This window comes from Lithobates pipiens, unplaced genomic scaffold, assembly GCF_037356315.1.
Source record: "Lithobates pipiens isolate NorthernLeopardFrog02 unplaced genomic scaffold, aLitPip1_a1.2 Scaffold_3, whole genome shotgun sequence".
In the NCBI taxonomy this organism is placed as follows: Eukaryota; Metazoa; Chordata; class Amphibia; order Anura; family Ranidae; genus Lithobates; species Lithobates pipiens.
In genome coordinates, this window is record NW_027507790.1 from 100,817,318 (window position 1) to 100,961,496 (window position 144,179).

The 144,179-nt window shown below is 44.4% G+C and overlaps 3 protein-coding genes across 12 annotated transcripts in view; 2 read left to right on the forward strand and 1 right to left on the reverse strand.

Annotated features, from left to right (window-relative positions):
- Positions 1-2,438: 2,438 nt before the first annotated feature.
- P2RX6 (purinergic receptor P2X 6) lies at positions 2,439-90,285 on the reverse strand. Of its 6 annotated transcripts, XM_077462090.1 has the most exons (13): positions 90,137-90,285; positions 81,242-81,335; positions 77,679-77,832; positions 67,857-67,928; positions 58,107-58,182; positions 57,052-57,145; positions 36,749-36,829; positions 21,861-22,002; positions 21,148-21,254; positions 20,141-20,234; positions 19,996-20,061; positions 17,231-17,308; positions 2,439-2,692 (listed from the first exon to the last, which is right to left on the reverse strand). In XM_077462090.1, the coding sequence occupies exons 1-13, from the start codon at positions 90,219-90,221 to the stop codon at positions 2,618-2,620; spliced, it is 1,218 nt and encodes a 405-aa protein (XP_077318216.1). In that variant the 5' UTR covers positions 90,222-90,285; the 3' UTR covers positions 2,439-2,617. The 6 variants fall into 6 exon arrangements, with proteins under 6 accessions (XP_077318216.1, XP_077318219.1, XP_077318218.1 ...); XM_077462093.1 differs by lacking the exon at positions 36,749-36,829; XM_077462092.1 differs by lacking the exon at positions 17,231-17,308.
- A 111-nt stretch (positions 90,286-90,396) lies between these two features.
- Positions 90,397-108,920, forward strand: SLC35E4 (solute carrier family 35 member E4). 4 transcript variants are annotated; one of them, XM_077462099.1, is made up of 4 exons: positions 90,397-90,482; positions 92,096-92,168; positions 92,574-93,342; positions 106,687-108,920. In XM_077462099.1, the coding sequence occupies exons 3-4, from the start codon at positions 92,709-92,711 to the stop codon at positions 107,124-107,126; spliced, it is 1,074 nt and encodes a 357-aa protein (XP_077318225.1). In that variant the 5' UTR covers positions 90,397-90,482; positions 92,096-92,168; positions 92,574-92,708; the 3' UTR covers positions 107,127-108,920. The 4 variants fall into 4 exon arrangements, with proteins under 4 accessions (XP_077318225.1, XP_077318224.1, XP_077318223.1 ...); XM_077462098.1 differs by lacking the exon at positions 90,397-90,482 and adding an exon at positions 91,676-91,824; XM_077462097.1 differs by lacking the exon at positions 90,397-90,482 and adding an exon at positions 91,687-91,842.
- A 28,250-nt stretch (positions 108,921-137,170) lies between these two features.
- The window catches only part of LOC143940586 (synergin gamma-like), a 73,880-nt gene continuing 66,871 nt past the window's right edge, over positions 137,171-144,179 (forward strand). Inside the window, exons 1-3 of one of the 2 annotated variants that reach the window (XM_077462102.1) lie at positions 137,173-137,442; positions 142,754-142,804; positions 143,865-143,961. In XM_077462102.1, coding sequence (XP_077318228.1) covers positions 137,305-137,442; positions 142,754-142,804; positions 143,865-143,961 — 286 coding nt within the window. In that variant the 5' untranslated portion in view covers positions 137,173-137,304. Of the gene's footprint in view, positions 137,443-142,753; positions 142,805-143,864; positions 143,962-144,179 lie in introns of both variants that reach the window. The other variant, XM_077462103.1, reaches the window with a different exon arrangement.

Below are 144,179 nucleotides of genomic sequence, written 5' to 3' on the forward strand. Positions count from 1 at the left end.
GTGAAAACACTTCTGACAGTGACTGGCCCCCTAGCCCCCCCTGACCCCTGACCCCCTTCAATCCCTTGGTGGAGACACGCTATACTTCTCTGCCAGGGGTTCTCGGCGTTTGATTGGATAGATTGCCATTGGCTCCCACTGCTGTCTATCAAATCCAATGACTGGGGGGGCGGGGCTGAGGCCTACATTCTGTATCTATGGACTCGGGAGCGTGCCCACAAAGTAAACCCCCCCCGGGATAGGGCTTCTCCTGGGGGGGGTTATAAGATGAGGGGAGAAGCTGATGGTGCCGCCAAGGGACCCCAGAAGAGGATGATCGGGTCCACAACTAACTGCACAGTGGAGGAGACATGACATGTTTGTAAAGCTTTATATATATATATATATATATATATATATATATATATATATATATATATATATATATATATATATATATATATATATAATTTTTTTTTTTAAACAATCACTTTAACTATTCCCTACTCTATACAAAATGTAAAGCTTTAAAGTTTTACAAGTTGAATCTATATTTTGCTTTTCCTGGTTCCTTCCTTCCTTCCTCCTTTTTGTGCAATGCAGGCAGACCATGGTTAGTGGTAGGGACAAGCGGGTGCTGTACATAGCTTTCTGAAAACATCACAGCACAATGCCTTGGTGCTACTCGGTGTAAGCAGTGGGTTGGCTCTTGTAAGAAGCTGTGCAAATATGAAAATGCCATGATGGGTGGAAATCAGTCTGGAGAAGTGGGCCTTCCTAGGCAAGCTGTATTTGCATGTAGACAATTCTATTTATGTAGGCAGGAGCAGTCCACTTCCTCCACTGCAGGTGGCACTCACATGCAGTGGCCTTGCACCTGGAGACTCAAGAAGAGCATAGTTCCTCTGTTTTTCTGGGTCACTGCGGAACTGCTATCCTGTTGGATTCTGCCTCTCCACATGATTTTGGCAGCCATCTTGGGTCAAGCAGAGAATATCTAAGGCCCTGGCTCCCAGGTTTAATGTGTTTTATGCAAGTGGGTAGTATAGGGAAAGGTACCCCATCTATTAGGGACAGCACAAGCAGTAGGGAAAGATTCCTGACGACAAGGCGGGAGAGGGTGGGGCTGCTGCTCCTCTGGACAGCCTTCCCCTTGAGCACAAAATGGCCAGGCCACATTCTACCCCTTAAAGCGGGAGTCCACCGGGACTCCGCGTTTTTTTTTTTTAAAAGCCAGCAGCTACAAATACTGCAGCTGCTGACTTTTAAAATAGTGACACTTACCTGTCCAGCGCGCCCGCAATGTCGGCACCCGAAGCCGATCGCTAGGTCGTCTGTCGGGTCCTGCCGCCGCCATCTTGGGTATGGGAATCAGGAAATGGAGCCTTTCGGCTTCATTTCCCGGTTCCCTACTGCGCATGCGCGAATTGCGCTGCGCAATAAGGACGCTCCCCGCTGCCTCTGGGAGCTGTGTGTTTCCCAGCAGGCAGCGGGGCACTTGCGGAAAGGGGCGTAAGTTACGCCCCTTTCCGCAGAGAGCTGTCCCGGAAGTGGGTGCAGTTACCTGGATTATCCAGGTAACTGCACCCCCCTCCCCCCTGAAAGGTGCCGATTGTGGCACCGGAGGGGGGGAGGGTTCCGATGAGCGGAAGGTCCACTTTAGGGTGGACCTCCGCTTTAAAAGACTGTCAGTCCAGCTGAAACTTGCTCCCTTCGCGTGGCTGAAAACCGTGAGTGTTGGGTAGTCTTCCCACTGGGTTTGTTGTGAACTGTTCCTGCATTAGGTCAATACAAGTTTTCTTTGCACTTGACTGTGAATTATTGCTGCTACACCCCCACCTACATGTAGTGGCCACATGTGATGTTGAGCCCCCTTGGTTGAAAGAACTAAAATCTAAAGAATGAAAGAGATGGGTGAGGGAAGTCGTCTGGGAAGATAAAATGCTAGATAACGCTGGATGTCCTCCAACCAAGAAATGAGACAGGATCTAACTCACTTACTGCAGCTTCTTGTGCATACTGTGAGAAGCTTGCCGTATGCAGTGAAATCAGTACACCAGAGGAGCCTGTACAACTGTGCAAAATTGAAGGCAAGGCTGGACTTCAACTTTAACTAAAGGCAAACTAGTGGGTTCGGTTGGGGCTAAGGAATTCTCTTAATTTGCAGGGCTTTCTTTTTACTTCCTGTTTTTGGCTATGGGGAAGGAAGTGAAAGTAAATTTCCACAATGGGATACAGATGGGGGAAAAAAAAATCTGGCAGGGGTTATAGTATAACCCTTTCCTATTACTCTATCCAAAGTGAAAAAAACGTTTTGCCTATAGTTCTACTTTAAGTATTGAGCCATATTTAAACGCTATAGTAAGTATATGCACTAATCATTTGTTGATACTATAATTTTTTGGGGAAGCATTACATTTTCATCATTAACAAAAAAAAAAAAAACTTCAGATACTATATGAAAACAAGTGTGCTTTTATTATTTCTTATTAATGTAAATCCTAAGTGCATTATTCTGTAATGTCGGAGAAGAAAATTTTAGAATGTTGGGGAAAACCATTTTAACTTTGCATAGAGTAGATTTTTGGCTTGGATTTTTCAGCTGATTGTGAAGGCCTTAGAAAATATTTATTTTGAGTCAATCGTTGTTAGTAGATGTTTCATCATTGTTGATAGTAGGTTGTTCAGCTTGTTGGCCTTTTGGTGGTTTGGCCTGCATGGAAAAAAAAATGTTTTACCATTAATAAGTTATTTCTCATAAAAATTATTTGGCATGATAGTGGATCGCTTTGAGAAGTGAACACTGTCACTAGTGAAACTTACCGGCCAGCAACACCCATGCAGATCGGGGAAGTATGACATGCCATTAACCACTAGCCAACCAGCTCACGCAGATATACTGCGGCAGGTCGGCTCTCCTGCGCGAATCGATGTACCTGTACGTCAGTCCGAGCAGGGTGGCTAATGGCCATGCATGCCCGCTGCGGAAGCGTGCCCACGGGTTCCGCAGACTTGCTGTCCACCTGCGGCCCACAATAGCACTGAGGAGAGGCAGAACGGGGCAGTTTTTTTTTTTTTTTTTTTTTTTAACCAAAACTATGTTGAAAAACATATATTGGCCTAAATTCGTTTTTTTTTTTTTTATATATATATATATTTTTTTTTTTTGGGGATATGTATTATAGCAAAAAGTAAAGAAAATTGTTGTTTTTTTTGCTATATTGTCGCGCTTTGTTTATAGTGCAAAAAATAAAAACCGCAGATTTGATCAAATGCCACCAAAAGAAAGCTCTATTTGTGGGATAAAAAGGACATCAATTTTGTTTTTGGTAAAGCGTCGCATGACTGTGCAATTGTCAGCTAAAATAATGCAGTGCCGTATCTCAAAAAATGGCCTGTCATTAAGGGGCCAAATCTTCCAGAGCTGAAGTGGTAAAGTAATAAGGGGAGTTCAGGATTGAATGCAAAGTCCATCTATGTTCACCTTACTCTAAAAGCTAGTTATAAATTAGGGCAATTCCCTATTGTGGTTGGCTTGCTGGAATTGATCTTCCATTGTGCTCTGTTAGGCCTTTGGTGTGTCCCTGCGCTAAAATTTAAAATTTAACAGGTTACGAGCAGGCAGGCTATTTATTGCAGAATAAACATATTTAGCTGACTGTGTGATGCTGCATTTTTATTTTGGGGGCAGCAAACAAACCACAAACACTGTCACACTGGGTGGGCTCAGGGCGCAGTGCTCTGTGCCCCGGGCCCACCCTTTTTTGAAGCCAATTAGAGCCTCGGGCTCTAATCGTGCTTAAAAAAAAAAAAAAAACATGGAAATCAATATGTCCGGCGCCCTGCATGGATTAGGGGGGTGGTGTCCCTGCGCCCCTAATGGAGTGGTTGTCACTGCTCCCCACTGCTGGCAACTGTGTGCTACATGCTCTGTGTGGGCTACCCCCACCATACCCCCCTCTGAGGTCTGTGTTACAGAGCAGGCTGTGTGTGTTTGAGAATCAGCAGTATGGTGTCAGAGTGGCCATGTGTTAATCTCTCATTTACGCTTACCCCCACTTTCCCCTGGCAGTGGATTTGAGTCAATTGGTGAGCTGCAGCCAACTGGAGCATCAGAGTGAGGAATTGCTGTGCAGCATTGGATCATGGCATATGTAGTCTTTAAAGGGCGCTGTACATTGGGGGCTAACGGAGCCATAAACTACAAGGATCTGGATTCCCTGCATACAGAACTGGTGCGTTTTTACAGGCATTCTGAGAGAGATCGGGGTCTTTTGTGGCTGGGGATGCAGAGAATCCAGACCTGCTGCAGTGCCTGTCTGAGCCTGCGAGAGATTGAGCACCCATAGAGCCTGAGGACTAAGCCACAGCATGTCACTGGATTTTGAGACCTGCAGCTGTGTGAGAGCCCACACAATAGCAGAGAGACTAAGCCACAGGGAACTAATGTGCTTATCTAAACTTTTACACAGGCAATAAAGACTACTCCTGGTTAAGCAGCCCCCTAGCCCTTTACTGCAAACTCTTTAAAGGGACAGCTACATGTCCACTAGATACAGAAGGGCCCCAATGTAAGCCAGACAACACTGACACTTAGGCAGGGGTCAAGTCCTGGGGAAAAAAGTGTGGGAACTCCCACCCAAGATCCACTCCCCCACCAAAAAAAAAAAAAAAAAAAGGTACGCTCATATGCATATATATTTCACAGAAAATACAGTACAACATTTATTGTAAAGTGCCAGTTTACAAAAACAAAATAAGTTAACTTGTCAAACAGAATAATCAACACAATGGGTGATGATCTTTCCCTCGCAGGGAATTTCTAACACAAATACACCCTGTTCCAAATTCAAATACAGCAAATTCGAAAATATCCCACAAACTGGAATAACATTGCCCTTGCCGTGCAAGATTATCGGCAACGGATCAAAAAACTCACGGATCGGATCATTCCTTGGATCAGAGTCACAGATTGGATAATTTTTCGGATCAGCAAATAATAACTGAATTTGCAAAAACCTGTGAAAATGTCACCACCATATAGTCCCCCACTGCAATATACATCTCCCCCACTGTAATATACATCTCGGCCACTGTAATATCCACGTCATCTCCCCCAATAATATTTTGGCTGAGCATGGATGGGTATGGCTGGGTATTTGCAGAATATGTATTGGCAGGGTAAGTATTGGCAGGGTATTGCAGAATATTGGCAGGATAAGTATTGGCAGGGTATTGCAGAGTAATGGCAGGGTATGGCAGATTATTGCTGGGTATTGCAGATTATTGGCAGGGCATTGCTGGGTATTGCAGGGTAAGTATTGCAGAGTCTTGTCAGGGTAAGTATTGGCAGGGTATGTATTGCAGAGTATTGGCAGGGTATTGCAGAGTATTGGCAGGGTATGTATTGCAGAGTATTGGTGGGGTATTGCAGAGTATTGGCAGGGTATTGCAGAGTATTGTCAGAGTAAGTATTGCAGACTATTGGCAGGGTATGTATTGCAGATTATTGGCAGGGTATTGCAGAGTATTGGCAGGGTATGGCAGATTATTGCTGGGTATTGCACATTATTGGCAGGGCATTGCTGGGTATTGCAGGGTAAGTATTGCAGAGTCTTGTCAGAGTAAGTATTGGCAGGGTAAGTATTGCAGAGTAAGTATCGGCAGGGTATGTATTGCAGAGTATTGGCAGGGTATTGCAGAGTATTGGCAGGGTAAGTATTGCAGAGTAAGTATCGGCAGGGAATTGGCAGGGTATTGGCAGGGTATGTATTGCAGAGTATTGGCAGGGTATTGCAGAGTATTGGCAGGGTATTGCAGAGTATTGGCAGGGTATTGCAGAGTATTGGCAGGGTATTGCAGAGTATTGGCAGGGTATTGCAGAGTATTGATAGGGCATTGCAGAGTATTGATAGGGCAATAGGGTATTGCAGAGTATTGATAGGGTATTGCAGAGTATTGGCAGGGTATGGCAGGGTATGTATTGCAGGGTATGTATTGCAGAGTATTGGCAGGGTATTGCAGAGTATTGGCAGGGTATTGCAGAGTATTGATAGGGTATTGCAGAGTATTGATAGGGTATTGCAGAGTATTGGCAGGGTATTGGCAGGGTATTGGCAGGGTATTGGCAGAGTATTGGCAGGGTATTGGCAGAGTATTGGCAGGGTATGGCAGGGTATGTATTGCAGAGTATTGGCAGGGTATTGCAGAGTATTGATAGGGTATTGCAGAGTATTGGCAGGGTATGTATTGCAGAGTATTGGCAGGGTAAGTATTGCAGAGTAAGTATCGGCAGGGAATTGGCAGGGTATTGGCAGGGTATTGCAGGGTATGTATTGCAGAGTATTGGCAGGGTATTGCAGAGTCTTGTCAGGGTAAGTATTGGCAGGGTAAGTATTGCAGAGTAAGTATCGGCAGGGTATGTATTGCAGAGTATTGGCAGGGTATTGCAGAGTATTGGCAGGGTATGTATTGCAGAGTATTGGTGGGGTATTGCAGAGTATTGGCAGGGTATTGCAGAGTATTGTCAGAGTAAGTATTGCAGACTATTGGCAGGGTATGTATTGCAGAGTATTGGCAGGGTATTGCAGAGTATTGGCAGGGTATGGCAGATTATTGCTGGGTATTGCACATTATTGGCAGGGCATTGCAGGGTAAGTATTGCAGAGTCTTGTCAGAGTAAGTATTGGCAGGGTAAGTATTGCAGAGTAAGTATCGGCAGGGTATGTATTGCAGAGTATTGGCAGGGTATTGCAGAGTATTGGCAGGGTAAGTATTGCAGAGTAAGTATCGGCAGGGAATTGGCAGGGTATTGGCAGGGTATTGCAGGGTATGTATTGCAGAGTATTGGCAGGGTATTGCAGAGTATTGGCAGGGTATTGCAGAGTATTGGCAGGGTATTGCAGAGTATTGGCAGGGTATTGCAGAGTATTGGCAGGGTATTGCAGAGTATTGGCAGGGTATTGCAGAGTATTGGCAGGGTATTGCAGAGTATTGGCAGGGTATTGCAGAGTATTGGCAGGGTATTGCAGGGTATTGCAGGGTATTGCAGAGTATTGGCAGGGTATTGCAGGGTATTGCAGGGTATTGCAGAGTATTGGCAGGGTATGGCAGGGTATTGATAGGGTATTGCAGAGTATTGGCAGGGTATGTATTGCAGAGTATTGGCAGGGTAAGTATTGCAGAGTAAGTATCGGCAGGGAATTGGCAGGGTATTGGCAGGGTATTGCAGGGTATGTATTGCAGAGTATTGGCAGGGTATTGCAGGGTATTGCAGAGTATTGGCAGGGTATGGCAGGGTATGTATTGCAGAGTATTGGCAGGGTATTGCAGAGTATTGATAGGGTATTGCAGAGTATTGGCAGGGTATGTATTGCAGAGTATTGGCAGGGTAAGTATTGCAGAGTAAGTATCGGCAGGGAATTGGCAGGGTATTGCAGGGTATGTATTGCAGAGTATTGGCAGGGTATTGCAGAGTCTTGTCAGGGTAAGTATTGGCAGGGTAAGTATTGCAGAGTAAGTATCGGCAGGGTATGTATTGCAGAGTATTGGCGGGGTATTGCAGAGTATTGGCAGGGTATGTATTGCAGAGTATTGGTGGGGTATTGCAGAGTATTGGCAGGGTATGTATTGCAGAGTATTGGTGGGGTATTGCAGAGTATTGGCAGGGTATGTATTGCAGAGTATTGGTGGGGTATTGCAGAGTATTGGCAGGGTATTGCAGAGTATTGTCAGAGTAAGTATTGCAGACTATTGGCAGGGTATGTATTGCAGATTATTGGCAGGGTATTGCAGAGTATTGGCAGATTATTGCTGGGTATTGCACATTATTGGCAGGGCATTGCTGGGTATTGCAGGGTAAGTATTGCAGAGTCTTGTCAGAGTAAGTATTGGCAGGGTAAGTATTGCAGAGTAAGTATCGGCAGGGTATGTATTGCAGAGTATTGGCAGGGTATTGCAGAGTATTGGCAGGGTAAGTATTGCAGAGTAAGTATCGGCAGGGAATTGGCAGGGTATTGGCAGGGTATTGCAGGGTATGTATTGCAGAGTATTGGCAGGGTATTGCAGAGTATTGGCAGGGTATTGCAGAGTATTGGCAGGGTATTGCAGAGTATTGGCAGGGTATTGCAGAGTATTGATAGGGCATTGCAGAGTATTGGCAGGGCATTGCAGAGTATTGATAGGGCATTGCAGAGTATTGATAGGGCATTGCAGAGTATTGATAGGGCATTGCAGAGTATTGATAGGGCATTGCAGAGTATTGATAGGGCATTGCAGAGTATTGATAGGGCATTGCAGAGTATTGATAGGGCATTGCAGAGTATTGATAGGGCATTGCAGAGTATTGGCAGGGTATTGCAGAGTATTGGCAGGGTATTGCAGAGTATTGATAGGGTATTGCAGAGTATTGGCAGGGTATGTATTGCAGAGTATTGGCAGAGTATTGGCAGGGTATTGGCAGGGTATTGGCAGAGTATTGGCAGGGTATTGGCAGAGTATTGGCAGGGTATTGGCAGGGTATTGCAGAGTATTGGCAGGGTATTGCAGAGTATTGGCAGGGTATTGCAGAGTATTGGCAGGGTATTGCAGAGTATTGGCAGGGTATTGCAGAGTATTGGCAGGGTATGTATTGCAGAGTATTGGCAGGGTATTGCAGAGTATTGGCAGGGTATTGCAGAATGCAACTTACACACTAGTGACTGACCTCCTGGTATTCTCTTCCCTTCTGTTCTCGGGGGAGCCGGAGAAGTAAACTGGAAACGTGCAGCAGCTGTGGCCCCAGGATGCACTGGGTAGAGGGGAGCGGGGGGGACAGTCTGGAACTCCGAAACCAAGCAGGCGCGCAGCGTGTGTCACACTGACTCGTGCCAGTGCGTGCCCACGTGCACGGCCGAAGTCATGTGACCGGTTGCTAGATGCGGAGCGGCTCCTGCCTAGCAACCAGTCACTCGGCGGCTGAGGAGCGGCGCGGACTACGCGCTGCATAGCCTCAGCCCTCAGACAGCTAATGGGAACGGCGTTCCCGCTGTGGAAATAGTACGGGAACGCCGTTCCCATGCGTTCCCGCAGCACTTGAGCCCTGCACTTAGGCGCTAGGTACTTTGCAGCCACCTCCAGGGATACCCCTGCCTCAGGAAAACATACACCCCACCCACTATTGGGACTGCACACAAGACCATTTTTTTCCTGGGTCAGTTCATGCCGATACTTTACCATGATTTGGAGCTGATATAGTCTAATTTAACATTGCTACAAGTCTATTGATTGCTAGTTTATGGGTCAGTGATTGTTTATCTAGTACCAATATCTTTAAATCTGTTTGAATGCCTGTTCACTGATTTACACTGCATTTCCCTACCACATCTAATAAATCTACCATCAAGTTTCTTGTGGCCTATTTTCTGTGCATTATTATCATGGGAAACAATTAGCAAATAAACAAAAAATGTATAAAGTGTATACAATTTCGACACAAGTCATATTGTAATTGAATGTGAGGCTGGATTCACCTATGCATTTTTAGTGCTTTTTGCATTTTGCAGATTTGCACTACGGAACGTGTTCTATCGGAAACCATGTTAAATGGACTGTAGTGCAAATCCGCAAAATGCAAAAAGCACTAAAACTGCATAGGTGTGAATCCAGCCTTATTAAAAATTACCTTTCCTTTTCAATCTGCATTTCTGTAATTTCTCTTTCGTTCATTGACGGACACAGCACCTTAATCTTAACCTTAGGGTTATAACGCCACCTTTAGGAGAGGACTAGGCAGAACACATAAACACAGCACCGCCCAGGGGCAGTCTTACTGGCTATAACCCTTCACTCTGCTCCCTGCAGCTCCAGTTTTTTTCTCCCTGGTCTAGGAGAAGGACCTGGCTCCCTGTGGGGACCAATGGTCCTTGGAATTTTTTCTTTTTTGCTGTTTTTGGTTCCTGTGATCTACAATCAACAGCCGGGCTGGGTGACAGGCTCGATAATATAGATCCTGGTAGTCTCCCCAGCCTGGCTATCGAGCGCGTGCAGACCTTAGCTACAAGCTGGGTCGGCCGCAACAGGCCCCATTCTGGTCCAGGGACGGCGGTGAGCTATATGCTCCAGGATACACACATGACCGGGCTACTGCTGTCCGAGTCACAGTGTGCCATGGCCGACAGCCACCCTGTACTGCTCAGATGATGGGTCTGTCTGTGGAGTGCTTCCAGCAGTCCCTGCAGGAGGGGTATATATGGTTCCACCTGTTTAGACAGGATGGAGCAGCTGAGCATTCCCTGGGAGGTCGATTAGGGGGTCTCTCTCTTTCTTTCTCTCCCTTTCTTTTCTCCCTGCCACTTTCCCTCCTCCCCATTCTAAGGGGCCGCTGTGTGACTGGGCATAGGGAGTGTGGAGCATATACCTGGCCGGGGGTCCTCTGGGTGGTCTCTAGGTCCTGGCAGGGGGCTGCAGTTGGTGGTCCACAAATTTTTTCCCTGTCTTTGAGTGTCTGTGCCGCCATGTGGGGGCAATGGCCGTCGCGGGAAACGCGGCCATTTTCTTGGAGTCCAGCGGCCATTTTCCTGCTGTTTTCAGGCGCTTTTTGCTGAGGTAGCTGGCGGCCATTTTCTGGTAGCCTCAGGTCTGTTGTGCTCTAGTGCTGGGCACCTGGTTTAGACTGGTACAGCAAGAAAATGGACACAGGACACCTCGTGGCAGGCAGAGGGGAGAGCGGATGGCGGTAGCACAGCGCAGCACCTGGGTCAGGGTGGTGAGTCCTGTGGGGGGGCCCCTCAGTCTGTGGCAGTTAGGTGGGTGGACATTTGTTGTTGCTTGCCTTATGTCCCTAAGGGTGACAGGCGACTGTGGGTCAACATGGCGTCAGAGGCTGGCGCTTCTTCTCCAGACACCCCTGTTATAGCAACCGGTTCCCCTGCACCTGCGGTGCCTATGCATGCTCTATCGGTGGTCCTGGAATAATTTGTTGCCAGGGTAGAAGCGGCGTTCAGGCGCAAGGGGTGTAAAAGATGCTCCCCATCTTCCGGGGAGAGCTGTGATTCAGACTCTGGTCCCGCTGTGGCAGGCGGCCCCTGTTCTGATGTTTCAGAGGATGCGGGCCAGGACCATACAGACAGTAAGGAGGAAGACTCTGCATCCGTGTGCAGGAAAAAGCGATAGTAGGAGCACTTATCACAGCGGTGCGGGATACCTTAAAGATAGAGGATATGGCAGGGGGCATCTACAGAGGTGTCGGTCCCTTTTGGGTCCCACAAGCCGGCCCGCACTGCTAAGATGTTTCCTTATTTAACTTATTTTGATAAGAGTTTACTTACAAGGAGTGGGGAAGTCCGCAGCGGGCCTTTTCAGTCCCAAGATGAATTGCAGTGCGTTACCCCTTTGAGGAGAGTTTCCTGAAAAAATGGACATTGCCCATTGTTGACCCCCGGTATCCAGGTTAAATAAGGTGACCATGATTCCGGTGGAAGGGTCCCCTTCTTTCAAGGACCCTGCTAACAGAAGGGCAGAGGCAGATGCCTGGTCCATGTTTACGGTGGTGGGGTCAGCATTGCAGCCGGTGTTAGCCACAGTCCTGGTGTCAAACGCTTACTGAATGGGCTGAGTTGTTGCACCGTGAGTTGGGGAAGGAACAGGTTTCCCCAGTCTGCGTGGAACTGGCAGACCAGTTGGTGCATGGCCTTAAGTATGTCTGTGATGTGGCCCTGGATACGGTCCCTTTGCGTTCTAGAGCCTCGGTATCAGCAGTGGTGCCGCATCGCTTGATTTGGCTTAAATGCTGGTCTGCGGACCAGGCATCTAAGAAAGTGCTGGCAGATTTGCCCTTCTAAGGCGAGAGGCTGTTTGGCTGGATGACATTATTAAGAGGGTTACTGAAAGAGTACTTTGCTCCCACAGTCCTGAAAGGATAAGGAGCTACGCCGTAGGCAAGGCCCTTTTTTTCATTCCCAGTCCAACGAGTTGCCCGCCGAGGTACAAAAGTGTCCATGGTTTTGCAAGCCAACCAAACCTGCAAGCAAATCAGCTGCCGCATGAAGGTTTGCCCCCGCTTGACTCTCAAGTGGGGGGTTCGCCTTTGGGAGCTTGCAGTATGGTGGACCTCTCTCCTTTACGACCAGTGGGTATGCAAACTAGTTTTGTCAGGCTACAAGTTTTTCTTGTCCCCCAGACAGATTTTTTTTCCCTCCAACCTTCATCTTCTTCCGGCTCGTCGGGGGGGCCCTATTTGGGGCTGTACAGGACTTACTTCTGAAGGGGGTGATGGTGCCTGTACTCAAATCGGAAAGGTTTCAGGGATTGTACTCCAATCTGTTTGTAGTCCTGAAGAAGGAAGGGGTCCGCCCAGTCCTGGATCTCAAGGCCCTCAATTGCTTCGTGAAGGTTCAGGATGGAATCGGTTCGTTCCATGGTAGCTGCACTGCATCAAGGGTATTTCTTGGCATCTTTGGACATCAAGGACGCATACTTGCATGCCCCCATATGCGTCAGACACCAGAGGTTTGTGCGATTTGTGGTCAGGGACGAGCACTACCAATTTGTGGCTCTTCCCTTTTGGCCTAGTGACAGCGCCAAGGGTCTTCACCAAGGTGCTGGTCCCAATTCTGGCATTGCTAAAACAACGAGGGATCAGTCTTTTGTTACCTGGATGACCTCTTCCTGAGAGCAGCTTCTGCCTCAGAATTAAGGGAGGATGTGGTGATCCCCATACAGGCTCTCCGGGAGTTTGGTTGGGTGTTGAACTTCCAGAAGTCAGTGTTGGTGCCGACTCAACGCCTGGAGTACTTGGGGTTGATTCTGGACTCCTTAGAGGCGAGAGTATTTATCCCTTCGAACAAGCTGCAGACTCTTCAATCTGCAGTGCAGTTATTGATTTCCCGCAGGGGGTCGTTGCTGCGTTTTTGCATTTTTTTTGCTTGCAAGTTCTGGGTCTCATGGTAGCCACTTTCGAGGCGGTACCGTATGCTCAATTCCACACTCGAGAGATCCTGTCCAAATGGGACAAATCTCTGACATTTTCCAATTCAGGTGAGCCAGCTAGTCAGGGATTCGCTTCTCTGGTGGCTGAGGTCTCCAGCCCTTCGGTCTGGGAAGCCCATCGTTCCTTCCTCTTCATTGGACGGTGATCACGACGGACACCAGCCTGACTGGCTGGGGGGGATTTTAGGGCATCCAGTCAGACCAGGGTCACTGGACACAGGAAGAATCCCGCCTGCTGATCAATGTGCTGTAGCTTCGGACGATCAGGCTGTGCCTCTCCACATGGTCGCAGAGGCTGCAGGGGTGTCCGGTCAGGATCCAGTCGGACAACTCCACGGCGGTGGCTTATGTCAATCATCAAGGAGGGACAAGGAGCTCAGCTACAGTGCTGGAGGTCTCTCACATCCTACAGTGGGCAGAGGGGCATGTGCTCTGTCAGCGGTATACATTCCGGGTGTAGAAATTGGTAGGCGGACTACCTCAGTCATCAGTTGCTGGACCAAGGCGAATGGTCCATGCATCCAGAAGTATTTCAGCTCATTTGCCTAAGGTGGGGCATGCCAGATGTGGATCTCTTAGCCTCTCGGCTCAATCGAAAGGTACAGAGATTTGTGGCCAGGTCAAAAGATCCCTGGGCGGACGCACCAGACGTGTTAGTGGCCCCATGGGGGCATTATCGGCTGATTTTATGCCTTTCCCCCCACGCAGACTCCTCCCTCATCCGCTACGCAAAGTGGAGGCCGAGGGGATTCGGATTGCCCCAGATTGGCCTCGATGTCCTTGGTACGCCAACATAGTACAAATGGTGGCGGATGTTCCTTGGCTTGCCGATACAGGAGGACCTGCTGTCGCAAGGTCTTCATCCTGCTTTACCGTCGCTGGTTTTAACGGCATGGCTGTTGAAAGCCAGGTGCTGAGGGACCGAGGACTGTCAGCTTCGGTGATTTCCACTATGCTGAGGGTGCGGAAATCTTCTTCCCGGAAGATTTATCATCGCATGTGGAAGGCTTACATCTCCATGTGTGAGGAGATGGGGTGGTGGCCGGGTACATATTCAGTTTCCAGGATCCTGCTGTTTTTGCAGCGAGGAGTGGATCAGAAACTTGCATTGAGCACCATTAGGCTGGATTCACACCTATGCATTTTTTGTGCTTTTTTGCATTTTGCATATTTTCACTACAGAACATGTTCCATGGGGAACCATGTTAAATGGACTGCAGTGCAAATCTGCAAAATGCGCTAAAACTGCATAAGTGTGAATCCACCCTTAAGGGGCCGATATCCGCTTTGGCTGTCTTTTTTTTCAGCGACCACTGGCGACTCACTCATTGGTGCATACATTTGTTCAGGGGGTTCGGCATGGGGCTCCTCCGGTATGTCCGCTACTGCCCCCATGGTATTTGAATCTGGTGCTCTCGGTGCTTCAGAAATCGCCGTTTGAAAACATTAGGGAGATCCCCTTATTGACACTCTCTCAGAAAGTAGTCTTTCTAGTGGCTAATACATCTGCAAGGCGTGTGTCTGAGTTGGCAGCCTTGTCATGCAAGTTTCTCTACTTGGTACTTCACAAGGATAAGGCGGTGCTGCGTCCGCAGCCTTCTTTTCTTCCCAAGGTTGTTTCAGCCTTTCATCTAAATGAGGACATGTGGTCCCGTCTTTATGTCCTCAGCCATCGCATCCCAAGGAGGTTGCTTTACATTCTTTGGATGTGGTCCGGGCTGCGGGTGTATCTGTCTGCTATGGCTCCTTTCCGGAGGTCGGACTCTTTTTGTATTGGTGGCTGGTCCGTCAGCCACCATTCCTCTGTGGGCCAGACAGATTGTGGTTCAGGCTTATGCCATAAGGGGGCGGGCGCCTCCCTTTCCTGTCATGGCGCATTCTACCAGGGCAATTGGTGCCTCCTGGGCTTTCCGACATCAAGCGTCTGTTTCCCAGGTGTGTAAGGCGGCGACCTGGTCATCCGTTCACAATTTCACCAAATTTTACAAGGTTGATGTGGGTGCATCTTCAGACGCGTGCTTCGGGCGCAAGGTTTTACAGGTGGCCATTTGAGGTTGCGACTCCTCTGAGGAGGAGTTGTTTTTGTTATGGGTAGAGTTTATTTTCTTTCTGTTCCCACCCCTCATTTTTGACACTGCTTGGGGACGTTCCTAAGGTCAAGATTAAGGTGCTGTGTCCGTCAATGAACGAAAGAGAAAATAGGATTTTTGTACTCACCGTAAAATCCTTTTCTATGATGTTCATTGACAGACACAGCACCCACCCCTCCGATTTATGTTTGTACTGCTTTTTGACAAACTGAGCTGCTGGGAGTGAGGGGTTATAGCCAGTAGGACCGCCCCTGGGCGGTGCTGTGTTGTTTTTATGTGTTCTGCCTAGTCCTCTCCTAAAGGTGACAATGTAACCCTAAGGTCAAGATTAAGGTGCTGTGTCCGTCAATGAACATCAGAGAAAAGAATTTTGATTGTCCTATCTTATTTTTATCCTATTTTTCTGTAAAATCGAATGCAATACAGCTGCCTGGAGGCATTCTCTACACAGATTGTGTACATAACGCCCCCCCCCCCCCCCAATATCTAATTTCCTGCTTGGGGTTGGCTTACTGATCTTTACAGAAGTCTGCACTAAGATATAAATCAGATTTTGAGCATCCCCTGCAACAAAAATTCAATTTTTGGTGATACTACTAAAGGAAAACATCTAAAGGCATGCAGGCCTTGCCAATTTCCTCTTAAGAGCCCTGCAAGTGCAGCAGATATTGGATATTGTAATTTTGTTGGTGTTTTTTTTTTTATTTTATTTTTTTTTGCTAGCTACAGTAGCTGGTAAGTGTGCTGGAAAATACATTTTGTTGTGTTTGCTCTGTGCAAAATTCTTCCATGTCAACCTTTCTCTTACACCTAGTTATAAATTGGGGAGGTTTTAATTTTTATTTAGTTTGCTGAAATTGGCGCAGGGGCACACTGGACACCTTCAGATGCCATTGTGCTCCACTAGGCTTCTGAGGTGTCTGCCTTTTTTGGGGAATGGGCTCCCACCAGGCATACCTACCCTTACATTGTATTATGACAGTGGGAAGACTTGCCCGCCATCTGAATACACTGTTCAACGCTGCTGGCGGCACTGATTGAGAGAAGATTTTCCAATAGGATGAATATACACAAGTTGATCCAGCCTGCCCATACATAGATTGAAATTTGTCTGATCCCTACTGAACCGACTTAATTTTGATCCATGTATGGCTGGCTTTAGGACTGTGCTATACAAAGGGACCTTGACAAAGTAGTGCAGCTTTCACATATATGTGCAAATGTTATGCAACTACACGCTCTGTTTTTAATGCAAATTGTTGTATACTTTTATCATTTAATTTTTTTTAGCTGGTAAGTGTGCTGGGATATACAGTATATTTTGTTTGCTCTGTACAAATCAATTACAGGTGAAACTTATTCTAAAAGCTAGCTATAAATTGGGGATGTTGCCATTTTTTTATTTATTTTTTTAAAGACTGTATGTTTCACTGTGGCTATTGGCCAGGCACGATGCTAATCAGAAGTCTGTATGGAGCGTGGAATGAACAAATTCTATTGAGAGAGGTGCTGGTGGTGGAAGAGTTGGTGGGCTGGTGATTATTGATGAGGGGGAGGACAGTGGCCAGAAAGACAGCTTGCACTGGCATATACTGTAGTAATGTCACTGTTTCTGGAGTAGGCTTTTTTTTTTTTTTCTGTCCTCTTTAATTTTAGTACTATAGGATATAATAACAGGGGCAATATAATACACTAGGTCTAATTTACAGAGCTAAGATACCAGGAGAAAGATCCTTCTTTTAAAAATGTTTTTTTTACCTCTGAGTCCAGTGAGATTTGAAAATTATAACCATGTGACTAAAAATAAAGAGCCTTTTTTTGTGTAAAGCTTCATGAAATTAACCTAAAGCTGTCAAAGATGGATCAGCCGGTTCAGCAGGGACTGGCCAAGTCTTGATATATTTATGGCCTTTCCCATTCAAGAGGAGTCCACCTAGTGATCAACTCCGCTGGAAACGGACTGTTGGAAAATTGGTGTTCGATCAGCATAAGCAGCCAATCGGCTGCACCACCTATCAGTATCAGAATACAATAGTGCAATGGAGAGGAGTCCTTCATCGACTTTGTGTAGATGGAGGAATCCTTAATTGATTTGTTCAGCTGGCTGGCTGGTCAAAACCAAAAAACAAAACAATCCGCGTATGGCCAGCTTTAGCCTTGATTCTACTATATATATTTTGCGGTTTTATTCATACCTCTTCATATTTACAATCCCAATAGAAACTGGCTTTACTGTCCAGGTATAGGAGAATCAGGTCACACAAAAGTGTTGCCTACAACAGAGAGCACACAAGATTCTGTCATTGGACATTTCAATTACTGGAAAGAAGTGTAAGTGATAGAGAATAAAAAACATATATCCAGGAACTAAACATTGCAGGTAAGTGAGCTTGTAAAAAGACTAGCTGGTTAGTGGTAGAAAGTTGGCACATCAGGAAGCAAACATTATAAAGGTGACAAATCTATTTGGAAGCACTTTCAAGTCACTAGACTTTATAAAGACTGGTTATAGTATTAGAAATGAAAATTTGGTGAAGGGATCTCACAATAGAGGTTTCATAGCAGAAATAATAAGCCAGCATGTGATTCCGCTTCTAGAAATCGTGGAAAATTAACATATTGGACTTGGGTGTTGACCTTTAGAAAAATGTAGGAGGTGTGGCTGAAAAGAATTACACTTGTGTGTATAGCATAGCTCCCAAATGTCCCTGATTTTGAGGGACTGTCCCTGATTTGAATCAAAGTCCCTCTGTCCTCCTCATTTGTCCCTCATTTTGGTCTGATCTATATTGTATATAAAATGCAATATTTAGCTTTCAAAAAGTGTTTCCCAGTGCTAAACCTTTCATCCAATTTCTTGACTTCAAAAGCCAATATAAAGGAATAGTAGTGGCAAAATAAAGCCTTGTGGGTTTAACTAATCATTTTTTTTTGTGTCTCAGCCAATCAGGAGGAAGAATCCTGGATGGTTGAGACACTCATGGACATTGCTGCACAGAGAGGGACCTCAGGTAAGTGTGAGGGGGCCCGCTGCACACAGAAGGCTTTTTAACTTGGTGCATATAAAGCATAAGGATAAAAAACGTTCTGCCCTTACAACTCCTTTATTTATGCAATGGTTTCCTTTTATCGACATGTGGGTAGGTGCAGCGGCAGAAAACACTCAGTCCAGGTGCAGAAAGCAGAACTGTATTGAAAATGAAAATCGGCAATACACAACAAGCCCTTCAGGAAGGCAACCTGACCAGGAGCACTCACAGGATTTAATAGCTATGTGTAGTAATAGAATGTCTCAGGTGTGCATGTCTCAGGTGTCTTGAGTGGCGGAATGTGGCCTGGCCGATCCATACTCAAATGGGGAGGCTTCCAATTAGGGTGGCATATCCCTACTCATCTGGAACCTCTCCCTGATGCTAAGCACTGTCCCTGACAGACGGGTGACCTGTTCCTACTCTAACACATGAAATGCGTGCCAAACCTGGGAGCCAGGGTCTTATATAGACTCTGCCTGACCCAAGAGGGCCGCCAAAGTCACATTGGGTGCCAGCATAGAGGAACAGCAGCAGTGGAATAGCGCCGCATGCAGTGGAGAAAGTCAACTGCACCTGCCTACAGTTTTATCACCCGTTTCTCCTGTGATTGTATTGGTGCAGTAATGCTTATAAATCACCATGTTTGTTTTCTGCTGTTGCAGATTTTGAATCAAGCACATATATAGAGAACATGTCTCTTGTTTCTAAGGCCGCGTACACACGGGCGGATTGTCTGCCCAACTAAGTTCGTCAGACAATCCGACAGACAGTCCGTCCAACATTTGAATGAACGGACTTGACCACACACGATGAACAGACAGTCCGCTGAAAGCTTGCGCGATGACGTGTACAGCACGTACGACGGGACTAGAAAAACTACGTCCAATACACTGCAATGCAACCTTCGGCCGTGTAAATCCTTTCTGAGCATGCGCCATACTTAGTCCGTCCAACTTGCCTACACACGAGCGGACTGTCCGCTGAAACCAAGTTTGGACAGACAAAACCAAGTTTGGACGGACAAAATTACGGAAATTCCGAAAGACTTAGTCCGTCAGACTGTCCGTTGAAAAAGTCCGCTGAAGCCCACACACGAGCGGATTGTCCGCTGAAACACGGTTCAGCGGACTAAGTTGGGCAGACAATCCGCCCGTGTGTACGCGGCCTTACAATCCTAATCTGCGGTCATGCTGCTCACTTCTCTGTATAGCGAAAACAGACAGAATGCAAATAATATAAGGTTTACACTAGAGATATGCACAATGGAAACATTTTTTTGCTTTGTTTAAGATTCACTCGTTAAGTAAATCATTTTATTTTGTCATAATAGTTACGTCAAATGATTACATTTTTGGAAAGATTCATAATTTCGGGAGAGTGTATATTCGTTATTCGGAATATTATTGTATTTTCGGAAGTTCTGTTTTAATTTATTATATTATTAAGTTTAATTAATTTCCCCATTCCCAACTGATTTTGTTTGTTGGGCCATGCACATACAAATTAAATGAATAGTCTCTCAACCCAAATACAAAAAGGATCTTAGAATATTCATGCTACTGTCACTAGAATAAAAACAAATGGATCTGAATCAATTCGGGTCATTTGTTATGTCATTCCATTATATCAGATGCTTCAAACATTAACAAAAAGTAAGAAGCTATTGCAGCATATCATCCAAATAAAACAAATTAATTTGTTGTTTTTGTTATAATTTATTTTGTATTAGTTGAAATTTGTTACAGATTTCATCCAAATTTTGTTTCATAACAAAATGAATCGCCCATATCTAGTTTACACTGGGCTGTGCCTGTGCTTGACAGGTCTCCGAAGTAACGGTATATTAACAAAGTCACTTAATGATAACATTTATTGCATTTATCCTTCAAGTACAACTCAAAATCATCAAAGAAACATGTATTACTTACACTACCCAAGAAGGCACACCCAGTTCCAAGGCTTACAGCTGTTGGGACAATACTAAATCTTCTTGCCTGGACATAGAGGGTTGAAGGTCACCCAACAGCAAATACTAAATCAATGCAGTGAGATATGTGCTCATTGAAAACCAACCTCTCCTGTCACTGATATCTCGAATCGGATTCCATAGAGTTTAAGGAGGTCTCTGTTTTCACATCTTTCTTTATCCCAATAATAAGTAGCTGTTCTGCAAATAAAGCATAAATGGGAGTTGTCTGTGATCCATGAAGAGTTATTTGTAAAGTGATATTATTATTATTGTCCTTACCATCGAAGTCCAGATCCCCATTTATTTTTTCTATACTTCGTTTTGGAAAGAGTGGCTAAGAGTTAGCTCTTTTGTCAATTTTTTCCTGCTTTCTATATCTCTATTTGCAAGATTTTACCTTCTTTTTATCCCAGTAGCACCAGGAATATAAAACTGAATGGAGGTCACTGTGATAGTAAGACAAGCATGCTAATAAAAAATAAATCTTACAGTCACTGTCCCCTTTGGAGAATGGAGTTCTCATCATTTCTTATCCCTTTAACAGCCTGCAACAGGGAGAGGACTTAACATGAACTGTCCAAAGTGAACCAAAGATAGCAATAAGCAAACACCTAACAAAGCGTATAACCCTCCTCCTCTTCATCCAAAAATAGTTTGGATAAACCATGAGCTTTATAGTAGACCTTCGGTTTAATTATTTTTAGTTTTGGATAGAGTGGGGAAGGGTGATGACCTTTGTTAGGTTTGTAAGCCAAGTGGGAATATTTCCTGCAGATTCCTGATCCAGGGACACATCAATATTTCCCAATAGGGGAGTCACAGATTGCAACAATTTCAGACAGGGGGTCTAAACTGCACTACTATTAAATGTGCTTTTATTGGTGTCTGTATCACTGCTGGGGAGATTGTCTTTATTGCTCAGACTACACAGTAGAAATTAAGATGACTGTGACCAAGTGAGAGATATCTTCCATTGGGAAGAAATTAAAAATGGAACACTTCCCAATTCAATCCAAAACTAAAAAAAGTTCTGGGCAGGATTTCTAATGTAAATATATTTTTTGTGTCTCATACAGTAAATATAAAATGATCAGCAACATATGAATCTAACCTGAAGTTGTTGTTTTTATCTTGCAATCCAAAGGAGTATTGTGGTATGCAGACTTTTGCTTGATCCAAATTGCATTTCCACTCAATATCAATTCTAACAACTCCACCCTGAAATAAAATAAAGTAAATCATCCTGTTAACTCCCCAAAAATTTACCTACATAATACAAATTGCTAGTGTATATTTTCTACTGTGCAGGCTTAAAAGAAAGCTCTAGACAAAAATCTTACATTACTAAATAATAATTGGTGTTAATTGGAGCAGTGGGGTTGATTTACCAAAAGTGTGGATTGGAAAATTTAGTGCAGCTATGCATGGTAGCCAATCAGCTTCTAACTTCAGCTTGTTCAATTAAGCTTTGGAAAAAAAAAACTGGAAGCTGATTACAACAGATTTTGCACCCTCCAGTTTTAGTAAATCAACCCCAGTGTAACAAACCTGGGTCTCTGCATTGTGTAAGAGAGCAGAGGTCCAGCTCTCCAGTGTGCTACCAACACAGGAGAACTTTTTTCCTTGCTGCAGCACATAATACCCAATACCTAAAAATAAATAAATTAACAAGTATATTTATTACTGTATTTGCACATAATAATTGCAATAAATCTAAAACATTAATCACTGGAAGACCCTAGAACAGTGACCACCTTCTTGAATATTCCCAGTGATGGCACTTATTTGCATCTTAATTATAGGTAAGTTTAAAATAAAATATACCAGAAGAGACAGTTCTTCAAAGCTATTTTTAGTTCTTGTTATAATATTCTTGATTGTGAAAACTGGACAGTATGGGCTGGAGACTGGATCATATCTACAGCTCTTAAAATAAGTATCATCCGATGTCTTCAGTGTGTTTGCCCTTTTGTAAAAAAAAAAAAAGACAGAATGACTTGGACATTTAAATCTGAATGGTCTTATTACTGAAAAATTCAAGGCAAGGTATTTTGTGTACATATTACAGCCTTTCTCAACCTTCTTACCCCAGAGGGAGCCCTAACATAATATTCAGTTTTTATGGAACCCTTACCAAAGCCAGTTAATTGGAGCTCAATGGGGAAAATGTCCTTTACGTTGATTGTCAGTATGAAAAATTGAACTCTTACTGGTGGTCAGAATGACACCTTTACATTTAAAAATATAATTGTGTCATGCTGCTTGTTTTGACATACAGCAATGGGAGATTAATTAGCTACAACCCAAGGAACTCCTAGCAACCTGGTGGAACCCTGGTTGAGAATGGCTGTAATAGACAGTTGTGACAAACTATATTTAAAATAAAAAAAACAACTTGCTGAAAGTTTTATTATTATACAGGATTTATATAGCGTCAACAGTTTGAGCAGCGCTTTACAATATGAGGGCAGACAGTACAAATCAATACAGGAGGGATCAGAGGGCCCTGCTCGTTAGAGCTTACAATCTAGAAGGGAGGGTCAAGTTGAATCAAAAGGTAATAACTGTGGGGGATGAGCTGATGGAGAAAATGAAAATACAGTTGTTAGGTGTGGGTAGGGTAGGCTTCTCTGAAGAGAAGGGTTTTCAGGGATCCTCTAAAAGCTAATAAAGTAGGAGATAGGGGGACAGATTGGGGTAGGGCATTCCATAGGATTGGAGAGGCTTTGGAAAAGTCCTGGAGGTGTGCATGGGAGGAGGTGATGAGGGAGCTAGAGAGCAGGAGGTCTTGAGAGGAACGAAGAAAACAAGTAGGTTGGTATTTAGAGACTAAGCTAATGATGTAGCTGGGGGCAGAGTTGTGGATGGCTTTGTACATAGTTGTTAGTATTTTGAATTTAATTCTTTGGCTGAGCGGAAGCCAGTGGAGGGATTGACAGAGAGGAGTAGCAGACACAGAGCGATTGGTAAGGTGGATGAGTCTGGCAGCAGCATTCATGGTGGATTGAAAAGGTGATAGACTATGTAGAGGTAAGCCAATGAGAAGGGAGTTGCAGTAGTCGAGGCGGGAGATGACCAGCGAGTGAATTAAGAGCTTTGTTGTGACATTGGTTAGAAAGGGGCGTATTTTGGAGATGTTGCGGAGGTTGAGGTGGCAGGATTTGGACAGTGATTGGATGTGTTGCTTGAAGGAGAGTTCAGAGTCCAGGACTACACCTAGAACCTTGGTGTGTGGGGATGGGCTTATGGTTGTGCCATCGATTTTGACAGTGAGATCAGGGGAAGGGGCATATGGGGGAGCAAAAATTATAAGTTCGGTTTTGGATAGATTGAGTTTGAGGAAGTGGTGTGACATCCAGACTGATATATCTGATAGTAAATTAGTGATATGTGAGGAGACAGAGGGAGTGAGCTGAAGGGTAGAGAAATAGATTTGGGTGTCGTCAGCATAGAGGTGGTATTGGAAGCCATGGGAGGCTATCAGCTGACCCAGGGAGGAGGTGTAGATTGAAAATAGGAGTGGTCCAAGAACAGAACCTTGGGGGACCCCAACAGAGAAAGGAAGAGGAGAGGAGGAAGTAGAGTTGTAAGAAACGCTAAAGGTGCAGTTGGATAAGTAGGAAGAGAACCATCGATGAGTACAGTCACGCAGACCAATGGTGTGGAGTTTTTTGAGGAGGAGGGGATGGTCAACCGTATCAAAGGCAGCAGAGAGGTCCAGAAGGAGGAGTACAGAATAATGTTGATTGGTTTTGGCTGTTAGTAGATCGTTTGTTAGTTTTAGGAGAGCGGTTTCTGTGGAGTGTTGAGGACGAAATCCAGACTGAAGGGGATCAAGAAGGCTATTATCAGCGAGGTGGATGCTTAGTCGGTTGTAGACCAGATGTTCGAGGAGTTTGGATAAGAAGGGGAGCAAGGAGATGGGGCGTAGGTTGTTAGGATTGGATGGGTCCAGTGAGGGGTTTTTAAGTATGGGTCTAACAAGTAAATGTTTTAGAGATTTGGGGAAGATGCCAGAAGAGAGGGAGAGATTGAAGATGTGGGTTAGAGAGTGTAGCATAAAGCCAAAGGGTGAATGTAGCATTTGTGAGGGAACAGGATCCAGAGGGCAGGTGGTAAGGTGGACATTACCAAGTAGTTTAGCAACTTCGTCTATAGTGGTGGGGTTGAAAGAGGGAAGTAATGATTGTGCCTGTGGGCATGACGTGTAAAGCGTGGAGGGTATCGGAACAGTAGAGATCTCTGCGCAAATTGTATCAATCTTCTGTTTGAAGTGATTGGCAATCTCCTGGGCAGTGAGTGAGTTGGCGGGTGGAGGACATAGTAGAGAGTTGAATGTAGAGAAGAGTTGATGGGGACGGGATGATAGGTTGCTGATGAGAGTGATAAAATTGTTCTGCTTGGCAGAGAGGAGGCTGGAATTGTATTTTTGGAGGGCAGATTTATATTGGTTGAAATCTCTCTGAGACTTGGTCTTGCGCCACAGGCGCTCATGAGCACGACTATGTTTTTTCAGACTGCTAGTAACATCTGTTTGCCAAGGTTGAAGGGGTTGGGGCTTGATTCTGTGTGTAGTGAGGGGGGCCAGTGAGTCCAGTGAGGCTAGAAGTGAAGCGTTGTAGACAGAAGTGGCTAGGTTGGTGCAGGATAGGGGTGAGATTTTGTCGTAGAGGTTGTCAATAGCAGAGTAGAGAAGGGTTGAGATGACGTAGGTTTCTGCGGGTAACTTTAAGGCGGTTGGAGGGAGAGGAGGTGAAGGAGAGGGAGAGAGTGAAACTAATAAGGTGGTGATCAGAGAGAGGGAATGGATAGTTAGAGAGGTTGCATGGAGTGCAAAGGTGAGAGAAAACGAGGTCAAGGATATTGCCTTCGGAGTGAGTAGGAGCATGTATCCACTGCTTCAGGTCAAAGGAGGAGGTTAGGCTGAAAAGTTTGGAAGGGGCAGGAGTGTTAGTATTAATAGGTATGTTGAAGTCCCAAAGAATGATTGTAGGGCTTTCAGAAGAAAGAAAGTAGGGTAACCAGGCAGAGAAGTCATCAAGAAATGTTGATACTGGTCCAGGGGGCCTGCAGATCACGGCTATCCTTAGAGAAATTGGAGTGAAAAGACAAATGCAGTGTGCTTTGAAAAAGGAAAGTGACAGAGAGGGGAGGTGGCTGAAGTACCTGAAAGGTGCTATGTGTGGCTAGAAGGATTCCGACACCACCTCTCTTATGTCCACTGGATCTGGGGGAGTGAGTCCAAAGAAGAACACCATGGGATAGGGCAGCACAAGACGCAGTGTTGGATTTGTGGAGCCCGGTTTCGGTAATGGCGAGAAGGTTAAATGAGTTGGCGATAAAGATGTCACGGAGAGAGGTGAGTTTGTTGCAGACAGAGCGGGAGTTCCAAAGGGCACAAGAGAAAGGGAGTCTAAGAAAGTCAAGGATTTATTCTATAAGAAATGACAGTGGGAAATGTGGAAAATTAAGTAGGAAATGCAATATTTCATCCCAGTCAACAGTTTGAAACAAGTTCATAGCTGTATGGCTTCAAAAATTAATTTAAGAATTTTTATTAAAAATACAATTTTAATAAACATTCACAAACTACTTAGGAATACACTAACTCTATAAGCCCTGTGTTTTCAAAATTGATATGCTTATGCATTTATGTCTGTAATGTAAAGTGAATAATAAAGAAGAACTGTTTCAGTAAGGTGTTAAAAGATCATAACTGCAATACATAGATATATATATGTATGATATGTGCTATTTAGAGGAAATTACCCATGTACCAGTTTTTTATGAGTGCAGAAGGGCATTGCTGTGTTAAAGTAAGGGTTGTTCAACTGCATTTGGAAACTGTCCAGAATTTACCACACCTGACTCTTGCTTGTAGTTAAAGTGACATTAAAAAGGTGGGTTTCCCTGTTCCCTTCCATGCGGTCCCAGCCCCCGTGTCAGGTCGGCTGGGCGCCGGGTAATGTCAGCGGGGTTATTTATAGCCTTCTCTTCCTAGGGTTCTGTGTTCCACATGCGTTCCAGCAAGGCTGGCGTGGGTGGATGATGTCATTGCTCACTCCCGGATTGGTCAATCAGTCACGACTATGATTGGCTCTCCAATCCGCTGCTTCTGATTGGCCGAAATGACGGGAGGGCAGTGAATTTAAACCTGTAGTGGGGAGTCTCAGTTGTGGCTGTCAGAACATGAGATTGGATGACCAGACTGGTAAACTGAGCGCTGGAGCAGCTTAGTATTGTCGTTCACCTTCTCTGCCTGTGTAATGTAATTTATAGTGCCTTGCTATTTTTTCCTGCAGCCTGCTGACAGTCCCCAGAAGTTCCCTCTTTACCTTTGTACAAGTCTTGCCTAGCCAAGTGGGGGATGATCTAAAATTAATTAATATATAAAAAATATATATTATTAATTAAAACTTTTTTTATTTATTATTATTATTATTATTATATTTTTCTCTCTTTTCCCGTAGCCCAGGATGAGCTCGCCTGTTCCTATTCAACAGGCGCTGAAAACTTCAGAAAGGTAAGGGACCCCTAGAGGGTTTGAAGTTACCTCTAGCGCCGGTTATCTATCTCAGGCTTTACTAATGGTTCCTCCTTATTGCAGGGGGAGAGGTCCTTCATTCAGGAGCCGCAAAAGAGCTATTTCATCCTCTAATGATCATCGTTCTTCTCCTCGGGCCTCCCACTCCAAGGCAAAATGAAAGCACAACCATATCCAGCGCAGCCCTTCAGCAACTCTGCAGGCCCATCCTCTAGGCATCATCGATCGTCCAGCGATCATGGACCAGCTGTTTCAGTGGATATGATTGCCAATACCTGTTGGGCTTGCAGTGTGGTTTCGTTACCGGTCAAAGGTCTTTGGAAGCTATGCTTCAAGGAGGCTTCCCAAGGCCGGATGGTCAATTGAGGACAGGAGGTTATACATTAAGAGAGCAGTGGAAGAAGGGGTAATGGCCCTGTTCCCAGGCCCTTCTGCTGTAGGAGGAACTAATCGCATGAGGAGAAGGAAAGAAGACTCTCCGGAACCTTGAGCTATAAGTTCTGACTCAGAAGTTTGGTCAAGATATCGTAGATACATATTGTTTCACTTTTCTCTGGTACCTTTATTCATATGTGCGGTCAAACATGCCATCGATTGGGAGGAAGAATCTTCAGCCACGCAGGAGCAGAGAAAATATTACCCAAATTTAAAGAGGGAGTTCCCAAAATTTCCTTTTATAGTGTAAATTAAAGAGTTAATGGAGGAGGAGTAGTCCAGGCCGGATAAAGCCGTGGGATACCCCTCCTAAAGTGGATGCGTCTTAACAGCGTCTTGCAAGGCATATCACCCTACCGCTGGAAGAAACAGTGTATTTTAAAGATGCGATGGAGTGGAAGGCTGACTCAGAACTGAAGAAGACCTTCATCAATGCGGGGGGCAGCCTGCAGGCCGGCGGTAGCCCTGACCTCAATTGCCAAGGCCGTTAGGGTCTGGGCTTCAAATGTCGAGTCTGTGTTAGGTTCCCTGACACAGGTAGAACTGTTCTCAGCAAATCTTCTAGGCTTGAAATTGTCAGCTGAATTCATAGCCGAGGCAACAGTGGACTTGGTCAGATTCACCTCCCGCATCATGGACCACTCAGTCACGGCTAGGTGGGCTCTTTGGCTCAAACATTGGTCCCCTCAAAAATTCTGCTTCAAAACAGGGTTTATGTTTCATCCCTTTCTCAGAGAACACTCTATGGTAAGATGCTAGAAGAGGCAATTCGCTGGGTGACTGGAGGAAAGTCTGGCCTTTTTCCCCAGCATCGGAAGCGCCGTCTACGGTTATTTCGGATGAATAGAATAGAAGTCCCTGGATCAGTTCAAGGAGGCCAGGTCCTATCGGCAAGGTAGAAAGTTTTATCGCTTTTCATGGCGCTCTCGCAGCACCTTTGCTGATAACTCCAAGTCAAAGGCCCCCCAAGCTCCAAAACCCACAGCAAAGTCCTTTTGAAGGGAGGCCCCCCCCAGGGACCGCCAGTGGGGGCAAGACAGCAGTATCTGGGCAGAGAGGATAACAGATTCCTGGGTCCTGGAAGTAGTTCAGGATGGCCTTCGTTGTCAGTTCCAAAGTTCTCCTCCAAGAAGTCTCTTTGCTTCAACAGAAATTCCCACTTCAGCAGAAAAGCGGGTGTCACTGGAGGCATACATCAGAGTTACGAGCTATTCACGCTATTGTACCAATGCCAGAGGAAGAGCAAGGTTGGGGAGTATATTTCCTTCTCTTTCTAATCCAGAAAGTATCAGGAAAATGGTGCCCTGTCTTAGATTTAAGAAACATGAACTCCTCTCTGAAGCCACAGCCATTCCGGATAGAGTCTTTCAAGACAATTTCAGCAGCAATTCGTCTGGGCAACCGGAAGGTCTCGGTGGAATTTCAAAAAACGTGTATTTCAAAATCCCAGTGGCCGAGGTTCATCATCACTTTCTAAGGTTTTTCTACACGGGCAACCACTTTCAATTCAGATGCCTTCCCTTTGGGCTTAGTTCGTCAAGGACTTTTACAAAAGTTCTAGTAAAGGTAATTGCCTATCTTCAACAAAGAGGAATAAGAATATTCCATTACTTGGACGATGTCCTGATCTTTGCTTGTTCCGAAGATCTTTTGCTATGGCACCGGGTTCAAGTTCTTACCACCTTAACGCAGTTCGGATGGATGATAAATTTGGCAAAAAGCTAGCTCACTCCGTGCCAAACCTTAGTTTATTTGGTCATGTCTTTCGACACACTCCAATACAAAGTGTTTCTTCCACAAGACAAGATAATCCACATTTCAGCAGAAGCCTTGAAGATGGCAGTAGACTTGTTTTGGTTTGTTGTCATTCATAAAATACATCATTTCGTTCTGTTATATTTGTTATGTTACGTTAATTCATTTTCGGCTAATTCTGTAGAGTGTCGATATTCGATATACTGAATCTCGAATCATGTTGAATTCATTCGTTATATCCACTATAATATTTTTTATATTAGTTGAAATTCAATATTTATGTATGTATATATATTTGTGATAATGATTCGTAGTTTGGAAAGTAATTTGTTTTTTGAATCTATTAACATACACACAATGACTATCTCTTAGTCAGTTCTCAGGAATGCACTTTGTTAGTAATCCAACCTCCAGCACAAAATTAATCAGCTGATTGGACTGTAAGATTTACTTTGAGTTGACCTTTTGTTTCATTAGATCTTTAATAAATTACTGAATCATGTCGAATTAATTCGTTATTCGCTATAATTTCTTTCGTATTAGTTAAAATTCGTTATTTTTTTATTCGGACATTCGGCTGAATTTCGATTCATTATGAAACAAATGATCACGGTACACAGAGGGATGAGTTTTTTAGGGAGCCTGATGGCCTGTATCCTGGCAGTTCCATGGGCACAATGGCACATAAGGAAATTCCAATTCAGTCTTCTCAGCCAATGGAGTCATGGTTCGCTACATCAGAACATACACATTTCAGCCTTTATTCGCAACGATCTGCAGTGGTGGAGCAGAGAAGACATCCTAGCCTGGGGCAAGCCCATCAACACTGGGGGCTGGGTCACGACCACTTCGGATGGGAGTCTCCAGGGTTGGGGTGTGCCTTGCCAGGGAGGGCATGCTCAGGGCAGATGGCCTCCTTCATCAAACCTGCTGGAACTCGCAGCGGCCAGGGAATTTCTAAAGGTTTTTCTTCCCATCGTTCAAGGCAAGAGGGTCAAACTGCTAATGGACAACAAAACAGCTGTTTCTTATGTCATGAAACGGGGAGGAACAAGAAGTCTATGCCTGCTCCAGATAGCATCAGAGATCTTCAGGTTTGCCGAGGATCACCTGCTAGAGCTCACAGCGGCGTATCTCCCAGGGGTGCAGGACACCTTGGCGGACCATCTGAGTCACAACTTCACCAAAAACACAGAGTGGAGATTGAACCTGAAATATCTCATGGAGATCTTCGATCGGTGGGGGATACTCAAGGTGGACCTTATGGCAACTCCGCACAATTGTCAGGTTCCACGGTTCTTCTCCAGGTTCTTCTGTGAACAGGCCCTGGCACAGTATGCTCTCTTCTAGGAATGGAAGTTCAGTTGGGTATACATATTCCCTCCGACAGCTCTAATCCTCTGGTCATTACTGAAGATCATGGAAGAGAAAGTCTTGGCGATAGCAATTTCTCCATGCTGGCCGAGGAGGCCATGGTTCTCCCTCCTGTCACCTGGTGGCCTGCCCACCAGTCAATCTTCCTCAGAATCAGGACCCTACTCCTTCAGCACGGCCAGTTTCATCCCAATCCAGCCCGCCTAGCCTTGACTGCATGGCTTTTGAAAGGGACAGGCTGCCCGAGTCAGTGGTGTCAACACTACTTACAGCAAGAAAACTTTCTACTAAAGCCACCTATCACTGAGTTTGGAGGAGATTTGAGTTCTTTTCCTCCCAACGGGTTTTCGTTCCAGACCCCCTCGGTGGCAAATGTGCTGTCTTTTCTTCAGTTTGGTCTGGATGCAGGCCTCAGCTACAATACCATTAAGGTGCAAGTCTCGGAGCTGACAGCATTAACTGAGGTTCCTTGGGCTAAAGATCAGCTTGTTATCAGGTTCCTCAAAGCAGCCATCAAGATTGGGCCCCCCGATTCATTCCATGTTTTCAAGGTGGGACCTGCCGCTGGAAACTCTGGAAAAGTCTGTTCGAAAGTCTGTTCGTTTTGAACATGATGACGTAAACGGGACTAAACAATGATGTTCAGTAGCCAATAGCTTCCCTTGGGTCGTATTTGGTCTGGCGGACCAGCACACAGTCCGGACAACAGTTTTCCAGATTTTAGTCCGTCGGATAGATTTGAAACATGTTCTATTTCTAGGTCCATCGGATTTATTTTTCGAAAAACGATCAGACTAGCCCACACACGATCGGATTGTCCGACGGACTAATCCCTTTGGGCCTAGTCTGCCAGAAAGTCTGGTCGTGTGTACGCAGTATAACACTTTCATTAAGCATTACAAGCTAGATGTAGCATCTTCCCAATTAGGTCTCATGGGAACTGCTGTCACAGGTGCTACAGATACTCTACAACTTTCTATAGTACTCACTCTGAGCTTCTCCATCTTTTGCTTGCTGAAACTTTGTCCAAGTGGGAAATTTGACTAAGTGGTGAGTTAAAAAAAAATGAGATTATAACAGGAGGTGTCTAACCTGTAAGTGACATCTGAAATTTCCTGTTAGTATATTAATATTGTAACTGGGATAATGAGTGCTAGCAAAGGTAAAGTTTTTTTGTGCAGCGCACAGTGTGCTGCCTGTATACAACACTGGAGCAACAGCTCCAGGATGAATACTGCTTCAACAGATGCGAGCAGGTTGCCATTCTAGAAGCTCACATTAGAGATCTGGAGGAGCAAGTTGCAACACTGGGCAGAACTGACAACCTTGTGGAGGGTCGAGTGTAAGTCAGGATTATCAGGTAAGAAGATGGGTTATTGTAGTCAGAGGGAGTGGTAGGGGCTCACAGAAAAAGAAGGTCAGCCATAGGTTTGAGCACACAAACAGATTTGCCAAATTGGGTGAAGATGTGGAGGTGGCAAATTGAGAGTTGGCGGGCCCTAGATGTCACTGCTACCCCTAACAGCCGGGAAAACAGCCCATAGTAGGGGTAGTGAGGGTAGTGCAGGAAGGCCTAGACAGTTGGTGGTAATAGGAGATTTTATATTCAGAAGGACTGATAAAATAATTTGTCACCAGGATCGCCATAACCAAATGGTTTGCTGTCTCCCTGGTGCCAGGGTTCGGAATGTGGTGGACCAGTTGATAAATTATTGGGAGGGATTGGAAATGGCCCAGCTGTCTTGGTCCATTTTGGAACCAATGAAAAAATACACAGAAGGTGGAGGCTCCTTAAGAATCTATTTAAAGAACTAGACTGCAAGTTGAAGGGAGGTGATATTCTCAGAAATTTTGCCTGTGCCATACGCAACACAGGAAAGTCAGATGGAGATTAGAGAACTGAATGCATGGCTAAAGACCTGGTGTAAGAGGGAAGGATTTGGGTTTCTAGAGCACTGGGCTGACTTTTCACCTAAATAGAAGGGGGTCAGTTGTGCTAGGGGAGAGGTTTATGTAAAGGCTGGAGGAGTAATTAAACTTGGATTGAGGAGGAAGAGAGAATTAGATTTTAATGTGACAGACAGGTCAGACATGGGTGTGCATCCTACAAATGTAATCATTGGAGCTTGTTATAGGCCCCCAGTGTTAATGAGGAGGTGGAGACTCGGCTCCTTGCACAGATAGAAAGGGCTGCAAGGGGTGGTACAGTGATAATAATAGGGGATTTTAACTACCCAGGAAATTCACTGGAGTAATGGCACTACAGGAACAGTTAAAGGGCAAAAATGTATAAACCTATTACAAGACAAATTTATGGTACAGTTCATAGAGGCCCCGTTAGCTGTAAACAACAAACACATACTGGAAAGAAAAAAAAAACACTTAACTCTAAGCCATTGTACACACGGTCGGACATTCCGTCAGAAAATGTCCGATCGGACCGTGTTGTCAGATAATCCGACTGTGTGTTCATGATCCGATCAGACTTTGTCCGATTGTGTGTAGAGAATTCCAATCGGACAAAGTGCCACGCATGCTCAGATCAAATTCCTAGACCAAAGCTATTGGCTACTAGCCTGAACGTAGTCCCGTCCTAACGAAATAACGTCATCACGTTATGTACAATCGGATTTTCCGACAACTTTGTCTGACCGTGTGTATGCAACACAAATTTTCCAAAGATGAGGGCTGTTCTCCAAGAATTAGACTTGGAGGGAATACTGTATTGGCATCGATGAACATAAATGGGAATTCTTCAAAAAGACTGTACGTGAACTCACTGCAAAGTATATTCCCATGGGCAATACGCTTAAACGACTAAATATAATACCTACGTGGCTCATGGTCAAAGTTAAAAAAGCTACAAATAATAAGAAAAGAGCTTTTAAAAAATCTAAAAATCAAGGAACACTACCATCATTTATATAAGGAATATAACAAAATATGTAAAAAGGAAATCAAGCCCGCAAAAATTTGAAACGACCGACATATTGCAAACGATAGCAGAACAAACTCCAAAAATCCTTCAAATATATCAATATTAACAGTAAAAAAGTCAGATCTGAGCATGTAGGCCCTTTACAAAATAATATAGAGCGGGTGACTGGGGACAAAGAGAAGGCAAAGTATATTTAATACCTTCTTCAGCTCTGTGTATGCAAAGGAGCATAGCAGAGCTCATGTCCGTAATGGAGACAGTATTGACACACCCCCCAAATGATCCACCGAGACAGGGACTGAAGTGGTTAAAGGCCACATAGATGAGTTCTTGCTGTAAAAAATATTTTAGGCAACAGACAGCATGGATTCATGAAAGACGTAGTCAGACAAACCTGATTTATTTTTATGAGGAGGTAAGTAAAATCTTGGACAGAAGGATGGCTATGGATGTAGTAGCGTTTGACAGAGTTCCCCACACATTGCTAATGTGTAAAGTCTACAGGCTTGGAAAAATCAGTTTGTAAATGGATAGAAAACTGGCTAAAGGTCTGTATTCAGAGAGTAGTGGTTAATGATTCATACTCTGCATGGTCTAAGGTTGTTAGTGGTGTACCCCAAGGTTCAGTGTTGGGACCCTTATTTTTTAATATACTTATAAATTATATAGGGTCTGGTATCATTTCAATCTTTGCAGGTGACACCAAGCTATGCAGTGGAATAAGGTCCTTACAGCAATGGTGGCTGGTGCTAAAATGTTTTGGAGGGGGACGCAAACAAACTGAAAAATTCAGAAAATCCCCCCATCAATTGCAGCCTCACTGTGCCATAAAAAACAGCCACTGTGCCCATCAATTGCCACCACTGAGCCCATCAATTGCCGCCACTGTGCCCATCAAACGCAGCCACTGTGCCCATCAAATGCTGCCACTATGCCATCAAACGCAGCCACTGTGCCCATCAAACGCCACCACTGAAGGGCACAGGGGTGGCAGTTGATGGGCACAGTGGCAGCGTTTGATGGGCTCAGTGGCAGTGTTTGATGGGCTCAGTGGCTGCATTTGATGGGCACAGGGGTGGCAGTTGATGGGCACAAAAGCAGCCACTGAGCCCATCAAACGCTGCCACTGAGCCCATCAAATGCTGACACCGTACGCGTCAAATTCTGCCACTGTGCCATCAAATGCTGCCACTGTGCCATCAAATGCTGCCACTGTGCCCATTGAATGCTGCCACTGTGCCATAAAAATGTGGCCACTGTGCTCATCGAATGCTGCCATTGTGCCCATCGAATGCTCTCACTCCTTACAGCAGTGGTGGTGGTGCTCAAAAGTTTTGGAGGGGGATGCAAACAAAAACAATTCAGAAAAATCCCCCATCAATTGCAGCCTCACTGTGCCATAAAAAACAGCCACTGTGTCCATCAATTGCTGCCACTGTGCACGTCAAATGCTGCCACTGTGCCATCAAATGCTGCCACTGTGCCCATTGAATGCTGCCACTGTGCCATCAATTGTCGCCACTGTGCCCATCAAACGCAGCCACTGTGCCCATCAAACTCCGCAACTGTTCCATCAAATGCTGCCACTGTGCCTATCAAATGCTGCCACTGTGCCTATCAAATGCTGCTACTGTGCCATCAAATGCAGCCACTGTGCCCATCAAACGCCGCAACTGTGCCCATCAAACGCTGCCACTGAGCCCGTCAAACGCTGCCACTGAGCCCGTCAAACGCTGCCACTGTGCCCGTCAAACGCTGCCACTGTGCCATCAAATGCTGCCACTGTGCCCATTGAATGCTGCCACTGTGCTCATTGAATGCTGCTATTGTGCCCATCGAATGCTCCCACTGTGCCCATCAAATGCTGCCACTGTGCCCATTGAATGCTGCTACTGTGCCCCCCCACCTGCTCGCCGTCTGCCTGGTACTTACCCTGTCTCAGTGGGGCAGCGGGTAACAGCGGGGTGCTCCTCCATGTCCTTGATGTCTTCTCCTGTCCTCTACTATGATTGGACGCCTGATAGGCATCCAATCACAGCGCCTGTCATTTCAGCCAATGAGGTGATGGGTAACAGACCTGACCACCTGATTGGCGGAGAGGCGGTTCAGTGTTAGGAAAGTGATTATTCATTCGCTTTTCTAACACACCTGGGTGAACTGCAAGCGTTTAGATGTCTATTAGAGTGTACGGCTCTAATCTGGTGCTTGAAAAACTACCCCCGCCGCTGTAATTCAGGCCCCCGGCGCCCGCAAAGGGGCCAGGCGCCTGAATCGGGGGTGGCAGCGGCAGCCATGGATGGATTCAAGAGTTGGAGTGAGTCTATCCATTGGTCATATGGGGGTAGCTTATGGACGCACCGCCACTGCCTTACAGGATGTCTCCAACTGACAAGCCAACCTCAATGCACAGTTTAATTGAGCAACTACAGTATGTGGCAAATGAGGAGTAATGTTGATAAATGTAAAGTTATGCACTTGGGGACTAAGAATATACATGCATCATATATACTACGGGAGAGTACAACTGGGAGAATTAATGGTAGAGAAGGATCTGGGTGTTCTGGTAGATCATAAGCTTAATAATTGCATACAATGCCAAGCTGCGGTTTCCAAAATGAGCAAAATCCATTCTTGTATTAATCGAGGCACAGACTACAGAGAGAGAGAGATATCATTTTGCACTTGTACAAATCATTAGTAAAACCTCATCTGGAATATACAGTTCAGTTTTGGGTACCAATTCACAAAAAGGATATTGAGGAAAGATTAGAGGAACTGAATTTATTCTCTCTTGAGAAGAGGAGATTAAGGGGGGATATGATCACCATGTATAAATACATAAGTGGTATAGTGAACTTGTTGAGTTATTCATGTTAGGGCTATCCCAGCAGACAAGGAGGCACTCTTTAGGCCTGGAGAAAAAGAGATTTCATCTCCAAATTCTGAAAGGTTTCTTAACAGTAAGAGCTGTGAAAAGGTGGAAAAGACTCCCTCAAGAGTTGGTTCTGTCCAGTTCAGTAGATTGCTTACAAAAAGGCCCATATTCTTTCCTAAATACATAATATAAATGGATACCAACATTTATAGGTAAAGGTGATCCAGGGAATATCTGATTGTCTCTCGAGGGATCAGTAAGGAGTTTTTTTCCCCTGCTGGAGCAAATTGGATCATGCTTTGCTGTTTTTTTTTGCCTTCTTCTGGATCAACAGTGGGTATAGGATTATGTATATGTTATTTTTTCCCTTTTATTGGTTGAAGTAGATAGATTTGTGTCTTTTTTCAACCAGACTAACTATGTAACCATATATTATCTTTTTTTTTCAATAAATTTTACTTTGTAAGTTGTCCCCTGGCCATGTTGATACACTTCCCATTTTATGTTTTCTGCCCTGTACTACAACTCTACATTAACACACAGGCAGCCTGAGAAGGACACACACAGCAAAAGCAATGTCTCCGCTCCCTGACTGCAGTATGTTATAAAACCACCTGATGAGCAGGGCTGTACGAAACTTGTTTAGAGCTTACTTTGGATTGGATAGGGTACTGTTAACAAGTATGGTGGATATCATAGTTTATGGCAATGTGAAAAGATTACAAATGTGACAAGGTTGGCCTTTTCAAGACTATACCTATATACCTAAAATATTTTCTCTAATCACTTACCCTGAAAACTGAAATTTTCTAAAATAAACTGAATTTTTAATGAACAGAGTAAAGTTTTCTGCTTCATTTAAAGGTATTTTCCTAGATAAAAGAAAGAAATATTAAAGTTCAGATAAACATCTTTTTTAATTCTTTATTTATAAATAAGGGATATACATACCAAGTTATACAGCGTGTACCAGGTAGCTCGCAATCAACAGCTGGGAAATTGACATGTATCATATCAGGTACCACATGAAAAGTAACAGACATACTTACATTTTGAGTAAACAGGGGTCCACATCCTGTAGGATGTCATAACAATCGCATGATCTTTCAATTGGCAGCATGCACCTCCCCTAAGCTTTTTGTTTTAGGTGGATTAACTAATAAAACTGTCCCGACTACCGTTGGGTTGTACCAAAAATAGCAAGGGGGTTTAAAAGAGAAAAAGTGGGGGGTTTGGAGGGGGAAGGGGGGAGAGAAAGGGAAAGGGGAGAATGATGGAGGAAAAGGGAAAATTAACATCTTTTTAATTTGCAACATGTGGAAAATAGACAGTACAATATATGCTTTCCCCTTCTTTTTCTACCTAAAGCAATAAAAAATCATCATCGTTAGCATTAAACTGCTTGCTGACTGTATATAGTAAATACACTGTGAAAGTACCTGTACGTGATCCTGCACTTCCGGGTCCTGGGGCGCACCCGTGCGTCACCGGAGACCCGCTCCTGCTGTGATTAGGCACAGGGAGAGCTAATCAGCAGGTCCGATGGATGCAATGTCCACCGGGACCCACCGATCATTTAGGAGACAGGCAGAACGGCAGTCTGCCTATGTAAACAAGGCAGACTGCCGTTCTGTGAGAAGGGAAGGCTGTGATCCTGTGTTCCTACAAAGCAGGAACATGGATCTCTGCCTTACCATAGTAAAGGCACTTCCCCCACAGTTAGCAAGCACTGCCTAGACACACATTTAACCCTTTGATTGCCCCTGATGTTCACCCCTTCCCAGCCAGTGTCATTAGTACAGTAACAGTGCACATTTTTAGCACTGATAACTGTATTAGTCACTGGTACCCAAAATGTCTCACTTAGTTTCCGATTTGTCTGTAGACACTATAGCTTTTGTGCAAAGCAATCAATATATGCTTACTGGAAATTTTTTTTACCAAAAATATGTAGCAGAATACATATTGGCCTAAATTGATGAAGAAATTTGATTTTTTTCCCATTTTTTTTATTGGATATATTTCATAGCAGAAAGTAAGAAATATTGTTGTTTTTTTTTCAAAATTGTCGGATTTTTTTGTTTGTAGCATAAAAAATAAAAACCACAGAGGTGATCAAATACCACCAAAAGAAAGCTTTACTTGTGGGAAAATAATACATAAATGCTATTTGGGTACAGCGTTGCGCGATTGTCAGTTAAAATAACGAAGTGCTGTATCCCAAACAATGTCCTGGTTATGAAGGGGAGTAACCTGGAGGGCAAGTTGTTAAACTGAGAGTAGTTCAGGAACTCAGTCAAGTAATTGCCAGACCATTGTTCCTAATTTTTACTGACAGTCTACTGACTGGAATGGTACCAGCTGATTGGAGAAAAGCCAATGTAGCACCAATATTTAAAAAGAGCCCAAAATACATCCCTGGGAATTACAGACCAGTTAGCCTAACAACAATAGTATGCAAGCTCTTGGAGGGCATGACAAGGGTCTATATACAAGATTTTAGTATCGAGAATGGTATAATTAGCAGTAATCAGCATGGATTCATGAAGAATCGTTCTTGCCAAACCAATCTTTAACCTTCTATGAGGAGGTGAGTTGCCATCTAGATAAAGGAAGACCCATAGATGTAGTGTATCTGGATTTTGCAAAAGCATTTGGCACAGTTCCCCATAAACGTTTACTGTACAAAATAAGGTCCGTTGGCATGGACCATAGGGTGAGTACATGGATTGAAAACTGGCTGCAAGGGCAAGTTCAGAGGGTGGTGATAAATGGGGAGTACTCAGAATGGTCAGAGGTGGGAAGTGGGGTCCCCCAGGGTTCTGTGCTGGGACCCATCCTATTTATTTTGTTCATAAACGACCTGGAGGATGGGGTAAACAGTTCAATCTCTGTATTTGTGGATGTTACAAAGCTAATAGGCAATCTTCTCCGCAGGATGTGGAAACCTTGCAAAAAGATCTGAACAAATTAATGGGGTGGGCAATTACATGGCACATTAGGTTTAATGTAGAAAAATGTAAAATAATGCATTTGGGTGGCAAAAATATGAATGCAATCTATACACTGGGGGGAGAACCTCTGGGGAAATCTAGGATGGAAAAGGACCTGGAGGTCCTAGTAGATGATAGACTCAGCAATGGCATGCAATGCCAAGCTGCTGCTAACAAAGCAAACAGAATATTGGCATGCATTGAAAAGGAAATCAACTCCAGAGATAAAATGATAATTCTCCCACTCTATAAGACTCTGGTCCAGCTGCACCTAAAGTATGCTGTCCAGTTCTGGGCACCAGTTCTCAGGAAGGATGTACTGGAAATGGAACGAGTACAAAGAAGGGCAACTAAGCTAATAAAGGGTCTGGAGGATATTAGTTATGAGGAAATGTTGCGAGCACTGAACTTATTCTCTCTGGAGAAGAGACGCTTGAGAGGGGATATGATTTCAATTTATAAATACCGTACTGGTGATACCACAATAGGGGAACATTTTTTTTGCAGAAGGGAGTTTAACAAGACAGGTGGCCACTCATTAAAATTAGAAGAAAAGAGGTTCAACCTTAAACTATGTAGAGGGTTCTTTACTGTAAGAGTGGCAAGGATGTGGAATTCCCTTCCACAGGCGGTGATCTCAGCGGGGAGCATCGATAGTTTCAAAAAACTATTAGATAAGCACCTGAATGACCGCAACATATAAGGATATACAATGTAATACTGACATATAATCACACATATAGGTTGGACTTGATGTCTTTTTCAATCTCACCTACTATGTAAAAACTATGCAATACTATGTAACTGTTTCTAGAAAAATGGCGACAGTTTTTTTATTAGGAAAAATGTTCAACTTACAGCTGATTTCCATGTTTTATGTCGCTTTAAATAGTTTGTTTAGACCAAGCTGGATCGGCAGAGAGGAGTGGCAGAGAGGAGTGGCAGACACTGAACGGATCGGCAGAGAAGAGCAGCAGACACTGAGCGGTTGGTAAGGTGGATGAGTATGTCAGCGGCATTCATGATAGACTGAAGAGGGAATAGCTTGCAGAGAGGTATGCCAATGAGGAAGGGCTACAATAGTCAAGGTGAGAGATAACGAGGGAGTGAATAAGTTGCTTAGTGGTCTCAAAAGTTAGAAAGGGGTGTATTTTGGAGATGTTTTGGAGGTGAACTCTGTATGATTCGGATAGTGATTGAAATTGGGGCTGAAAAGACAGGTCAGAGTCTAAGATTACACCTAGTACCTTGGCATGAAGGGAGGGACTGATGGTTGTGTTATTGATCTTGATGGAGAAGTCTGGAGGAGGGGCATGGGCTGGAGGAAAAAATACAAGCCCAGTTTTAGAAAGATTGAGTTTGAGGAAGTGGTGTGAGCTTCATGTTGATATGTCAGTTAGTAAGTTAGTAATGAGAGAGGAGACTGAAGGAATGAGGTGAGGAGCAGAGAGATAGATTTGTGTGTCGTCAGCATAGAAGTGGTACTGGAAGCCATGGTTTATTAACAGACCAAGAAAGGAGGTATAAATGGAGAAGAGAAGGGGTCCAAGGACAGAACTTCGGGGTACCCCTACAGAAAGAGGAAGTGGCGAAGAGGAAACTGAGTTATAGGTCACACTGAAGGAGCGCTGTGATAGGTAAGAGGAGGCCAAGAGAGAGGAGTTTTTTGAGGAAGAGGGACTGGTCAACAGCAGTGGCGGCTGGTGCTGAAAATTTTTGGGGGGGCGAAAACAAACTGAAAAATTCTGAAAAAAAGAATCAATTGCAGCCACTGTGCCCCATAAAATGAAGCCACTGTGCCATCAAATGCAGCTACTGTGCCCATCAAATGTGCCCCATCAAATGCAGCCCGTGTGCCCCATCAAATGCAGCCCGTGTGCCCATCATATGCAGCCCGTGTGCCCATCATATGCAGCCCGTGTGCCCATCATATGCAGCCTGTGTCCATCATATGCAGCCTCTGTGCCCATCATATGTAGCCTGTCTGCCCATCATATGTAGCCTGTGTGCCCATATGCAGCCTGTGCCCATCATATGCAGCCTGTGTGCCCATCACATGCAGCCTGCGTGCCCATCATATGTAGCCCGCGCGCCCATCATATGCAGGCTCCGTGACCGATCATATGTAGCCTCTGTGACCCATCATATGTAGCCTGTGTGCCCATCATATGCAGCCTGTGTGCCCATCATATGTAGCCTCTGTGAGCCCCCCACTCGCAGTCTGACTGGCACACACTTACCCCCTCCTGGTGGCGGATGATGGCGGTGATCTATGGGACATGTAGCAGGTGACGGCGGCATGCTCCTGTGTCCTCCATGGCTCTCTGTCCTCCTGGTCTTTCGTTCCATTAGGCATCGAATCAAGATGCCTGTGCCTTCAGCCAATCAGGTAACAGGTATTAGATCGGCGCCTCCTGATTGGCTGAGAGGCGGCTCAGTGTTAGCAAAGCAAATATTAATTTGCATTGCTAACCCACCTGGGTGAACTGCGAGCGAATGTTTTGCCTATGGCTCTAATCAGGTGCATCAAAAACAACCCCCCCCCGCCGCTATAATTTAGGCGCCCGGCGACTGAAAAGGGGCCGGTTGCCTGAATAAGGGTTGTCTACAGCGGCCATGGATAGATTCATGTAATGCATGAATCTATCCATTCTACACTTAGGGGGGTGGCTGAAGAGAGGGGGCGGCGCCTGTGCACCCTTATGGACGCACCACCACTAGTCAACAGTATTAAAGGCTGCAGAGAGGTCGAGTAGTATGATTGTAGAGTAGGGGCCATTGGCTTTAGTAATTAGTAGGTCATTAGTGAGTTTCAGTAGGGCAGTTTCAATGGAGTGTAGCAAGCGAAAGCCAGACTGTAAGGGGTCAAGAAGGTTGTTGTCAGTGAGGTAGGAGCTAAGATAGTTTTAGACTAAAGCCTCGCACACGTGGTACGATTGTTGACAGGGGATTGTCTGTTGTCCGACTGTTCTAAAATCTTACCGTTTGTACGTTCCTTTTGACAATTGTTGTCCAATTTTCGGCCAACAAATGTTGGATGACAAGCTAGTAAATTTTCGTCAGACAACGGCTTTACGTCAGATTTTCGTATGCTCCATCACACAAAAGTCGAAAGTACAAACACGCATGCTCGGAATCAGTGCTCACCAAACACAAAATTAGCAGAAGGGGCCCAAAGGGTGGCGCTCAAGAGCTGAAATTCCTCGTAGTACGTCACTACGTTTGTGTTTGTGGCACGACAATTGTGTACCGTTAGTATAAGACGAGATCCTGGCACGCACCCTTTTGACAAAAATTGGTTGGCCAACAATAGTACCATGTGTACGAGGTTTAAGCATTCTAAAAGGTTTGGAGCAAGGAGATGGGTCTTAAGTTGTTCAGGCTGGTGGGATCCAGTGAGGGTTTTTTAAGTATGGGGGTGATCAAGGCATGTTTTAGAGGGGAGGGAGAAAAGTAGAGGAGAGACTATGAGGACTGGAGGACAGAGTAATAATGAGGGTGACAAAGTAGGTTTGTTTGGCAGCATGGAGGGAGGAATTGTATTATAAGAAGGCAGATTTATATTGGTTGAATGCATGCTGAGAGTTGGTTTTACGCCGCACTTGCTCCACTGCTTGGCTATGTCGCTTAAGGTTTGTGGTGTTCTCGGTCTGCCAAGGTTGTAATAGTCGGGCTGACATTTTGTGTAGTGAGAGGAGCAAGAGATTCCAGTGAGGATGAAAGTGAACTGTTGTAGATACAGATGGCCAGGTCGGGGCAAGACAGGGGTGACATTTTGTCATGGAGGTGGTTAGTTGCAGAGTAGAAAAGAGAAAGAATAAAGTGGCAAAGGTTTCTGCGGGCAATTATTTTCTGCTTCGCAATTATTTTCTGCAACAGGTGGTTGGAGGCAAGCACATTGTTAAAGTGATAAGGTTTTGGTCAAAGAGAGGAAAGGTTGTGTTTGGTGAGGTTGTAAGGGGTTCAAAGATGGGAGAAAACAAGGTCGAGGGTATTACCATCAGAGTGAATGGGGGACTGTGTTCATTGTGTAAGGTCAAAGGCTGAGGTTAAGTTGAAAATTTGGGATTCAGCTGGGCTCTTAACACAGGCAGTAGGCAGAGAAGTCATCAAGGAAGCGTGACACTGGCCCAGGAGGCAGATTTTGTAGACTTTGTAGCAGACTGCAATCTTTCGAAAAATGGGAGAAAACAGACAAATACAATGTGTCTCAAAAGAAGAGAAAGATAGAGAAGGAGTGGTAGAAAGGACTTGAAAGGTGCTGAGTGGGGATAGAAGAAAATCAACTCCACCTCCTTTCCATCCACTGGGTCTGGGTGAGTGAGTCCAGTGGAGGCCTCCATGGGAAAGGGCTGCATGCGAGGCAGAATCTGACTCTTGAAGCCATGTTTTCATGGTTGCAAGAAGGTTAAGGGACTGGGAGACAAAAATGTAATGGACAGAAGTGAGCTTGTTGCAGACAAAGCAGGCATTCCAGAGGGAACATAAGAAAGGGAGGGTGGGTTTTTGAAGCAGGGAGATTGAGATAAGATTGAGAAGAATGCGGCTGATGCTGGAGGAGGGAGGGTGGCGGGTGTTGGGGTGAGATACTGGTGGACCAGGATCATTGGAGATATCCCCAGACGTTAGCAGAAGAAGGCGGGTGAGGAAAGTAACATGGGAGTGGGATGTGTATGATTGCATGTGCTTCCTTGTCCTTGTGTGTGTGTGGGTCCGCAGGTGTTACTTTAAATCAGCTTCAAAGTGTTACCCAACTTTTGTTGAGAAACATGCAATTCGCTCTGGATGATCAATGTATATTTCAAGGATTTTAACAAACTTTGTAGCAGATTCCTACTTTTTTCTGTTCTTAAGAATAAGCTGTTTGTTTCTTCCAGAACGGGAGGGTCTGTGTTCATTATAACCACCTGGTGCACTTTAATTGTTCTAATGAGGAAAGTTGCATTGTTGGCATTCCTTTAGAAGTAATTAACCTTTAGGAAGTAACTCACCAGAAGTGAAATTCCAATTACATAGGAAGTCAAAAATGTTAACTGTATCTTAGGGCAGCCATCTGAGAAAATTAATGAGCAAAATCAGACAAGCAGGAAATGACAATGGTGTACAGAATGCCTCCAGTTTGCCATATTGCATTGAATTTTTTGACAGTTTTAGAAAATGACAGTGAATTCCAACTGAAATAGGTAATTTTAATAGCAATACATTATAAAATTACTAGTGCAGCAATTTTGTATTCTTTATTATTTTTAAGTGGAATTCCCCTTTAAACTTTAAGCTAAATGTGCACACCATCTTTCAAATACTTCGGAAGAAGTGAAATGGAAGTGCACGACAGAAAACCACCCCGTTCCCAAAATGTCAGAAAGACTTTAAAACTGCCTCTTCAAAGGGGCTTAGTAGCAGAGGTGGGTGTGGAAATGTATGTAATCATCTTATACATTATTAGCCCATTCAATATGTAATCGAGCTCAACTGACACAAAAAAGGAAAACCAAACCATTGCTGCTCCATGTAAGGCACTACTTCAGCCAACAAATTCAAACAATAAAAAATATAATGAATAACAAATTGGACACTCGAATTCCAAAGGGTCTCAACCATGAATGGGATCACCCATCATTATGAATGAAACAACCTGGGATGATGATGCATAAAACATGGCTTGGGAACAGGCAGAGCTGAAGCCTTTCTGACATTCTGTGAACCGGCCAACTTTCGGGTGTGCGCTTCCATTTCTCTTCATTCCCGAGTGTGTGATTAAGTAGGACGTTCCCTTGGGAAGTTGGCATCTAGCAGGGTTGAAATCACTAGGTGACTTTGCTGAATCTTGGAGCAGCGTTTTAGTCCTATTAGGTCACATTAAAATATTACTGTAGATTGATCAACAGAGATATGAAAAATAGTGTGAATACTGATATACTGTAAAAAATATGATCACGGTGACTTACCACTGTCACTGGATACTGATCTTTAGCTTGGACCAAGAGCTGTCTTTGTCAGCTCAGATTTTTGTGCTTGGAGCACGCATTGAGCGTGCTCTCAGCACATAAACATTTGCCAGCAACACAATATGTGTTAGGTGTTGTAAAGGGGTTAAAGGTAACCTGTACCGTAGTCTGCCATTGCTGACTTTACTATTTATCTGGCTGTGTCATGCTGATCCAATACATGTCTGAAAACAAGTATGCAGATTATAAATTCGGACTTTATAATGTACGTATTTACTAAGTGCACATATACATAAATTACCTTAATCCTGATAAATCCTAAATATATTATAGGAGGATGCCTAGCAAAACTTGAAGCATTACACAGGTTACACTGCATTGTGCAAATACAACCAAAGAACAGTTAGCCCCTGTACACACGGTCGGAGATTTCCACAACCAAATCCGTCGGATTTTGCCCGTCGGATCTTGTCCGAAACTGTTGCATACACACGGTCGGACAAAGTTGGAGAAAAATCCGATCTTTCAGAACGTGATGACGTAATTTCGTTACGATGGGACTACATTCAGGCTAGTAGCCAATAGCTTTGATGTAGGAATTTGATCTGAGCATGCGTGGCACTTGGTCCGATCAAAATTCTCTACACATGATCGGAGTATGTCCGATCGGCCCAGTTGGTCGGGAAATATTTCCAACATGTTGGAAAATTGGGTCCGACGGATATTCCGACAGAATCAGTCCGATGCATACCACACACAGTCGGATTATCCGACGACACGGTCCGATAGGACACATTCCGATGGATTCTCCGACCGTGTGTACAAGGGCGTAGAATTCTAGTGGTTGTTTTCAATAAACCTTTGTGAATTGATCAATATTAGCTTATGGCTTGTAGGGCCATTTCAGATGACATATCTGTGGAAATATAAACCATGATATCAATATAATGTATATTTTGAGGTATCCCCCACAACATAGAGCCAGACATGTAGAGAGACAGGTATATCAAGACTAGTTCTGAATTTGGATAATCTATAATGGCATAATGCAATAGGCAACAGGAACTATATAGCAGTGAGATCCCTTTGCTCATTCATGATCATGGAAAGAGATCCCAGTTTATATGCAATACAATTCTCTTTGATTATCTAATCTCTAAAATTATAGCCTTTAAGCTTTTAAGGAATGTGTGGGTTGAATAAGCATAAGCAGCTTTTACTTTACAGAGTGCCCTTGCCTTTAGTCACACTTTGTGTAAAGGAGGCCATTGTTTAAAATGTAACTTCATGCAAACCGAAACTGCTTCTTAATTTATGTATCCAGACTCAGGCAAGCACATTCCAATCAGATCTTTTTCTAATTTTATTGTGTGTGCGTGTGTGTGTGTGTGTGTGTGTGTGTGTGTGTGTGTGTGTGTGTGTATATATATATATATATATATATATATATATATATATATATTAAAATGTACATGTGAGAAGTATTAAGAGATGAGTAAGCATGCATGTTACATAGAGTTTAAAGTACACTTGTCATTATGTCATTATGTAGGCTGTCATTGCTAGCCTCAGTTTTAATCCCAACTCTGGGCATCAAAAAACAAACCCCCTTGCAGTGGGGCCTTCCTGCACTGCAAGGATAAAATGCGTGTAAACTTTAGGAATTGAGGAATAAGCTGTAATGCCTACCTAAAACCTTGATATGGCAGCCTTCTTCCACCCTGTGTGACCAGTCCCTCCGTAGCTTCTTCTCTAAGGTCATGGCCGTTTTTAAGGCAGGGCAAAAGGGGCAGCTGCCCTGGGCTATTGTTGTGGGGCCCAAAGCAGCTGCCTCATACTTGCCAACTATCCTGGTTTAAATTCCCTCGTTCCTTGAGGTTTTAGTCCAGTGCTGTGTCCATATATCTCAGTGTGAAGTGCTGCTACTAATGCTGCCCAGCTCTGCCCTATTGTTGTGTACAGATGACTCACCTGCAGACCCTGTGTTTACCTGGAAATTACCGGCATTCATATGTAAATAGCGGCGGCATTCATATGTATATCATGCCCCCCTGAGGTCATATCCAGAGTAATCTCTAGCAACCAATCAACAAGCAGAAATCATGTGCTCTACCCCCTAGACTTAAAATAATTTTTGTAATTCTTAAAATTCAGCTTTCAGAATGTTAGTTTGCTGGCTGAGATGCTAATCTAATGGCTTGGAGTCAGAGATTAAACAAATCCTCTTAAAATGGTTGTACCTGTTTATGTGCAGCCCTATCTCCTCTACAGCTGCCTACAACATGCACAACTGAGGCCATCAATAACCTTCTGTGTGCTGGTATGCTGGTAGGGGGGTGGGGCCATCTTCTGAGATTCTGTGATTTCGGATAACCTGTCAAAAGTGACTTTGTTGTGGATTGAGGTAAGTGCACATTATAGAAGGATGTGCTTTGTTCATTTTTCATTTTAAAAATTTACAATCACTTTAAAACAATAGTGTCTGAGGTTATCAGGAGGAATAAAGATTAAGTTAACCAGTTCCTGATCGGCTGCCGCAGTTATACTGTGGCAGAATGGCTCTCCTGGGTGAGCCATTGTAGCTGTACATCGGCCCGTTAGACTCAGCGCAGTAGGAGGCGCTGTAAGTATGAACACCGATCTCTCTCCTCCCCTAGTCAGTCCCATCCCCCCTACAGTTGACCACACCTAGGGCACACAGTTAACCCCTTGATCGCCCCCCCTACCCCTGCCAGTGTAATTTATACAGTAATCACTGCATTTTTATAGCACTGATTGCTTTATAATTGTCAATGGTCCCAAAAAATGTGTCAAAAGTGTCCAATTGGTCCGCCGCAATTGCGCAGGCTCGATAAACATCGCAGCTCACCGCCATTACTAGTAAAAAAAATAAATAAAAATGCCATAAATCCATCCCTTATTTTGCACATGCTATAACTTTTGTGCAAACCAATCAATATAAGCTTAATGCGATTTTTTTTAAAAGTGGGATATTTATTATAGCAAAAAGTAAAAGATATATATTTTTTTTAAGTTGTCGCTCTTGTTTTGTTTATAGCGCAAAAAATAAAGCCACGGAGGTGATCAAATACCACCAAAAGAAAGCTCTATTTGTGGGAAAAAACAGACGTCAATTTTGTTTGGGTACAACATCGGACAACCACGCAATTGTCAGTTAAATCGCAATTGCCATATCGCAAAAAATGGCCTGGTCATTGAGCAGCCAAATCTTCTGGGGCTGAAGTGGTTAAAGACTGCTGAATGCTATGACTGTTTACCTGCTACCCTAGTAAAATACCTGCTTGCAGTCCTCCTCATCCCTGCTCTTCCAACTCAAAACACAATTGTTTGCAAAGCCTAGTGTAACCATTTGTTACGGTTATTCGAAGCTGACCAGCATAAAGGCATTCAGCCGCATGTACACCAGCAGACCGATTGAACCACCTATTATTCTCTATAGGGTGGCGGATGTCAATGGACATGTGTCCCCTGACACCCGCCGGTGTCCGATCCAATAAAATCTGCTAAAAGCAGAAGAATGGGGATACATTCGCCATCTGTCCGGCAGATCAGATTGGATTACAATTGGATGGAAATGGACATGCAGTGTATGCAGTCCTTCCCATAGAGGAGAGTGGTTTGCGTCCATGTCCGCTCTGCATGGCGGGACGGACACAGACCTGTCACCCGCCTGCTTAGCAGCGATCAGCGGACAGATCCCTCGCTGAGCAGGGTATCCGCACGATTTGAAAGGGGGCATTCTACTTGTACATTTCACTGCCCTCTGGTTCTCTTGATGTAAGACATTCTGTTGTAACAAATCACAGGTGACATTCAGATGACTTTCACAGTCAGTGAACTTGTACATTAACCTTAGGCTTCATGTACACTGCTGCTGGTAAACGGGTGTTTAGGAGCAGTTGGGCATTTTTTTCAGCAGCCCCTGAACTCTCCTCTGTTATCTTATCAGTACATGTATACAGGGTAGTTTATAGTCATTTATAGACAGTTTAGTGTAGAAGCATTTTTTGAAAAGCAAAAAAATGCGTTCAGGACGAATGTTCGGAGGCATTTGAAACACCAAACAACTGTACAAGCTTGTAAATGAGATAACTCACGTTTAGCCACGTTTCGTTTACAGGTGTTTAATTTTTGACTAAGAAAAAAATGCTACGTACATAGAGGTTGTTGGTTGCACTTTGCTGTTACATTTATAATTAGCCACCAAATAGATATCATGATTTTATTTAACAGATAGAGGCCTCAGTGATCATCAAATACTGGGTTACCTGCAAGCAAAGACCAAAATGATACCGTGTCTTTGAATTCATGAGATGTTATGTAATGGTTCTGGTTTTCCTCATTTGCTCACATGTGAATTTTCAGTTACACAGAGGCAGTCATAAAGTGAGCATCCACTGCTGGGGTCTTTTTTTGTTATGAAGCCCAATATGTTCTACAATGCTATATCCTAAAGGGATGCTTTACATAGCTTCTCTCCAGTTATAAAAGTTGGGAAAACTAAAAGCCCGACTCCGGATTGAGAGGATGAGAGTTAAAGTGGTTGTATATCCCCAATGCGGAAGTTGTACCTATAAATGCCGTGTACACACACGGCTGGACTTTTCGTCAGCAAAGGTTCAATGGGCTACTATGCGATGCATAGTAGCTCATTATGCTTTTACTTTGTAAGGGAAAAAAGAGAAAGTAAAACCCATCAGGGTTTACTTCCTCTTTAACTATCTCTGTGAGGATTTTATTGCTGCCGATGTCCCCAGTTGGGAGACTTACGCCTGGTACACACGATCAGATTGTTGGCCAACAAAGCATCAGACTTTTGTCCGAAGGGCGTGTGCCAGGAACTTGTCTTGCTTGCATACAAACGGTACACAATTGTAGGCCAATAAACACAAACTTAGTGACTTACTATGAGGAATTTCAGCTCTTGAGCGCCACCCTTTGGGCACCTTCTGCTAATGTCGTGTTTGGTGAGCATTGATTCTGAGCATGCGTGTTTGTACTTTCAACTTTTGTGTGATTGACTTGTGTACAGAGTATAGGAAAATCTGACAACAGACCATTGTGCGCCGAAAAATAACTAGCTGGCCATCCAACATTTGTTGGCGGAAAGTTGGACAACAATTGTCTGAAGGAGCATACTAACGGTCAGATTTTAGACCAACCGTTTGTCATTACACTATCCCCTGCCGAAAATCTGATCAGGTGTACGAGGCTTAACCCTCACTTCCTGACCAGTTAAGGGTGTCAGACCAAATAGGCAGCATTTAAATCTTCATAGAGGTTTTACTCTTACCACTTTTTCCCAAAAAAAATAAAAAAAAAGGTTCTAGTTGTAGTTGGGCTTTAATTATTTAAAGCAATATTAAACCCAAAAGCAAACACGTATTATATATTTATTATATTGTAGTTTACCAATTCTTAGATGTGATGGCTGTATTTGTTTTGTTTTTTAGGCTTCCTTTCTTCTATTTTCACCTGGTGATCCAGCCAGTAAGTATGTTGTTTTTCAAAAAGAACAAGCTCTCCAGTAGAATGTATCAGTTACAGGGATGGGGCAAACCATATATCGCGGGTGCAATGATCACATTTTATTTATTTATGTAAGCCCTGTATCACAAAAGGAAAAAAAAACTGTTTGCTGTAGCTTCTTATAAAGTGTCAGTTTTAGTTTGGCTTCAATTTGTTAAGCCCCATACACACTATCAGTTTTTCTGCTGAGTTTTCCTTCAGATTTACCAAAACCATATAATATGAGGTCAAACCTTAGGCGGTTCAATGTGTATGCAATCAGGCAGGCCCTTGCACTACATGGTTTTGGTAAACCTGAAGGAAAAACTGATAGTGTGTATGGGGCTTTAGTGTATCTGAATCTGCTAGTGCATCTGATGCCCCGTACACACTCTCGGACTATCCAGTGGACTTAGAAAGTTGTTTTGACTCAAAATCCGCCCGTCTGTGCGCTAGTCCGCCTGACTTTTGAAATGAACGGACTTGCCCACACAAGGAGAAAAGTCCGTTAATTTTGAACGTGGCTCCAGGTAGACGGGACTAGTGAAGGAAGCCTTCATCAGCGACATTGACACCTCGCTAGCCCCGTCACCTGGTATGGATTAAAGGGGAAGCCCTACGCCTAATAAAAATGGCACGGGGGGCCCCCCCAAGTCCATATCAGACCCTTATCCGAGCACGTAGCCTGGCCGGTCAGGAAAGGGGGTGGGGGTGTGCGAGCGCCCCCCCCCCCTCCTCAGCCATACCAGGCCGCGTGCCCTGCGGCCCCCCCACCCCAAAGCACCTTGTTCCCATATTGATGTGGACAAGGGCCTCTTCCAGACAACCCTGGCCGTTGGTTGTCGGGGTCTGCGGGTGGGGGGCTTATCGGAATCCAGGAGCCCCCTTTAATAAGGGGGCCCCCAGATACCGCCCCCCCACCCTATGTGAATGAGTATGGGATACCATGTACCCCTACCCATTCACCTGGTGAAAAAAGTGTAAATAAAAAACACAACACAAGTTTTTAAAATAATTTATTGGACAGCTCTGGTGGTCTTCTCTTCTTCCGTCTTGGGGGGTCTTCTCGCTGGACTTCTCTGCTATCTTCTGCTCTTTTACTAGCGGAGGAGCCCGGCTTTCTTCTTTGTCATCGCCGCCGTCCAGGGGTCTTCTTCCGACTTCAGGGGCCTTGTCCCCCTCTTCGGGGGTCTTGTCTACCTCTTCGGTTCTTCTTGCCGGGCCTCCGCTATCTTCTTATAGCTCTTTTACTAGCGGTGGCCCGGTCTTCTGTCGCCTTCTTCTCTTCTTCCAGCTTCAGTGGTATTGTCCCCCTCTTCAGTGGTTCTTGCCGGGCCTCCGCTTTTTTCTTCCAGCTCCTTTACTAGCGGTGGCCCGGTCTTCTGTCACCGCCGCTTTCTCTTCTTCTCTTCTTCTTCCATGAGATGTTGATTCAAAGTTCGCTCTGGGAGAAATGGCAGGGACGTGTTGTGTGGCGACTTATATAGGGACAAGGGGCGGGGTCATGGTGCCTCCTTATGATGTCACAGTCCCAGCATCCTCCGGGAAGTCGGAAGAAGACCCCCGGATGGTAGCGGCGACAAAGAAGAAAGCTGGGCTCCTCTGCTAGTAAAAGAGCTAGTAAAAGAGCAGAAGATAGCAGAGGAGTCCGGCGAGAAGACCCTCCAAGACGGAAGAAGAGAAGACCATCGGGGCGCTCGCTCGTCCCAACCCCCTTTCCTGACCGGCCAGGCTACATGCTCAGATAAGGGTCTGATATGGACTTGGGGGGGGGGACCCCCACGCTGTTTTTTCAGCGTATGCTTCCCCTTTAAGTCCATACCAGGTGATGGGGCTAGCGAGGTGTCAATCTCGCCGATGGAGGCGGCGACATTGACTTCCTGCGCTAGTCCCGTCTACCTGGAGGCACGTTCAAAATGAACGGACTTTTCTCCGTGTGTGGGCAAGTCCGTTCATTTCATAGTCCGGTGGAAAAGTCCGGTCTTGTGTGGCCCGCTCGTTCGGAAAGTCCGGCAGACCTCCGCTGCAAAGTCCGGCGATTTGTCTGATCGTGTGTATGCGGCATGACACTATCCTCCCACCAGGCTGACAATACTGCTGTTCAAAATTGCCCCCTGTGCTCCTTGATCCAGAGTGTAGGCACTCTATTACAGAAGGCGTGTTACTGGTCAGATCACCAGGTGAAAATAGAGGGGGGGGGGGGGGGGGCTAAAAAAAGAAAACAAATGCAGCGGCCACATCTAATGATTGGTGAGCTGCAATATGTTACATTTTTTGGTTTTGGGTTTAATACTGCTTTAAAGTTTAGTGTTTCTCAACAAATGCTTGCTTCAGAACAATATCCTGCTTAACAATTGAACTATTATTCTTGTTTAACTTCTGCACTAATGAAGATACATGAATAAAATAGCACGATAAGTAATAAGTACATAAATGCATTTACGTCAGTGAATAAGGAAATCCTATTTGTAAATGTTTACACAGTGATCCAACAGGTGCATACTTCAGTAAGCATTAATCCTCATTGAAAGCATAAAGGCAACTTACAGGCAGTGTTGGTCATCTTACTTTAAAAAAGTAATTAGTTAAGTTACAAATTACTTCTCCCAAAAAGTAATTGCGTTAGTAACTCAGTTACTACATTGCAAAAGTAATTAGTTACTCAGCAAAGTAACTGTGACTTTCTTTTAATATTCTAAGGGGCGGGTCTAGTATTACTGTAAGCAAGGGGCGCGTTCTCCCCTGCACGTCTATTTCCCCTCTGTACCCCCCTGCACGTCTGTTCCTCCCCACACACATATCTGTTCCCCCTCTGTACCCCGCTACACGTCTGCCACCCCCCCCCCACAAACATATATCTGTTTCCCCTCTGTACATCTGCCCCCCCCCCCCAAACTCATGGATCGGATCGTTCCTCGGATCAGAGTCACAGATCGGATCATTTTTCAGATCAGCAGATAATTAAATTTGCAAAAACCTGTGAAAATTCCATCACCATATAGTCCCCACTGTAATATCCACAATCTTCCCAATGTAATATCCATGTCATCTCCCCCACTGTAATATTGGCTGAGCATGGCTGGGTACAGCTGAGCATGGCTGGGTAAGGCTGAGTATGGCTGGGTATTACCAAGTATTGCAGAGTATGGAAGAGTATGGCTGGGTATTCAGAGTATTGCAGAGTATGGCAGAGTAAGGCTGGGTATTACCGAGTATGGCAGAGTAAGGCTGGGTATTACCGAGTATGGCAGAGTATGGCTGGGTATTACCAAGTATGGCAGATTATAGCAGAGTATGGCTGGGTATGGCAGAGTATGGCTGGGTATGGCAGAGTATGACTGAGTATGACTGAGTATGACTGAGTATGACTGAGTATGACAGAGTATTGGCTGAGTATGACAGAGTATTGGCTGAGTATGACAGAGTATTGGCTGAGTATGACAGAGTATTGGCTGGGTATGTCAGAGTATTGGCTGGGTATGTCAGAGTATTGGCTGGGTATGGCAGAGTATTGGCTGGGTATGGCAGAGTATTGGCTGGGTATGGCAGAGTATTGGCTGGGTATGGCAGAGTATTGCAGAGTATTGCAGTTGTATTGCAGAGTATTGTCAGGGTATTGCAGAGTATTGTCAGGGTATTGGCATGGTATTGCAGAGTATTGGCAGGGTATTGGCAGGGTACTGCAGAGTATTGCAGGGTATTGCAGAGTATTGGCAGGGTACTGCAGAGTATTGCAGAGAATTGGCAGGGTATTGCAGAGAATTGGCAGGGAATTGCAGAGTATTAGCAGGGTATGGAGGGATGGCTGTGACTGCAATTGTCACAGAGCAGCGCTGTGGGCACTACTGATGCAGCCCACAGCACTGCTGCCATCCGATTTCTCCCCTCCACTGTACAGATCTGTACACAGAGGGGAGAGAGGAATCGGCGTCATCATGATGACGGTTTGTTTACAAGTGATTGCTCCATCATTTGACGGAGCAATCACATTGTAAACGCCAAACGTGTTCACCAAGATGGCCGCCGCTCCGGAGCTAGGCCGAAGCCGCGGCCTTTCCTAAGGCCGAGGCCGCAGAGCGCGACGATCCGTTGCGCCCCTAGTGTAATTGCGCCATTACAGCAATTACATCTACCGCCCCCGTAGATGTAATTGCGGTAACGCCGCCCAAGTAATGGGAACGGCGTTACCATGAGGGGAAGAGTAATCAGTTAGATTACTCGTTACTCTCTAAAGTAATGGCGTTAAGTAACGCCGTTTACTTTAACTCCGTTACTTACATCACGGCTTACAGGTGGGCATGGAAATTTTTATTCAGAACCTCAGTTTAAAAAAATAAACAGACCAGCAGTATGAAAAAATGTAAAAGCTGCTCAAAGTTTTCAGTTTTTCTTCCTTAAACTGTAATACTCACCTTCAGTCTAGCACTGTCCCCTGCAGCATGTGCAATTTTTGTATGAATAAAAATGTGTATCTTTTATCATATATGTGTTTTGTATAATCAAGGTAGCCTATAATAGTTCGACCCCCCCCCCACCCTCCCACTTTGGGGGTTTAGAGGTTATTCTTTGCGCTATAAATCTTAGGGATGATGGCTGCACCCTAGCACCATACTCTAATAACTCTCCTATGGCTTTGATCAGTGGTCTCCAAACTGCGGCCCTTTGCTTGCCTTTATCCGGCCCTTGGGGCACTATTCTCCCACTGATACAAGACATTATTCTACCAACTGACATCAACAATGGGGCACCATTCCACTGACACCAACAATGGGACACTATTCCTCCAATGATACCAACGACAGGGCACTATTCTTCCACCTTATATCAAATGTGGTTATTGTCACTCCTACTGATGTCAGGACAATTTCCACTCTCGCTGGCCACAGCCTGCCCCCCCGCCCCCACCCAAAATCTGAAGGACAATAAACTGGCCCTTTGTTTAGAACGGTTGGAGACCCCTGGCTTAGATAATGAAGCTCCCAGAAGGGTGTGTTCATGATAGCTTGGGATAACAGAAAGCAGGCCAGATGACTCTGGACATCATTGAAATAGTAAGGGAACCTGCGAACTATACGGCAGGAGGATGAGGACAGAGAAGGATGCAAAGGGCAGCATGGGTGGAGTGGGACTGAGAATTGCTTTGCAGGTTTTTTTTGTTTATTTTTTAATAGAAAAGAGGGGATGAGCAATTTAAGGAAAAAAAATAAAAGCTGGAGATGATCAGGGAAATGCAATAAAGCAGTAATATCACTTTTTTTGGCCGTATGTATGGCCACTTTAATATGACCTGCACTAAACTCATAAAAACCATGCGCAAGTTTCGGTACAGTTACAGTTCGGTACTTTTTAATTCTCTCATTTTGCCAGTGACAGATTCTAAAAGAATTAGGCTTCTTTCACATTGAGGCGCTTTACAGGCGCTATATCGCTAAAAATAGCGCCTGCATAGCGCCTGTAAAGAGCCTCTCCTCTCACTCCAGTGTGAAAGCCCGAGTGCTTTCACACTGGAGCGGTGCGCTGGCAGGATGACAAATAAAGTCCTGCAAACCGCATCTTTGAGGCGCTGTAGGAGCGGTGTATAAACCACTCCTACAGTGCCCCTGCCCATTGAAATCAATGTGCAGTGCCGCCGAAGTGCCGACAAGCTGCCGTAGCGCTTTGCGGGTGCTTTTAACCCTTTTTCGGCCTTTAGCGGAGGTTAAAAGCTCTAGTGGCCGAATAGGGCCACAAAAACGACGGTAAAGCGCCGCTAAAAATATTGGCGCTTTACCGTCGATGCCCCCCAACGCTCCAGTGTGAAAGTAGCCTTACTGCTAGATAAGCAAACTGGGGGTTATTAAGACAAACACAAAGTTGGTGTACAGGTGAAGGGGAGTGTTATGGGTCCATTACTTTATTAAAACTGTATATGTAAATGTATTTTATATTTACTTTATTGGTTTCTAGAACAAAGGCGACCCGCATCCTAGCAACCAATGATGCAGCCACACTAGTGGGCGGAGCCTAATGGGAAACTTTGAGAGACTAGTTCTCCATTAGATCAACTTTGTCTGTGATTGACACCGAATGGCAGTGTGCAGATTCCATAGCACCTATTCAGTCCAATAGAATTCAGTGGAACTAGTCTCTCAGAGTTCCCCATGAGGATTTGCCTACTCGACAACTCAAATTCACAGCTGCTGTGGCTATTGGGTGGGCGAAGCCTGATAGAGATCTCTAAATTTGGTTACCCATCAGGTCAGCCTTGCCTGTGATTGACAGTGCATGGCAGTGGGAGGATATGAAAACCACTTTTGGACTAAATAACAGGTACGGATACGCCCATTACATGTGCTGTCAATTAAAAATAAAGGGAACTAATATCTTAGTTTCCCATCAAGCTCTGCCCACCTCTAGAACAAATCTCAGCCATAAGCCTTTGGGTGTGATGGGCATAGTGGCTGTGGAGGGAGTGCGCCGGGGAAGGAATGTCCATTATGGACAATCCAACCTCACTGTTGGCACAGAGAGATTCATGTACCTGTCTCTCCCCAATATATCTTTTTTTGGGTGAGTTGACTATTTAATGACAGATGGTCTGTGTGATGTGTAGAACCACAGGGGATCATGATACAACTATATTACCTTATCAATGATTCATTCTCAACAGGACACCAGGAATATATCTCACAGGTGGAATGAGTACTGTTCAGTGATATACATCGTCCTGTTTTCACACCTGTCAGACAAGATTTCCCTCGGTTTAAAAATAATCTTGAAAGTCAGCTGCTAACATTTTTCAGCATCATAATTTCTTGTACAGTGGCCATGTTTAGTGTAACAGATGCTACATATCTTTTCTATGATTTAAGAAGAATTTGAATGATAAAATATGGAATGCTCAAAAGTCAAATTTTTTCGTAAGCCGCCCAACTGTAGCACATGAGTTTTGAAAAGAGATCCACGTTCATCAAGTGCTTCTAAAGTCTTCAGGTATACAACAGGGTATCGAGGAGGCCAACCAGGGCCCTATAAGTGAAACATACTTTGCTAATGCTAATGATAGTAAGGTGATTATTGGATTTCCAATTGTGTAAAAACATATGCTTACAAAAATGTAATTCGTAGTTATACAGCACAAAGATTAATTTCACATTATGTTGGAAAATCTCTACACAAATGTTTCCTTTGCCATAGAGAACCAAGAATAAATCTCTATCTGTGCAATGATTTTCCACCCTGCTTACAAAAAGAGGATGTTTTGTGCATTTATGAACACATTTCTGAAAGCAAACCTTAAACCTGAAAATCTTTCTTATGCCTTTACCTTAAACTCACTATGCCAACCTATGAAGGGCACTGGTGCCTCTTTAGAACTTTGTGAAAATGTATATGAAAAAAATAACATACTGAATATTATCATTACATGTATTAACCGCATACATTTATCAGGAAAGTTTGCAATAATGGTCCTTCAACAAGCTTCTTGCCTGGTTAGGATGGAATTACAAAAGGGGAGAAAATAAGGATGATAACAGTTGCAGCAGGTAAGTGGAGTGCTATCAATAGCTGATACCTGCTGTATATGTTATATTGAGGAAAAAAACCCAGATGTGGCTCCTTACTACTCCATGAATGAAGACTTACATAGACCATGGCTATATTTGTGGTTGCCTGGTTTATTTATATCAAACTATTACCATTTCCATTTACCACATGTTCTCCTGGTGTACAGTCCAAGTCTTCACCACATCTACCATCTACAATCAATGGGCTCTGTAAGAAAAAACATTAACAAGTGTGCATTCCAGTTTGTATTTTACTTAATTGTTAAGGCTCATCATCTACAGTTGCCCATGCTAGTAACAACATTTTACAGTGAGCACAACAAATATACAAAAGCCTGTATAATCGATATGTCTGTTCCACTTTCCTAAAACTATATTCAGGGACTTAGCTGCAGTGGGGGATCAAGCCAGGCAGTCAACCACAACTCCATTGGACATCTGGGTTTCCCACAGGTAATGCACTGATGCATCTGCCTTATGCCTCTGTTTTCCCTGCTGTGGCTTCCCTTTCAGCTCCTAATGCTGGTGACCCTCCACCTGTTTTTGCACTGAGCACTTTGGGAAATGGGACTGAGCACTGACCTGGCTATTTAAGGAGAGTTCACTCCACACTGTAGTTCTCCATCATAGAGTTTGTTAGCTTGTGGGTTTCACTGGTTTTCTGTTTCTCAGAATGACCTTTGTTGTTGACCTCCTTTCCCATCAGCTTGTTTAAAATCTGCCTGCCACTGGCTATATGTATGACTTTGTGTCTGTATGAACTTTGGTACCATTTATATGTGTATGGATTTGACTTGGATATAGTGCCTTGAAAAAAGTATTCACACCCCTTGAAATTTTCCACATTTTGTTGTGTTACAACCAAAAACATAAATGTATTTTATTGGGATTTTATGTGATAGACCAACACAAAGTGGCACATAACTGTGAAGTGGAAAGAAAATTATAAATGTTTTTAACATTTTTTTAACAAACAAATATGTGAAAAACGTGGCGTGCATTTCTATTCAGCCCCCCGAGTCAATACTTTGTAGAATCACCTTTCGCTTCAATTACAGCTGCAAGTATTTTTGGGTATGTGTCTACCAGCTTTGCACTTCTAGAGAGTGAAAACTTTGCCCAGTCTTCTTTGCAAAATAGCTCAAGCTCTGTCGGGTTGGATGGAAAGCGCCTGTGAACAGTAATTTTTAGGTCTTGCCACAGATTCTCAATTGGATTTAGGTCTGGACTTTGACTGGGTCATTCTAACACATGCTATGATCTACAATTTTCAACCACCTCCTGCCCAAAATATTTTAATGCTCAATATCCTCAGGCTTTTTTTTTTTTTGCCAATGGCCCAACTAAGCAAAAAGGGGTGCTCATTGCTTTTCGTAAGTCAGTCCCTTTTAGTTGCACTAAACAGATAGCACAGGTCAGACCCTTTCTGACCCATCTCTGTTGCCTTCTGACATCTCACCACAAGGGTACCCTCCTTCTTGCTGACTGAAACCTACCTTTAAACCTTTCCTTAGACAAATGCCCCTCTGAACATGTTATTCCCTCCCCTGATGCAAGCAAATTTACTCACGCCCTACAAGTCCATAACCTGGTTGACCTTTGGAGGGAACTCTATCTCCTAGGCATAGATTACACAACACTATTCTCAACCCCACCATTCTCACTCTAGAATAGACCATGTGTTTATGTTGAAGAAACATCTCCCCCTGGTGGTATCCACTTCTAATTTAGCTGCCCCATGATCCTGTTCTGGGAGTATGTCACTCTATACTCAGTAAACCCTGGGTAATGAACGATTCGCTCCTTTCCTTCAAGGAGATTTGGGATGATATTCTGAAAGCTTCTGAGGATTACTTCCGTACCAATATAAGCTCGGTCTCATCTCCTGTAACCCTATGGGAGGTGTACAAAGCGGTTCTTAGGGGCCACATCATACAGATAGCTTCAAAACGTAAACAAGAAAGAGGTCTTCAGCAACACGATTTAGAGGCCCACCTGGAATTACTCTCTACTGCATTTAAACAATCCCCTTCTCTCACTAACCGTAAACTCCTGGATCAGGCCCGCTCACAGCTGGACCTATGCCTCACGGATGGAGCTGAATGCTTTGGTCCCACCAGAAGTGGTATGCTAAAGCGAATATGCCAAATCAGATGCTGGCCCACAGGCTTTGTACCTTTACTCCTAAATTTACCCCCATCACTCTGCGTACCAGGCATAATGTACTCACCGGTAACCCAGTGAAGACCCTGGAGGAATTCCATTATAGTTTAACCAAACTGTATTCAGCCTCTGATCATTCGGGTAGTCGGGACACAGACAGTTTCCTTGACCGTCTTTCACTCCCCACGCTGACGGAGGCCCACGCAGACCTCATCGATTCAAGTCGGCACAGTGGTGTAGTGGTTAGCACTCTCACCTAGCAGTAAGAAGGGTCGCTGGTTTGAATCCCAACCACGACACTACCTGCCTGGAGTTTGCATGTTCCCCCTGTACCTGTGTGGGTTTCCTCCGGGTACTCCGGTTTCCTCCCACACTCCAAAGACATGCAGGTAAGTTAATTGGCTTCTGTCCAAAAATTGGCCCTAGTATATGAATGGGGACCTTGGATTGTGGGCTCCTTGAGGATAGGGACCAATGTGAGTGTGCAATGTACAGGGATAGGGACAATTGTAGACACTCACTCAGGTTGAACTGGATTGACTTGTGTCTTTATTCATCCTTACTAACTATGTAACTATGTAAGTCTCAGAAGTCATTCAAAGTATTAAAGACTTGAAAGTGGGTAAGCGAGCAGGACCGGACGCTTTATTATAGGAAGCTGGCCGACGTTATAGCCCCACATCTGACAGCTAAAAAAGGCCAGAATTTCACCTCAGACCTGTTGACCACTAATATCGTCATGCTTCCCAAATCTGACCGTGACCATTCCTATTGGGCTAACTTCTGATCCATTTCTCTAATCAACATAGATTAGAAGGGACCACTCTGATGCGACCGATCTCCCAGGGGGGACTGGCATTCCCAGACATCCACAAGTACTTTTTACCCACTCAGCTGGTTACGGTGGCGTGGGGGCTGAACCCAGATATTACCAACTCTGCGGGGCTACTGGAGGCAGCAGTGGTGCAGTCTCTAGAGGCCCTAAAACACTTTTTCGGGGGGCCCCCATGTCCCCTATACACTAACCCCATCTATGATAACTACCTTGCGGACATGGGGAGCAGGTCTAAAACTTGAACAATGTGCCAAGTACGCACATTCCCTGAACACCCCACTGTGGTGCAACCCCAATCTAGCCAAATTCTACATGATACGCCTGGACTGAATTCAACGTTAAAACGCTTCTCCAACTGGTTGAAGGCAACTCCTTGATTTCACTATCTCTCTTCCACTCTAAATTTAATGTTCCAGAATCATAATTCTTTAGATATCTACAACTCTCCCATGTCTTCAGCTGCCAATTCCCCCACTCTATCCTCCAGCTTATACAGGCTTCTTTAGAAGATGTCCTTAGGCTTGACAGTACAAAAAAAACAACGTCTCGGATATACTCTCATCTCCTTAGAGTTTCACTACCAGCTATGGAAAAACTCAGGGCCTGTTGGCTCCAGAATATCCCGAAACTTGATGGTGATGACTGGGATGATATCTGGGACTTCCCATAGTCCATAGTTTCCCTCAGAGACTGTTTAATACAGTTTAAACAAATCCACTGGGCCTACTATACCCCGTACAGGCTATACAAAATGAACTCCAGCCTCCCCCCAGAGTGCTAGAGATGTGGGGGAACCCCGGGAGACTTTACCCACATTTTCTGGACCTGCCCAGCTATTACAGGGTTCTGGGAGGAAGTGCTATCATGCATCTGCTTAGTCAATAATATCCTGCTACAGCCTTCCATGTCAGTATGCCTGTTAGGACTTGTTGAGCAGTTAATCCCCACTGTGGCGGGGTGCACTATGGTGAGTCTGCTACTATTCTATGCCAGAAAAGCCATCTCACTTCACTGGAGGAAACCGGCCCCACCCACAAGCATTTTCTGGAAACAGCTGGTGAATAAGAACCTACCCCTTTATAAAGACACATACATCAACAGATGCTGTCCAAAAAAGTACCAGAAAGTATGGTCTAAATGGTTAGCAGAGCTGTCCACAGCATCATTCAAGCTTTCTGTGGGTGAATGTGGGGTAGACCTTCTTCAAATAAACCACTCTTTAGACAAATACTCCCCACAATATAGTGGTCTAGGAGGACCGTTCTCCCCTTTTTTTTTTTTGTTTGTTTTTTCTTCCATTTAGTTTTACATCAGTCGTTTAGACTCATGTGGGAGCAAGAATGATAGTGCCTCCGCTGACATCCATGACATTTAACCAAGGGAAACGCACCGTCTTTAATTAACGGTGACACACACTTCGTTAAATTTGATTCAATACCGACATAAACTTATGTGACCCGTGCATGAGCCACCTTTCTGCTGTCTGTATAAGTCAATTACATGTATGTGTTTTCAACACCAATAAAAAGGTTTAAAAAAAACAAAAACATAGATATGAAGGTTTTGACCAAAATCCTGGCTAACCGATTGAACTCTTTCCTTCCCCGCTTAATAAAGAAAGATCAGGTTGGCTTTGTACCACAGAGACAAGCAGGGGATGCTATCCAGCAGATTTTACAGCTGCAACACATAGCTCACAACCATTCATTAGAAATCAATGCTTTTATCTTAAGATGTGAATAAGGCCTTTGACACATTATCATGGCCTTATCTTATGTCTGTACGTCACCATTATGGATTTGGTGCCTCCTTCTTGTGATGAATGGCGGCCCTCTATGATTCCCCCTGAGCTAAACTTCAGTACTATGGATTGAGTCGCCTTTGTTCATCATTGGGAGGGGTATTCGTCAAGGGTGCCTACTCTCACAGCTGCTGTTCATTTTGGCTTTGGAACCATTGGTGGAGGCGGTTCTCTCTCATCCCGATATTAGTGGCATTGAAGTTGCAGGTTCTTCCCATAAAATATCTTTATTTGCAGACGATCTCTTGCTAACCTTAACCTCCCCCTAAATTTAGAGCGTAGGAGAGTTGATCTCTCTACCAAATGTTTTATCTCTTCTAGATTATTTTGCTTCTCTCTCAGGACTTCGTGTTAATCCCTCCAAATCGAAAGCCCTATCGGTTAACCTTTCTCATCCAGAATTGATGAGTTTGAAATCATCCTTTCCTTTTCAGTAGCACTCCTCTCTACCCAGCTTGGAATCTGCCTTACTCCTATGTACGTGGGAATGTTTCAGGCCAATTATCCATCCCTGTGCAAACGTCTGTTGGACACGCTGTCCTCCTGGTCCCACCTACCATTGTCTTGGTTTGGTAGGATAACTGCTTTTCGAATGTCTTACCTCCCTAAATTACTTTATTACTTTTGGGTCTTACCTGTCCCCATCCCATCGTATATCTTATGCATTCATCAAGCTCTTACAATTTATATGGGGATCTACCCGTCATTGAATCAGTATACGTGTCCTGTATGCCCGGCAGATCAGTGGCGGCCTCTCTGTCCCTAACTCACAGGCTTACTATACAGCAGCAGGCATTTCTCCACTTTCCCATCTCCATAAAACATACCACATGCCACCATGGGCCACAATGGATCTTGTCGACTCCAATCCTATGCCCGTCTCCTCTCTATCATGGCTCCCTCCTATTCACCGTCTGAAATCGATAGGACCATGTTTAACTCATTCCTTACAATTATGGGACTCAGTCAAATACTCTGCGGGCTTGATTTCCCCTCATCCCCCACTATTGAAACGCCTTTATTGTCCATTGTTCTCTCCGGGATGTGAAAAACTGGGTCAATTTTTCTGGTGGACTACACATGGGTTTACAGACATTCACTCTATGTTTACCCCCACTAGGATATTAACATTTGATGCCTTACGCTCTTCTCATGATATCCCATTGAGGGAACACTATAGCTACCTACAATTGAGACACTTTTTCCAACAACTTATCAAATCATATCCCACTCCATACACCCTGACTCCTTTTGAGAGCCTATGTAGAGCCAGACCCCACTACCCAGGCATGATATCATTAGTATACTCGTCCATAATTTCTACAAAAAATCCTCCACTGAGGCCCTACCATCTTCAATGGGAAAAAGGAAAGAGACAGTTAGACCCAGAGGACTGGCGGACTATGACCATAGCCCTTTGCAAGTGCTCATGAAATGTCCTTATATTGGCGAATGCCTATAAAGTGTTATATAGGTGGTATTACACCCCAGCTAGATTGGCCCGTTTCATTCCAACTTACTCTCCTCTTTTTTTTTCGAGGATGCTCACAAGAAGGCTCTATGGCACATTTATGGTGGTCATGCCTGAGGGCGTGCAGGTTATGGGTCAGGGTTTATACCATTCTTCGTAACTTATTTCATATAAACCTTAAGAGGGACCCCTACAAAATCCTTCTTAGTAAACCAATTGTAGAGTTGTTACGCCCAGTGGAATCCCCCAAGTGTAAATCCCTCCCAGTGTAACAGTCAGTGGCGGCCCGTCCATAGGGGGCGCCCGGGCGCCGCCCCCCCTGTGTGGTAAAAAAAAAAAAAAAAAAAAAATATGTCAAAAAAAAATAAAAAAAGTTTTAAAACTGCCCCTTTAAAAAAAAAAAAAAACGGTCTTTAAGGAAGTGCTCGAGCGCCGGTCACAGTGCACGCCGGGAAACACCACGCCAATGCAATCATGAGATTGCAGGCGTGGCGCTTCATTTGCGGGCGTTAAGCCCGCCTCAGGGCGCTTTCTGAAGCGCTGAGTAGCTTCCGCCCGGCGCTGTAGTATGTGTTACTACGGCCGGGCGGGCGGGCAGTTTGATTGACATCTGAGTTGACTCAGATGTCACTTCCTGTCTTCTCTCTCCCATCTCACCTGAGAGAGGAAACAGGAAGTAAGAGGAGTAGAGCGGTGTGAGGAGCGGCTGCGGAGGTGACACAGTCAGGTAAGTGGGCTTCGTGTGTGTGTGTGTGTGTGTGTGTGTGTGTGTGTGTGTGTGTGTGTGTGTGTGTGTGTGTGTGTGTGTGTGTTATTTTGCTCACTAGATATACAGACACTTCTCTTATGGTGCTGCAGAATGTTGTACATTGCTTATCTTATTGCAAGTCTATCAGGCATGGTCTGCCTGGCCTAAACCAATCAGTTGTCTGCTTTGTGTAATGGTCTAAGACGCCTTCAGAGTTTTCAGTACCCTGGTGGAATCTTCTATTCGTGGCAAAGCCATTTTATATGGTGTGTGTGTGTTCCTATAGTACTTTTTATAAAAGTTTTCAACCACAGAGATCCAAAAATAATTAAATTTGTTACAAATCCCAATCGATAAAACAAACTTATTTTATAATCAAGAATCATTCAAATAAAAAGACATTGGTTTGGATTCAAGCGGGAGAGACGGCAGCCCCACTGAGTGCCGTTCGCAGCGTGAACAATCCATGCACCATCTTTCATCAGCGTGAGTCAATAGATTCTGCAGTCTAATTGCAACAATTTCACACTCATCTGACGATTGTCTTACCAGCCAGGAAAATGATCCTTAAATTGCTCTCGCTCCCATCTCTTGAAGGGGAATAACATTTTCTCCTCTGCGTATTAATCAGGCATTCGGAGGAGACAATGCCGCTGTGAGGAACGCAAGCCTCACCTGAATTTATTGGAAAAGCCCAACAGGAGATGCAACTAAATTCTCTCAGAAGTTCTGAAATTGGGAGCATTAACAGTTTTCATCTAACTGTTACAATGTGATGCCAGAACACCCACGCAGATAAATCAGATGTAATAACGGGGCCTTTAACTATGTAAATTCATACTATAATCTTGGAAATTTCTGGGTGTGGCTTATGAGAAGTGGGAGGGGCCAACCGTGGATGGGCGGGGTCTTGCGCCCCCCCATCCTAAAACTTCACCAGCCGCCACTGGTAACAGTGTAATTCTCCCTTGCCCCACCCCCTCTGAAGCCATGGGGAAGCCATTGGGAAGTCCCTGTGCATCAGAGGGGGCTGGGTCACCTGTACGTCACAGTGTGGCCCCGCCCTCACTTATAAAAGAACTGTCACCTGAGAGAACAGTCATTACAGTGGGGGCCTCCCATGGAGGCGAATCGGTAGCGGCGTGCAGGGGGTTTTTTTTCCGGTCCGGCAGAGCGAGAGAAGAAGATGAATGGTCTTAGTGGGACATTTTTATGTTTTTATTTTTTAATAAAGGACTTGTCCCAAGATGTGTCTTGTGTTTTTTTTTAATATTAACACTTTTTTGGTGAAATTGTTTCACTTTAAGCATTATTAAAATCACTGCTCCCGAAAAAATGTCAGTTTCTAAAACTTTTTTTTGCATTGATAAATGTCCCCTGGGTAAGGACCCAGGTCCCCAAACCCTTTTTTTGACAATACCATGCATGTAAGCCTTTAAAATTAGCACTTTTGATTTATCCCATAGACAATTCATTATAGCTGTGAGTAGTTTTAAATGGCTTTTTTTCCTTTAGAAATGTCATTTTGTGCAGGGACTGTTCTAAACACAGGAAAAAGGCACCACTTTACAGGCATACTATAGACACCCCCCAGGTACGAAATTTAAAGGAATTTTTCACTTTTATTGTTTCACTTTAAGCATTATTAAAATCACTGCTCCCGAAAAAACTGCAGTTTTTAAAACTTTTTTTGCATTGACACATGTCCCATGGAACAGGACCCAGGTCCCCAAATACTTTTTATGAAAATAACTTGCATATTAACCCTTGAAATTAGCACTTTTGATTTTTCACGTTTGTGTCCCATAGACTTTATGGTGTTCGCAAACAAATATTTTGCCTGTTCGCATGTTCTGCTGCAAACCAAACCGGGGGGGGGGCGGCTTCGGCTCATCCCTACCCCTGTGTAATCCCCTTAATATAACCCCCCTGTGTATCCCCCTAATGTAACTCCCTGTGTAATGCCCCTAATGTAACCCCCCGTGTAATCCCCCTAATGTAACCCCCCTGTGTAATCCCCCTAATGTAACCCCCGTGTAATCCCCCTAATGTAACCTCCCTGTGTAATCCCCCTAATGTAACCCCCCTGTGTATATCTGCCCATTATATATCTCTCCCCTCCCCACATTTACAGACCTTAGAACAGCGTGGTTCTGTCTACATGGATGTCCCTCCTCCTGTTGTGGATGCACTGTCAGTGTGGAGGAGGAGCCTAGTCTCTGTCGGCTCTGAGGAGTGTAATTGTGATAGGCAGCTGGCATCTCTCCCTGCCTGCCCATCACAATAAAAGGTGATTGCAGTGCTGGTTCCCGGAAGAAATGCGGGTGCCGGGCACTGGGCTAGTCTGAGCACTGAGCTGTCTGTGTGCCTGTGCCTTCTTTCTCCTCCCCCCTCCCCGTCCATCGCGTACTCACAGCAGAGATACCGGAGTGCGCAGGGGAAGGAAGAAGAGGAGAGAGCCGCGGCGCTCCACTCAATCCAGCGATGTGCCAGGTGTCACCCCTCTGGCGGGTGTCATCCAGGTGCGGCCTGCACCCCCCCCCCCCCGCTCCCCCCTAGCAATGCCACTGCTCTCCTCTAAAAGGCTAGGAGGGACACACTGCTCCTAGACAACCCTGCGTGCAATTCAACTTCATATTTATTTTAAAGCTATAATTTGGTTAAAACACTAACTTTATTTCATGTGTAATGTGCACTTTATTATATTTGTATTTCTGTATATTAAAATGGACCTTCTCATAATAAACTTGTTCTGCACAGTGTGTCCTTTTACAGGTGTTATATGATATGTGCTCTGTCTGCTGGAAGGAACAGGACCAGTAATGAAGACAAATAATAAAGACAGTAAGGGAGTGCAGTCTTACCTCTGGACATAAACCTAGCACTTGTCGCAGTGTGGCAATAAAGTTTGTCACCAAGAACAGAACATTTTCTCCCTGCAATAAACCAAAAAAAACCTTAAACATTTGGATAAACTGTAGAGCTTTACTGCATTCTGGTAATTTTATTGTTAGCAGAAGGTGACGTGGGCCCTGTGTGTAAAATTATACTCACTAGGCAAATCTAAGGGAGTAATCCATCTTGGTGAAGGACCTTTGCTACATTTTCCTTTGATTGCATAGTTGCCTCTTCTAGATTAAGGTCCTAACCCTTCCTTGCTGATTGCATAGATTCCTCTTCTAAAATTAGGTCTTAACCCCACTGACTTTAGCAGGGAACCTTTAACCGATAAGCTGGCAACAGCAGGGGGATTGCCGGAGGAACTTCATAGTGTTGAATCATTACTACAAAGCTGGAAAAATAATTCTACACAGTGAGCATGTAGGCCGATGCTATGGGTGCTGAGGAGCATCTGTGCCACTCTATCATGTTAACATAGCAAAAGAGTGAGGCAGCAATAATCCTACACTGCTAAATCATTTTATTGTTTCAGATGTAAACAAAGCATTCACATGACCACTGGTACATACTATTAGCCCTCAAGGAACTTTGCAGAGGAGCGACTTGGCCTCTGCACACGGCTCCACAGTCACTTTGGGGGAGTATGTGTTTTAATGGACCAAGAGTTCTCCCAGGATTTAGATGGCTACTTTGTGCTTCAGAGGGATACATGGATCCCCTTCTGCGGTCATGTAGTGAGCCCTACAAAGTGAGCAAAGTAGGCAAGGAGGACAGAGGCCCACTTTTTTAAGGGAGAGACAGGTTTACCCTAAGGACAGTTTCCAGTGGAGAGTGCACAGTTTAGGGTAGGATTGCCACCTCATCCCTTTAAACCTGACCACATATGAATTACACAGGTTCTGATGCTAATTTAACCACTTTCAGACCGGACCATTTTGCTGGTAAATGACCAGAGGTCTTTTTACATTTTGGCACTGCGCTGCTTTAACTGGTAATTGCGCGGTCATGCAATGTTGTACCCAAACAAAATTTGCGTCCTTTTCTTCCCACAAATAGAGCTTTCTTTTGATGGTATTTGATTGCCTCTGCGATTTTTATTTTTTGCGATATAAACGTAAAAAGACCGCAAATTTTGAAAAAAAATGATATTTTCTACTTTTTGTTATTAGAAAAATCCAATAAACTCAATTTTAGTCATACATTTAGGCCAAAATGTATTCAGCCACATGTCTTTGGTAAAAAAAAAGTCAATAATTGTATATTTATTGGTTTGCGCAAAAGTTGTCACATCTACAAACTAAGGTACGTTTTCTGGAATTTACGCAGCTTTTAGTTTACGACTGCCTATCTCATTTCTTGAGGTGCTAAAATGGCAGGGCAGTACAAAACCCCCCCAAATGACCCCATTTTGGAAAGTAGACCCCCTAAGGAAATTGATAAGAGGCATGTTGAGCCCATTGAATATTTTATTTTTTTGCCTCAAGCGATTGAATAATGACAAAAAAAAAAATTTTTTTTTTTTTTTACACAAAGTTGTCACTAAATGATATATTGCTCACACATGCTATGGGCGTATGTGAAATGACACCCCAAAATAAATTCTGCTGCTTCTCCTGAGTATGGGGATACCACATATGTGGGACTTTTTGGGAGCCTAGCCGCGTACGGGGCCCCGAAAACCAAGCACCGCCTTCAGGCTTTCTAAGGGCGTAAATTTTTGAGTTCACTTCTCACTACCTATTACAGTTTTGAAGGCCATAAAATGCCAAGATGGCACAAAACCCCCACAAATGACCCCATTTTAGAAAGTAGACACCCCAAGCTATTTGCTGAGAGGCATGTTGAGTTCATGGAATATTTTATATTTTGCCACAAGTTGCGGGAAAATTACAAACTTTTTTTTTTTTTTTTTTTTTTAACAAAGTTGTCACTAAATGATATATTGCTCATGCATGCCATGGGCATATGTGAAATGACACCCCAAAATAAATTCTGCTGCTTCTCCTGAGTATGGGGATACCACATATGTGGGACTTTTTGGGAGCCTAGCCGCGTACGGGGCCCCGAAAACCAAGCACCGCCTTCAGGCTTTCTAAGGGCGTAATTTTTTGATTTCACTCCTCACTACCTATTACAGTTTTGAAGGCCATAAAATGCCAAGATGGCACAAAACCCCCACAAATGACCCCATTTTAGAAAGTAGACACCCCAAGCTATTTGCTGAGAGGCATGTTGAGTCCATGGAATATTTTATATTTTGCCACAAGTTGCGGGAAAATTACAAACTTTTTTTTTTTTTTTTTTTTTTTCACAAAGTTGTCACTAAATGATATATTGCTCACGCATGCCATGGGCATATGTGAAATGACACCCCAAAATAAATTCTGCTGCTTCTCCTGAGTATGGGGATACCACATATGTGGGACTTTTTGGGAGCCTAGCCGCGTACGGGGCCCCGAAAACCAAGCACCGCCTTCAGGCTTTCTAAGGGCGTTACAGTTTTGAAGGCCATAAAATGCCAAGATGGCACAAACCCCCCCCAAATGACCCCATTTTGGAAAGTAGACACCCCTAAATTTAGGGGTACACTAGTGAGACTAGGTAATAAATGGCGGGTGCCCTGAAACTATAAAAAAATAACTAACCAACCAGCGTCACCTGTAACAGTTATATGGTGATCACTGGTGAAAGGGTTAACTAGGGGGCAATTAGGGGGCTTTATGCGGTAGTATATGGGGGTCCCTGGCGCTATAAAAAGCTGCAGCGAACCTAAATACCTACCTGCCTAACTAGCGTCACCTGTGACACTAATACAGCGATCAGAAAAACGATCGCTTATTAGGCTGGGTTCACACTGGAGCGATGCGGGAACGCCACGAATGCGCGGCGGGTTCCCGCATCGCATGCCTCCCGGCGGCAGTTCACACTGCCCTATGCGAACTGCTGGGAGTGTCAGTCAAATGTTACTGACACCCCCAGATCAGTTCGCATATCGCAGTGCGATCTGCAAACTCGGATCGCATGGTGTGAACACCCATGCGATCCGATTCTGCTGCGGGCCAAAAAAAGGGTCCCGTGCGAATTTGCGGCGGGTGCGGCGGGTGCGGCGAATGGCTGAACTCGAATCGCACAGAGATCGGATGTGATTTGCACTGCAGTGCGGTGCGAATCACATCCGTTCTCATAAACCGCTGCAATGTGAACCCAGCCTTAGTGACACTGGCGACGGGGGGTGATCACGGGGTTAAACCTTTATTGGGGGGGTTAGGGGGGTACCTTAGAACTAAAGGGGGCTAACCCTAACTGCCCTAACAGTTATTAGTCACAAATGACACCCGCCGGGTGATCAGGGGGTTAAACCTTTATTAGGTAATAAATGGCGGGTGCCCTGAAACTATAAAAAAATAACTAACCAACCAGCGTCACCTGTAACAGTTATATGGTGATCACTGGTGAAAGGGTTAACTAGGGGGCAATCAGGGGGCTTTATGCGGTAGTATATGGGGGTCCCTGGCGCTATAAAAAGCTGCGGTGAACCTAAATACCTACCTGCCTAACTAGCGTCACCTGTGACACTAATACGGCGATCAGAAAAATGATCGCTTATTAGGCTGGGTTCACACTGGAGCGATGCGGAAACGCCGCGAATCCGCGGCGGGTTCCCGCATCGCATGCCTCCCGGCGGCAGTTCACACTGCCCTATGCGAACTGCTGGGAGTGTCAGTGAAATGTTACTGACACCCCCAGATCAGTTCGCATATCGCAGTGCGATCTGCAAACTCGGATCGCATGGTGTGAACACCCATGCGATCCGATTCTGCTGCGGGCCAAAAAAAGGGTCCCGTGCGAATTTGCGGCGGGTGCGGCGGGTGTGGCGGGTGCGGCGGGTGCGGCGAATGGCTGAACTCGAATCGCACAGAGATCGGATGTGATTTGCACTGCAGTGCGGTGCGAATCACATTCGTTCTCATAAACCGCTGCAATGTGAACCCAGCCTTAGTGACACTGGCGACGGGGGGTGATCACGGGGTTAAACCTTTATTGGGGGGGTTAGGGGGGTACATTAGAACTAAAGGGGGCTAACTCTAACTGCCCTAACAGTTATTACAGTCACAAATGACACCAATGCAAAAAAAAAAAAAAAAAAATGACATTGGTGTCACTGTGACTGGGGGGCAGGGGTAATTGGGGGGGTGATCGGGGGGTAAAGGGGGGGTGTGAGTGTGCCTGGCATGTTCTACTGTGTGTGTGTGAGTGTTGGTGCAACTTACTGATCCGCTCTCCTCCGTGTCGGAACGAAAAATACCGACACGGAGGAGAGAATACATCACTTCCTCTCCTGTGTTTACATTACAGGAGAGGAAGTGATGTCACCGGGGATTTCTATTCGTCGGGAGCGATCGCGAGGGGGTGGCCATGAATGAATGGCCGTCCCCTCGTCCGGGATCGCTCCCGAACGAATACCGACCGCCGCAGGCACCGGGCGGGGGCCCGATCGGGCCCCCGACCCGCGGGAGGCAAGGGACGTACATGTATGTCCTTATGCCTGCCCGTGCCATTGTACCGACGTACATCGGCGTGCGGCGGTCGGCAACTGGTTAATGCAGATAAGGCAGTGAGTTTAATTACCACCTTAATCAGCCACAGAACATGTGTAATTACTATATGTTCGAGTTTAAAGGTATGAGGTGGCAACCTTAGTTTAGGAATATGCTGAGACCTCCTGCCTGTGCCCCATGTTGGGGGAAAAAAGGAAATTTGCTGTGTTATTCAGTACACCAATTGGAGAGTAGAGCATCCCTCTTAGTATGTCACATTAATTGGCTACAAGGAAGCAAGCCTCTGGCAACCCATTACATGTACGCACTGCATTTCTACTGCGCTACTGGAACTGCTTTATGTTTGATGCGGATAAGTGCTTTGTTGAAAAAGTCGATTTTGGAAGAAAGTTAATGTTTTTTCCAAAGCTGATTACTTGGCACAGCTTTTTCTTTTTAAGAAAAGCTTGTGTGACCTGATCCCTCTCCACCAAAACCCTGCACCCAAGAAAATATCAAAACCATGAAGAATTTTTAGTGGAGATTTTAAATATATGTATGACCTAGTTCATAATGTTTCCGTTATCACTAAAATGATTTAAAGAAAGCCTGTCATGAAGCAGAATGTAAAAGGAGGGAAAAGGAAGGAAAAACAAGCCCTTGGGCCCTCCTAAATGGGTCTGCGGGCCCCCCTCTCTTTTTCATAGTATATATTGTCGTTTTTATTGTGGGCATACTGCCCCTTTAAGAGTCCTGCAGGATTTTCCATGTGAGGTATCACAGCCAATAGGAGAACCTGGGAGGTGCTGGAACAGGGTTTGGAGCCTATAAAACGGGGGCCAGAACTAGAAATGGTCCTTTGAACCTTCTAGCAAATAGCTTTAGTACAAAGCTCCCCCAGCACTTGAATTGTGCTTCTGATGGGATACAGCACCGTACACTGATTTAAGGACTTTTGCATGGACTTTGACGTGGCTCACTTTTTGTGTGTGCGATGTGAATAGCCCACTCAATGTTATTTTATTGTACTGAATATTTGTAGATATTCTGGTAGCTCTGTTAATGCTGAGGTTTTTGTATCTATGCATATTCTTTAATATTTGTATATCTCATGAAACAAATTTCAGTTTCTAATAAATAGCTTAGTTAAAGCGGTAGACCAGCTGAAATTTTTTTAAAAAAAAGTCAGCAGCCACAAACAATGTCGGCCGCCTGAGGCCGACCTGTCCCTCGGCTCTCGGGTCCCAACGCCACCATTCTAACTAAGGGAAACAGGCAGTGGAGCCTTGTGGCTTCACTGCCCATTTCCTACTGCGCGTGCTCGAGTCACGCAGCGATTTGTGAATGGCCGGCTGTGTTCTGGGAAACACACAGTTCCCAGAACACAGCACGCCTCATTCCCCAGAAGACAATGCGAGGAGGAGAAGACTGAAGATCACTGTGGTGTAGGAAGTGGCAGATTAGGACAATCTGCCTAGCAACAGACATTTCTGGTAAGTTAAAAAAAAAAAATCATTTTTTTTCGATTTTTAGGAACAATTTTATGTATTTTTTTTTTTTTAGGGTGGCCCTCCGCTTTAAGATATATTCCTGAACATAAATTCATTTTAAAATGAATAGATACAGTAGATACAAGTAGATAGATACAAGTAGATACATGGTATAACAAATTAGTCCATGTGCCAAATCAACACCTGGTTGCCCTCACATTCTGCTGAGCCACTGAAAAGCTATTTACAAAGCAGTTACTAAGTTTTGAAACATTGGCATTTTTTAAACAAGAGCTTGTGGTTATGTTCTCATCATTGATATGATCCATATTATTGAAATGTTGACATATATGCTTTTTATCACCAATTATAGTTTGATATTATTTTGCACTGAATCTTTAGTAAATATATATATATATATATATATATATATATATATATATATATATATATATATATATATATATATATATATTTGCACACTGTTGTATTCCTTTCTTGTTCAGGTTAGCGCGAAAAACACATTTGAGTTATTTATTGATTTGTGGAAATAAGTAGGAATCTCCTAAATATTAGATCCTTGCTTATTTGCATAAATATAGAACTGTTTAATATTTCAGTATAAACATTCTGAAAATTAGGTATACTTGTGTATTCTTGTGTATTCTATGTTTTTGTAGCCTTAAGCAAAAAGCTTCACACAATCTTTCTGCTGTTTGGTGACACTTTATGGGTGAGCCGTAAGCTGTAATTTTCACATAGCTGAGTATGTGAGAAAAAAAGAATAAAGTGCTAACACAAACAAATAATCACAAACATGACAAAAGATAATAACGATATGATTAATAATGTCCATAAACATGCATAATAGTCTCCATACCATGCGGAACAAATCTTCTGTGCTCTGATTAATATTCTTCACATAGCGCGACACCATTCACCACCACCCTATTAAAAAATGTGCACTCGCCGCCAATCCAGTTACCTCTAAATCAATAAAGGTCAACAAGTGCTGTATGATATACAATGGTATCATCCAAATTGGTGACACCACTCTTCAATAGTTCTTCTGAGATGATAAACTTTCCTCCATTATCCCTCCAGGAACACCACACTGCAAGTAAAGTGAGTGAAGACAATACTCCTAACTAGGGCTGCAACTAACGATTATTTTCATAATCGATTAATTGGCCGATTATTGTTTTGATTAACCACTTCGTGCCCGCCCTATAGCCGAAAGACGGCTACAGAGCGGACGCTAACTGCCGGGAGGCCGTCCCTGGATGTCCTCCTGTTTACTTCCCCTCTGCGCGCCACCGCGGGGAAGTTCTGTGCTGGCCGTGTCCCCCGGACACAGCCAGTCACAGATCGCTGTAAACGGAAAAATCACAGCGTGCCCAATGAGAGATGATCTCATATGTAAACAGCGTGTCCCATAGGAAACCATGTAAATGAACTGTAGTGCGTTTCTGCAAAAAGCACCAGAAAAACACATATATGTTAACCAGGTCTAAGACATTTAGTAACATAATGGGGTTAAAAAAAAAAAAATTAGCCCTTTATAGTCCAAAAAAAAAGTATATAATCGCTACTGTAAGGACTTCATTTTTTTACTGTAGAACTGTGAAAATAATATTTGCAGTAGCGATTATTTGCTCTAGTTTTTTTTTAACCCTATTATGTTACTGGCCGATTAATCGATTATGAAAATAGTAATCGATTAATTTCATAGTCGATTAATCAATTAGTTGTTTCAGCCCTACTCCTAACTTGCATTTATCAGCAACTCAAAGTACAACAGCCATTGGATCAGCATGACAGACACAGAACGAATATATTCACTGGAGGTCAGCCTCCATGGCAGCCTCCATACATCATCACTAGTTTCTTTAAAGCGATGTTACGTCCAAAAGCAAAAATGTAATATATTGCAGCTTGCCAATCTTTAAATGTGGTGACTGCATTCGTTTTCTTTTTTAGCTTTTTTCCTCCTTTTTTTCACTTGGTGATCTGGCCACTAACACACTAAAGCCTGGTACACACTAGTAGTTTATTTTTCTTTTAACCCAGCAGGGTTGAATGAAAAAAAAAACTTCAAAGAATCTTCAAGGTGCATTTTGCCCACCATCAAATGACAGAGGAGTGGTGCGGCTCTTCTTCTGGGTGGACGTCATATGACGGCACTCCAGAATGGCCGTTTGGGCACGCACCATGGCAGTCATGGCACACGCAGCATGGCAATTGTGGCCATGCCATGTTCCTAGGACAAGGCATGACCCCGATCCCTGTAAAGAGCCAATGACATGGCTCTTTAACTATGTGATCGGCTGTGTCCAATCACAGCCGGTCACATGTAAATGAGGCAATTCTGTTAATCAGCTCTCCTCGCCTCACACTGACAGAGTGTGTGGCGGGGAATGCTGATCAGCGGTATCTCCTTGCAGGGGAGACCAGGGCAGGTAATCAGGGCACTGATCATCAGTCCCCTCATTACAGGAAAGCCCCAGCAGTGCCCATCAGTGCCAGCAATCAGTGTCTATTAGTGATGCCAGTCAGTGCAGGCTTTCAATGACTGCTCATCAGTGCTGCCCATCAATGCCCATCAGTGCCTCCCATCAGTGTCCATCAGCGCTGCACCTCAGTGCTGCCTATCCGTGCCGCTTATTAATGTACACTAGTGCCACCTATCAGTGCCCACCAGTGCTGCCTATCAGTGCTCATCAGTGTCACCTATCAGTGCCCATCAGTGTGGCATATTAGTGCCTCCTCATCAGGGCCACCTTATCAGTGCCCATCAGTGCAGCCTCATCAGTGAATGAGAAAAATTACTTATTTACAAAATTTACTGACAGAAACTAAGAAAAACATTTTTTTCCCCTCAAAATGTTCGTTCTTCTTTCTTTTTTATTCAAAGTGTGACAGCGCTAAAAGCTGAAAAATAGCCTGGGCAGGAAGGGGGTGAAAGTGCCCTGTATTGAAGTGGTTAAAGGGGGACGATTCTTTTCTATACCCACTGTAGTTTCACCCAGCTGTGCTTATTCTCAAATCATAAACATGTACTATATAATAAACTCACCATAGCGCAAAACATGTTTGAGTTCAGCTTTTCATCTTATTAAGAGTTCTTGGGCACTCCTGCTTCTTATAACAGGTTAATATTAAAGTGTTAGCAAGCATACATTATATATACAATGAATCCCAGCAAATAGTTATACTTAAAACAGAAAGGATTGTTTAAAAAACAATCATATCGAAGATTGTTTTTCTGCATTTTACTTGTGTTTGGAATGCCCATCAAATGCAAGTCAGCAAAATCGCATTGACTTTAATTGAGTACACAGGACAGTTCAGAGGCTGAGCCTGGCCTGCTCTGCATTGTTCATGTATTTCTTTGGACGCAGCATCCCCTGTTGAGGTGGATTGAAACACAGCCTTTTATTGCCAAACCCTCCTTTTTCCATTTAAATGCAGCTGCATGCAATCAAATTGAAAATTTGAAGATTTGATTAAAAAATTTGATTTAAAAAAAAGCAGTATTTGACAAGAACATCTGTTGATATGAACCTTTATACACAGGTAGTACTGGTAATAAATGTACGCCATCCAAAGGGCACTTGAGGTTATGTGATTGAACACTGGCTTTCATAAAGGGGTACATGTCTTAATAAAGTAAAAAAAAAAAACACTGCTATAAGTGAATCCAAACTAACAATGTCAACATTGTGAACAGATTGAATGTTATAATAAAAAGTCTTACCTGAGAAGGCTTTACAAAGTCTCCCACGTCCCACAGCCTTTGCTGATATTCCTGCAGATCTTTAGTAACTGAAGATCCTTTGAGTTTTGTTATTACAGAAGAATGAGGATCAGAATCACTGTCCTGATATCCCTTCTTTACAATAAACACCCACCTGTTCAATAAATGCAGTCTATCAGGATCTATTTATTGTATTAAATAATTATCATTGTACATATTTACTAAGGCTTTGTTCACACTTGTTGCATTGCAGGAACACACGCAAATTTCTGGGCTTTCCTGCAATGTTCAAAAACGCACTGCTCTTTTACAGACACGTGACAGTGATATGAATTCTTCATGGCACCCTATGCATCTTGCTAATGCACGCATTCAAGCATGCCAAAACCCAAGTACCATTCATTTTGCTGTGGCACGATTTAGAAAATAGCGTAGGCTCCTTTTTTTGAGCATTTCTCTTGCATAGGGCAACCCATTGAAATAATCAGCTGCGCTAAATGTGATTTACAGGAATACATGGAAGCCTCTGTGGTATAAATGAAGCCTGATGAAAATTTGTAGGTGATAGAACCTCCTGGTCTAAATAAAGGACAGACATTGCCTGTTGGTGAAGTGATAAAAGTATTTTGGCTAAGATCAAGTGTAGTATCTGTTCTTATTAGTGTCCAGTAGGGGTGCTACACTGTCATTCCAGCATTAAAATGGTTGTAAACCCTTACAACACACTTTGACCTACAGGTAAGCCTAGATTAAGGCTTACCTGTAGGTCCAAGAAATATCTCCTAAACCTACACGGTTTAGGAGATATTTGCCGAAAGACATGCACCGCTGTCTACGGCGCATGCGCCATAGACAGCGGCGCGCAGGCGCACTGAGCACGCCGCGGTCAACGGCGATATGCTGCGAGTGGCAGCTCCCGTGCAAATGCGCGGGAGTGACGTCATCGCGGCTTCGCCGAATGACAGCAGCGGAGCAGCAAGACCCACTGAGAAGATGGATGCGCCGGACTACAGGGGACAGCGGTGACTTCGCTGGCTCCTGTGTCAAGTAAGTGACACATAATGGACTACTATGCGATGCATAGTAGTCCATTATGCTTTACCTTTGCATGGAATGAAAGAGGAAGTAAACCCATCAGGGTATACTTCCTCTTTAAGGCAGGAATGGCTAGCTGTATAGTATTTCGGTTGGTATGATGATGGGGGCTCTAAAGGCTAGTACCGGCTGGAACAGAAACTGGGGTGTCCACAGGCAGTTGGGGCACAGGAGTAATTCCCCCAGGAAAACTAAATGGACCCAGTTCCTCCTGGTTTGAATGGATCTACCTTGTCTGGCCATGGGCTGGGAAGGTAGAGAGTCAGTCCTTGGTGTCTGTGCCCCCTGGGGGTGGTTGCCCCAGGGGTACCCTTAGTAACACTTGGGTGTGGGACCCCACTGTGTGAACAGATACATGGTCACAGCACTAAATGCTTTTTCTGCACTACGCCTCTATGGGTTAGGCCTTTTGGCTAGATTCAGGGACGTTTTTGCTATCAGGCCTCAGGGCCTAGCCAGTGCACATTGCACGGTCACTATTTATTTTATTTATTTTCTCCTCACATTTGTCATTTTAGATGGAGGGTGTGAGTCCTTGGGCTTGTCCTAAAGTCTAGGAGGAGGATGTGTGGCCATTATGAGCCTTCCTTCCTTGAACTGAGAGGTCCCTTTTTGGGAGAGCCCCTCGACCCAGTACTCACTGGTCGGCTTTGAATAGCCATGAGGAGAGGGGTCTACCAGGCCTTCTGGCTAAATGGACCAAGTTCATAACCTTGTCCCTGTCAGGAGCCTTGCAACCCGGAGGTTCAAGGTAAGGTCCTACCCCTTTCGGGGCATGGACAAAAGCACACCCTTAAAGTGGAGTTCCACCCATTTAAAAGTCAGCAGCTACAAAAAGTGTAGCTGCTGACTTTTCAAAATCAGACACTTACCTGTCCCACTGTCCAGCGGTGCGGGCACACAAAGCCCCACTCCTCTACCCATCCTCTCTGCGGCGCCGACATGCTAACTGTAAGCACTTGGTTGTAGCTTCACAGCCGGGTGTGCACTGCGCATGCAAGAGCTGCGCTGTAAATGGCCGGGCAATCTTCTGGGACCTGTGACTTGTCCCAGAAGATTGCAGGAAGGGAGGGAGGGAGAGGTGATCTTCCTTCCTGCACCATAGTGCTACCACAGAACACTGGTCTAACTGGCTCTAACCTAAGTGTAAGCTTCCCCTTTGTGCAGATACTTCTTTCTCCCCCAATTGGCATGCTGCAGGCAATTCAATGACCAAGTTGTACTGGTAAGATGCAGTGGATAAAAGTGTGGTCACCCACCTGGCTGTGTTGGCTGTCAGGGATAAATAAATCAGCTATTTGTCTGAAGTTCATTTTTTATTTGTTTTGATCAGTGAGTCACCTGCATTTAATCAGTCACAGAGCCTGCAGTCATATACTGTATGTCTAATAGGAAAGATGAGTTGGCAGGTCTGCTGTGTACACATGTGTATGATTGTGTTAAAATGGAACAAAAGTTCTACTGTTATTCACTGGAAGCAGGCAGGCTCTTTATTCATGCAATGTCTCTTCTGCAATAAGATGCACCCACCTGCCTGCCCGCAGCGTTCTCCAGCATGTAAAATGAGCTGCACATGCACAGCTCAGCTTACAGTGCAGCCCCATTCCCTCATGCCAGAATGACTATCTACTGTGCATGCACAGGAGTGATATCGCCCCTTGCTGGCCAATGAAATGGCTGAACAACTCGCACACAAAATAAGGTGCTGGCACCAAAAAGGGGCGAGAACCATTGGCAGAAAAGTGAGTGTAGCTGCCTTTAGGTCTGCTTTAAAGCGGAACTAAACTCACTGATTTAACTATTTCCCAAAACTGGTGCATTCAAGGCATGCTATGAATAATAACTGTCACAGTTGCCTCTGCTCTCAACTGAAATGTAATGCCATCAAATGGCTGGTGTCATAATTAATCACATGTGCAACACCATGGCAACTGCAGGTCAAACAGAGCCTAAGATGGCAGCTTCCTGGGCTGTAAAGGATAGGGGGGTTAGTTCCACTTTGGATGCATCTATCAGATAGGTTAATGCACATTTACTAGGCCCCAAATATAATGTTTCCTTACATCGTTTCAAGCATAATCAAAGTGCAGGTTACAGGTTTCTCTGTAAGTATCTCCATTAACAAAACAGCGCTTTTACAAAAGCGCAATGTGCAGCACAGTAAAAAAAGCCCATCATGGTGCAATTTTGCCATGTTATCCAGTATGGGGACAGAAAGGTGACCTAAAATCATGGCTTTTACTGCCCAGTCCAGCAATTTGATTTACTATACAGCATCCTCCAAAAATGACACAAACATTTTTCGTGAAGTGTTAAAAATGACACAATGTCACCTTGCTTTCTGTCTATTTATCACATTTTATCTAGCTAACTATTTTATCAACATCGTCATCAGTGTAGCCCATTGCCTTCAATGGAATGCTCTTATATCCTCTAGCTGATTGTGTTAAAAATCAAATCAAACTCACCCAATAATATAACATAAAATGCCCAGATGAAGCAGACGATGAACCACTCCAACCTTCCTGTTCTTTGTCAGCACGTATTTCTCTGTCTTGTAATCTAGGATGGGTGGAAAAGATTTTATACAGGCTGCTTCCATTACTGCTGCATGCGCAGAATGACTCTGCTGTTTTCTTGCTCTTTACCAGGTTAAAGGGACAGATCTGCTGTGTCTGTGTTCATCATAAGCATATGGAATGCATAATATCATTTTAAGGATGCACAGCCATATCACTAAGATTGTGCCAAGTATTACGGTGATAACAAAATCATCAAATATTTTTAAACTCTGTGGACTGTAAATCAGGACATTATAGTCCATTAATTCAATGGACAGAGAAGTAAGTGGAAGCAAGCATTAATTATCACTGGTACACCAAGAAGCCATTATAATAAAACCTGCAATCCGGTCACATTGAAAAATCATGTCTTCTACCACAAATGATCTCTCCAGGCTTTTAATATAGCTATTTATAATAAAGCAGAACATATGTTTTCTGGGTAGGTTCAGGCCATAATGTGGAATTATGAGCAGCATACCGTATACATCAGGGGTGCCAACCTTTTGAGGAGCGAGGGCCACTTTATCAACTTGGTAATCGGTCGCGGGCCACAATGAGCGTAAAGGGGGATGGCAGGTCTGTGTCTAATCTACATATGTAGAGCAGACACGGATGCATCCCGCTCTACCCTAAGGGCCCTCCGAGCCGCCCAGACAGAAGGGGACAGATCCCCTTCTGTTTTTTTTAAGGAGATCGGATTGCAGATAGGCTGCTGTAAACGGACACAAGTCCGTTTACATCTGCCTCTCTATAGAGGTGAATGGAGAGTCCCTTTGAGTCCACCTGAAAAACAGACAGGCGGACCCGTTCGGACCGATCATGTGAAAGGGGCCTAAGACTGCTTTCACACTGATGCACTGCGGTTTACCTGCTCCTCAACTGACCTCAATTTTCACTTCTTCCTCAGGATTCCTGCAGCTGGCTGGTACTGCTGACTGGTACTGCTGGGTAGTACTGCTGACGGGTACTGGTACTGCTGGAGGCTCCTGCTGACTCATACTGCTGGCTAGTACTACTGGTGGGTACTGGTACTGCTGGCTGATACTGATGACTGGTACTGCTGGCGGGTACTGGTACTGCTGGCTGGTATTGGTGGCTGGTACTGATACTGGTGGCTGCTGTCCCAGATCTCGGGTTCCTGTGTCCCGACCCGCAATCCCAGAACACAATTTCGACAGAAGCATGCAGCTGCAGTAGACAGCAAAGCCGATGCTTCCTGTCACAGGTGGAGTACATTTGGTATCACTCTGCCTGTGAAGGAGCTGGCACTATACAGGAAGCATCGGCTCTGCTTCCTCTAGCTGTGGCTCCGTTCTTCACACTACTGCTCAGAGACGTCAGGTCGGGGACCACCCACGATCTGGGCTTGCCGACCTGCCATCTCAGAGCAAGACACCCCTGGTATAGATAGTGTCCACCTTCACCTATGACAGGTCCAGGCTCCAGTCGCCAAATTATCCCCCAGGCTGCCATCTCCTCTGCTTTTGCTTCAAGATTTTGGGATGCTGCTCTTTGGCCAGTGGGTGTTTAGTAATAAACTTGGAAGTACCTCCACCAAAGACAGGGCCTCTATAAACAGAGGGAATTTCCTTCCTGAGAAATTAACCAGTAATTGGGAGCAGGCAAACTACTACAGCCAGCATATAGCATTAACCATACATACAGAGATGCGCACCAATATGGAAATAATACAAGCTTTATATAAGAAGAGCTTAATAACATTACAAAATGCAAAATTGCAAAAGGACCCGACAGGAGTCCTGGTGGAATTATGCACATATACTTGGGTATCTATAGTTAAAGATATCGCCAGATGAATGTTGCAGCAAAGTTCAGTTGTAGAACCCCTGAGGATCATCTCGATGTGGCATCCTTCTTGTTGTTTTGGAGACCTGAAAACAAGATCAGCTGTAACATGGAGATCCTCTAGTCATTGTCCAACCAGTCTGGAACACAGATTCTCACCCGCAGAAACGGTGGTGTGGCACTGCAACTCAGAGTCAGCCTATCTAATTCACGTCTTACTTAGTCCCTAGTAGTTTCTAATATGTCATATCATTGGGCTTCTAACTACCAGAAGTCGCAGTCGGTGCCTAACCTGGCTTTAGTTTATGCTGGTTATTGAGCCCTGAGCTAAAACTAGCTATAGAATCCTAGACCAGAGGGGACAGGGTTGACTAAAATAAGAGGAGCTGCATATAAACTATATTGCAATAAACAGGTTCACGCACTAACATACAGCAAGACATACAGTCCCACTACACACATAAAGTAGTACAGACCTAGCTATCTGGCACTGGCACTGTGCCTGTCAGATAATTAACAATAGGACAGAGATCGGTCTGTCACAAGCAGAGGCGTACTAAGTAGGGGGCAGGGGGTGCGGGCCGCCCCGGGTACTACACACTGTGGGGGTGCCAGGCTGGCACCCCCTCTGCGATTATAGCGGTGGCAGCGCTGCGGGATAGCACAGTGACAGGCGCAGGGAGAGGAGAGCATATCTATCGCCGATCGGGTTATGATGCAAGGGGGAGGGGGTGTGCGGGGGATGCAGGGAGACACAGGTGCACCTTCCATCCCCTCCTCTCGCGGCCGCGGGCTGTCTGTCTGTGCGATCACGGATGTCACACAGGTAGGCACAGCCGAGCAGCCGCCTCTCCCTCCTCTCTGTTTATGTGTAAACAGGGGGAAGGGATCTGCTGACATGTGCCGCTGCGCCGGGCTGATCTGAGGTACTGAATGGGGGGGGGGTCTGCACTGAAGAGGGGGCTACACTGAAGGGGGGGTTGTATTGAAGGGGGGGCTGCACTGAAGGGAGGGCCACACTGAAGGGAGGGCCACACTGAAGGGAGGGCTACACTGAAGGGGAGGCTACACTGAACGGGAGTCTGCACTGAACGGGGGGCTAGACTGAAGAGGGAGTCTGCACTGAATGGGGGGCCTGCACTGAAGGGAGGATCTGTGTAACATGTAGGGGGTCCAGAGCTGCAGGGTGTTGTGTAATGTAAAGGGGTCCAGAGGATCAGGGTGCTGTGTAATGTAAAGGGGTGCGGAGGTGCAGGGTGTTGTGTAATGTAAAGGGGTCCAGATATGCAGGGTGCTGTGTAATGTAAAGGGGTCAAGAGGTGCAGGGGCTGTGTAATGTAAAGGGGCCCAGAGATGCAGGGTCTTGTGTAATGTAAAGGGGTCCAGAGGTACAGGGTCTTGTGTAATGTAAAGGGGTCCAGAGGTACAGGGTCTTGTGTAATGTAAAGGGGTCCAGAGGTGCAGGGTGCTGTGTAATGTAAAGAGGTCCAGAGCTGCAGGATGATGTGTAATGTAAAGGGGTCCAGAGCTGCAGGGTGTTGTGTAATGTAAAGGGGCCCAGAGATGCAGGGTGTTGTGTAATGTAAAGGGGTCCAGAGGTACAGGGTCTTGTGTAATGTAAAGGGGTCCAGAGGAGCAGGGTGCTGTGTAGTGTAAAGGGGTGCGGAGGTGCAGGGTGTTGTGTAATTTAAAGGGGTCCAGAGATGCAGGGTGCTGTGTAATGTAAAGGGGCCAAGAGGTGAAGGGGCTGTGTAATGTAAAGGGGCCCAGAGATGCAGGGTCTTGTGTAATGTAAAGGGGTCCAGAGGTACAGGGTCTTGTGTAATGTAAAGGGGTCCAGAGGTGCAGGGTGCTGTGTAATGTAAAGGGGTCCAGAGCTGCAGAATGATGTGTAATGTAAAGGGGTCCAGAGCTGCAGGGTGTTGTGTAATGTAAAGGGGCCCAGAGATGCAGGGTGTTGTGTAATGTAAAGGGGCCCAGAGATGCAGGGTGTTGTGTAATGTAAAGGGGCCCAGAGATGCAGGGTGTTGTGTAATGTAAAGGGGTCCAGAGCTACAGGGTCTTGTGTAATGTAAAGGGGTCCAGAGGTGCAGGGTGCTGTGTAATGTAAAGAGGTCCAGAGCTGCAGGATGATGTGTAATGTAAAGGGGTCCAGAGCTGCAGGGTGTTGTGTAATGTAAAGGGGCCCAGAGATGCAGGGTGTTGTGTAATGTAAAGGGGTCCAGAGGTACAGGGTCTTGTGTAATGTAAAGGGGTCCAGAGGAGCAGGGTGCTGTGTAGTGTAAAGGGGTGCGGAGGTGCAGGGTGTTGTGTAATTTAAAGGGGTCCAGAGATGCAGGGTGCTGTGTAATGTAAAGGGGCCAAGAGGTGAAGGGGCTGTGTAATGTAAAGGGGCCCAGAGATGCAGGGTCTTGTGTAATGTAAAGGGGTCCAGAGGTACAGGGTCTTGTGTAATGTAAAGGGGTCCAGAGGTGCAGGGTGCTGTGTAATGTAAAGGGGTCCAGAGCTGCAGAATGATGTGTAATGTAAAGGGGTCCAGAGCTGCAGGGTGTTGTGTAATGTAAAGGGGCCCAGAGATGCAGGGTGTTGTGTAATGTAAAGGGGCCCAGAGATGCAGGGTGTTGTGTAATGTAAAGGGGCCCAGAGATGCAGGGTGTTGTGTAATGTAAAGGGGTCCAGAGGTACAGGGTCTTGTGTAATGTAAAGGGGTCCAGAGGAGCAGGGTGCTGTGTAATGTAAAGGGGTGCGGAGGTGCAGGGTGTTGTGTAATGTAAAGGGGTCCAGAGATGCAGGGTGCTGTGTAATGTAAAGGGGTCCAGAGGTTCAGGGTGCTATGTAATGTAAAGGGATGTGGAGGTGCAGGGTGTTGTGTAATGTTAAGGGGTCCAGAGATGCAGGGTGCTGTGTAATGTAAAGGGGCCAAGAGGTGAAGGGGCTGTGTAATGTAAAGGGGCCCAGAGATGCAGGGTCTTGTGTAATGTAAAGGGGTCCAGAGGTACAGGGTCTTGTGTAATGTAAAGGGGTCCAGAGGTGCAGGGTGCTGTGTAATGTAAAGGGGTGCGGAGGTGCAGGCTGCTGTGTAATGTAAAGGGGTCCAGAGATGCAGGGTGCTGTGTAATGTAAAGGGATCCAGAGGTTCTGGGTGCTATGTAATGTAAAGGGGTCCAGGAGGGCAGGGTACTATGTAATGTATAGGGGTCCCGAGGTGCAGGGTGCTGTGTAATGTAAAGGGGCCCAGAGGTGCAGGGTGCTGTGTAATGTAAAGGGGTCCAGAGGTGCAGGGTGCTATGTAATGTAAAGGGGTCCAGAGGTTCAGGGTGCTATGTAATGTTAGGGGTCCAGAAGGGCAGGGTGCTATGTAATCTAGAGGGGCCCAGAGATGCAGGATGCTGTGTAATGTAAAGGGGCCCAGAGATGCAGGGTGCTGGGTAATGTAAAGGGGTCCAGAGGTGCAGTTGTGGAGAGGGGGTACGCAGTAGTGAAAAAGAGAAATTGAAGGATGCAGGGGGCACGATGGGGTATTTTTTACATTTTAATGGGGGGGGGTGCCAGATATAGGATCCGCCCCAGGTGCCAAATGCTCTAGGTACGCCCCTGGTCACAAGGATTCAGATATACACTTAAGAAGCTATGGGGCAGCTGCAGTTAAACTACTAGAACATAAAAAAAAACTTGCCCAAAAGTCTCTGCTCCTGGTCCTGGTGAAAATTCCCTTCCCTTCCCTTTATACACATAGGAGTCCTCCAATCAGGGGTTCTGATTCAGCAAACAGGGACAGGAAGTACCTGTATATAATTAAATAACTCTGTTGTAAATAATAACCATCACCACTTAGAAATGCAGACAGTAGAGGGCAGTACATCCCTACAGGTGGCTATCAATGATGTAACTCCTGTGTGCATTTGTACAGGTTTTACATTATCTGCATCGTCTGGCTCTATTCTAGGCATTTTACAGATGCCAGGTAATAGCTGTGTGCAAAGCATGGTGAATGCAGGGTACATAAAAAATGAAAAACTGTTAGCAGCTGATGAGAAGGTATTTTGGTAAAAAAGACTTGTATGAGCTGAGGACAGGGGTCAGCAGGTAGGAGGACAGAGGTTGCTGCTGACAGGGTAAAGGACAGGAGTCACTTCTGGCAATGCAGAGGACAGGAGTCACTGCTGGCAGGATAGAGGTCAGGGCCAAGGCAGAAGATAGGGTTCGCTGCTGGCAGGGCACTTGGCAGAGCTTCTTCTCCCATCCCAGCACTGCCCATAGCCTGGGCACAGGCAGCAGAGCTTCACACACGACACATAGCTGAAATCACATTCCCTTACACACAGCCACAATCCAAACAGCGTGTAGTTGACTGCCAATTACAGTTCTGACCAGTGAAATTCTCTGGTTGGAACACCAGTACTAGCCAGCTACACACTGTGCAGATTGTGTAAGGGAATTCAATCTCAGCTATGTGTAGTGAGTGGAGGAGAAGCTCTGCCGAGTGCCCTGCCAACAGTGACTCATGTCCTCTGCCCTGCCAGCAGTGACCTTTGACCCCGGCCTAGCCAGCAGTGACCCTTCTCTTCTGCTTTGCCAGAAGGGACCCCTGATCACTGCCCTGCCAGCAGTGTTCCCTGTCCTCTTCCCTACCAGGAGTGACCCCCTGTTCTCTGTCCTGCCAGCAGCGACCCCTGTCCTCTTCCCTACCAGGAGTGACCCCTGTCTTCTGTCCTGCCAGCAGCAACAGTGACCTATGTCGTGCTGCAAGAAGCAACCCCTAACCTCTGCCTGCCAGCAGTGACCCCTGTCCTTTTCCCTACCAGAAGTAACCTTTGACCTGCCAGCAGTGTATCCTTTCCTCTGCCCTGCCAGCAGTGACCCCTGTCCACCACCCTGCTGACCCCTGACCTCAGCTGATCCGAATTCTTGGCTCTACTAATCCCTGCACACTGCCCTGCTGGCCCCTGTCCTCCATCCTGCTGACCACTGTAGTATGCCCTGCTAATCCCTGTAAACTGCCCTGCTAATCCCTGTACACTGCCTTGCTGACCCCTGTCCTCTGCCCTACTGACCCGTCTTCTGTCCTACTGACCCCCTGTACACTGCCCAACCGATTCCTGCTGACCTTCCATCCTTGGCCCTGTTGACCCCCTGTCCTCTGCCCTGCTGAACCCTGTACAATGCCTTGCTGCCCGCTGTCCTCTTCACACTGCCCTACAAACTGCTAACCCTATTCTCTGCTCTGTTGAACCCCTCTACAGTGCCCTGGAATCCCATCCTCTGCCCCCCTTGACATTTTTTTACTGCATCCCCACATAAGACTGGCAAAATCCAGCCTTGGTTAACACAGGTCTGCATGGGCACCCTGACCGCTCTGTGACCACACAGTCCCATTTGTAACAAACTGCGATGCACTGTGTATTCTGGACACCTTTCTATCTGAACCAGCATTGGGTGGTTGTAAACCATTACACCATACCTCCCAACTTTTTGAGATGGGAATGAGGGACACTGATTGGCAAAAGTATGCAGGCATAAGACACACCCCTTGTCACGCCTCTTAACCGCTTAAGGACCTCCTCCTGCACATTTACGTCGGCAGAATGGCACGGCAGGGCACAATCACATACTTGTATGTGGCTCTTTAAGTGCCCAGCCATGGGTCGGGCGCGCCGCCGGCGACGCACTTGCGACCCGGTCCTGAGCTCCGTGACCGTGGTGTCCCACGATCGGGTCACAGAGCTGAAGAATGAGGAGAGGTCTGTGTAAACAAACCTCTCCCGTGCTTCTTAGTGTGGCTGTCACTGATCGTCTGTTCCCTGTTATAGGGAAAGACGATCAGTGACGTCACATGCCAAGCCACGCCCCCCAACAGTAAAAAAAAAAAACACACGTCACACATAACCCCTTCCCGTCCCCTAGTGGTTAACTCCTTCACTGCCAGTGTCATTTACACAGGAATCAGTGCATTTAAATAGCACTGATTGCTGTATAAATGACAATGGCCCCAAAAATGTTCTATTTTGTAAAGGCTATAACTTTTGTGCAAACCAATCAATAATCGCTAATTGCAATTTTTTTACCAAAAATATGTAGAAGAATATGTATCGACCTAAACTGAGGAAAAAACTAATTTTATATATATTTTTGGGGTTATTTATTATAGCAAAAAGTAAAAAATATTGAATTTTTTTCAAAATTGTCACTCTATTTTTGTTTATAGCGCAAAAAATAAAAACCGCAGAGGTGATCAAATAGCACCAAAAGAAATCTCTATTTGTGGGAAAAAAAGGATGCCAATTTTGTTTGGGAGCCACATCGCACGACCGCGCAATTGTCAGTTAAAGCGACGCAGTGCCGAGTCGCAAAAAGGGGTCTGGTACTTTAACTGCAAATTGGTCTTAAGTGGTTAAAGGAGAATTGTACAAAAAACAAGATTTGTTAAAAGCACAAATGCTTTTTTTTTCACCCCTACTATTCCTTTATATTGGAATTTACAAATGAAGCAATTTAGAAATCAGATACAAGGTTTAGCGCTGGAAAACACGTTTTGATAGATAAATAGTGCATTTTATATAGAACTATATAGATCAGACCAAAATGAGGAGGAATGAGGGACATTGTTCCAAATCAGGGACAGTTGGGAGCTATGATCACATATACTCAGTGAAGCGGCTGGCTTCAGGCGTTCAACACATCAACTTCAGGGACAACATGTTCATTTACTGCCTAATATATCTCCCCACCCACTTTCATTGGTTATTATAACGAGATATTTAATGTCATTCACTTTACCTGTCAGTGGTCATAACGTTATGGATGACCAGTGTATATCTTTATTATTATTTCTAAAGCATGTGAAAAGGACAAGGGGAAAATGTCTGTTCTCCGTCATACTCCATAAACAGCGTCTGTCTGCCTGTCTGACAAATAGTCTCTCAGTCAGAGCCCACACACAAGTCTCCACTTTTCATCCACTCCCAACACAAATAGTCCTCCACCCTGCATTACCGGTCCCAGCCAGGAAGCGGCAAGCATCATCCGCCAGGCCTCTCCATAGCAACTTATCACAGGTCGCAGCCCTTAGCAACAACATTTCTAGCAACAGCAGGGCGTTCTCTTTCTTTCAGATAAACAATCCCTCCCCTTGTACAGAGACAAACCAATCACTGAAATGTTTAGGAAAAGTCCTCAGTCCCGCCACGCCTTCTTTTAATCATCTCTCTAATTTATTAGTGGAGTAAAGACGTGAGTGGCGGGGACATCAGCCAATCGGAGCACTGCATGGTGCATAGCAGGAGCATCGTCCCTACTGCTTTTTGTGTGCTGTGTGTATCGTTACTTCCTGTTTTAAAATGTAATTATTATATGTATATATTAATATATGTAGTAGTGCAAAATGCCGGGAGAGCTGCTGCGGGGATGTGCGAGGATATTAATGCAAGTTTAGTTGTAGTTAATTATCCTTCTTTGTCATATGGTACATAATCAGGTGATGTAAGACTGCTGGATAGGATATAGGGCTTCCTATTGTGTACAGACAGGCTGCTCAAATACACACAATTATATCTATCTCTCTCTCTCTCTCTCTCTCTCTCTCTCTCTCTCTCTCTCTCTCTCTCTCTCTATATATATAGAACTATATATAGATCTATATATATATAGATCTTTATATATATATTTATCTATCTATAAGTGTATATATATATATATATATATATACTGTATATGTATATATATATACTGTATATGTATATATAGATATATCTATATATATCAGACATGGTGAGTGTGATAAGGTTCCGTTCACATATCTGTTTAAAGTGAAGAATTTATAAAGCCTGTCTGAGATATCAGAAAAAAGGGGGCAGTACGCGGGAAAAAGCATTCCCTTTATGCGATTTTCACAGCACTATTGTGCGTGTCACATAGGGTCAGCCCATTCACTTGTATGAGATTGCCCTATGTGTGTTTTTCGAGCAGAAGCTCCACGCAACTTTTAAAGGTGCAATTGCTGCACAACAGTCGCATCACGTTTGGGGTGCCATGCGATTCTGCCCACGATACCAAAGCACAAGGCATGAATGGATCCCAAAGGGAGGCTGCACAGTGTTTAGTGACCTGGCAGCGATGATGGGTGACATGATAACCCCCTGTCACTATAAATGCACCAGATGCAGTCGGTGCGTTTTTAAATGCAGCAGGAGGACCTGCGTGAAAAATGAATGTGTTCTAATGAGCCTAGTTTACATCACTGCCGTGATTTCATGTGCATTTAAAAAAAAAGTACAGCATGGTGCATTTTTACCCATCTGAATCTGTAAACGCACTGCAAACATGCATGAACATGTGTAAATGTATGCAACGTAGTTAAACAAAAAAAATTGCAATACACAACAAAAATGTATTCCAAGAAATGCACCACAGCAAACGCAGAGATTGTGGTGTAATTGAGCCCTATATGTCCCACATTCAGAGCGATCACTTTCCACGATGCGTTTGTTTTTTCAAGGCAGGGGATCTAAATTTGGAAAGGTGACATGTCAGGGCTGGGAAGTGGCTGCCAATGGAGGCAGGGCTCTGCTGTGCCAATCCTCCGCAGGTTCTCCTCAATGACTTCCTTGCTTTGACACCCATCAAAGGAAAAGACAGGAAAGAGAGAACACGCTGATCAGCTGGCTGATGAATCACCGAGGCAGGCAAGGCAGACGTGACTGGTGTGTTATGGTGGAGTATTGTGTTGCTATGACACAGTGACTAATGGAAGATGAGTGTGTGTAGTGCTGAATGAATGCTGTGCCATCCTCCAGCCTCTGTACTGCTGCTGAGTGCATGGCTCAAGGTTTGGGGAAGGAGGAGCTCACATCATCATCAGCACTAGATCAGATGTTTACACTCAGCTCCTGGGGACTGATCCACCGAAACATGTCTGCTGCTCCAATAACAAGCCTGACACTTGCTTTTTTCTAGAGCCTGAGAGGACGAGTGAAGGTGAACAATGGCCGATGCATCGTCTGCCTGAAGGACTGGAATCTAGGACAAGGTAGGGGGGCTTCTTCTTCATCTTCTCTTGTAGCTGGAGGCTCTGACTGGGGCTGTGACTGATGTCTTATTTATTATTCTAAATCTATACCAACAATGTATGCAGCATTTTATATATTGTATACTCAAATCAGCCCTCATGGAGCTTACACTCGAAAGGCTTTATTTCAGATACATACTAGGGTCAATTTAGAGAGGAGCCAATGAACCTATTGGCACGTCTTTCGAGTGTTGGAGGACACGCATGCATAGGGAGAGCATGCAAACTCCATTCAGATAGTGTCCTGGTTGCAATCCAAACCAAGGACCCTTGTGCTGGAGGGTAGGAGTGCTAACTGCTAATCCACTGTGTTTATGCACATCTTCATTGTCTGACAGGTTAACACAGTTTCTTGTATGCACACAGGCTTCTACTACATTTTGGAAAATGCTGAAGGTATCAGTTGTCACCATTGTGGCGTTTTGAGACAATCCCCAGGGATGACCCCTCTGTCTGGAGGTATTTGAAGTCTATAAAGAGTTCTGGACTGCTGAAAATTTCATGTGTTTAGCATCCAGCAGGAAAGATGAGGTTGAAATGGAAGCTTCTGATAGAGCGCCTCTTCCTTCCATCATACATAGCAAACCAGAAGAGCCACCCCAGAAAAGTTGTAGCACTAAGCTCTACCTGATTACCGCCGTGCTGGCCTGGTTAGTGACCGGTACAACCATCTCGAGCCTAAATAAATGGATCTTCGCAGTTTACAACTTCCAGTATCCTTTGCTGCTGTCCTCACTTCACATGCTAACTGCCATCCTGTTAGACTATCCCATCCTCAGGTTTGGCTTGGTACCTGTAAACACTGAGGAAGAGCAGACACTGACTACCAGCGCACGGTTTAAAGTGTTCCTCTTGAGTCTGACCTTCTGCTCCAGCATTGCCTTTGGAAATCTTGGACTGAGCTGTGTTCAGCTTTCTTTTGCACAGATGATCTATACCACAACTCCTTTTTTTACCCTGGTTCTTTCTAAACTTTTCCTGGGCACCAAACATCATGCCCTTAAGTACACTGCCATGATTCCCATTTGCCTGGGAGCTTGCTTTAGTATTATCGGAGAGGTGCAGTTCGATCAGACGGGATGCATCTACCTTTTTGCTTCAACGTTTCTCAGGGGACTGAAATCTATTCAGCAGAGTAAGTCATTGTACCTATATTATATATCATTCTGTTATTGTTACTATTTTGTGTTCTTTTATTCAGACATTTGTCTTTTAAGGGGCATCTGTGCCCAGACTATACACATTAAACTATTTAAATGAAAGAATGCAGCGCTACCAGGATATGCCCCCCAGTAGAAACCTGGTAGCGCTGCATATCCTGGTAGCGCTGCATTTTTTAATTTATATTCTCACTTCCACAACTCAATCATTGTTGATGCTGGCTGCTACACCTTAATTCTAATATATTGGTAGCGCAATTATAATTTGGTTTTACATTAAAATATTTACAAATTCTGAACCAACAGTAAATGCACTATAAAACAAGCCACTCATCTCTGTAGATATAGACATTGTAGAAAAATGTATTCTAAATGATTAAGGCCCTGGTCACACCTGTGCATTTAATGTGTGGAGAGTGGAGTCTAGACCATGTGCCAGCCTTCTAATGTAAACACACAGCAGGTGTCCTGAGCTGTTAGAAACATTAGAGTCTTTGTTGTGATATTTGAGAATAAATATCTTAAAGCGGGAGTTCCACCGTTTTTTTTTTTTTTTAAAGTCAGCAGCTACAAATACTGCAGCTGCTGACTTTTAAAATAAGGACACTTACCCGCCCAGCGCGCCCGCGATGTCGGCACCCGAAGCCGATCTCTCGATCGTCTCTCGGGTGCTGCCGCCGTCATCTTGGGTATGGGAATCAGGAAGTGGAGCCTTGCGGCTTCATTTCCCAGTTCCCTACTGCGCATGCGCGAGTCGTGCTGCGCAATAAGGATGGTCCCCGCTGTCTCTGGGATCCGTGTGTTTCCCAGCAGACAGCGGGGGACCTTCGGAAAGGGGCGTAGATTCTGCGGAAAGGGGCGTAGATTCTGCGGAAAGGGGCATAGATTCTGTAGATATCTATACCGGAAGTGGGTGCAGATACCTGTACTGTACAGGTACCTGCACCCCCCTCCCCCCTGAAAGGTGCCAATTGTGGCGCCGGAGGGGGGGAGGGTTCCAATGAGCGGAAGCTCCACTTTAGGGTGGAGCTCTGCTTTAAGACTACCAGCAGCTAGAGAGGTCTGGTTTGGCTTGTTTTAAAATGATTTAACTACTTGTAAAGAATATAGAAATACTGTAACTGCTGCCCACCAGCGGGATGCGTATGTGCGACGACATTAGAGGTGGCCGCCAGAGATCTGCATCCACACAGCTTTGAGGTTCTGTGCTGACAGCATGCACTGAGTTGACTGCGAAAGCTCCCGGTCTCTGTTTGTGATTGGGATCCAGCAGAAGGGGGCACCCGATCATGTGACCTGTATAACAGCCAATGACAGCTTTCACGTGATCAGGAAGCCGATTCTCCCTCTTGGTGTTAACACCCATTTAAAGGGCCGCTGGGAGGTGGCAGCAAGGGGGTTAATACATATTCTGGGCACAGGTGCATTTTAGATGATTAAATTGTTGTTTAACTCAGCACGCCTTCAGTACTGAAAGGTGTAGAATGCTTGTGGCCCATATGCAGGCAAAACATTTTTTACAGTGCTGAGGGGTTAGAACAGTCATATTTTTACTGCTGTCTGTGTCTTCTTAGGGAGCTTTTCCCTTACTTCTTTTTCTGCTGACAACTTGTCGCAACCCTATACAGAGTGTCACAGGGACAGGAAGTGAGAGCAGTGCTTCCCAATAGATAAAATCCACAAAATATCCAGATACGGGGAAACACGTCACTTCTCTCCTTCCTAACAGGATACAGTAGTCTGAACACTGTCCTGTGAGGAAAGGGAAAAGGTCATTAACCTTCTGTGAACTCAGATATTAACCAACATGAAGCTCATAAAAGGTTTAGTCTGGCACCATAGGGTTCCAGGGTTCCTTCAAAGGTTGCTAGGGGTTCCTTGAGCAATGAACAATTTCTGCCTCTCAGATAATTATTCACTGACAACCACAGTCTTTTTATCTGTATTTAAAGCAGAGTTCCGCCTTCCCCTTCAAAAAAAAAAGCCAGCAGCTACACATACTGTACCTGCTGACTTTTAATATTAGGACACTTACCTGTCCTGGAGTCCAGAAATGTAGGCACCTCAGCTGATGTTTCCATCGGCTTTCAGGTGCCACTGCCACTACTGCTGGTAAGGGAACCCGCTGCCCCGACAGAAGGAGGAGGAGGGGGCCGAACTTCTGACGTACCTTGCAAAAGCAAGGTCCGACTGGAGTGGGGACAGAGTACCTGTCAAAAACAGGTACCTGCCCCCCTGCCCCAAAGGTGCCAAATGTGGCACCAGAAGGGGGGAGGAGACAGATAAGCAGACATTCCACTTTTGGGTGGAACTCCGCTTTAAGGGTAACATTTTCACAATGACCACAAAAGAAGGAGCATTCTTCCCACTGACCATCACACTAATATATGGTGAGCTGTATATTTCGTAATTATTAGCTGGAGTTCCTTGAGAACAGAAAGTTATTTCAAGGGATCCTCCACCTTAAAAAGGTTGGGAAAGGCTGGTTTGGACTCATTGCACCTGCAGACGAACATAGCGGCATGAAGCCCTTTGGAACGTATCAGTGGGTGGGCAGGTGCCCTCTCAAGAGAACCATGAATGATTGCTCTGAATAAGTTCTAAAGGGTTGGCATCTCCCTAAAAATGGAAGTCAGAGAGACAATTGCCCATCCTCTGCTGTTACGAATACAGCACTTGCCATGATCCTCCCCCAAAAGTGACAGAACCTGTATGCATGGTACTTTGATCTTTCATACAGAGAAAGAAAGGTTGTGAATAATGGGCCCTTTTATCTCCAAGGCTTTGAACATTTATAGTTATTAAATAAAGTTCTCTAACTGGTTTAGGACTTCCCAGTTTGTCAATATACAATACGATTTAACAACCATTTGATTTACCATTATTATAGCAGCTTTCCTTTGAGAGATATTCTTTTTATGTCAGGTGGGAGAATTAAAAGGTTGACAAGGTTGGTGGAACAACAAACAGATACTTGGGTGCACACCGTTGTCATTTACAGAAGTTATCTCAGGTGTCTATTTTCAATAAATTCTGATTTACTATAACAGAAGGCATGGAGGTCAGCTACTTTAACAGCCCAGTTGTGCTTCTATGTGTGGTCTATTGAAGAGATTTCCCCTTACTTCCTCTCCGGTTGACCCCAAGACAAGTAATGGGAAGAACAAGTGTCACCAAGATTGGAAGACAGGACTGGAAGGATGCAGACACACAGGTTTAAAATGTGTAATAAAATATACAGCTCCTTTAATAATCCACCTTTACCTTCAAATAAAAAACAAAAACAAAGGTGTAGACCAATATGCTTAGATTATACCTATGAAGGAATTATTTTGCCTTTTTTACCATCACTTATTGTCTCTGACTCCGTTTGTGGTGCAAAGGAGCTAGGGGGTGCTAAAAACAGGCTTTTGATCCAGGTTTTTACCACCCCTCAACTTTCCATCTACGAGCGGGCATGGTGCTGCTCAAGTGAATACCCATTGCCATGTGTGCCTCTTGAACCCCTGAAAAGCGTTCCACTGCAGATCTCTTTTTGTTGTGGGGGTCTCTAAACACTGCTGCTAGCGTGAAAGGGAGTGGGGAAGGATCATTATTTTTGGCAGGTCTTTATTGTTGTTGGTGACTACATTGGGAAGATCCCCCTCACTTTTCATTTCTATGACACCAGAACATGAAATGAGGTGAACTGAAGGGAACTTTAGGCCCCTGGAAAGGAAGTGATGGGAAATCTAAACAGTGAGGATAGGGATAGTAATAAAAAGCTTCCTTAACAAAGCTAGAAAAAAAGTTTAAGCAGGAGTTGGGCTTTAAAAGTTCATGTGAAAGTAGCAAAGATAAAGAACGCAGCTGGTCTTTTAAAATAGAGACCTATTTTAAAGGAACAATACAACCAGCAGTATTGTGTAGAGTAGTGTGGTTTCTGCCTACGTGTTTTTAGGCAAATGACGGTATGACGTTCATTGAATGTGTACATATAGCATGCAAAACTGTGTTGTTTAAGCACTTACAAATACAGTTCCTCTACTGTATAAGGCCTAATTCACATGGGTGCTGAGACCTGTACACTGTGAATTGGCCATTTGTTTATGTGGCTGGAGCCTCCAGGTGATGTGTGCACACAGCCAATGTAAGTCTGTAGGGACACAGTGGCAGAATGGCCCCAGCCACATCAACAAATGGCCAATTCACAGTGTATGGGCCTCAGAACCAATTGAATAAGGCCTTGAAGGTAAGAGGAGAGAAGAGTTAGAGATTCTGTATGTGTCCATGTTGAGGTTTCCCATGACTTCCTATCCAGGAGACTTGACAGGAAGTGGGAAGAAATCACTTCTTTCACTGTCATCTCTGTTGGGAGTTCCCCTAATCCTTGTTTTTGTTGTCATTTTCTCTTGCTTTCCTGTGATGTACTGTCACCTTCCTGTTTAACCATTGAGGTAGCCCGTCTTAGTGATGTGCCATAAAGGTGTAGGAGTCAGGAAGGGAAAGGCCAGCTCTGGCTGTGTCCGTTCCTATAAACAGGGAACCTGTGAACAGATTTCCTGCTGAATCGTAGCTGAATAGTACAGATTGAATTTTTGTGACATTCATGTCTGTTCAGTATTTTTCACCCTGATCTTGTTAGGTCCATGAGCAGGTGGATGTAAATGAAAGTGCGTCTGTTTGCATCCATCTTCTTCAGATCCATCACATATAGATCCGAATAACTAAAAAGGACACAGACCTTTTCCGTTTTATTTTTTTACCTGGATGAACTTGGAAGTAATCGAATGTAAACCGACACATGCTTGTTTACACCTGCCTGCCACAGACTTAGGCTGGGTTCACACTATTGCAAATTGGATGCGGTTTCCCCCCATCCAATTTGCAATAGCAGGAGATTTTGACCGGCTCTTTAGGGAGTCGGTTCACATATCTCCGCTGTGGCTCCGGTGCGAATTTGCACAAAAGCCCTGTGCATCTTTTGGTCTGTTTCAGGTCCGAATTCAGCCACTGGACCCCTGCTGTGAGCCGCATGTGAAGATAGTGTGAACCCAGCCTTAAGGCCCGTACACACAATCTGAAAATCGGACGACAGATCGTCCGACTTTTTTCATGTAATAGTTGCAAGTAGAAATTGAATAGGTTACTAAAGTCACAAAAATTCTTGTACGACAGAAAAAAAAAAATCGGAAGTGATGTCATGTGTTGTAATGTATTTGTATTGTATTTTCGGACAACAACTGTACTGACTAAACGAAAATCGTCCGATCTGGTATTGTATGAGGAAAATTTTTGTGCTTGTCCAATCTAATAATATTGGATGATTTGTCACGATCAGCTCTCGAAAGCTCTGTACTAACGATCCGATTATCGTACGATCACGTTGAAAGCGGTATTTTTTGTCCGATTTTTCGGATCGTGTGGATGGGCCATTACATTGAGCTTCCATTCAGATCTGCCTGAAAAAATGACAGGTGGATCTGAATGGCTGTGTGAATGACCCCTTTGTGGCCTTATTTATAAAGAGATTCACTTTGTAAATGTCTCATTCTTTGAATAAAAGTGACGAATATTACCTGTAATGTTTGTAATCTGTGTATAAGCCAGTAAGGACATTTGACCATAAGAGTTATGCCACGTATCCGGCGGACTTAGTCTGGCGGACTTCCCACCGGACTGTCTGCCGGACTTTCCAAACGAGCTACTTGCCCACACACGGCACTTTTTCAGCGGACTAATACGGCGTACTAAGTCCGCCGGACTATCCGCCGTACTTTTAAAATGAACGGACTCGCCCACACACGCGGAGGAAAGTCTGGTCATTTTGAGCGCGTCTCCAGGTAGCCGGGGCCAGCAAAGGAGGCGTCACTGGCCCGTCACCTGGTATTGACTTAAAGGGGAATCCCTACGCCGAAAAATCAGCGTGGGGGTCCCCCCTAGGTCCACATCAGACCCTTATCCGAGCACGCTACCCGGCTGGCCAGGAAAGGGGGTGGGGACGAGCGAGCGCACCCCCCTCTCCTGAGCCATACCAGGCCGCGTGCCCTCAACATGGGGGGTGCCTTGGGGAAGGGGGGCCACGCGGCCCCCCCACCCCAAAGCACCTTGTCCCCATGTTGATGAGGACAAGGGCCTCTTCCCGACAACCCTGGCCGTTGGTTGTCGGGGTCTGCGGGCGGGGGGGCTTATCGGAATCCGGGAGCCCCCTTTAATAAGGGGGCTCCTGGATACCGGCCCCCCACCCTATGTGAATGAGTATGGGGTACAATGTACCCCTACCCATTCACCTGTAAAAAAAAAGTTAAAAAAAACACAACACACAAGGGTTAAAATAGTTTATTGCACAGCTCCGGGGGTCTTCCGTCTTCGGGGGTCTTCTCGCCGGACTCCTCCGCTATCTTCTGCTAGCTCTTTTACTAGCGGAGGAGCCCGACTTTCTTCTTCGCTTTCTTCTTCGCCGCCGCCCTCTTCTTCCGACTTCGGGAGTCTTTTCCCCCTCTTCGGGGGTCTTGTCCCCCTCTTCGGTTCTTCTTGCCGGGCCACCGTGCCTTCTAGCTCTTTTACAGGCGGTGGCCCGGTCTTCTGTCACCGTCTTCTGTTCTTCTCTTCTCTTCTTCTCTTCAGATGTTGATTTTTTTACAGGTGAATGGGTAAGGGTACATTGTACCCCATACTCATTCACATAGGGTGGGGGGCCGGTATCCGGGGGCCCCCTTATTAAAGGGGGCTCCCGGATTCCGATAAGCCCCCCGCCCGCAGACCCCGACAACCAACGGCCAGGGTTGTCGGGAAGAGGCCCTTGTCCTCATCAACATGGGGACAAGGTGCTTTGGGGTGGGGGGGCCTGGTATGGCTCAGGAGGGGGGGGGGCGCTCGCTCTTCCCCACCCCCTTTCCTGGCCGGCCGGGTAGCGCGCTCGGATAAGGGTCTGATATGGACCTAGGGGGGACCCCCGCCCGGATTTTTAGGCGTAGGAGTTCCCCTTTAAGTCCATACCAGGTGACGGGGCCAGCGACGCCTCCTTCGCTGGCCCTGGCTACCTGGAGACGCGCTCAAAATGAGCGGAATTTTCTCCACGCGTGAAAAGTCCACTCATTTCAAAAGTACGGCGGACTAGCACACACACTGCCGTACTGTCCACCGAAAAGCGAGTCATATTGGAGTTCAAAAATACTTTCTTAGTCCGCCGGACTTTTGGGTAAAAAAAGTCCGCCGGAGGCTACACACGGGCGTATTGTCCGGCGGACTTGAGTTTGCCGGACTTTTCCACCGGATTGTTTGATCGTGTGTACGCGGCATTAAAGAACATTCACCAATACAGAAAATACCGTAACACTATAGGCAAAGGACATTTGACCAGTGTCAAATGTTTTTAGTAAATCAACCCTTCTGAGTCTGGAATCTGATTAACTGCCTTTAGGCTGGGTTCACACCTATGCGAATTGGATGCAGAGGTTTCTCCACATCCAATTCGGATAGCAGGAGAATATGACGGGCTCTCTATGGAGCCGGTTCACATGTCTCCGGGGCGGCTGCGGTGCGTCTTTGCCTCCGTTTCAGGGCCAAATTCAGGCAAAGATTCTGCCCTGATTCGTCCCTGAAATGGAGAACAGGAACGGACAGCGTTGCTGTGCGATCTGTGGCCAGTTTAGGTGTGAACCGAGCCTTAATAACATGTTGTTTTATTTGATTCTTTTTTTTTAATTAACTCTAGTGCTGCATTGTTAGCTAGTTTTATTAATAGGTCATGTTCACTGGAATCTGGCTCACACAGTATTGCAGTCCTGCAGCTCAATTTAATTGCGAATGATGAAACCTCTAGCAATAATGTTAGGAATGTGAAGTGAGGCACATAGACTGGCACTGTATACTGATGAAAAAAAAAAAAAGATGCTGCACTAAAACATATATGTGAACCCCAGATGAAAGTCTAGGGGTATAAGCTCAATATAAAGTGCTGTATAGAATGCTAAATACATATATACTCAAGGAAGTGAAAAAATATGAAATATACCAAGTAACACAGCAAATTGTGATATACAGTGCTATGTACATAAATATACAAGAAATGATCCTGAAAATGAAACAGAAACATTCATGATGGTGTAACACCACAAACAATATGTGCAGACGTAAATTGGTCAGAATAAATAGCACATGGAATGGCTGGTAAAAAGACTTTCCAAAATTCAAAAAACATGAATGGCCACGTGAGAGTCCTAGAAAAATTTCAAACTGACCTGCTCAGTCCCTTGAACATAATCACAGGGTGCTGACGTTCATAAAGTGTGTTTAAGTATACAGGGTAATATTGTTTCCCGAATGTAATGAGCACCATTTTCATCAGGAACAATGCCACTGAAGTCCACATCTTTGGGTCATCCTTGGCTTTATGGATGCAGGTATAGACACACCAATTCTTCTGCAGGAGTTCGGGTTGGAGATCGAGTTCCTGACGATTATTCATGCCTGTTTGACCCACCGCCACTGACGTGTGTGTCCACAGCTTAGGGTCAGAGTGCCCATCTCCCTTCTCTGGTGTTGGATGCACACCCCCGGGTGCTGTGTGTGAATATTACCCTGTATACCTCAGCTTCCCCATCACACTTTATGAACGTCAGCACCCTGTGATTATGTTCAAGGGACTGAGCATGTCATTTTAAACATTTTCTAGGACTCTCACGTGGCCATTCATGTTTTTTGAATTTTGGAAAGTTTTTTTACCAGCCATTCCATGCACTATTTATTCTGGCCAATTTATGTCTGCACATTTTGTTTGTGGTGTTACACCATCATGAATGTTTCTGTTTCATTTTCAAGACCATTTCTTGTATATTTATGCACACAGCACTGTATATCACAATTTGCTGTGTTACTTGGTATATTTCATATTTTTTTACTTCCTTGAATATATATATATTTAGCATTATATACAGCACTTTATATTGAGCTTATACCCCTAGACCAGTGATTCTCAACGAGGGTTCCTCCAGAGGTTGCTAGGGGTTCCTTCAGCATTAGGCAATTTCTGCCTCTGAGATAAGTTCCCACTCACACCATTGATCTTTTTAGCTATCTGTAATGCCGCATACACACGATCGGAATTTGCGTCGGAAAAAGCTCTGATGGTTTTCCTGACAGAATTCCGACGGAATTCGGCTCAAGCTATCTTGCCTACACACGGTCACATCAAATTCCGATCATTTATAACGCAGTGACGTACAACACGTACGACGGGACTAGAAAAAGGAAGTTCAATAGCCAGTAGCCAATAGCTTCTGTCTCGTAGTTGAATCTGAGCATGCGTGATTTTTGGCGTATCGGAATTGCATACACACGATCAGAATTACCGATAGAAAGTTTTTCCGTCGGGAAAATTGAGAACATGCTATCAGTTTTTGGCTGGCGGAAATTCGGACAGCTAAATTCCGATGGAACATACACACGGTCGCATTTTCCGATGAAAAGCTCTCATCGGTCTTTTTTTGGCCGGAATTCCGATCGTGTGTACGCAGCATTAGGAGGTAATTCTTCCCAATGACCACAAGTGTAAGGACCATTTATCCCACTGACCACCACACTAATGTATCAAGAGTTGTAGATTTCAAATTTTTAGCAGGGGTTTCCCGAGGCCGGAGAACTATTTCAAGGGTTCCTCTGTATTGAAAATTTTGAGAAAGGCTGCCCTAGACCTTCATCTGGGGTTCACATATATCTTTTAGCGCTGCATCTTTTTTTTTTCTTTTTTTTTATGCAATTAGTCTTATTGCATACTGATGTAAACAAACAAGTGTGCACGCTGTTACTGAGAGAGATGAGAAATATCTAAGGTAGTCTTCTCAGAGTATTATTAAATCAAAGCGTCTGTAGCGTTTCTCGAAATTTGATTATGTTTATTATAATATCATCATTTTATTATGTTACCATTATTAAAAACAAGTGTCAGCAAAGGGTGTTCATTTTGGATTAGCAAAGCTGTACTCGGTACACAGTCTTCTCCAAACACGACATGCTCGGATCTGTATCCGCACAGCGAATGACAAACATTGATTTACCTGTCAAGCTGGCTTTTCAGGAAATGTTATGAATGTTTTAACAGCCCTCTGCTGTACAATGCGCAGCTCTGCAAGCAACCCATGAAACTGTTTTGGTTACACAACTACAGTAAATGTTCCCCTGTATCACAGTTACATGGTATGCCGCTTTGCATAACTGTCTAATTTCAATGGTGGGATTAACAAAAATATGCGCCAAATCAATAAAAGTGTCATGTGGCAATTCATTCATTTGTTGCATGATAGTGGCATGCTGTTGGTCCATACATTTCTCCTCTCTCCCATGCAGTGCTATTCCTCCTCAGTACAGGATTTGTGGCACTGTGGTTATGATGTACATTTTTGAACTTTTCACGCAACTGTTTGATTATTCTGGCACACCCTATTAGACAAAAATAAACGGTTGCATACCAGTTTTAACAGCTGGCACAACACATAGAACTTGTGAAATGGCATTGTTGATTTGGCGCAAAAATGCACAGATGTTTACACAAAAAAAAGATTTATGCATTCCCCTTTGTTAACCCTCCTAGTGTCTTTAGTTCCCGGAGTGCATGAGTTTGAAGTACATTCAAACCTGAGAACAAAAATTTATAATTTTGCTGATAACTAAACTTTTGATGTGGTGGCATTGGTTTTCTATTTTTGGGCTAAGTACATTTTCCGCAAGTACAAAAAAGCTACCTGTTAATCCTGACAGACATTCAGCATCCTTCTACCTTTCTGTGTAGTAAACTAAAATCTCAAACAGTTTTATCAGCCTTCTCAGCCTATCTTCTGTGGCCTACAAAACACCCCTCATTGTAATGGACATGGGGGGGGGCATGTTGCCCCATGTGACAACACTTATTCTCAATAGATACAGTGCAGCGAGTGAGACTTGTCACTCTAGGGCAAGAAGGGTGTTACTGACAAGGTTACCAGTTAGAAAAAAAGGGAAGAAAAAACTTGAAAAAAGGAAACGAATGGAGCCACCATATCTAAGGACTGGTGATTATATAGTACAATTTTGTTTTTGGGTTTATATACACTTTAAGTAAGCCTCTACTATGTCATATTTAGACTGCATGCTCAATGTACACAAAGAAGTGTTTATACTGGCCTATGCGTGTAATGAGAAATGCAATTTAATTAATCTCCCTGGCAGTTTTCCCGAGTGTGGCTCGGGGTTAAATTTAAATACCATTAGCGGTAACCCCTGAGCCACACTCGGGATTGCATTGCAGGATCCTGGTGCAGGTTATGTACCTTGTCCCCAGGATCCTGCAATGTCTCCCCCCTGTGTCTGTGGGCTGTATTCTCCACCCAATGCCTCTGTGTTTTGTGTGCTTTGTCCAGTGCCCTGCATGCAGTTTTATATTATACCGGTATATACTGTTCTTTCTGCCTGGAAACTGGAGATTGTCCATAGAAACTTAAAAGTGTCCCTTTATGTCAAAAGCTAGAAAACAGCGATAGTAAATTAGAACACTTGCAGAACTGAGCCATAGTGAATTGTGGGGAAATTAATTTTATTATTATTATATTATTATTTTCTATAATTATTTATAGTTATTTATTATATTATTATGTATGATTTTATGTTTCAAACTTTATCATACCTGGGATGTCTACTAGACTCTTGTTTGAATAGATTTAAGTGTGTTATTGCTAAGAATTACAGGCCTACAATTTAAAACACCAAATTTCTATGCAAAACATTGTACTGCTTTGAGACGCAAAAATCTGACATAATCATACCACCAGGGTGGCTACATAATGATAGAGCCCTTTCACACAGACAAACCAATTGGGGCCCCTGTCAGTTTTTCAGGCGGACACAATCGGACCCTCTATTTCCCTCTATGGAGCTGCGAGTGTCAATGGACATCCAATCCTGTCGGGTAAAAACAGATGGATGGGGATCCCTTCCCCATCTGTCTGGTGAATCAGATCGGATGGCAGACAAGTGTAAATGGACAGGCGGTCCGTTTATATCCTACCGGTCATACAGGACAATGGGTGGTGTCTGTAGCTGCTCTGTGTAAGCGGAATGGACACGGACAAGCCATCTACCTGTTCAGCGGGGACTGCCCCATGTGGAATGGGCCATAGTTCTATCCGTTAAATCCCCTGGTGCCCCTGGATGTAAAAAAATAGCTTATAGGTTTGAAAAGATTTGTCATCAACTTAAGAAATTACAGGTAAAAGCACAAAAAATCAAGTATTTTATATGATTTTTTACAGCATATTTTATTTCCTTGCATTATGTTGTATATACTTAAAATGTGCCTATACTAGAAACTTTAACTAGTTAATTCCATAGCACAGCCCCTCCCTTCTTCCACAGCATATCCCCTCCTTCTTCTGGGGGGTGTCTAATTATTTTGTGTGCTGACCCAGCTCCTCCATCCCTCCCCTCACCTACCTACATAACCTTTATTGTAGTTGCCGGAAGAGATGGCAATGGGATTACTATAGAACGGTATTTCTCAACCTTTTATTAGTCAAGGCACCCTTTAAAATTATGTACAATTTTGAGGCACCCCATTCTAAAATGTAAAAATGAAACTAATAGTTTTACATAATCCAGCATCATCCACATATTGGACACTCAGCATTAGTGGTGATTTTTTTCTTCCAAAACATAAAGCTTTATACAGTGGCACTGACTAGTATTTCAATGTTTCTCTTCTCCCTCCGTTTCTCTCATTTAGCTAATGTGACCCCATTGCTAACAGAGGGGGGCAAATGGGGATGCTGGGCAGGCCCCCCACGTCCTTCTTATCAACTGATGATGTCATTGTAATGGTGCACAATGAAAACATGTGGCTTTTTTTGTGTAACTAAAAGACAGGCTTGATCCACCCGCTGGCTTGTATAAAATTTTTGGGCAACCTTTAGTTATTTTCTAAGGCACCCCTGAAGAAACTTGAAGGCACCTCAGTGTACCTGGGCACCCTGGTTGAAAATGGCTTCTATAGAGTGACAGCTCTAGGTCTGTTGGGGTTGCTGACATCCTGTCCAAGATGGCAGCGCTCAGCAGCAGTGTCAGGACAGTTGGATGTCTAGACAAGGGGGGCTTTTCAGGTAAATAACATGCATAAAATACACTACATGAACATATAATCTTATTGGAAGATTTAAAAGAAAACAACGGGCTAGCAACAGGGTCTTTTTAACTGTACAGCTATCCTTATAAAATAAAGGCAGTAACTACATAATAAAACGTACGGTATATATGAACAGAGTTTTTATATTGGCTTGGAGAACTTTAAATAGAATATTGTTTTTTTTTTCCAGGTCTACTTCTTAAAGAAGAGAACATTCATTCGGTCACACTGCTGTACCTGATGTCTATACCCAGTTTCTGCATCTTGCTAGTGGCTACAGTGTTACTAGAGAGAGGAGTGGCATGGGAGAGGCCACCAGACAGTGACAGTAAACTTTGGCTTTTCATCCTCCTTAGCTGCTTGGGATCTGTTTTGTACAATTTGGCAAGCTTCTGTGTCATCACACTGACCTCAGCGGTCACCATACATGTTCTTGGCAACCTCAATGTAGTGGGGAACCTTGTCTTATCTAGAGTGCTCTTTGGAAGCCACCTTACAGTACTCAGCTATACTGGCATTGGCCTTACCTTGGTAGGGATGGGCATGTATCATAACTGTGACTCAATTGTTGGATATATTAGCTCCAGGAGATCTGGGCATGTTACAAAAAAGCACACAAAGTCTGAGTAACTGGTCATTCTGAAGGTTTCACCAGTAATGTTATCTATTTATATGTGATAAAAGATTTATTATGTGCTACAGGAGGAATGAAGCCTTCACTGCACTCTAATGAAGGTCGGGCAAGGCCAAAGTTTAAGAGGCATCATTGACTGTTTCTCTCCAGAAACAATTTATTAATATAGATCTTGTTTTCTAGTTTTCTCTGCTTTTTCGGAGGAATAATATATTTTCTTATCTATAATATATCCTGCAATATGCTCAGACGTATAATACCTGGGAAAACAGCCAACACAAGAACTTGATTACTATACTATGAATTATCAGCAGTGCAAAATACGCCATGTAATATATTTGTTAGCAACGCATGTCCATGTTCCGTTTATGTCTTTCATTACAGCCTCATAATTCCTTACATCTGTACTGCAATCAGCCAAGGTGTGAGGCTAGAACTTATATATCATCACTGCACTACAGTTTGCATATGAAAAAGCACAATGTGCCAATATTGATCCCAGTACATGGTGTTTAGCTATATAACACTTTTAAACAGTCTTTTTTAATACCATAGAGCAGTGGTCTCCAATCTGTGGCCCAGGGGCCAGATGTGGCCCTTGGTTTACTTTTTTATGGCCCTTGGGGTACCATTCCACCAACTGACACCATCGATGGGGCACTATACCTCCCACTAACACCATTGATGGGGTACTCTTCCTTCCATTGATACCATAGATGGGGCACTATTCTTCCCATTGACGCCAACATTGGGGGACTATTGCTTCCATTCAAACCAATGATGGGGCATTTTCTGCTTCAGCTGGTCAAAGTCTGGCCTCCCCTAAAGTCTGAAGGACTTAGAAAGTTTGGAGACGCCTGCCATAGAGGCTTCTTCTTATTTCTTGCTTCTCATAGCAATCAGTCAGAGTCTTTGTTTTATTTTGAACCGTGGTCTAAAAGAATGACATATCAAAGCTGACTGGCTGCTGTGGGCATTTAGCATGTTTTCATACATAGGCCTCATAGTGAGCAATGGTATTGGTGATCTGGACAGCTTAAACTACCTAGGGACCACCTGAGATGATTCCTGCCTGAACCATCTGATTTTGTTCAGTTAATGATCTGTAGGTGGCAGCATCGCTCAATTCCAAAAAGCCCCAGAGATGTGTATCTGCAATGCATATTATAGGTAAACATACATATTATGCTTGTCTTACATACATATATTTATGAAAAATTATAGGGTTTGGATAACATCTGCATGTCCGTCTACAATCTAGTATTTGTATGTAAACTGACGGGAGATTTAAATGCAGAGGATTTAAATCTGCACAAAAGCACAAAACACTGATTGGCTGTTACAGGTTTCTGCATAGCATTGCCTTTAGTACTACTATATAAGACCCCATATTTTAATATTACAGATGAATACATGTCTCACTACTGCTAAAAACAAAGGGCGCTAAAAGCAACAGATGAAATTTATATGCTTTATTTGAATTCCTAGAAATAAAACATTAACTCTTTGTTTTGCTGTGAGTATTAATTACTTTGTTCTGTATATTTAATTTAATAGTTACAATGAGCTGTGTTGGTGCCCTTTGTAAAAAGTTATGAAGCTACTATAGCCATACTGTTATACTTTATGTCATATTGCTGTGTATTATCTTGGTTTTCCTCGCCCAGGTACAGCATCTGTAAACTGTGATGATTCGCAATGTAAAATGAAAATGAATGTTGTATATTGTTTGACATAGTGAGAGTCACAATGTTACTGTATATATTTTTAATAAAATCAGTATTACAATGTTTAGTACTATTTTTTCGGGACCCTTTTATATGGGAAATTCTTGATTGTACTACTATGGCTGCCATGGGGGTCTTCAACCTTCATTGACTGTACTTGGTGAAATACAGATGCTGTAAAAATGCTTGTTGCCAGACTGTTTCTGGCTTCGGATCCTGAACAAGCATGCAAGTCAGGAATGTCTGAGTGTCAATACCTATTTTGCATACTTGTTCTGATTTTTTTTTTCCAATAGTTTTTATTGGGATTTTTCAGTTTTAATACAAGCAAATATACAAATCCGTGAGAACAGTACATACGATCTTACACTGGCACTAGTCATATAGTAACCCTTCATATTATTACTAAGGACTTTGTATCGTAATGAGACATGTGGAAGAACCAACTCCACTGAAAATATACAGAAAAACCCCAACCTCAAACATTCAATTGTTCTGATTTAGTGATTTAAAAATTACTAAGGCCCTTTGATTTTTACAACAGGGAACTCTTATTTTTAGAAGAAGTCAATAGCAGCTTTCATACTTACTCATGACAGGTGACTAACCTAAATAAAGAAGCAACAAGAGCAGCAGAGGAAGCACAGATTCACAGAATGAAAGAAAAAAGAAGGTGCTTGCACTGCAGGTCCCCAGGTACAGCTTCCACTTCAGCAAGAACAGTGAACTGTACAGTAGTCTAGTCACATTGCCAATCGTATACAAATCTCTTGAGACCAGCAGTAAGGAGCAGTATCTTAGAACTATCTTAGTTTTCAATTTCACTGCTTATTCCTTGGCAGTGCATTTCCACAAATTGTACACCTTCATATTAGCAAAGTTTTTGTAGTGAATTCAGTTGCTGTCATTTAAAAAAGATTTGTTGTAACTTCAAATAAATTGGCTATTAATGGGAGCTATGTAATAATAAGATGATTTTTCTGCCTTGAGTTACAGTGTGATGGTACTCACCAACTTCAGCAGGAATACTTGATCCATCTTGACTCCTCTCCAGGCTCTCCCCTGTCAGCTCTTCTCCAGCCCCCAGTCCCTCCCCTAGGCCTAGATTGTGTCAGATAACCAACAGGTGCGTTTTAGTCCTGCGGCGCATTGGACCATTGCTCTGTACAGTGCCGAACTGCACAATGTGTCCCGGGTGTTTAGACAGGCTGCTGTTGCACAGTCTCTAGGAGAGAGGCAGGCACCTGCAGAATATGAAGTGTGGCAGCATGCAAAAATGCACTCCACGTTGGTAACCACTGCCTTAGATGACCTTACACAGCAGATATTCAGCTATGAAGTTCAAGGTACGAGAAGAGAACTGCTATTTTTCAGAAGAAATTGAAGACAGTTACAATTTCCTGCATATTGGAAATTAACATTTGTAGCTGGTATCCATAAAAAAGCATATGTTCATTCTTTGCGTTAAAGGTCCACTTTAAGGCCCCGTTCACACTTGAGCATTTTGTTTTTTGGAGCATTTTTTTGTGCTTTTTTTAGCAAGTTTTTGGAGCTGCACCATTCATTTGAATGGGCCTCCATCCACTCCAAAAACTGTCTCAAGAAGCTCATGCACCAAATTTTGGATACGAGCCAAATGTGTATTGCATGTTTGGGCAAGTGCGTTGCACGCATTAATGAGATTTTCACGTGTTTGCAGAAATGCTAGCAGAAACATGCGTTTCTGCTACGCCCAGGTGTGAATTGGGACTTAAGCTCAACTCCGGGAAATCTGAAAATGTACCTACTCTGCAATGGTTACTGTACATTTATTCTAGGGGACAGTAAAAGCATTTTTTACTAAACTGATCCCATGCTTCTCTGGTAGACGGTGCTCCCCTATGCTCCAGCAGTAAACTGTTCATTGGCATCTTCAAACCCAGTACGGGGCTGTAGACCATTGATGATGTCAGGATATTAGACTGCTGAAGCATGGGAGAGAAGACACTGTGGGGAATGGTCTAGCAGCACACAGGAGCAGAGGATCGGGTAAATATATTTTCCTTTCTATGCCCCCTTTCTACTTCCTTTCTATGCCCCCCTAGACCTAAACGGGCAGTTAACACTTTCAACTTGGGCACAGCCCCACTGCAAAGGGGATTTTTAAGTTTTCCCAGTTGAACTTTAGGTGCTATACATTGGCATGATTAGAAATCCTCACTTTAGAACGGTACTGAGCATGCTACCAAATCTACCGTGAGATTAAGCCGTTCTTTCAAGCTCGGTAAGAAAATATATCTGATATAAAATTCTCTTTAATATTTACTTTATTTAGTTAATTTGTTATTTATGTCCATTACGTCACCTTTGGAAATGAGGTGTAAAGATTTTATTTATGTATGATTGGTATTTTTGTCTAAGTATGGTGTGTAAACTGGTAGATTTTATACATGCCTTTGCATGGGTATGGGATCTACAGGAAACTGAATGCATCCAGGCAATTAGTGTTAAACCCCACACTGAAAAAATGATGTAGGGCCATTTATTCTGAACCCTTCATATATAGAAAACAGTGGCTTCTCCCAGTTACCTATGTAAACTGAGCTGTTTCCATTCGGAGGTGATGTACAAGGAGTACATTTTCACTTAGTTCAGTGACCCTGTATTAACTTGGAACAGCCAATTATGTGCAGAGGTAAAGAAAATGTATTAATGTGTTAAATCACTCCCAATGAATTAGATCCAACACCTTAATATCAACTATACTGTTTGTGAAACAGGTGAGCTGCCTTGTAGGCATTTATATAATATACACAGATAACAAGAAAATAATGATACAATTAAGAGACAGAAGTTTATACAAGTCTGTTTGTTATTCATATAAATAGGTAGAACTATATATAGGTGGCAGAGACTGACAACCTGAATTAAATTCCTCTGTTAGTAGTTAGTATAATAAACCTGCTAATTATCACTGATAGTGTTCTCATCTCACATCCAGCTGTCCCAGCACTTGAAGCGGAACTGTTGCGCTTTTTTCCTCCCCCCCCCACCACCACATTTAGCACAATACAATGTTTTGCGGGAGCAGCTGCCTAATTTTCATAGGTACCTGCTTCCATTTCCGCTCGGATCTCCTAAGCGATGGAAGTTTGGACAAAACAACAATGAACAGTCACAAGGTAAAACAGGCTCCTATAATACAACGGAGATAATGAGAGGACCAAGTATTTCTGTACCCGAATCCCAAAACTAGATATTGAAAGGTATCTAGATGTCTGGCAAAAACACTGCTCACAGCCATCCATATTTTGCAAGGTGGCTAAATACTGTATAGGTATTATTCCAGGTGTCTGCAACAAGAGATTTCTTAATTGACAGATTAGCCTTTTCAGCTTCAGAAACTAACACAAATGTGCTATGAGCTGGAATCTTACTGGATTACTCCCAGCAATGTACTGGCTCTTTACTGGCTGGGCCAATTCCTCAGGCTTTCCAGTTAAGGCTTAGTTCACACTGGCATTGACAGAAGGCATTTGACAGGTGTTAAAAACGCTATGCACAAGATATAATAGACAGCACATCGTGCTGTTCACACTAATGCTGTGTACACTCGATCAGACATTACGACATCCGCACAAATTCCGATCGTCAAGAATGTGCTTACGTACAGCACGTACAGCGGCACTAGAAAAAGGAAGTTCAATAGCCAGTGCGCCACCCTTTGGGCTCCTTCTGCTAATGTCATGTTAGTAGAAGTTTGGTGAGAGACGATTCGCGATTTTCAGCCTCATGCTTTTCAGATCGCTACTTGGTCTTCTACTATTAAGAAGGTCAGGGGTGGTCAGAGTTTCAGCATGTGCAGTGTATATAAAGCATAATACGCGTGTGTCGTACATACGATCTGTGAGAGGAGGACGGAGTAGTGGAAGCGCAGATTGTTCTAATGAAGGTACAAATTTAACTGGGGGCATCAGTGGCCTATACTGCTTAAAGATTGAGGCCTATATTGGGACAAGATTGTGAGAGTTTAGCCTGACATTAGGGTTTGTCTTGCAGATAAAATGGATTAATTTAACGATCATGATTCCCTCCCCCAATTCATTGATTTGTACAGAGAGCTGCCCTGTCTGTGGCAGACAAAACACCCCTTTTATACAAATCGACTAAAGAGGAAGGCATCGCTGGATAAATTGCTGGAATTTGTGAAGCCGCAGATCCCCACGGCAGAATCAACTATTTGAAGTGCAAGATTGGTGGCATGAGGAGCACATATAATAGGGAGCGCAAGAAGGTCCAGGATTCCCAGAGATCAGGAACAGCAGCAATTGATATCTATGTACCCAGGCTGTGGTACTATGACAGACTGCAATTTCTGTCAGACCAGACTGAAATCAGGCCATCACTGTCAATCTTTCCTTCCACTCTTTCTTCCACCCCAGCTGAGGCTTCCGACATCCAACCTGGGCCTTCTACCCAGGAAGGTGGTGTGGAGGAGCCAGCTTGAGTCAGGTATAGCATTGTTCAACATATTTATCAAAATTGTGTGTTATTGATGAACAATAAACTAAAACTATGTCCCTTTTTCATACACAGGAAATCCTCAGCCAGGAGAAGGTTGTAGAAAGTGGCAGCCAAGAGGGGGCAGGAGAAAGTGTCAGCCAAGAGGTGGTGGGGGTAAGTGGCAGCCAGGGGGTGGCCAGGATAAGTGGCAGCCAGGAGGTGGCGGGGGTAAGTGGCAGCCAGGAAGTGGCTGGGCCCAGTAGCCTGACCGAATCCCAGGTCCCTACCCTCCACCTTCAACAAAAAAGGCCCAGGAAGGGGAGGAGTGTGGAGGAGTCAGCACTTGGGTTCATTCGGCAGGCTTCTGCGGCCCTCAGAAACCCCACTAGTCTTGTGCAGGCCTATACCTGCATAGCTGTCAACAAAATGCAGGAAATGGAGGTGGGCCAACGCCTCTTTTGTGAGGAACTGATATATATGGCCCTAAATGAGGGGTTGAGGGGAAAAATCTCAAGCAAAACCCACCTGTGTGAGTTGGACCATGCTCCTCTTTCTCCTCCACCTCCTGCCACAACTCCAACCCCAGAGCCACAGCCTAGAAGCAAGCGGGGAATTAAGCGTGTAATGCCCCGTACACACGAGAGGGATTAAGTCTGACAGACCTCCAAAGGAGTTCCGCCGGAGTTCCGACGGAGTTCTGGCGGACTTTTCGACCGAACGGACTTGACCACACACCATCACACCAAACTCCGACGGAGTCGAACGTGATGACGTACGATTGGATTCGACGTAGGAAGTTCCTAGACAGTAGCCAATAGCTGCCCTAGCGTCGGTTTTAGTCCGTCGGAGTAGCACACACACGAGCGGATTTTTCAAAGGGGACCGGGTCCGGCGGAGTTCCGTCGGGAAAATTTAAAGCATGCTTCATTTCTAAAGTCCGTCAGACTTTAGCTTCGCTAAAGTCCGTTGCAGCCCACACACGATCGGATAGTCCGCCGGACTCAGTCCGTCGGAGTTTGGATGTCGAAAAGTCCGCTCGTGTGTACGGGGCATAAGGAAGACAAAAGAGTGATGGCCTGGGTTGGGTCTGGTCTGGCAAAAGATGCAGGCTGTTGTAAGACCACAGCCTGGGCACATATATGTCATCTGCTGCTGTTCCTGATCTCTTGGAGTCCTGGACCAGATTGTTCTCCCTATTAAATGGACTCCCCGGGCTCCTAATTTTGCCTGTCAAATAGTTGATGTCTGCCCTGGAGTACAAAGGCTTCGCTAATTTCACCAGTTTATCCAGCGTTGCCTTCCTCTTTATTTTGTTATGACCCCTAATAAATTTATATATTTTTTCTTAAATCATTGGCTATGTGTTATAATTAAAAAAGGACAGTTTGTTTGTGAGTAGGCAAGTACATTTCAAAAAGATAATGTAAAATTAACAAGGGACACCAACACCAACCAATCTCCTTGAGGTTAAAAAATACAAGATAATAATGGTGTTGTGGTAACTTGACACACAAAAAACGAAAAAAAAAAAAAAGATTATGGTGATCACAAAAAAAAAAAAAAACAGGAGATCTTGATTTCCAAAACAAAAAAGGAGATTACTATATACATAAAATTAAAAACATTCTGGAGATCTGGCGAAAAAACTAAAAATGTTATTCATAAGATCACAAGAAATAATAAAAAAATCAGTTTGGCAGAACTCTGTGTGAATATCAGCTGCAAAACAACTTTATTATTCTAGCATTATAAAGAATAAAGCCCATACACACTATGAGATTTTCTGCTGATTGTTTTCCTTCAGATTTACCAAAACCATATAATATGAGGTCAAACCTTAGGAGTTTCAATTTATATGCAACCAGGCAGGCCCTTGCACTAATTGGTTTTGGTAAATCTGAAGGAAAAAAATCTGCAGAAAATCTGATAGTGTGTATGGGGCAGAAGAGAATGCGCTGCATTGAAAGATTACAAAATGTGCAGTGTGACGAATGTGCTATCTCCATTACGAACGCCAGTTTTACCAGACCGATCGCTTCAGTCTCGTACTTGATTCAGAGCATGCGTGGAATTTTGTGCGTCGGAATTGTGTACACACGCTCGGAATTTCCGACAATGGATTTTGTTGTCGGAAAATTTGAGATCCAGCTCTCGAATTTTTGTTGTCGGAAATTCTGACAAAAAATGTCCAATGGAGCCTACACATGGTCGGAATTTCTGACAACAAGCTCCCATCGATCCCAATCCGATCGTCTAAGCAGCATAAGTGCTAGAGTTGCTTCGCTTCAAAATTGAAGCCTCATGTCGAGTCGGGAGGCGTTTGAAGCCTTTCAACGCCTCCCATTCAAGTCTATGGTAATGCTCCGCAAGGCGTTTTTGGAGTGGTATTGGTGAGACATTGGGATGTCTAGAAGAAAAGAGTATGGTCTGGCTGGCCTGGTTTCAGAGGAACACAGAGAAGTCCCTGGTGAGAGGGGGCAACATGGAGGATGTGAGCATTCTAATAGAAGGCGGGGGTGAAGTGGATATCAGAGAAGGCAACGTGGATGGTCTGAGCGAAGGGGAGAGGAGTGGACTGGGTGTCAAAGGCAACATGAAGGATGTGAAGGGCCATTAGGATATGGTGCTCCCCATACTCAAGCTCACTGAATTTGGAATGTTCCCAGGTATGGTTTTTAGTTTATATTATATCAGACACTAAAGAAAATATTGTATAAGTATTTGACACACTAAAAACAATTAAAAAAAAGCTGCCATAAAAGAGATTTTTTGAATGAACCAACAGTTCTCCAACAGAAGATTTGCTGTCATTATTCACCTTTCTGAACTTACACCATGTTTTATATTTGTTCACAAATTTTTGTTTTTTGATTTTATATGCTGGATTTTTCACTTTAGATCATATCACGTTGTTTTCACATATAGCGCTGCACTCATTTTACTTTGTACTTTTGAGGACTGTATATTCACCTTTTTTGTGCCAGCCGCTTTATTTATTTTTTCACTTAGTGCTCACTTTTATTTATTTTTTAATCCACCTAATGACTTTATTGTTCTTAAAAAAAAATCAACTGTTTTGCATTTTACTGATTCAATCAGTTTTTCATGTATTAAAAGTAAATTATAAAGATTTTCTCCTGTGGACATCATTGGGCTTCGTATTAGATTCAAAATAGCTTCTGTACATGTAGCACTACCCCCGAAGGAGCTGCTGGTTAGATTTGGGCTTACAGTTACCTTCTGTTTTCCTCGTTGCATGCCTAGGGGTGTCCCGTGGTAAATGGCCCAGTAACTTGAGAGACCGACAACAGATCCACTTGAATGGATTTTATTTGCAAAACGTAGACAATGAACAGTCTCTTAAATTGGGATCAGAGGGTTGGAAAGGAAATTCAGGTACTCTTAGTGTCAAAGTCAAAATGTTGAAGAACTCGCTTACTTTGACTGCATCCAGAGAATAGCCATTCTCAACTGGATGTTCACTCAGATTGGACAGTCCTTCTCTCACAAGGTCTAGCAGACAACAAGGTGCTTACTCAGGAACAAGTCTCTGCCACAGATGTTGTTGTAGAACGTACAAGATAATGTCTCTGCCACAGATGTTGTTGTAGAACGCATAGGGAAACTAAGCTTGAAAACACTCGTAGGATACCTGGATCTTTCAGCCAGCTTGGCGATATCCACAAGACCGGATTCTCTTGGGTACTTCAGCCCTTCCAGGCTTTTACTAAGAAACCAACCCGTACGTGGTCTTCTTCTGAAGAGTCCTCCCCTGGAATGCTTGAAGTCACTGGGTCTCTCCCAAACCGGAGACGGCACCCAACCACCTCAGAATCCTTCTTTAGTTTCCTTGCCTCGGGCTAGCCAGCCCCGAGACATCAAAATCAGGTGGATCCGCACCCTAGGCCATAGCCTTCCTGGGGGCTGGTTAGGAGGACCAGGACCATGAAGTCAGTACATCATTCTGGACCGGAACCCCGAACCACATGATGTCCGCATCTTAAATGCCCTCTCCCAGAAAGCACAGCGAGAGAGCACCTCCCACTGGGCGGGCTCCGAGAGAAAGTAACTTAAGCACCTAACCAGACCATAGTTCCATGCTTGCCAGAAGAGACAGTGCCCCCTGTGGCCAGGCTGAACATCTCACAGTCCAGTCAGACTGATGCTGAAGTCTAAATTTAGACAATTGTACCCAAACCAAACTGCAGTTTAGGCATAACTTTAACTTTGAAAAACGCATAGCACGTGCTCTTCAGGAGCCGCCGCTACAGTACATGGGATTGTTTGTGTTGTACAAGAGCCCTAGCAGTCACCTGTGTTTGCAGCTATCATAAGTTTCTTCATCCTGCTTAGATGAAAAGAAAGGATCCATCTGAAAAAAGCAACACATATGCACTAAATGTGATTACTGCATACCTTAAAGCGGAGTTCCGCCTTGGTAAAAAAAAATTTAAAGTTGACAGTTACAAATACAGCAGCTGCTGACTTTTAATATATGGACACTTACCTGTCCAGGGAGCCCACGGTGTTGGCACCCAAAGCCGACCCGTCTCTTGGCTCTGGGTACAGGCATCGGCATCCTTATGGCTTCACAGCCTGTTTCCTACTGCGCATGCGCAAGTCGCGCTGCACTTTCTGAATGGTCCCTGCTGTCTTCTGGGACCTGTGTGTCTCCCAGAAGGCAGCTGGGGGGGGGGGGAGAAGGAGGGGCCGGACATTGCGTAGTTCGCCGCACAAAATTGTGGCAATCTTTCCCTGGAAGTGGGAGCAGATACCTGGATTTGACAGGTATCCACTCCCCTCTGAAAGGTGCCAAATGTGGCACCAGAGGGGGGGGGGGGAGAAATCCGTTCCGTGGAAGTTCCCTTTCTGGGTGGAACTCCAATTAAGGTGTTGCCCCCCCCCCCCAAAAAAAAAACTTGTTTGCACTACCACATTTGCCACTTTTTGGGTGGAGGGGGCAGCAGGTACCAGTTTTGGATTGGATTATCGTGGCAATCTATGAGGATCTTCAGCTCCTCCTCCTTCCCCCCACAGACTTCTGGGACACACACAGGGTCACAAAGAGCAATTGATTCTGCCATGGGGATCTGCAGCTTCACAAATTCCAGCAATTTATCCAGCGCTGCCTTCCTCTTTAGTCGATTTGTATAAAAGGGGTGTTTTGTCTGCCACAGACAGGGCAGCTCTCTGTACAAATCAATGAATTGGGGGAGGGAATCATGATCGTTAAATTAATCCATTTTATCTGCAAGACAAACCCTAATGTCAGGCTGAACTCGCACAATCTTGTCCCAATATAGGCCTCAATCTTTAAGCAGTATAGGCCACTGATGCCCCAAGTTACATTTGTACCTTCACGCATTCACAGTGGAAAACAGGCTGTGAATCTGCAATCTTTGCCTCTGTTTAATCTACAACTGCCATGATTCTGCACATGTGATCAGTTAAGACACCAGCCATTGGATGGTTTGACAGTTTGGTTGAGAGTACAACCAATAGGAGTGTTATATTTCCAGCACGTGCCGGAAATGTAACTGTTTTATGGATAGGTTTACTTCAACTTTAAGTGGTATATTTACATACACCAAGCAGTCACCAGTGGTGAATTAATCAGTCATTTAAACACATGCACACGAAGATCCACCTGCAGTGAATCTTTGGTGTATGTCCAATTAACTGTTATCAAGAGATATTTAGCAAAATCATAAAAGGAAGGTTCCTGTCTGCTCTTTCATGGATTGTGGTGTATTAGTAGGATATTCAAAATGTTGTCTCAATGCCATGCATGATAACTTGCAATAAACACACTGTAGCGCATCGGATAGGTGGGAATAGGTACCATACTAGAGTTGCCACCTCATCCCTTTAAACCCGAACACAAATGAATTACACAGGTTCTGTGCAATTAAATGCAGATAAAGCACCAAGTGAGCTTAATTACCACCTTAATCAGCCACAGACCCTGTGTAATTCATATGTGTTCGGTTTTAACCAGTTGCCGACCGCCGCACGACAATGTACGTCGACAGAATGGCACGGGCAGGCATATGGGCGTACATGTACGTCCCTGCCTGCCCGCGGGTGGGGGGCCCAATCGGGCCCCCCCGGTGCCAGCGGCGGTCGGAATCCGTTCAGGAGCGATCCGGGATGAGGGGGCGGCCATTCGTTCATGGCCACCCCCTCGTGATCGCTCCTGACGAATGGAAGTGCAGCGTGGCATCACTTCCTCTCCTGTAATGTAAACACAGGCAGAGGAAGTGATGTAATCTCTCCTCCGTGTCGGTATTTTTCGTTCCAGCACCGAGGAGAGAGGATCGGTGAGTTGCACCAACACTACACAATACAGTAGAACATGCCAGGCACACTCTCACCCCCCCTTCACCCCCCAATTACCCCTGCACCCCCAGTCACAGTGACACCAATTGCATTTTTTTTTTTGCATTGGTGTCATTTGTTACTGTAATAACTGTTAGGGCAGTTAGGGTTAGCCCCCTTTAGTTCTAGGGTACCCCCCTAACCCCCCCAATAAAGGTTTAACCCCGTGATCACCCCCCGTCGCCAGTGTCACTAAGGCTGGGTTCACATTGCAGTGGTTTATGAGAACGGATGTGATTCGCACCGCACTGCAGTGCAAATCACATCCGATCTCTGTGCAATTCGAGTTCAGCCATACAGATAGTATGGCTGAATTCGCATCGCACCCACCGCAAACTCGCACGGGACCCTTTTTTTGGTCCGCAGCAGAATCGGATCGCATGGGTGTTCACACCATGCGATCCGATTCCTGTCCGAGTTTGCATATCGCACTTCGATATGCGAACTGATCTGGGGGTGTCATTAACATTTCACTGACACTCCCAGCAGTTCGCATAGGGCAGTGTGATGCGGGAAACCCGCCGCGGATTCGTGGCGTTCCCGCATCGCTCCAGTGTGAACCCAGCCTAATAAGCAATCGTTTTTCTGATCGCTGTATTAGTGTCACAGGTGACGCTAGTTAGGCAGGTAGGTATTTAGGTTCGCTGCAGCTTTTTATAGCGCCAAGGACCCCCATATACTACCGCATAAAGCCCCCTGATTGCCCCCTAGTTAACCCTTTCACCAGTGATCACCATATAACTGTTACAGGTGACGCTGGTTGGTTAGTTATTTTTTTATAGTTTCAGGGCACCCGCCATTTATTACCTAATAAAGGTTTAACCCCCTGATCACCCGGCGGGTGATATAAGTTTGAGGGTCAGATAAGGTCTGCGTCGCCCCAGGCAGCGTCAGGTTAGTGCCAGTACCGCTAACACCCACGCACAAAGCATACACCTCCCTTAGTAATATAGTATCTGATCAGATCTATATTAGCGTCGCCAGCAGTTTAGGTTTCCCAAAACGCATTGTTAGCGGGATCAGCCCAGATACCTGCTAGCACCTGCGTTTAGCCCCTCCGCCAAGCCCAGCCCAGCCCACCCAAGTGCAGTATCGATCGATCACTGTCACTTACAAAACACAACACACATAACTGCAGCGTTCGCAGAGTCAGGCCTGATCCCTGCGATCGCTAACAGTTTTTTTTGTAGCGTTTTGATACAGTCGCTGACAGCCTAGGTGCTTTTTTACCTTTGAGTCTCACTAGTGTACCCCTAAATTTAGGGGTGTCTACTTTCCAAAATGGGGTCATTTGGCAGGGGTTTGTGCCATCTTGGCATTTTATGGCCTTCAAAACTGCGATAGGTAGTGAGGAGTAAAATCAAAAATTTACACCCTTAGAAATCCTGAAGGCAGTGCTTGGTTTTCGGGGCCCCGTACGCGGCTAGGCTCCCAAAAAATCCCACATATGTGGTATCCCCGTACTCAGGAGAAGCAGCAGAATTTATTTGGGGGTGTCATTTCACATATGCCCATGGCATGTGTGAGCAATATATCATTTAGTGACAACTTTGTGAAAAAAAAAAAAAGTTTGTAATATTCCCGCAACTTGTGGCAAAATATAAAATATTCCATGGACTCAACATGCCTCTCAGCAAATAGCTTGGGGTGTCTACTTTCTAAAATGGGGTCATTTGTGGGGGTTTTGTGCCATCTTGGCATTTTATGGCCTTCAAAACTGTAATAGGTAGTGAGGAGTGAAGTCAAAAATTTACGCCCTTAGAAAGCCTGAAGGCGGTTCTTGGCTTTCGGGGCCCCGTACATGGCTAGGCTCCCAAAAAATCCCACACATGTGGTATCCCCGTACTCAGGAGAAGCAGCAAAATTTATTTTGGGGTGTCATTTCACATATGCCCATGGCATGTGTGAGCAATATATCATTTAGTGACAACTTTGTGAAAAAAAAAAAAAAAGTTTGTAATTTTCCTGCAACTTGTGGCAAAATATAAAATATTCCATGGACTCCAAATGCCTCTCAGCAAATAGCTTGGGGTGTCTACTTTCTAAAATGGGGTCATTTGTGGGTGTTTTATGCCATCTTGGCATTTTATGGCCTTCAAAACTGTGATAGGTAGTGAGGAGTGAAATTACAAATGTATGCCCTTAGAAATCCTGAAGGCGGTGCTTGGTTTTCGGGGCCCCGTACGCGGCTAGGCTTCCAAAAAGTCGACCACATGTGGTATCCCCGTACTCAGGAGAAGCAGCAGAATGTATTTTGGGGTACAATTCCACATATAACCATGGCATGTGTGAGCAATATATCATTTAGTGACAACTTTGTGTAAAAAAAAAAAAAGAATTTTTTTTTGTCATTATTCAATCGCTTGAGGCAAAAAAATAAAATATTCAATGGGCTCAACATGCCTCTTATCAATTTCCTTAGGGTGTCTACTTTCCAAAATGGGGTCATTTGGGGGGGTTTTGTACTGCCCTGCCATTTTAGCACCTCAAGAAATGATAGGCAGTCATAAACTAAAAACTGCGTAAATTCCAGAAAACGTACCTTAGTTTGTAGATGTGACAACTTTTGCGCAAACCAATAAATATACAGTTATTGACTTTTTTTTACCAAAGACATGTGGCTGAATACATTTTGGCCTAAATGTATGACTAAAATTGAGTTTATTGGATTTTTCTAATAACAAAAAGTAGAAAATATAATTTTTTTTCAAAATTTGAGGTCTTTTTACGTTTATATCGCAAAAAATAAAAAATCGCAGAGTCAGTCAAATACCTTTAAAAGAAAGCTCTATTTGTGGGAAAAAAAGGACGCAAATTTTGTTTGGGTACAACATTGCATGACCGCGCAATTACCAGTTAAAACAGCGCAGTGCCAAATTGTAAAAAGACCTCTGGTCATTGACCAGCAAAATGGTCCGGTCTGAAAGTGGTTAAAGAGATGAGGTAGAAACGCTATACCATACCCTTTAGGATTCCAATGTGCCTCTGCATGGCAAATGTCAGTGCTTGTGACAGATTCATGTACCAGTTGAAAACAGGTACATGAATTTGAGGCAAGCAAGACATTTGCCATGGGAACTTGCACTGATCAGGGCCGGATCTAGCCAGTCTGATGTAGGGGTGCAGTAAAAGGCCTCCCTTACGACTCCCACTACCGATTTCCTGGTATTGCAACAGGGAGCATCAGGAGTAAGGAGGGGTACATGTGCCTGGCAGGATCAACAGATGGAAGCGATGAATTGGTGGAGTTTCAGCTTTGCAGACTGGAGCACAACAGCAGGGGGAAAAGTCCAGTGAAGTAGGTAATCACAGCAGATGGGTCTGTTCAGTAACTGGTTAAGCTTTAGCAGATAACTATAGCTGATGGATCAGTTCAGTAACTGGTTAAGCTTTAACAGGTAGTCACAGCGGATGGATCAGTTCAGCAAAGCAAGTAATCACAGCAGATGGATCAGTTCAGTAAAGCAGGTAACTTATAGCAGATTAAACAGTTCAGTAAAGCAGGTAACCACAGCGGATGGATCAGCTCAGTAACTGGTCAAGCTTTAACAGGTAGTCACAGCGGATGAATCAGTTCAGCAAAGCAAGTAATCACAGCAGATGGATCAGTTCAGTAAAGCAGGTAACTAACAGCAGATGAATTGTCAAAACAGGCCGGGTCAGATATCAGACTGGAAGCGAAGTACAAGGGAACAGGCAGGAGAATCGTCACAACAAGCCGGGGTCGGGTGCAGGCGGATAGCAGGAGGGTCACAGGCAGGCCGGGTCAAATCAGAGATGAATACTACGGATCAGGTTCACAGGTATACAGCACTGTAGAGCAGACAGCGGAGACCATTAGTAATAGACAGGTTTAAATAGCCTGTTTGGCGCCAACATGGGCGCGCGCACACGGCCGCGCACATGCCCGCGCACGAACGCACGTGCGCGCACACGGTCGCACGCACCCGCAGTGACGCACGCGCCCGTAAACCCGAAGACCTGGGGTTCAGTTTTTTCATACAACTTTCATGACATTGCCCCCTCCCAAAGGGCAGCCTCCGGATGCCCCTTCGGGCAAATTTTTCCGGATGGGCCCTTTTGAAGGATTGAATTAGACTCTTTGCATGAATGTTGTCCTCTGGCTCCCAGGAGTTCTCTTCGGGACCGTACCCTTTCCATTTGATTAAGAACTGGTTCTGGTTTCCTCTTCTTCTGAAATTTAGGATGGCTTCTACTTCAAATTCTTCTTCACCATCTACCACGATCGGATCAGGAGGAGTGGTATTTTGTTTAGGAAATGGATTGGGAGTGAAAGGTTCCAATAAGGACACATGGAATACTGGATGGACCTTTAGTGAGTCTGGAAGTTCTAGTTCGAAGGCAACTTTGTTAATCTTCCTTTTAACTGGAAAAGGGCCTAAAAATTTGGGATCTAGTTTCCTTGAAGGGCACGCTCTCTTCAAGTTCACCGTGGATAGCCACACCAAATCACCGGGTACCAGTACCAACTCCCCTCATCTCTTTTTGTCAAAGGTTGTCTTGTTGTGCTCTTGAGTTCTAGTCATAGTTTCTTGCAGAAGTTTGTTGTTGGTTGAGAAAAAATTCATCTTCTCCTGAACTGCTGGCACTGTGCATTCAGGAAGGGAGTTGGGTAGAAATGGAGAGTGGAAGCCGTAATTGGCGAAAAAGGGCATCTGTTTGGTGGCGGAATGGAGAGAATTGTTGTACACGAACTCAGCTACTGGAAGCAGGGAAATCCAATCATTTTGTGAAAAGGAGGAAAAGCAGCGTAGATATTGTTCGAGGGTTTGGTTCGTCCTCTCAGTCTGCCCATTGGACTGAGGGTGATAGGCAGATGAGAAAGACAGTTCAATATTCAAAGCCTTGCAGAGGGACCTCCAGAATCGAGAGGTGAACTGTACCCCTCTATCCGAAACTATATTGGCTGGCACCCCATGGAGCCTAATGATTTCTTTGATGAATACTTGTGCAGTTTCAGAGGCTGAGGGGGTACCCTTCATGGGAATAAAATGTGCCATCTTCGACAGACGATCAACTACCACAAAGATAGTGGTATGATCGTCTGCCGGAGGCAACTCAACAATGAAATCTAGGGACAGCATTCTCCATGGCCGGTCCGGAACAGATAGAGGTTTAAGTAGTCCCCAGGCCTTGGTCCTACAGTTTTTACTTCTGATGCATGTAGTGCAGGTGTTCACAAATTTCTTGCAATCCTCCCGTAACTGAGGCCACCAAAAAGTACGTTGTACCAAGTCAATGGTTCTAGTGATACCAAAATGCCCGGCGAGTACGTGGTCTTGACACAGCTCTAAGATGGATACCCGCAGAGCTTCGGGAATGTAGATCTTGTCTTTATACCACAGTAACCCATCTCTGGCTTGTAGTTCTGGTTCTGGGAAAGGTTTTTGTCCCATGGAGGCTTGTCTAAGTCGGGAAAGAAGATCTTCCTGAAGCAGAAGGAAATTCCCAGGAGCAAGAATGGTGTCTGGAGGAGAAATTTCGTGTGACTTGTGGAACATCCGTGACAAGGCATCTGGCTTTACGTTCTTAGACCCTGGGCGACAAGCTACATGAAAAGTGAACCGGGAGAAGAAAAGTGCCCACCTGGCTTGTCTCGGTTTTAGTCTTTTTGCAGATCTTAAGTACTCCAGGTTCTTGTGGTCGGTAAATATTAAAATTGGATGAGAAGCCCCTTCTAACAAATAGCGCCATTCTTCTAATGCAGATTTAATTGCTAACAGCTCCCGGTCTCCGACATCGTAATTTTTCTCGGCCGCTGATAGTTTGCGCGAAAAGAAAGCCACAGGATGGAGCAGGGCCCTGTTTCCTTGTCTTTGGGATAATATAGCCCCTACGGCGATTTCAGATGCATCCACTTCTAAAACAAATGGCAGGGAAGAATCTGGATGTCTTAAAATATGAGCGGAGGTGAAAAGTCCCTTGAGAGTCTCGAACACTTCTTGAGCTTCAGGGGTCCAACGAAAACGGGTTCCTTGTTTTGTTAGTTGCGTGATGGGTGCAACAATAGCCGAGAAACCCTTAATGAATTTGCGATAAAAGTTGGCGAACCCAATAAAACGCTGGATTCCTTTCCTGCCAGTCCAAAATCGCAGCGATCTTTTGGGGGTCCATTTTTATACTTTTACTAGAAATAATCAGACCCAAGAATGGTATACTTTCCTGTTCGAATAGACACTTATCTGCTTTTGCATATAGACCATGTTGTCGGAGCCGGCCTAACACACTCTTGACGTGCTTGCGATGGGTTTCAAGGGAGGAAGAAAAAATGAAAATATCATCTAAGTAAACGACAGCAAATAAGTCCAGAAAGTCCCGGAGCACATCATTGATAAAGTATTGAAAAGTGGCGGGGGCATTACACAAACCGAAGGGCATCACCAAGTACTCGAAGTGTCCAAATCGGGTACGGAAAGCAGTCTTCCACTCATCTCCGGCCTTGATACGGATCAAATTGTAAGCTCCGCAGAGATCGAGTTTAGTGAAAATGATAGCAGTTCCCAGTCTTTGGAATAACTCCGGAAATAAAGGAAGAGGGCACCGATTCTTTATTGTAATGTTATTTAATTTGCGGTAGTCTACACAGGGTCGGAGAGTGTGGTCCTTCTCGACAAAAAAAATACCCGCACCTGCTGGGGACGTAGACGGGCGAATGAACCCCTTCTTCAAATTTTCATCGAGGTATTCTTTGAGTTTCTCCTGCTCTACCTCTGTTAAGGGAAAAATCCTTCCGAAGTGAATTTTGGCTCCAGGGAGTAACTCAATGGGGCAGTCATAAGCTCGGTGGGGCGGGAGCACCTCTGCCTTTTGTTTACTGAACACGTCGAGGAATTCATGGTACACTTCAGGAATAGCCTGACATAATTCGATCTCTGAGTCGACACATAATAAGGTGGCTGGTCTCAGGGAATCGGAGGAACCACAGAACTTCTGGCAATAAGGTGAAGAGAAAGTAATTTTCCCCATGGCCCAATTTATGGTTGGATTGTGGGCCTGTAGCCAAGGCATCCCAAGTATTACAGGAAAGAGAGGAGAGGAGATTATGTCCATATGAAGGAATTCTCGATGTGAACCAGAGATAACAGCAGGTAGAGGGACAGTTTCTTGGGTTACAGGACCAGATTTGATAGCAGACCCATCGGCCAAATGAATAGAGAGTCCACTGGTCTTAGGCAGGAGAGGAATCTGATGTTGGGCAGCAAAAGATGAATCCATAAAACAGCTGCACGCCCCGGAATCAATAATGGCGGGCGTCTGCAAAGTTTTTCCTGGGAACTGAAAGGAGACAGAAATGGTAAGGTGAGATGAGAACTTAATTAAAGAGTCTGGGAGACCAGGAGGCATAGATGGACACTTACGGAGCTTAATAGGGCAGTTCCTGACGTAATGTCCAGATTCCCCGCAATAGAGACACAGATTATTATTCCGCCGTCTTTGACGTTCTTCGGGGTTAAGAAATGGGCGCAAGACCCCAAGTTGCATAGGTTCAGGCGTATCAGAAGTGGCCCCTGGGCGGGCGGCAGGTGCTGGATGTAAATGGCTTGGGACTTTTGGAAGCATCCAAGTTGGGCGAGAGAAACCCGTGGCCCTCTCGGCTCTCCTTTCTCTCAGACGACGATCGATCTGTATCGCCAAGTCGATTAATGCGTTTAAAGTCTGTGGAACACCGACGCTAGCGAGTTCATCTTTCAAAGAATCAGAGAGTCCCATGCGGAACTGATGACGAAGGGCAGCATCATTCCAGTTTGTATCCGCACCCCATCTCCTGAACTTGGCCACATAATCCTCTACCGCCCTTCGTCCCTGCTGGAGGGTCCGCAAGGCAGTTTCTGCAGTCGCTGAAGGTTGGGGATCTTCGTATAATTGAGCCATTGCATCAAAGAAGGTAGTAAGATTGGCCAAAGCTGCGTCCTTCTGTTCTAAGAGGCGGTGGGCCCAGGTCTGGGGGTCTCCAGAGAGTAAAGATACCACAAAACCCACCTTGGTGGCCTCCAAAGAAAAGGTCCGTGGTTGGAGGGCGAAATACAATTCGCAGGAGTTACGGAAGGCCCTGAAGCCGCTACGATTCCCAGAAAATCGTTCAGGTGTAGGAACCTTAGGTTCTGGTGGTAGCATTACAACTGTGGGTGCAGGTCCTGCTTCAGCTGAAGAAGCCGATGGTTGAGGGGCTCCCAAGGATCCAGAAGGGTTGGATGGGGCGATCACCCATTCTTCCAGCCGGGTGTAGCCTTGCTGGAGGTTCTTAACTGCCTCAGAAAGTCCTGCCAGGTGTTGACACAGTTCTTCCATGGCGGAGGCTCCCCGCTCGGGCTCAGACATGGCTGTCTGCTACTGTCACGTACCTTGTGGTAGCGAATTGCGGAGAGAGGCCTCCCTTACGACTCCCACTACCGGTTTCCTGGTATTACAACAGGGAACACAGGAGTAAGGAGGGGTACAGGTGCCTGGCAGGATCAACAGAGGGAAGGGATGAATTGGTGGGGTTTCAGCTTTGCAGACTGGAGCACAACAGCAGGGGAAAAAGTCCAGTGAAGTAGGTAACCACAGCAGATGGGTCAGTTCAGTAACTGGTTAAGCTTTAGCAGGTAACTATAGCTGATGGATCAGTTCAGTAACTGGTTAAGCTTTAACAGGTAGTCACAGCGGATGGATCAGTTCAGCAAAGCAAGTAATCACAGCAGATGGATCAGTTCAGTAAAGTAGGTAACTTATAGCAGATGAAACAGTTCAGTAAAGCAGGTAACCACAGCGGATGGATCAGCTCAGTCACTGGTTAAGCAGTAACAGGTAGTCACAGCGGATGGATCAGTTCAGCAAAGCAAATTATCACAGCAGATGGATCAGTTCAGTAAAGCAGGTAACTTATAGCAGATGAAACAGTTCAGTAAAGCAGGTAACCACAGCGGATGGATCAGCTCAGTAACTGGTCAAGCTTTAACAGGTAGTCACAGCGGATGAATCAGTTCAGCAAAGCAAGTAATCACAGCAGATGGATCAGTTCAGTAAAGCAGGTAACTTACAGCAGATGAATTGTCAAAACAGGCCGGGTCAGATATCAGACTGGAAGCGAAGTACAAGGGAACAGGCAGGAGAATCGTCACAACAAGCCGGGGTCGGGTGCAGGCGGATAGCAGGTGGGTCACAGGCAGGCCGGGTCAAATCAGAGATGAATACTACGGATCAGGTTCACAGGTATACAACGCTGTAGAGCAGACAGCGGAGACCATTAGTAATAGACAGGTTTAAATAGCCTGTTTGGCGCCAACAAGGGCATGCTCACGCGGCCGCGCATATGCCCACGCACGCACTCCCGCGCGTGCACGGTGACGCCCGCGGCCGTAAACCCGAAGACCTGGGGTTCAGTTTTTTCATACAACTTTCATGACAGTTATGTAATCTGCCCCCTGCTGTCAATCACAAGGAGAGAGCAGCCCTGATGAGGATAGCATCTCAGTTATGCCATCAGGTTCCGCCCACTGTCAGTGTCGCTGGCTGCTAGGAGCCTGTCGACTGTGAAGCCATCAGCGTTCTTACCAACCACTGATAGGTGGGAAAGGGAGAGAGTAGTATCGACAAACATGCCGCCAGCTACACAGCGTAAAGAGACAGACACTTTGCCTCTGACTCTGAATTCCAACTTATGCCTGCTACACACAATGAGATTATCGGACGAATGATCATCTGTTTTTTTTTTTTTTTTTTGCATGCTAATCTCATATCGAAAATAAAGAGTTTACTAAAGTTCTAAAAATTTTTGTTTGACAGAATAAGAATTTGGAAGTGATGTAATGTGTTGTAGTGCATTTGTATTGTAAAAAATCAAAAATCGCACGATCCAGTATCGTACGAGAAAAGTTTTCGTGCTTGTCCCATTGGATAATATTGGATTAAATGTCGTTCACAGCTCTCGAAAGCTGTGTATTAACGATCAGATTATCGTATGATTCAATCAAAAGCGGTATTTTTCGCACGATTTTCTGATCATGTGTTAGATTTTGTCTTAATTACCTCCAGTTTTTTTATCTACAATTGGTGCACTATTACGATCTACCTGAATCTGTCACACTGTTCAAATTGGCGTCAGGACTATTTGAATCTGGCAAAGGAATTTTTAAAGGGCCAGACCACCAGAAAAGTGGGGCTAATGCTTAAAGCCTCGTACACACGATTTGATTTTCGGCAGAGAATTGTGTGATGACAGACTGTTGGCTTAAAATCCGACCGTTAGTATGCTCCGTCAGACAATTGTTGTCCAACTTTCTGCCAACAAATGTTGGGTGGCAGGCTAGTAAAGTTTTGGTGGACAACGGTATGTTGGCAGATTTTCCTATCATCTGTACACAAGTCCGTCACTCAAAAGTTGAAAGTACAACCCCCATGCTCAAAATCAATGCTCAAACACGACGTTAGCAGAAGGTGCCCAAAGGGTAGCGCTCAAGAGCTGAAATTCCATGTAGTACGTCACTACATTCGTGTTTGTTGGCCGACAATTGTGTACCATTTGTATGCAAGACAAGTTCCTGGCACACGCCCTTCGGACAAAAGTCTGATGCTTTGTTGGCCAATAATCTGATCATGTGTACAAGGCTTTAGGCTGGGTTCACACTATTGCGAATTGGATGTGGGTTCTCCACATCCAATTTGCAATAGCAGGAGATTTTGACCAACTCTCTATGGAGCCAGTTCACATATCTCTGCTGTGGCTCCGGTGCGAATTTGCACAGGAGCCCTGTGAGTCTTTTGGTCCGTTTCAGGCCCAAATTCAGCCAAAATTTGAGCTGAAATTGGACCTGAAATGGTGAACGGGGATGCACCGGACCCCTGCTGGGAGTCACATGCGGCAATAGTGTGAACCCAGCCTTACTGAATTCTCCCTATTATATTAATATACCCCAGCCATGTCTAAGATGTACAGTATCTCTGTTTGAAAATAAATATTACAAATGCAACGATAACATCACAACTGTATGCAAAATGTAGCAGATGGATTTTCATAAAATGCGGTAGACACGAAATAAAGCAAGGAGACCCTTTATATCACTACGACTTTGGAACTGATTTATTTATATATCTTGTTAGCTCTCAATGGGAAGCTTTACAGTTTCTGACTTGTTGGCATTTGTAAACCCTCTCTATCATCATATGTCAAGGCACTGTTTGTCTGAAGGATTGCTGTGTGGGATTAGTACGGACTTGCCGTGGAACATTCCACAGAGAGTGCACAAAGTACAGCAGCTGAGCTCCTCTTTTAGTGCCATGGCTGGCAGCTGTCTCTGACTTCCAGGTAACATCCCAAGTATAGAAGATTTGTCCTTAGAAATGTCCCTGTTTTTCAAAACTGGCAAACTGACAGGTGCCTTATGTTTTCTTAAAGGGGTTGTAAAGAGAATTTTTTTTTTTTTTTTTAAATAACAAACATGTTATACTTACCTCCACTGTGCAGCTCGTTTTGCACAGAGTGGCCCCGAACCTGCTCTTCTGGGGTCCCTCGGCGGCTGTCTCTGCTTCTCCCCGCAAGTACTTCTCACGTTCATGCGAGCTCCCTTGTATGGTGAGAAGCACTTACGAGCGCGCTCCTGTGATACAGCCGGTGGCCAGTGGCTATAGCCGCTCACTGTATCACTCAGCCCTGCCCCCCCCGGCGCGTCACATCATTGGATGTGATTGACAGCAGCGCGAGCCAATAGCTGCGCTGCTTTCAATCCATCCACTCCAGCCAATCAATGGCCAGGCTGAGCGGCGAAGAGGACGTCGGGGGCGAGTTCGGGACTTTCAAGGAGTCAGGTAAGTAAAACAAGGGGGCTGGGGGGGCCGGCGCTGTCAGATGTGATCTCTCGTCTGGATGGGCTGCTTGACTGCTGCCTTTTGGAGGATGAACTTTATACTGATGATGAGAGCTAGACGAACAGCTGTGTCCTGAGCTAGGACTGGAGCGTCCATTTTGGTGGCCAGAAGTCTGGTTAGGCGTGTTCTGGTGTATAGGGCTGAAACGAGAGTAACAGACCAAGGCACTCTTTTAGTCTAATTCCTTTCTTCTTTTTTTTTTTTTATAAAGTATGTATGTGCCCTTTCCTAAGAAAGCGAGGGTCTTGGTCAAACGGCGGCTGGCTCATAATTCTGAAGGCAAGTAAGGGCAGAAAAGGCGACTGAAATAGAAGCTAATAGAAGCTAAAAGAATGGACAGGAAAGAATAAAAAGGCTCCTAAAAAATTATAATTATCTAATTCTACGAAATTATTTTTTTTATATATATATTATTTTTCTTTATTACAGATTAGATACATATATATATATATATATATATATATATATACACATATACACATACATACACTATATACACATATATACATATTTTTAACTAACTGCAAGCGAAAAAAGGAAATACTCCCCAAAGACCCCATATTCCCTAGAATTATATAGGTATACATATATGTATATTCACAAACATATTGACTAATCCTTACCGCATACCAAAGTATACAAACTACAAAGGTTTAATCACTCAATTAAATAAAATAAATTAAACACATATATACATATACACCTATATACACACCTACCCACATACATCTCTAAGCCCTTGTACACACGGTCGGAGAATCCGTCGGAATGTGTCCTATCGGACCGTGTTGTCGGATAATCCGACTGTGTGTGGTATGCATCGGATTGATTCCGTCGGACCCAATTTTCCAACTTGTTGGAAATATTTTCCGACAAACTGGTCTGATCGGACATACTCTGATCATGTGTAGAGAATTCCACGCATGCTCAGATCAAATTCCTACACCAAAGCTATTGGCTACTAGCCTGAACGTAGTCCCGTCGTAACCAAATAACGTCATCACGTTCTGAATGATCGGATTTTTCGACAACTTGGTCCGATCGTGTGTATGCAACAGTTTCGGACACAATCCGTCGGACAAAATCCAACGGATTTGGTTAGCAGAATGTCCGACCGTGTGTACAGGGGCTTAGAAAAGTAAGGAATAGACCACTTACTAAGTTGAAATGGTAGAGTTGCAGACGCACTCCCAGGCAGGACAATTTTATCAGAGCCTGCCACCTTTAGCTTGTTTGAGCTTAAATGGAGAGAGGGGAGGGGAAAAGGTAAGCAAAGGAAATTAGACTCAGAAAGCGCCCCTACCTGCCTTCAAAGACCAGCATAGCCTGTCTGCAGAACTGAAGCCCCTGTTAGGAAGCTGTTGCTGCTGCCCCAAAAGACTCTCAGAAGGGGCTTCCCTCTTTTCAGTGCTGTTAGCAACCCAAGACAGGGGACTGCGCCTGGGAGAGGCCAGAACCCAGACGGAAGCTGCGCCAGGCAGAGGTAAGAACACATACAAAACTATCCATCAGGTATGAGGAAAAAAAGGAGAATGCTAGGGGGGGGATATGGGTTTCCTTTTTATAAGCTAGTACCTATCCTGAGGGGAGGACTCCGGGGCTGAGTTTATCACTGGTATGCTGCCATGGAGGCACCAGGAAATGTCTATCAAAGTGATCCGTGCTCCAATAAAATGCATAAATCTTCTTCCAATTGAATCTTCTTCCAGAGTGCTCACACTTCTTGTGTGTCCTCCACCTTCCAAACTAGCAATTTACCAGAGATAATGATCCACAGCTCTTATCTAGTATTACTACATGGGATCAGGGTCAGTTTTCTTCCAACCTCTGCAGGATTAAAATATGGTCGGAGTGGACTTCTAAGGTCTTGGGAGAGATTGAAATTTAACAAGACTGGGAGGTACACCCCATAGGTTTACAGATATGTACCCTGTGTCATATCCTCCTTTATGTTGCATTATTCTGCATTTTTTGAATTGGAGTGATAGGTTTCTTCTAAAATGCCATAGTCACCAGCTGTCTGGTTACTGTGTTACATGTTTTTTCTGGGAATTATTGTTTACCTTTTGGGTATGACGCAATGTCCTTGTGTCTATATTATTATCATCTTATATTGCACACTGAGGGCTATGTACCTTTTTTTGGTGTGCTGTTAATGTTTGTTTGAAAACTAATAAAATACCCTTTTTTTTTTTTTAACCTCTGCAGGATTAAGGCTGGGTACACACTGAAAACTATTGGTTTGTCAGGAACCATGCAACTTTTGGCCAGGGTGTACATCTTCCTGTCCGACAGAAGCCAGTCTCATGATAATGGCTGCGAGCGCTGATCAGTGTGTTCTGGTGAGGGGGGCAGTCCCCCAGTCAGAATAAAATAGCTCAGCAGTGAAGATAGATGCACTAACATCACTTGTGTTAGTATGGCGATCTGTACGTTTTTTTTTTTGCTCAGGTTGGACAAAAAAAAAGTATAGTGTGTACCCCCATAATACACACCCCAAATTCCCTCTTATTGCTCATTTACACTTGGAAATTGGAACAAAAAACAGAAGAGCGCTCTATTGTGAAAAAACCCTCTTTATTACTAAAATCAATATAACGTATTGCACTTACATTTCGTGTGTTTTTTCCCCGACACTAAAGTCAAATTTGCATTCAGCTTTAAGCCATACTGGCTCCAGCCGCAACACACAGACTGCAGGCGGGGAATGGCTCTGTGGGATTATGTCACGTCCTAAAGGTCCCCCTGCACGTTTCGTTGGATTGGCTTTTATAGATTTTGGCTGTAGTCTGTGTCCTCATTGATTACATTTGTCTACATTCTAACACTAATAGGTGTGATTGGAACAAGAAGTGATTTCCACATACACAAAAAGAAAAACTGACAGAGTTTCTAATGAGAGATGGGTTAAATCAGTGGTCATCAATGATGTCCTCACGGCCCACTAACAGGCCAGGTTTAATGTATTATCTTGGGGAGATGCAGACTAGAATACTGCAATCACTGAGCAGCAAATTATATCACCTGTCATGTATTTCAGTTATCTTGCAAACCTGGCCTGTTAGTGGACCCTAAGGACAGGGTTGGTAAAATCATATAATAATTTTCACATTGTATATCTGTCTAGCCTACTCCTAATCTGAGCGATCTTGAAGTTTGACAACCTACTTTGTGAAGAACCCCACACATTTACTTCCTCCAGTGACACCTTTGTATTCACTATGCCCTGGGAGTAGGCACTGCTGTGTCACACATTTACAGAGCCTGCCTTCTGAGCTACAGAGGTGCTGAGAACAGGTGCTCATTACAGGAATCGCTACTTGCAGGCAGCAATCTACCATGGGATATGTAGTCCTTAGAAATGGAAAGTAAAAAAGCAGAGGTAAATCTGCAAAGCATGCAGGGAATCCAGGAAATTGAGGAAAGAGGTGGCCAGCAGACAAGCAGAACTCAGAAGAGACCTGGATGCAGATAGTCTGAGAGTAAAGCTCTCACTAGGCTTCTGCCGCTACGACTATGTGGCTCTCATACACGGAAGCTGCAGTTTTGTGTGACTGCCCCTTCTCTTCACAGAACGCTTTTTATTCTATGAATCATTTACAAACTATAAAGTGTTCTGTGAATGGACAAGGGGGGGGGGATAGGTGGACAAACAACAGTGCAGCTTCTGTGTATGAGATCCATGGCTCTTGTAGCCACAGGGCTGGAAGGATAGTAAGAGCTTTACTGGCCTCTATTGAAGTGTAATTGTTACAGAAAGTACAACCATACCGAAGTGCCATACACCCATTGAGAACCAATTTATATGTATACTGCAGATTACAAGCCAAGAGTTCTGTTTTAGGCTAGGTTCACACTTTTGCAGGAGCTTACTGCTGCGGGGCCACACCTGTTCCAGCACCCGCAGGCAAAAACACACTGCAGTTTAGCATATGCATGGGGGTGCCATTAATTCTAATAGCATCCCCACACACTGGCAAACCACTCTGCACACTGCATTTGTGGTTTCTGAGTGGGCCATATTTTCAGAAAAGGTGCATGGACCTCTTTCCTGCATTTTCAGGAGACACAGCAGCCCATTCAAATTAATGTGCTGCCGTGCCCATGCAAAACACTATGCGCAGAGCCGCAAAAGTGTGAATCTAGCCTTAACCACAGACTTCAAGTGGTTATACCGAGATGATGCCTGCAGCTGTAGGCATCATCCCAGTACCATTTGTTTGTGCTAACGGTTGGATTTCTCGTAAAGGCAATTGTAGGAGCTAACTAGCTGCTGGATTGCTTTTACAAACAATGGGATACCCCCCCCCCCCCCATGGGTTTACCGGGATCTCCCGTCTCCCCGTGATCGGCTTTGTTCAGCTCTGGACTATGGTAACCCAGAGGAGATGAACTGACATGGTTTAACCATTAAAATTAAAAAAAGCATTCAAACACACCTCTAATAGACCCCAGATCTCTCCATAAAGAGTACCTTTGTTGTCACAAAGGATGTTTACATTCCTTGTGACAGCAATAAAAGTGATAAAAAAAAAAAAAACTTTAAAGCGACAGTGTAAAAAAAAAAATTCAAAGTGCCCCCGTGCTTGCATGCAAAAGTGAAATTACATGTCAGTCCTGCATGCATGCAAACAGTGAACGTCCCACACGTGAGGTATCGCTGTGAACGTCAGATCATGGGCAGTAATTCTGCAGAGTAAAGGCTTTTAAAGTGTTGCCTATGGATAGTAAAATTGTGCAATTATAAAGCGTGACAGGTTTGGTAGGGATGAGCTCAGGCATGTTCGCATGGAACACGTGCAGAGCCCGCCAGGAAGTCGGCGCAGCTCTGCGCTAATCACAGGCAGTGAGACATTGCCCCGATGTGTGGCTGCAGAGATTGGGCAATGTCTCACTGCCTGTGATTAGCGCAGAGCTGCGCCGACTTCCTGGTGGGCTCTGCACGTGTTCCATGCGAACATGCCTGAGCTCATCCCTAATGTTTGGTATCTATTTACTTGGTGTAACATCATCTTTTATATTTTACCCAAAAAATTGGGTTATGTATTTTTTGCATTAAAATTGAATTAAAAGTGTATTTTTTCCAAAGCGTTTAACAAACGGTTGCGCTAATACTGTGTGTTATTAAAAAACAAACAAACCAAAAAAAAAAAAAACGAATTTATTCTCTAGGACCTCTGCTTTAAAAAATATATATAATATTTGGAAGTTCTAAGGAATTTTTGTTGCAAAAAATAGTGATTGTTACATGTAAACAAAAAGTGCCACAAAAGGCTGGTCTTCAAGTGCTTCGAATGTCGGTTTCAGGAAATGTTGGTCTTTGCTTTAATTATTCCTCCATCTATTGTAAACATAAATGCATGTCAGACACATCTGAAAAGCCCAATTATATGAGACCTAAATAATAAAAGTATTAATTGATGGTAATAGTAAGGCTGTATCTGAACTGTGTAGGCGACAATAATAGTAAGAGTCAGGAGGGGGCTGAGCAAGTTTTCAATCCATTCGTAGTCTGTTCTATTAGCATCTGCACTGCAAGTGAATTCCCTAGACGTTCAAATAAACGTCACAGTCCTACCTAATGACCTGGGTGGGCCCCGTCAGGTAACGTGTCACCCAGCCTCCAACATGGCCACTCCCTGGAAACTTGCTCCAAGTCTCACTTTTCAACTTTGTTTAAGTATAACAGAGCTGCAATGGGGCCTTTCAGCCTGTTAGAAGCATGACTTTTATCATACAAGGCACAGCGTGTGATTACATTTTTGGGGTTTCCTGCTCTATTTCCTTCTCCTTGTCATCTCTATTACAAGTCTGCAAGGCAGGACAGGACCGAACAGCTATGGCTATTGAACCTTCCCTGGTAAGGATCTTTAATATTTCCATACAGCCTGGTCAGTAAGGGCTTATGCATGAGGCTATATACAAAATATGACAACTAGAGTGCAAGATCTTACCGGCAGAACTTGGCAGGAAGATCCTGTGTAAAAATTGCTCTATACTGTGTGCATGTAATGCTTGAGCAATATTTACAATCGTATTGTACATTGTATGTGGCCCTGTTTACAGGATACAAGTGGATTCTCAATGAAGCCACCTGGCTTCCTTCCATTTCTAGTACGCAGGTGGCCTCTAAATGACGTTACTTAAGCCCCATACACATGGGCCAAATATCGGGCGGTTCAATAGAAACCAGCCGGCGTTCGGTCCGTGCGTGCGGTAGCTGCTCCGACAAAAGCTGGCCGAATATCTGGCTTCTGTCAAAGGGGCATAACCGAAAAAGGTCTGCCAATCGGCGCACTCAGACCAGTGTGTTCTGGCTAGGGTTGCCACCTCATCCCTTTAAAACCGAACACATATGAATTACACAGGATGTGTGGCTGATTAAGGTGGTAATTAAACTCACTTGGTGCCTTATCTGCATTAAATTAGCCTCAGAACCTGTGTAATTCATATGTGTTCGGGTTTAAAGGGATGAGGTGGCAACCCCAGTTCTGGCGGAGGGGCATTCCCCCTGTCAGAACACAATAGCTCAATGGGGAGATTGCTGTACTAACATCAGATTATTAGTACATGCTTTCCTCCCGAGTTCTTCCTTTTTTTTTTTCATTCGGACCGCTGGGTTGAACAAAAAAAACCCTGATATTGTGTACTGGGACAGATTTGCAATAAAGCCACACAACGTCCTTCTGTTGCTAGGATGCAGGAAGCTCCAATAGAGTTAATTTGTGCTGTACCTTGTACGCATTTAAACATGATCACAAACATTTACATGCATACACATGAACTACTGGCCACGGATCTGTATATACTGTAACTTTACTAATCTTTACTCAACTGTGTGCATGGGCCCATAAAAAACTATACAGCTGCGGTCAAAAATAATTATGGTAATGCTGCTTTTATAAGGCTGTCTACATGAGACCTAAAAAAGCTAAAGCTGGGCCAGCTGTGGCATATGATCTGACATTTTATGCGATATGTACACACACCTTACCTTATGTGCACATACTTAAGACAAAGGTTTTGTCAGGGCTAGGTATACAAGTACAATCTCTGCCTGCCAGCTCACCAGTGGCAGCCTGTAATGCAGGGGCGCAATCCCCCCTATCCATGCATCCGGTACCCTAATCTACATGCGGGGCACCAGACACATGGATTTCAACAGGGTTTTTTTTGTTTTGTTTTTTAAGCATATGATTAGAGATAAAGGCTCTAATAGGCTTCAAAAAAAAAAAGTGGGCTTGGGGTGCAGTGAGCCCATCCAGTTGTGTGAAAATAGCGAATGAGTATTCGCTATTGTCACACTGATTCTCCTCCCAGCCAATCAGGAAGGGGTCTTGAGACCCGTTTCTTGATTGGCTGAAAGGAGAAGCGGTCCTATTGGCGTAGGAGGAGGGAGGAGATGCACAACCACAGTGGTGCTGAAGAGGAGATACAGCCATCACCCGGAGTAAAGCGCTGCAAGTGCAGGCCTGGTAACCAACCTGGGGGGGGTGTTGTGCGTGTGATGGGGACCTGATCGACTGACTGGGGGGTGGCTGTGGGTGCATTGTTTGCCGCCCCCCCCACTAAATATACCACCAGCCGCCACTGCAGCTTACCATACTTTGGGCACTTGATATATTGGCAGCAGAGCATATACAGTTATTTTTAAAACTAATAAATAATAAAGACACAGAAACAACAGGGATGGAAGTGGTCTTGTAAATGATTAGATTCCATTTTTGATAACAGTAGAAGAATGTTTATAAGACTTCATGCACACTGCTTTGCAAACTCTCCTAGAAGTCTTTCCTACTGGAAGCAGCGTATTGGCAGAAAAAACGCCTGCCGATTGTAAAAGTGTCTACAAACCTTTACACGCATTTACAGGCATCAAACACTTGGTCGCTAAAAAAATTCATCCGCAAGAATAATAATTTTTATACACCTTTAAAGCAGGAGTGTCAAACTCAATTCATCATGGACCACATCAGCATTAGGCCTCATGCACACTGGACGTTAAAATAACGTTCTAAAAATGTCAGTAGCTTTGCAGTGAGTTTTTCAACTTTTTTGCAATAACGTTTTTTAGCGTTTTTCCACATTAGCTTTTTTTAAATTTATTTTTACAATGGATCAAAAACGTTAAACGCTAGTGAGTGACGTTTTTGAGCATTTATCGACATTTATCAGCATTTTTACGGCTGAAAAAAGTCTCTCAGAACCCACTAGTTTTGGGTTTTTTTTACTGCTCAAAAACGTCACTGCCCAAAACTGCTGAAAACAGCCTATGTGTGCACGGACACATAGGATAACATGATGGAGAGTTTAATGACTGTAGAAAAAAAACGTCTACTGCCAAAAACAGCTGCTGTAAAAACATCCAGTGTGCATGAGGCCTAATAGTGGCCCTCAAAGGGCCGGTTGTATTTGTAAGGCTATATGAATGTATCTAGTCTTATATTAAATAATTGCCTCTGCATTCGATTATTACTGGTTTTAGTAATAACAGACTGTGAAGGGCAAGTGCAGACCAGCATGAAGCCCACCCACACTCCTGTAGCAGATGATGCAAGTCTGAAATGGAGAGTTGCACATTGTTGGTATCATCCACAAGAAATTTTATTGGAGACTGCTCAGACAGAACATGGTTCTGTCAAAGCTTTTGGTCTGCGCAGTCTCCAATAAAATTTCTCATGGATGATAACAGTGGTGTGTGACCCTCCTTTTCAATTGGCATAAATGTGTATTCTTCTCATAATAATTATAAGCAGATGTCCAGGGTCCCCCCCCCCCCCCCCATACCTTGTGCTGCTGCCGCCGGGCAGAAGCTAGGGGGCCAAGCTGGCAAGCAGAAAAGTGTAAGGTCTGGAGGAGGTCCAGAGGAGGGCTGGAGTCAGCTACCAGAGTCTGCTGAATACCGAGACCAGGGGAGGCAGAAAGGAGAGGTGCTGCGGCTGCACAGAGAGGCGCAGGATCTGTAGGAGTTCTGTCCTCCACTCTGCTGCTGATTGCTGAGAAAAGGTGTGGGTGGGGGAGATATGAGGGGGGAGCCACAGCTGTAAGAGAGGTGTGAGGGCCACATGAAATCGCCTGGTGCTTGACACGTGTGCCTTAAAGTGAAAGAAAATATATATTACTTTTTGTAGTTCAGATATCACCACAATTTTTTTTTTTTAAATAAAATTCTTATCCCCTGCACTTCCTATAATTGGGTGGCATGACCTGTAGGGAGGAGCAGTGTTGTCACCCTTCTATGTATGCTCCCAAAAGAACTATAAATGGACATGCCTATGCTCAGTATGTGGACACAACCAGCAACAGCTCGAATCCGACTACTTTATCGGCCAGCCCACCAGCCCCTTGATTGACAGCAAACCCCAGAAGGTGATGTGTCTGCCGCTAATGTAACTAAATCACTGCATATTGCTGTACATGGGTACAATCAGAGACAGGTACTATAGCCCACATCTGGAAACTATCTTTTGCAAATGGTTTAGTGGTACTTTAAAAGAAACTGGGCAGCACAGCGGTGTAGTGGATAGTACTTTCACCTAGCAACAAAAGGGTCGCTGGATCGAATCCCAACCACGACACTACCTGCCTGGAGAACCCCTGTGCCTGCGTAGGTTTCCTCTGGGTACTATGGTACACTGTTTACTCCGGTAGGTTAATTAGATCCTGTCTAAATTGGCCCTAGTATGAATGAATATGAGTTAGGGAACTTAGATTGTAAGCTCCTTGAGGGTAGGAAATGTACAAAGTATATGTAAAGCGCTGCGTAAATTGGCTTTCATTGGGGTGTATTCAGGGGTCAAGTCCTGGGGAAAAAAGTGTGGGAACTCATCCAAGATTCATCCATCCCTCTCCAGGATTCTGGGTGGGGATGGAGATACATCATGGAGAGGGATGGATAATTCTGGGTGGGGATGAGGATGATGGAGTTGCATTGTGAAAAGGGATGAGAATGACTCTGGGTGGGGATAGAGAGTTACATAGTGAAGAGGCTCTCCACAATGTAACTGTCAACATTTCCACAGTTCAGACATGATGCAGGAGATGGTCAGAGACCGAGGACATGATGCAGGAGATGGTCAGAGACTGCAGACATACTACAGGAGATGGTCAGATACTGCAGACATGATAGAAGAAGAGGGGCTGGAAAGTACTGGGGGGTCTGGAGAGTACCAGGGATTAGGTACAGGGGGGCAGAGATCACTGGGGGATCTGAAAAGCATGGGAGGGGCAGCAAAAGAAGCGTCCATGTGGATAGGAGGAGTGATGGGGGCAGCAACATATTGAGGAATTGATCTTTCCATATTCCTCCTGCAGCCTCTGCATGCCTGCAAGAGGGAGAGGTGGAGAAGCGAGCATTCAGCAGTTGCAGGAGGAATATGGAAAGATCAATTCCTCTATATGCCACTGCCCCCGCCCCTCCACCTATCCAGGCAGACATGGAGGCCGCTGCATCGGTGAGCACTCACTTTTTTCCTGGTCTGACAGGCAGCAACAGGCAATGGGATTGGGATCCATCGCAGCTCCTTCACAGTTATAGGACACAGCTGGGTACTTTCCGCTCCCCGCCCCGCCTACTAAACTGAATAGGTGGGGTGAGCGGTATGGGCTAAAGGCCTGAAGGAGCAGCCTAGCTGCTTTCCCCACATGGACGCGCTGGCCTGCCACCCCCTCCCATAATCTGTGGCACCCCACTGATTGCATCCCTCCTGCAGGACGCGGCTCCTAACAGGAACGGTGCTCCTGCTGCGGAAAAAGTACAGGAACGCCGCTCCCATGCATTCCCACAGGACTCGACCCTGGGTGTATTAATTTTTTGCAACATGGTTTTTGAGTGAATTTGTTAGGAAAAATACTTTTTGTTATGTGTGCAAATTTAACAAATCTTGGTTGCAATCAATGGCCCGCATTTGTGGGAGTATTTTGTAGTATAGTGTCCCATAGAAAATGTTGATTCTGAAAGGAAAGTAAAGGATTTCTGACAAATCTGTTGGCGTGTACTCATTTATGCAGAGCACTGTAAATTACACAATTCAGGGTTTTTTGTGGGGGATGGGGAGAAATGTGGTTAACTTTGGTATCTTTGTCTTGTGTAGACCTTGTCCTAGCACTGCTTACCAAAATTTTATTGCAATTACTTCTTGAAATGCTCTTCAGTTTTAATTTTGTTTCAGTTAGACGCCTGCACCTTTCAACTAAAGACATGTTTAAAGAACATTCACAAGGTAATACATTCAGAAAGAATCATGGGATTGCACTCTGCACATTTTCCCCCCATCTCCAAACACAATAAACAAATAATGAACGCCACACTCAAATATTGGCATAAATTGGCCGCTCCACTTTTATTGTTCTAAATCAAATCAAATTATCATTCTCAAAATTGTTTAGCCTTATTGACTCAAGCAAATTGCATTGCATCAACAAGTCCCCCTTACATGCAAGGTGACATACCACCTAAAGTGCATGCTTTGGGAGGAAAGGTTGGTTGGATATCTCTTCTTATCTGGACCTTTGACTGGCAGCCAGAACTCTAGGACAGTGGGCCCTTTATATAATGAGCCCCACTGCTTTCAGAACATTCCACCAACTCTCATTGGCCCATTCCTACCTGCCCTCAGGTAAGCAGGGATATTTAAAGAGCCATTGTCCCTTTAAATTACATTGTATATTATAATCCAATCTAACCAGTTTAAACACCTGGGGAATAGCAGAGGAAACCCTGTGAAGGTGTGCCTAAAATAATTGTGCCTCCCTTTTATACTTTAATTGCAGGAAAACTTCAGTTACAGAAATATATTGCTAGGTATGAATGTAATATTAAGTTACATTTTTCTTTACCGCAGTGAATTGCTTTTCAGAGTGTGAGCCAATAGGCAATTTTCAATGGAACATCAACAATTGTACACATTTGAAATATACTATTGTATAGCATTTTACTGATTAAAACAGATTATTTGAGTCCATGGTCCATATAAGCAAACAGTTATATATATGTTTATAACTGTTTGCGTATATGGACCATTGACTAATCTGTTTTAATCAGTACAATGCTATACAATAGTATATTACAAATCTGTACAACTGTGAAACTGTTGATGTTCCATTGAAAATTGCCAATTGACTCACGCTTTGAAAAGCAATTCACTGCGGTAAAGAAAAATGTAACCTAATATTACATTCATACCTTGCAATATTTGTGTAACTGAAGTTTACAATGCCAAAGTTTTGTGTTGAATAATGTGGTATTTTAATAATAAGTATTCTTTTCTTCTCAACATAAAGGTGATTCAGAAAGCTAATGAAATTTTGTGTGGTATCAGCCAGCCCTCGGTATGCAGTGAAGTACTGATGTCCTCCCGGGGAGCAGAATATATCTCAGGTGTGTTTCTGTATTCTATTCAGCATCTTGTTCATAGAAGTACTATAGCTCTAAGATTTGAAAGTCCAAAAATTTTTAAATCTGAAAAAAAGAAAGAGAAAATCAGTTTAATTAATAACTAACTATTAAATTAACGAGTATGAATTTATCCGAAGCTACGAATTATCTGAAATAACGAATGCCTCATCTAAACAAATGGAACGGAACAAATTAATAAT

What these genes read in the sequence shown, in the direction of transcription:
- P2RX6 (XM_077462090.1), bottom strand. Translation starts at nt 90,221, where the DNA reads ATGTTGTTGCTAAGGGCTGCGACCTGTGATAAGTTGCTATGGAGAGGC. An exon ending in CCGCTTCCTGGCTGGGACCG is followed by an intron (nt 81,336 to 90,136) that starts GTAATGCAGGGT and finishes CACCCATCCTAG; the next exon opens with ATTACAAGACAGAGAAATAC. An exon ending in ACATGTGGTAAATGGAAATG is followed by an intron (nt 57,146 to 58,106) that starts GTAATAGTTTGA and finishes CTTGTCTGACAG; the next exon opens with GTGTGAAAACAGGACGATGT.
- SLC35E4 (XM_077462099.1), top strand. Translation starts at nt 92,709, where the DNA reads ATGTGTTTAGCATCCAGCAGGAAAGATGAGGTTGAAATGGAAGCTTCT. An exon ending in ACTGAAATCTATTCAGCAGA is followed by an intron (nt 93,343 to 106,686) that starts GTAAGTCATTGT and finishes TTTTTTTTCCAG; the next exon opens with GTCTACTTCTTAAAGAAGAG.